This window comes from Varanus komodoensis, unplaced genomic scaffold, assembly GCF_004798865.1.
Source record: "Varanus komodoensis strain SLA01 unplaced genomic scaffold, ASM479886v1 scaffold7_3, whole genome shotgun sequence".
NCBI classification, from domain to species: domain Eukaryota; kingdom Metazoa; phylum Chordata; class Lepidosauria; order Squamata; family Varanidae; genus Varanus; species Varanus komodoensis.
In genome coordinates this window covers 15,787,865-15,906,019 of record NW_025336480.1, presented here as the reverse complement: position 1 = coordinate 15,906,019, position 118,155 = coordinate 15,787,865, and the positions used below count along the sequence as shown (strand labels likewise).

The 118,155-nt window shown below is 42.4% G+C and overlaps 4 protein-coding genes and 1 long non-coding RNA gene across 12 annotated transcripts; 2 read left to right on the top strand and 3 right to left on the bottom strand.

The window, feature by feature from the left end:
* Positions 1 to 17,822: 17,822 nt before the first annotated feature.
* Positions 17,823 to 19,143, top strand: CBY3 (chibby family member 3). Its single transcript, XM_044454608.1, has 2 exons — positions 17,823 to 17,919; positions 18,607 to 19,143. Exon 2 carries the CDS (start codon positions 18,661 to 18,663, stop codon positions 19,141 to 19,143), a length of 483 nt encoding a protein of 160 aa, XP_044310543.1. The 5' UTR covers positions 17,823 to 17,919; positions 18,607 to 18,660.
* A 9,155-nt stretch (positions 19,144 to 28,298) lies between these two features.
* LOC123035950 lies at positions 28,299 to 30,684 on the bottom strand. Its single transcript, XR_006417059.1, has 2 exons — positions 29,739 to 30,684; positions 28,299 to 28,778 (listed from the first exon to the last, which is right to left on the bottom strand). It is a non-coding gene; the product is annotated as an uncharacterized LOC123035950 (long non-coding RNA).
* HNRNPH1 (heterogeneous nuclear ribonucleoprotein H1) lies at positions 30,048 to 46,589 on the top strand. 6 transcript variants are annotated; one of them, XM_044454651.1, is made up of 14 exons: positions 30,049 to 30,116; positions 30,280 to 30,408; positions 38,978 to 39,106; positions 39,733 to 39,888; positions 40,062 to 40,205; positions 41,870 to 42,008; positions 42,896 to 43,074; positions 43,170 to 43,241; positions 43,299 to 43,432; positions 43,554 to 43,689; positions 43,919 to 44,002; positions 44,131 to 44,181; positions 45,240 to 45,332; positions 45,847 to 46,589. In XM_044454651.1, the coding sequence occupies exons 2-14, from the start codon at positions 30,360 to 30,362 to the stop codon at positions 45,963 to 45,965; spliced, it is 1,485 nt and encodes a 494-aa protein (XP_044310586.1). In that variant the 5' UTR covers positions 30,049 to 30,116; positions 30,280 to 30,359; the 3' UTR covers positions 45,966 to 46,589. The 6 variants fall into 6 exon arrangements, with proteins under 6 accessions (XP_044310589.1, XP_044310586.1, XP_044310584.1 ...); XM_044454649.1 differs by having other exon boundaries at positions 38,972 to 39,106; XM_044454652.1 differs by having other exon boundaries at positions 30,050 to 30,116; positions 38,972 to 39,106; positions 43,320 to 43,432.
* Positions 31,592 to 37,308, bottom strand: LOC123035949 (deoxycytidine kinase 2-like). Its single transcript, XM_044454655.1, has 7 exons — positions 37,130 to 37,308; positions 36,241 to 36,356; positions 35,768 to 35,961; positions 35,179 to 35,326; positions 33,825 to 33,940; positions 32,977 to 33,076; positions 31,592 to 32,150 (listed from the first exon to the last, which is right to left on the bottom strand). The coding sequence occupies exons 1-7, from the start codon at positions 37,221 to 37,223 to the stop codon at positions 32,127 to 32,129; spliced, it is 792 nt and encodes a 263-aa protein (XP_044310590.1). The 5' UTR covers positions 37,224 to 37,308; the 3' UTR covers positions 31,592 to 32,126.
* A 1,860-nt stretch (positions 46,590 to 48,449) lies between the features above and the next one.
* On the bottom strand, positions 48,450 to 72,905 carry RUFY1 (RUN and FYVE domain containing 1). 3 transcript variants are annotated; one of them, XM_044454646.1, is made up of 18 exons: positions 72,553 to 72,905; positions 65,890 to 66,060; positions 65,247 to 65,364; positions 64,235 to 64,336; positions 63,654 to 63,777; positions 62,328 to 62,389; positions 61,446 to 61,511; positions 60,780 to 60,849; positions 59,762 to 59,863; positions 58,583 to 58,699; positions 57,389 to 57,556; positions 56,567 to 56,664; positions 55,398 to 55,517; positions 54,478 to 54,607; positions 51,474 to 51,568; positions 50,848 to 50,896; positions 49,698 to 49,775; positions 48,450 to 49,179 (listed from the first exon to the last, which is right to left on the bottom strand). In XM_044454646.1, the coding sequence occupies exons 1-18, from the start codon at positions 72,824 to 72,826 to the stop codon at positions 49,039 to 49,041; spliced, it is 2,085 nt and encodes a 694-aa protein (XP_044310581.1). In that variant the 5' UTR covers positions 72,827 to 72,905; the 3' UTR covers positions 48,450 to 49,038. The 3 variants fall into 3 exon arrangements, with proteins under 3 accessions (XP_044310581.1, XP_044310582.1, XP_044310583.1); XM_044454647.1 differs by having other exon boundaries at positions 72,602 to 72,727; XM_044454648.1 differs by lacking the exon at positions 72,553 to 72,905 and adding an exon at positions 66,906 to 67,078.
* Positions 72,906 to 118,155: the final 45,250 nt, after the last annotated feature.

Genomic DNA, 118,155 nt, shown 5'->3' with positions numbered 1-118,155 from the left:
CTTGAACAAACCTGTTTTTCTGCAAGCCTCTCATCTGCTATAGGAGGAGAATATTGAGCAATTTGCTATTATAAGGATTATTGTGATAAATAGGTGAACTGCATGGAATGCTCAAAGGCTATGCATGACACTAAATACTGAAATGTTAATATACTTGAATCTCACAGTCAACTCTAGATTAGCCATCAGGTGTGTTTTCAGCCCTATTTCCCATTGCCAGCAATTGAACCTGTAATCTTTTACATGCTAAAACTGTGTTTTCCACAGAACCACGGCATACCTAGGGACTTTTCAATATTGGGCTATTTGCCCTGGGTTCTAGTTCTGTACAGGTGTGAGACCCCACCCCCTAGCCTTCTGTTTGAACTAGTTTGAGCCAACACCTTAACTCTGAGTGTAACTGTTTTGTGAGAAGTAATGAAAAAGGAAGAGGGAAAGGTGTCTGAAGCAGGAAATAAGTGGGAAAAACACTGATATAAAAGTTTCAGCCTCACTGTGCTTCAGGCTTCTTGCTTCATGTGCTTTTTACAGTAAAGTCCTGTTAAAAACCTTGCTGATCTTACCTGTGCCTCAGTTAGACAATGGACAGATTCTGGACTTGGTGACCTAAGTACAGCTGTAGGGTATACGGCTGATACAGCATGTTTGCAGGGACTTACTAAATTGGACTTGCCACTCAGTTTGGGGGCATGTTTCTGCTTTTACTTTTCTGTACTACTCTTAATTTCAAGCATAGTAAGAAAAGTAGAAAAGTAAAACAATTCTTTTTTAGCTACATGAATACTTCACCTTCTCACCAGATGGCACTGTTCACAAATGTGCAATATGATCACTAAACTCAGAACACCACTTGAAAAAATTTCCATTACAAACATTTTTTCTACTGTCAGTGTGTTCAAAATGTTATATGATATGCTGACAATCAGGTAAGAGGCTCATCTGAGAAACACTATGCCCTATTATCTCATTCTTGTTTTGTACTCCACAATGAGACATTTCTTTTTTCACATGCTTCTGCTTCAGTTAAAGAAACATGGTGACTTAGCTGTGAACAGAACACTATTACTGTTCCTCCCAATTTTTGTTAAGTGTCATCAAGCTGTCTCTAACTTATTGGTTAGTTATGAATGATTAACCAACAAAATGTCCTGCCCTTGACAGCCCTGCTCAGCTCTTGTTCCTCCCAGCAGACTTATAAAATTCAAATTGCACAGTGCCAGGTTTCCAGTGGCAGCTTTCATCTGATACGTCGAGGTTTGTTTCAATATGGTTTTATTATATCCTGTAAACTGCTTTGAAAAAAGAAGTATCTTAAAAGATCGCATATAAATGGTTGTTGTTGTTAGTCGTGAAGTCGTGTCCAACCCATTGCAACCCCATGGACAACATTCTTCCAGGCCTTCCTGTCCTCCACCATCCCCCAGAGTCCACCTAAGCTCATGCCAACTGCTTCAGTGACTCCATCCAGCCACCTCATTCTCTGCCGTCCCCTTCTTCTTTTGCCATCTATTGTTCCCAGCATTAGGCTCTTCTCCAGGGAGTCCTTCCTTCACATTAGGTGGCCAAAGTATTTGAGTTTCATTTTCAGGATCTGGCCTTCTAAAGAGCAGTCAGGGTTGATCTCCTCTTGGATTGACTGGTTTGATCGCCTTGAGGTCCAAGGGACTCGCAGGAGTCTCCTCCAGCACCACAATTCAAAGGCCTCAATCCTTCAGTGCTCAGCCTTTCTAATGGTCCAGCTTTCACAGCCATACATTGCAACTGGGAAGACCATAGCCTTGACTATATGCACTTTTGTCGGCAGGGTGATGTCTCTGCTTTTTAGTATGCTGTCTAGATTTGCCATAACTTTCCTCCCCAGGAGCAAGCGTCTTTTCATTTCTTGGCTGCAGTCCCCATCTGTGGTGATCTTGAAGCCCAGGAAAATAAAATCTGTCACTACCTCCATTTCTTCCCCATCTATTTGCCAGGAAGTGAGAGGACCGGATGCCATGATCTTAGTTTTCTTAATGTTGAGTTTCAAGCCAACTTTTGCACTCTCCTCCTTCACCCGCATCAAGAGGCTCTTTAGTTCCTCTTCACTTTCTGCCATTAGAGTGGTATCATCTGCATATCTGAGGTTGTTGATATTTCTCCCAGCAATCTTAATTCCAACTGGTGATTCATCTAGCCCCGCCTTTCTCATGATGTGCTCTGCATATAAGTTAAATAGGCAGAGCAACAGCATACAGCCTTGCTGAACTCCTTTCTCAGTTTTGAACCAATCAGTGGTTGGTTGCTTCTTGACTTGCATATAGGTTTCTCAAGAGACAAATAAGATGGTCAGGTACTCCCATCTCTTTAAGAACTTGCCACAATTTGTTGTGATCCACACAATCAAAGGCTTTAGCATAGTCAATGAAGCAGAAGTAGATGTTTTTCTGGAACTCCCTAGCTTCCTCCATGATCCAACGTATGTTGGCAATTTGATCTCTAGTTCCTCTCCCTCTTCGAAATTCTGCCTGTACTTCTGGTAGTTCTTGGTCCACATACTGCTGGAGCCTAGCTTGTAGGGTTTTGAGCATAACTTTGCTAGCATGTGAAATGAGTGCAATGGTGCGGTAGTTTGAACATTCTTTGGCATTGCCCTTCTTTGGGATCAGAATGTAAACTGACCTTTTCCAATCCTGTGGCCACTGTTGAGTTTTCTGTTTGCTGGCATATTGAGTGTAGCACTTTCAGATTTTGAATAGCTCAGCTGGAATACTGTCACCTCCACTAGCTTTGTTGTTGCTCAGACTTCTCAAGGCCCATTTGACTTCACTTTCCAGGATGTCTGGCTTGAGGTCAGCAACCAACCCATCGTGGTTATCAGGGATGTTAAGCTCTTTCTTGTATATAGTTCCTATGTGTAATCTTGCCACCTCTTCTTAATCTCTTCTGCCTCTGTTAGGTCCCTGCCATTTTGGTCCTTTATCATGCCCATCTTTGCATGAAACGTTTCCTTCATATCTCCTATTTTCTTGAAGAGATCTCCCTATTTTATTGTTTTCTTCTATTTCTTTATAAATTAGAAACTGCTTAAACAAATAGTGTAGTCCGTCCCCATCTCACAGTTTTTCATTGCTGTTCTCCATCATTTCTCCCTGTCAGTGTGGTCAGAATAATGCATCTATTTAAGAGACTTCTGAAATTATTTTCAAAGTAAATATGTTTCCAAAGCTGATGGGTGTGGTAGTCCAAGCCATCAGGAGAGCAGCAGGTTGGGGAAGCTGGCCTAGATATTGACCAGTCTCCAAAATGTCCTGCTTTTGACATCCCTGCTCAGCTCTTGTTCCTCCCAGTAGACCTATACAATTCAAGCAACATACTGCCAGGTTTCCAGTGGCAACATTCATTTGACACTTTGTTAGGGGCAAGCTAATGGAGAATGAGGTTCCCAAGTCAATTAAACAAAAGATGTGGTCTGAGAAGGCCATTTACCCATGCCACTTTTCAAACCCAACCACCCCCTCTTCTACTGGGAGGTCTTTCATTTCCCCCTATAGGGTCACTGTAACTCAGATACAGCTTGATGACACTTATTTATTTTTTATTTAAACCATTTCTATGCCACCCCATTTGCAAAAAGCCTCGGGGCAGCTTACAACATCAACTTAACAGCAATTGCAAGGAACAGCAATAGACTTCTGTTCACAGACAAGTCACAGTCCTTTTTAACTGAAGCAGAAGCATGTGAACATTGAAAATAATATAGCATAAGCAACAATAGAAACTATTTCATTTCATTTGTGTCTGTTTGATCTTTATCTCCTCAGAATCCACTCCTCTTATTTACAGCTGCATTGATTTCAGTGCAGCCCAATCATTTCTGTCACCATTATTCCTTGTAGGTTTGAAGATCATATTGTTTCCAGCGGACTTTCTTGTCGTTTGTTAGTATATTGTGCAATATGGATTTTTTACCATCAAAATCGCCTTCAGATGTTTTCATTGTTGTGGGGGAAAATAAAAGAGGTTAAATTTGATTTTAAAAAATTATCCTATCCCTTAGAACCACTGCCTTTTTCATTTCCCTCTCCTTACCCTGCCCCAGAAGTGCAGCTCCCCATACCCAGAAATTAGATAATAAACTTGCACCACATGAAAAGGTTGCTGTGCACTGTTTCAGTGATGTCTCACATATCAAAACATGGATGTAACGATGCTGGGATACTTCACAAAGACTTAATCACAAGGCGCTCGTTCGCTCACACACACAATCACTGCCCTCTAACCAGCAATAAGGGATAAACAGAGGTGACTATATTTGCATAACCAGGCAGCTGAAAAGCCATTTTTACACGAAGATCCCCACAACTGGAAGTACCCGGAAGTGCCACCGCTGGTGCAGGATGGGGCGCGCTGCTGCCTGATCGCCGCGCTGAGAAAAGCCTTGAGGAAGCCCGTCACTTCCGTCCTAAGCGCCCCGCCAAAGGTCGAGGCGTCCCGCCTTCAGACAATGGAGTTCGGGCGGCAGTCTTTTTTCCGACTTTGCCGCTTCTCTTTCCCCCCCCATTGTCATAGGGGTCACCCATTGGATCGTATTAATTGCAAGTGATCCATTAAGCTCTTTGCATATGAATTAAAACTTAAGTTCTGAAGGGAAAAGGTTGCCTTTTTGTTGCAGAACGATTTGTTGTTACAGCAGACACACAGTTTAAATCGATTCCACCTCAAATTTTTGACGACCATGTCCCTTTTCATTTGTACTCTAGAGGGCGCAGGAACGCGATCCGGAATTTATCCACCACGCCAGGTCTTAATCTGAAACAGGCCCTATGTGCTTCCTCTACAATAAAAATGAAATAAAACCAAATTGCTATTTAAAGTAATGTCTGACTTGGCCCATGGTGATCCAACAATAATGAGAAAAGCAAAAGAGAAGGCGAATTGGCAAGAGTGGATCATCAAATGGGCCCATTTCAGAAAATACATCTGTATTTGAACAGGAGGCACATAAGGTCTCTAGTATGTTTACTTCTAGCAAAGATGTTGCTTCCTGATAGAGCTTGATTGCTTTTATTTTAAACTTCTAGCATTCGTTGATATGCACTGGCATATATTAGTTTGTAAATAGCTATTAAATTATTTTCAGCCTGAACAATAGACTTCAGCTGGGAGATAGCAGGACTGATCTAAAATTACAGTAGTCATTGGAATCAGTATTTTTCTTACTGTTTCTAGGTTATTAGGTTCACAGTAAATGAATATTGGAAGTCTATTGTCTTAAAATAACAAAAAACAAAATTTAGTGTGAGTTTCAGCCATCCTTGGTCATTTTTCTTGGCTTGGCTGTCCCTAAATTCCTCAATAGTTCACTTTCTGGAACAAAACAGAACTTCGGGAACAAGATACTAAATACAGGCATAGACAACACATGGCCATAGCCATCAAAGGATCTGCCAGATATAAAGAACAAAAAGACAGCTTTCTGTTCCAGTAAAGTGAGCTTTTGCTTGAGAAACAATCTGGTGTTAAGATCTGATGTGTTCCTTGATTCTTCAGTGGTTTTTTAATTGTGACTCCTAGCTTATGCTTTAACTTTTCTCTTTGTTGATCCCTTGGTTCTGATACTGTTTTTTTCTTGTGGTTCCTGGTTCTTGAGACTGACAGCCCACCTCTGCTTGCATGTATTCTGGAAAGACACAATCGTCAATAAGAAAACATTCAAAATTTCAAAAATGGTGAAGAGATCGAGGGCCATTTTGTTGCACATCATCTGTGATATTACTGATCCAACCTTCACTGCAGGAAAAGGTTAATAAGATAATGTATCAAAAACAACAGTCTTGTGGCACCTTCAAGAATATGCCACAATATTTGTTATTTTTGCTACTAATCTGACACTGGGACAGTGCATGTAAAACACTTTGAACCCTCTCATGTGCTATACTATTAAGACTGCCCACAACAAAAATGCTGTGCTAAATCATGTGTTGATTTCATGCAACCACTCAATAAAACAGTACATTTATGTATTTATGCATTTTTTATCCCACCCCATTAGCCATAAGGCTCCCTGTTTGAAATAACTGAACGATTTTAAATAATTACTGTTTGAAATAAGCACCTAGAAAGGTCCTAACCCACTCCTGCAAGAATTGCAATAATTCTGACACTTGATATGCTCCCCATTTTAGCTAGTAAAAGCAAAATTAGAGATGGGCAAGAACTTCTATGATCAAACCAACATTTAGACCACTGCTGACAAATTATTACCCTTCTCATGTGCCTTAAGTTTATGTTGGTACAGAGTCTTAAAGCTGCAAACTTATTACTGATACTTATACATGCAGGACAAGTAATAATTTAGGATTGTTTCCAAATAAATGCGATCAGGATTTATTTTTGCTAGTTCTTCCTTGCCTCAAGTGTTCATTGAACAGAGGAGTGTGTCTATCAATTTCTAAATAATAAATAAACTGATAGTTTCCATGGCAAAATTGCTGATTCAGAATGCTTACCACCTGCAAGCCACATGTGTCGGTTCCCAGCATGGTACCTATTAAGTGAGAGCTTGCGAACCAAGAAATTAGAGGGGCAGCAATGTGTGTCACAGTCCAAGACAAGGAGTTGCTCAAAATAAGAAGTAGGCAGTAAACATAAACACATATTGCAGCTTTGCTGCACCTTACAATTAATATGAATATTTGCCTATTATTTATTAAAACTTAAATAAATTAATGAAAGTAAAGACCTAAAAGTCCCAGCATGCCCAGAAAATGGGGCATGCTGGGAGTCATAGTCATTTTCCCATTCTAAGCATGCATAGAATTGCACCCTAAGACTTTAATTATAGTTTTGAATCCATCAACCTGATAATTAGGTGGGGCTTAAAATAAGCAAACCTACATACGTGAAGAACTAGCCTACCATCTTATACAGACCATAAAGAGGCTCTAACCTGAAGTTTCTTTAATCTTAACTAATACAATTTGAAATCTGGATAGCAAAATGCCAGGTGAATCTTAGATTTTTTTGAAAGTTCTTTTTATGTTTATCATGCAGATAGGTATGTTTTCCATTATACGGTGTGATCCAAAAGGAAGTATACAGTATTGATTGGGTCATGGAGGACCTCACACAGTCAATGGATTGAAGGAGTTCATCTTGCAAGCATTTATCATCAGCTGTCATATTAAATGTAAATGTAAATGGTTTAGAGAGTGTAGTAAATAGAGCAACAGTTATAGACTATCTCAGAAAAATTAATCCTCAGATCTTCTTTTTGCAAAAATTGGTAAGATAATAAAGGGAGAGAAAGTTTTGAAGTACCCATGTTTAGTCAATAATTCTATAGTATGTCTGGTACTTCTAAATTAAACTCATTATATTACAAGCAAATTATTATCTTGAAGTGGAAAAAAATTAACAGACAGGGAAAGTAGGTTTATCTTAAGTTGTGTTTGAATGTAAAAAAAAAAAAAACCACTCACATTGGGATCAATATATGCACCAGACTATGGACAGATGAAGTTCCTTGATAAAGTACAGGTAGTCCCCAAGTCATGGACACCCAGGTTACAAACAAACCATATTTATGAGTGTGTGAACTGCTAGAAAGCCTATATGAATATCTCTAACAAAAAGCTGTGGATATTTCTAGAGAACTGTGTGATGCATTTGGCGATACATCTCTCAGTGATTGCATAGTTCCCTAGAGATAGACACAGAAACCCATTTCCTTAGACCAAATGTTTTTACCCTCTCCAATGAACTCTTCAACACATTAGACAACATGTTTGCCCCCTTTCCACATAAACCTTGTGTTTTATCAAGAACTGGAACTGGAACCTCAACAAATGCTCTGCCAGCTTTGTCACTGTACACAGACCCATTGAGACTAATTCACCATAGATTAAAGTGTTTACAATGTCATAAGCAGGCATTGGATTATATTGCCCTAGCAGCCTATTATCAGAGATCTTCAGAATATAATGAGGGACTGTAAGTCATTTTTAAAGATCCAAGTCATTTTCTTTTTTCGAAAAAGTTTTATTTATTTATTTATTTTTCGATTTATACCCTGTCTTTTCCCTACAAGGGCTCAAGGTAGCTTACATCATTCTCCTCCTCCATCTTATCCCCACAACAACAACCCTGTGAGGTAGGTTGGGCTGAGAGTCTGTGACTGGCCCAAAGTCACCCAGTTGGCTCCATGGCTGAGCAGGGACTAGAACCCAGATCCTCTGAGTCCAGTCCCATGCTCTTAACCACTACACCACACTGGCTCTCAGTGTTGTTATTTTCTACTAACTAACAAAACTAACAAAAAGAAACTAAAAAAAATCCTCAGTCATCAAAAATATCAGACCTACTCGGTCAGCCCCCCAAACTTTTTCTTTTATGATAATCCATAAACATATTTAAATTTATGCATAGTCCAATTTCTCTAGCCAATAATAAAAGGAATTCCATGTTTGATAGAAGTCTGTATCTTCTTTCTCCTTCAGAGACAATCTGTCCATTTCGGCACAGTCCAAGATCCTTTTTAAAATCACTTCATCAGTAGGTGGTTCTTCACTCTTCCAATGTTGGGCAAATGCAATCCTTGCCACAGTAGTCACATGTAAAATCAAATACATTGCTTGATTACCAACATCCTCAGGTACAATGCCTAATAAGAAAACTTCAGGTTTACATATTAGAGGTTTTTGTAACATTCCATCAAGCCATTTGTGTATTTTAATCCAATATTGTTTTGTCTTATCACAGGTCCACCACATATGTTAAAGGTACCCAGTTTGTGTTTACATTTCCAACATCCATTTGACATATTTGGAAACATCTTAGCTAATCTATTTGGCGATAGATACTATCTATAAAACATTTTATAGATTTTATTTTTATTGGGGTTACATTAAAATTAAAGACAAACAAACAATGAAGCTCAAACATACACGAAGGCAGGCATAAGAGGTAAGTTATGACAATTTTTTCAATACTGTATAGACACATGCATACAGATTCTTTCTCTTCAGTAAGTGTAGTTACTTTATTATTACTGTATTATTATTATTACATTGTTGCATTGTGTTTTAAATGTTTTGGTGAACATGAAAGTGTTTCTTCTTTTATATGCTTAGAAAGATAAAATATATACATATACTAAGACAAACATTTGGCTTACTTGTGTGATCTGACTTCCAAATAAATTTTACATAAGGACATTCTCAGGAATGGATCGTGTTCTTAAACTGGGGACTACCTGTATTTTAAAAGTTGAAAGGCTCTATAGAAGGGGACTTGATATTGCAGGGAAACTTAAATTGGAATATATGGGATCTGAGTTCTAGAGATTTTTATTCTAATGAATGGAAACAAGAACTCCATTTACAGGGTAATGTATGATACTTTAAGGATCAGTTAAAGCTCATAAAAGGATTTGAGGTGTGGGGGCTAAAACAAGTGTGGAGTGAATTGAACTTAAGAGATAAATACTTCACCCACCAATCTGAAAGGCATCAAATACAGTCAAGAATATAATATTTACTAGAGTTGATGAGCAAGAGTGACAAGGGCTTATTCAGGTCTCAGATTATGCCCCTGCTAGTATAGATCTAAATTTGTCTGATTCAGTTGCACATTCCCCATTATGGTCATTTACAGAGTAATCAGCCAGCCTGAAAAGCCACCCGTCAGGCTTTAGTTAACTATTTTACAGAGAACAATTTAGAAAATACCTCTTCTACACCCTATGGAGACTATGAAGGCAGTAATTAAGGGGGTATGTATTAAGTATATATTAAGGCTGCTTTTAAAAAGATCCTGTCCTTTGAAAGGAAAAGCTTACAGGCAGAGGCAGAAACATATTGTATGAAATATCAATCAGGATCTTAAAAAATGTTTAGATTATATGACCAAAAGAGGAAAGAATGAGAGGTTCTTAAGTAAGACTTCAAATAATCAAATTTATCTGCAACAAAAAATAGGAGTATGGAGCTCAAGATTTATTGTAAATGATGTAAGGAAAAAGAGAGAAAAAGCAAGGATACGCTGTTTACAAGACAAAAGGGGGAACTCCTGCTATTGAAGTCCCCAAATTTGTGAGAGGTTCAGGTGTTTTTATTCAAATTTGTGTACTTCTTCCTCTCCTTCACTTGCAGATATTGATGAAAATTTGGACTCAGCTTCTCTCCCAATGTTGTCTGCTTCAGACAAAGAAATACTAAATATTAGAACTGAGATGGGGAGATTCTTGAAGCATTAAAGAAGCTGAAACCTAGTAAGTCACTTGGGCCAGATGGTCTCTCTCCCCTTTTTATAAGCATTTCAGGGATTTAGTAACTCCACATATGGTCGATCTATTTAATGATATTCTTCATGGAGATCCTGTTTCTTAGACTTGAAAGTATTCTAAAATATTAATTATTCCAAAACCCTTTAAAGATCCCACATTGGTTGAATCTTGCAAACCAATTGCACTACTGAATGTGGATTATAAGATCTTTACAGCTGTGATGGCCAATAGTTTGAGTGCTTATATACATGAAGATCAGACTGGTTTTATTCCTCACCAGCTGATTACAGATCTCATCTACTAATTGTTCAGTGTTATACACAGCAGTAAAATTAACAAGACTCTTTGGCAGTTTTTTCCTTAGATATATTTGAAGCTTTTGTCTGTGCAGAATGGGGTTTTCTGATTGGTTTAATCCAAAAAAAGAAAGAAAGAAAGAAAGAAAGAAAGAAAGAAAGAAAGAAAGAGGCACTAAATTTATTCATATAATAAAGCAGATATATTCTGACAGTTGGGCCAAGTTGAGAATAAATAATATGGATTCCAAGTATATTACTCTTCAGCATGGAACAAAGCAGGGCTGTCCTCTTTCCCCTCTCTTTTTTGCCCTGGTGATAGAACCATTGGCAAGGAAGCTTCAACAGAATGCCACAATCCCATGGCTTCAGGTGATGGGAAAAAAGTATAAAATGGGGTTATATGCAGATGACATGGCAATTACTACTACTCAACCAGGTAGGACATCACAGAGTTAGTAATCAGAATTACTTAAATTTCAGAAGGTGTTTGGGCTATAAATCAATATCAGAAAATCAGAAGTATTTTTAATGCACCTCCAAAGGAACAATCTGAAATGGTGAAATGCTTAGAGGAACAGTCAGTTGTTCTAAATGTTACTATTTAGATGAATTGATCACCAAGAATTTGAATGAGTTATTATCATACAATGCAAATAATAGGGTCTCAAAATTGATTTCAGCAGATGTACATAGATGGATAAAGGTGACTCTGTCTATCTATTATGGATAGGTTAGCAGTGGTAAAAATTATAGTTTCCCCTCATTTATTATTTTTATTTAGAACTTTACCACTTAAAGTACCAAGGTCACAGTTATTGTTGTGGCAGAGACAACATGTTCATATTTGATGGTAAACCACGCGTTAAAAAATTATATAAGTTGACGATATTGGGAGGATGGGGTATTCCTAATCTCTTATTTTATTATGAGGCCTGCCAATTGATTTCTTTTGTCTCAGAAGATCCCAACAGACATTGTTGTCTCTAGAGAATGTTACAATGGATTGGGTTCTTCTGACAGTTACTCCATTTATGAGGCACACATTAAAATTATTATATTGGACTGTGAACAGGTTCACATGCTCTGTGTTTGAAATTTGGGTCAGGAAGTCTGCAGTTGTTGTCCCGGGGCCTCACCATTGCTGCTCCTTCAATTCTATCCAATTATTTTGAAAAAAAAAATCAAATACATATGATTTCAAAGGATGGAGAGAAAGGGGATTTTACAGACTTAAATATTTTTTATCGCAATAAGATTCCACTCTCATTTTCAGATATCAAACAAGGAATAAATGCTGATATCGTATGGCTCATGGGATATTGAATACATTCTTTCCTTTCTAGCAAGGGTGTAAAGGACCAGGCAGTTTGGAGCTTAACTAGTTTTGATAAATTAATTGATAATGATAGTGCTACATTAAAGGGCTGGTGTCAACTATATATAAGATACTTTTGGACTCAGATGAGAGCAAAAGTAGTAGTCTAAAGCAGTGGGAGTTAACTTAGCTACTTGGAAGAGTATCTGAGGGAAACTCCCATGTAAATCTATATCTGCTAATACCAGAGAAACATCTTTGAAGAAAATACATGGTTGGTATGTGACCCCTAGGAAAATGGCATTCATTAAGCCTAGTTCCTCCCCTATGTGCTGGAGGAGATGCCAAGTAGCTGGCACCTACCAGCACATGCAGTAGAAATGTGGTAAGATTAATAAATTCTGGGCAGCAGTTTTCTACTTTTACTCAGATTGTAAAAGTAGAAGTACCTATTGACTCTGAATTAGCCCTATTAAATGTATTTATTGAGAATAATACAAAAATGAATCCTAAGAAGTTAATTTCACAAACATCTTTTATTTGCTGCTAGAAAAGTATTTGTGTCACAATGGAAGGATTTTAAATTTACAGATTTGACTGAATGCTACGATTTGGTGTGGAGCACTCCAATAATGGAAAGTTGTCATATAAATTACAGGCTTTGAGAGGCCAACAAATGTTTGTTTCTTTTGAGACTGTTTGGTCTCAACAGTCTGAAGAATACGGATCATGTTAAATGTGTGTTTCCAGATATTTCTTGTTTATTTAACAAGGTTCAATTTGGATGCCAGGAAGTTCTTCCTGACAGTTAGGACCCAGAAGGTATGGAATGGGCTTTCACAGGAGGTGGTTGAGGCCCCATCGGTGCGGGTGTTCAAGGATAGGCTAGACATGCACATGGTGGGCATGTCATGAGTGGAGCTGGCTGGAGCCGGGGGTCAGACTGGATGGCCCGGGAGGCCCCGTCTGACTCACTCTGCTTCTATGTTTCTAAATTGGCATAGATGTTCTTTTTACATTTCTGACTTCACCCTTTACAATATCTATTCCTCTATCTGCTGCTGCTTGTGTATATAAGCATGATAAGTTGAGACACCATTGCCAGCATTTGATAAAAGGCATTGAAGTCCCTAAAAACGTATATGCTATAATAATTTGTACTTTAGGTACAACAAGACTTGTTTTGGCTTCAGTAGGTTAATATGGCTACCCCTCTGAATTCTGCACTTATAATTTCTGAAGAATGAATTTTTACACTTTGGGATCATACTGAGCATCAATATATTTCCTAGTCTGTGAACAAACAGTCTGGTACAAGTGTGTGTAAAAAGATCTGCACTGAAACCACACAGTAGCAGAGGAACTGAGTCTACATGAAAATTCCTCTTTGTGATGCAGATGTGTTACCCAGGTTGCCATAGTAGCTGCATCCATTACAAAAGGGGGCCAGCTGCAGGGCAGAAGTAGGTCAGACTGATCTAAATAATACTCACTTTGATCAGAAAAACATCCAGATCAGTACGAAAGAAGAGGAGGAGAAATGGAAAGGACAGAGACAAGAGTTAAGGATGCAAAGCTATTATGTAAAATGGTTTGCAGTTTATTCAAGCCAAGGAACAGATTCAGGGGCAGCCTTTTAATGGTACATTTGTATTGTTTAAGTTTGTATTTAGACAAATGTGAAGCAGTGTGCAATTGGGCAATAATCAGCCCAAGTCCCTCTCACATATATCTGACCACCCGATTCTATGCATATTTATTACCCTTAAATTTCATGAGGCTTCCTCCTAGGTGAGTGTGTATAGGTTTTACGCTGACTTATCTAATTAATTAGTGGCCTCCAATCGCTTTTTCCAGGCACACTTAGCTATTGTTCAGAGGATTCAGCTTGCTTTGACTTTAATACAAAACCATTCTAAGGACCACCAAATAAGGTATAAAGTAGACCTTGTATGTGATTTAAAACAAAGAAGCACCAAACAGGAGATGGAGCCTGAATCATTCCCCCATCCTTTATTTTGTCCAAAAATTGATTTCTTCTAGCTACTTTTCTTTGAACAGGACTTTGTATCTCACAGCCCCGCAGAAAAGCAGTGTGGGTGCCATGAAAAGAAGGGCTTATCATCTCCAATTCTCTTCTCCTTCCCTGTGTGAAATTACCTCCCTGTTGCCAGTTTAGATCTGGTCATCCATGACCCACATTCTGAAACATGTGCCTGCTGTTCTCATTAACAACTTTTGCCTGTGCTTAATCCTCTCAGTCTTTCGGGCTAGTTAATATGGCACACTTTTAGCATGTGGGTGTATTCTATGCAATTCTTGAGTTCCCAAACCCATATTAAAACTTGTGCTATGTGGGTATATGGCAGACAGAGTTGGCTAATGGCTGGCTAGAGCTCTCAGCTGCCTCTACCCCATATATGAGAAAGCACATTTCCCCCCATGTAATATATAACGTTTTTTATGCTTTAATGATAGCAGTCAGATGACTAATCCATTTGGCAGGGGTCCCACAACACTGTGGGAAATGCTGACCAGTTGTTTGGGAACTATGGATCTTAATTTGGTGTGAGTATCCTGTGTTTTGTAGCACTTCACATTTTGTAACATAAATGTTACTAATTAAAAATAACGAACTTGAGAACTGACAGTGGTTCCATGTGGCTTCTAGATTCTTCTTGTCCTTCTGGTTTAGCACTTTATCTCTAAACTGGAAATGCAGGAAACACTGGCTCTGATTCAAGTATTCCAAACTTGAGTAAGGCAAACTTGTGAGAACAGGGATCGCCCCAGCCCTGACCCTCCATTTTGTCACATTTGTTGTCCTCAACTTTTGCGGGACCACGTCCGAAGAGGAGAGCTTCTTTTATCTATGTAGGGTTTCTCCATGTGAACAGAAATGCTGGAAAATCAGGATTCTGGAGTGTATGGAGACCTCCACAAAGAGGAAGTTCTCTTCTTCAGAAACTTGCCTTCCTCACAGTGGCATATCCAAGGTTGGACCATGGGGTGCAGGTCTGCTGCCCCAGAGTCTAGAGGGCTATCCAGTGAACCCCTGAACCCCCTTTCCTTCTAGCTCAGTGCCTGGTGCTAGTGAAAAGAAGCACCCTGGAAGTCAGACTGGTGCGAGTGAAAACCCCATGGCATACCATTTTAAAAGCAAAGGTTTTGTACATAGGTTTTGAGTAGTAGCATCCTGAACCAATCAGATGCCACAGTTGAGGGACACAACCAGTGAGAACACAGGACTGTTACTTCATGTGGCTGTGGTGTCCCAAAAGGCAACATTTGATTGTTTCAGACAGCTGCTATTTACAAGTCCTAATAAAACTTGACTTATAAAGTGGCATTATAAGCCAGGAAGAGTAGCTGCTATGGTGGCTGCCAGATTAAACAACAACAACAACAAAAGAGGAGAAGAAAGGAAGGACGGACGGACGGACGGGGACCTGTCAAAGCTACCTGCATCCTTGTCTCAATGAGTCAAGAGTGATATATAAGATGGAGAAAGGCAAGCCTGGGCACTCCTTCTAATTTATTTACTCTGTTCATGTTCAGGATACCTGAATAAGGTTAACACATAACTGGAAAGATATGATAGTATCTACATGTCCTGTGCATCAGCTGTAGTTTTTCCATGTGGATTGCACTATCTAAGCACAGTTCTCCTGCTTTTGGCAGATATCCCATCAGCCACCATGCCTGAAATTCAATCCTATGTTGGATGGCTGGAGCATCTCTTGCAGCTGCTTTCCAGGGGACTCTATGGTGGTATGGCTATGGAAATATCAGGGCCAGTATTAGACAAAGAAACTATGGTGAAGTGTGGAAATTTGTTTCTCACTGTGGTTTCTAAAAACCAAATATGCTGAAATATCATGACAGGATCCAGGCCACACAACAGGCCATCCTACATAAGAAACCATAGCATGTCATGTCATGCGAACCCACCTTGGTTGTGCTATTGGTCTGTTGTCTTGTCTGAACTCAGCTGTGGCATTTCGTCATGGTACATTTGGTCTTTAGACACCACAATTCTATAGTTTCACCATACTACCATGACTTGTGTTGTCTGGATGCAAGATTGTGGTTTCCATGGTCCTGGAACTAGCACAGAGACCCTGGAAAATGCAGCAACTCCAGGAGTTGCTCCAGCCATTCATTCAGCTTTTATATGTGGACATGAAGAGACAAGTGACATAGACAGGGAGCAATGTATCTTGGGATTGAATTTCAGGCATGGTGGCTGATGGGACATGTGTCACAAGTGGGAGGATGTTAACCATGATAACAAAGAAACCACTTGATCGTATGTCATGGTTTTAAAAAAGGATGGACTATGGTAACTTTCCAGTGTTACTTGTCATGTCATGTGAAAGTGGTTGTTGTGTCTTGCTAGTTTGTTTTCTGACCTACTCCATACATTTCTTAGTAACGAACTTAATAATGAGAAAGCAACTTCAGGGTGATTGCATGCAAGTTACTATATCATATTATTTATATTAGTGTAATCACTTTATTAGCTCGGTCACAAGGACACAAGACATCTGGGCAAGCTTTCAAAATCTCCACATCTCTCTCTCTCAGGCAAGATTGTGTGTGCCTTCAACATCAAGTCAGCTTTTTGCTCTCCCTCCCCTGCTTTTTGTAACCTCTTGTCTGAAGAAGCAATTTGGACTTTTGAAATCTTGCACACAATTTTTGCATCCTTGTGGTTGACCTAATAAAGGCATTACATTACAATTAATTTTGGAATTTTATGGGCAATATGACTACCTTGCATTTTATATCATATAACATTAATTTCAAAATTGTATGACACCTTCTAAGTGTTCCAAGTACCCATGAAGAATATAGAAATGAAAGGTAAAATATATATTATATATTGTTATAAAAGCCATCTATGTGGAATTGCATTATAATATCTGTAGGAGGTGCAGTTTTACAGGCAAACAGCACATGATTTCTTACATGCATTTCACTGGTATAACAGGCATCCTACATAAATTTTGATATAGCACAATTAAGACATAAGTTTAAATTCTAGCTCAGGTATAGATTTGCTGCCTTGCCTTGATATTGTGGTATCTCAATTCCATTTTCCTACCTGGCATATCAATCAATGCACTGGCTATTGTGTACGTATCAGAGGTATGTATTATAACTACTTTGCACAATACAAATGCCATGTGGATGGTAACATTCTCTTACTAATTAACTCAATGTAAATATTAAGTCAAAGGTGTTCAACCTTTGAAGTATAAGTTATAACCACCCCACCTGAAGTCCCAGTCCAGCCCACTGAGATTCTCCAGATAGACACCTCCCCACTTTCCCTAAGCTACGAAACATTTAGGACAGGGTCTCAAACTCGGGGCCCGCGGGCCGATTGCCAGGAGGGGCAGGGCACGGGGGAGGGGCCCTGCGGCCTTCAAAGCGCCGGTGGCGCCCGGGCCGGCCTCCGGGAGCCACGCGGGATGAGCGGCCCACCACCACCGCTTGATGCGGCCCAGCCTCACCCAGACTCTACTTCCAGCGGCCCCCAGGTAAGTTGCGCTTGAGACCCCTGATTTAGGGGTTTCCCAGCTTTTGCATTTCCCCCCATTCTAAGAGACTGAAATGCCTCTCCAGTTATTTGTAGCAATAGCTGTAAGTTACAATATGCAGGTATTTCTGGTATACATTTCATTACATGTTCAGACCCAGCCACCATTGGAATTTGGTGCCCAAAACACTCCCAAAATTGAATTGAACCCTTGGGCTGTGAGTGGTTCAACAGCTTTTCACTAAGCTGCCTGGTGACAACCATAAAACACTAATGTGGGTATCTATTACACAGAAAGATATGATTGGCCAAAATAGGAAAAGCAATTGTGAGGCATCGCAAGCCACATGATGACATGAGGCAATCAGCAGGTTGTCAGGCACAATTTCTGTGTGTTTGTGTGCCCAAAAGCAGCAGTTTGTTTGCTGTACCATATTGGTTGATATCTGAGTTTTCAACTGAAGCAAGTACTTGAATAGCTGCAACCAAGTGCTCCCTGGTAAGCAGAGTATTTTTTGTACCGAAAATGTTATTTTAAAAAATGTTGACGAGTAATTAGCATGCTAGCAAGCCACCTTAATAGGTGAAGCAAGGTAGCCAGAGCCCACAGATTAGTGGGGGTGCCCCAAATTAAACAATACATCTTTATTATACTGAGGCCTGGGGTACTTCTAGATGGAGGGTTCCTAGGAGCAGCAATCACAAGACAACATGCAATTGTTCAAACATTTTTTCCTTAAATGCTTTTCTGTGGTAAAGAAAATGCACTCCCCAAAGTGGTCTGCACTCTTGTTTTTTGGCGCCAGGCCAAGACCTTTTTATTTAAACACTATTTTAACTGTTAATGGTTTACTTGTTGGTTTTAAATTGACCAGGCTGTTTCCACTATTTTATTTTATGTATTTTATTTATTTGATGATTTTTTTGCATTTTACACAGGATTTTAATGATTGTAAGCTGCCCCGAGGCTCATGCGATGGGGCGGCATATAAGTTGTATAAATAAATAAATAAAATAAAATGAAAAAGTGGTAGAAAACATGGAAGTGTCAGGAGTAGAAGACAATGTGATTCAGACCCCTTGTACATTACCATGAAAGGGGCAGGGCACTGGCATAAGAAAAGCCTAATTTGAAAGTATCCTAAGTAATATATGTAATATTGTACTTGTTGAATTTCTGTTCCAGATTTTTCTTTTGTAGGTCTCCTATTGATATCCTCCATCTCTAGCTTTCCCGGTCATGGAAGCCATTTCTCATATTCTGCAGGACATGCGTGATTACTGGGCGGACCATTTCTCTCACAGGTTTTTACCCAGAAGGCCAATACTTCGTCAAGCAACCTCTTTGTCTACTTTCTATCTGCTGGACTACAAAACCCGTCAAGTTGAACTTGGGATGGATTATGGCCCTCCATGTACTCAACTGAGCAAAGCAAAATTTGTCTTTCACAATGGTGAGTGGCAGAGTGACAGTGTCCCTCAACAGATGCCCTTACTGCAGTTATTCTCCTCTCCTGACAAGGAATCACCAAACAAGGCCCTGAAGAAAGCCAACAAAGCACTACTGGAAGAGAACAACTATCTGAAGCTGCAACTTGAGTTGCTGATGGACATGCTAACAGAGACCACAGCAAGACTACACTCAGTGGAGAAAAGGCTTGACACTACTTCATGGCATCCAAAGATTAAAAAGACAAGCAAGGTGCTGATGCTTCAATCTTAAAACACCAAGAACATAGGACCAGAGAGAATTGTATTTCTGAAGTAGTTGGGCTCCTTGTGTCCAGACACTCAATAAAATGTCAAAGATGATTTGATCATGGCTTTATTCTTACTTAATCTGTTTCCATGTTATTCCATTTCCTTTCCTCTAGTTTTTAGGTTTGATCTAATGATTGTAATGAAAATACACCATGATGTACTTGATTTTTTTCTTCTGTCTGCAAAATCTTGGATGTAGCCAACCTCTCAAAACCAATTTACAATTGTAATTCTAAAAATTCTACCACATTATATATTATCCTAACAAAAGGATGCACTTTACAGCTATCACTAAAACAGTTCTAGTGCTACATTATGATGCTTTTTCTTTTTTAATGCCATCTATATCATACTTGTTTTCTGTGTGTAGAAGTGCGTAACAGTCACTCTGCTTGAGCATAGTACCAGGGAATGAACTTGGTTACTTTTGTATACTAATTTAAATTTTCCCACAGAGCTACAGCTCTGTCCTGACCCTCTTCACTACTGGGTTATAGGAATGGGATCATCCCATGCAAGTCCCCTGAGACTTTAACAAATAGGACAGGATACTAAAGTTTTAAATAATAAATAAACAAATGGTACCCATAGGGAGGGAATTACATTCTGATCCCAAAGAAGGGCAATGCCAAAGAATGTTCAAACTACTGCACCATTGCACTCATTTCACATGCTAGCAAAGTTATGCTCAAAACCCTACAAGCTAGGCTCCAGCAGTATGTGAACCAAGAACTACCAGAAGTACAGGCAGGATTTCGAAGAGGGAGAGGAACTAGAGATTAAATTGCCAACATACGCTGGATCATGGAGAAAGCTAGGGAGTTCCAGCAAAACATCTACTTCTGCTTCATTGACTATGCTAAAGCCTTTGATTGTGTGGATCACAACAAATGGTGGCAAGTTCTTAAAGAGATGGGAGTACCTGACCATCTTATTTGTCTCTTGAGAAACCTATATGCGAGTCAAGAAGCAACAGTGAGAACTGGACACGGAACGACTGATTGGTTCAAAATTGAGAAAGGAGTTCGGCAAGGCTGTATACTGCCTCCCTGCCTATTTAATTTATATGCAGAGCACATCATGAGAAAAGTGAGGCTAGATGAATCACCAGTTGAAATTAAGATTGCTGGTAGAAATATCAACAACCTCAGATATGCAGATGATACCACTCTAATGGCAGAAAGTGAAGAGGAACTAAAGAGCCTTTTGATGCGGGTGAAGGAGGAGAGTGCAAAAGTTGGCTTGAAACTCAACATTAAGAAAACTAAGATCATGGCAGCCGGTCCTCTCACTTCCTGGCAAATAGATGGGGAAGAAATGGAGGTAGTGACAGATTTTATTTTCCTGGGCTCCAAGGTCACTGCAGATGGGGACTGCAGCCAAGAAAATAAAAGACGCTTGCTCCTGGACAGGAAAGCTATGGCAAATCTAGACAGCATACTAAAAAGCAGAGACATTACCCTGCCAACAAAGGTGCGTATAGTCAAGGCTATGGTTCTCCCAGTTGCAATGTATGGCTGTGAAAGCTGGACCATAAGGAAGGCTGAGCGCCGAAGGATTGAGGCCTTTGAATTGTGGTGCTGTAGGAGACTTCTGCGAGTCCCTTGGACCGCAAGGCAATCAAACCAGTCAGTCCTAGAGAAGATCAACCCTGACTGCTCTTTAGAAGGCCAGATGCTGAAGATGAAACTCAAATACTTTGGCCACCTAACGAGAAGGAAGGACTCCCTGGAGAAGAGCCTAATGGTAGGAACAATAGATGGCAAAAGAAGAAGGGGACAGCAGAGGATGAGGTGGCTAGATGCAGTCACTGCAGCAGTTGGTGTGAGCTTAAATGAACTCTGGGGGATGGTGGAGGACAGGAAGGCCTAGAGGAATGTTGTCCATGGGGTTGCGATGGGTCGGACACAACTTCGTGACTAACAACAACAACAACAACATAGGGAGGAAAAGCATGTCCCACTGGCCTTGTCAACCACAAGAGCCAGAGCATGAACCTTCCATTGCAGCTGTGTGCCATGACGGTCCTTGGGTCTATTCTGTGGCTTCTTTCCTTTCCATCCTGAAATACGGTTTCCCACAGGATACCCGTATGGTAATTATTGCCTTGTGGAGGTCACATTAACATCTTCCAAGCATGCATGGGAACTGAACCTGCATCTCCTATTTCTTAGCTCTTTCCTATTGAGCTACTGGCTAGTTCATAGTGCCCTACTATTAAACTTTTTTTTCCTGGCCCATTAGGCCTCCCTCCTTCTCCCTCACAAAATACTTGACCCTCTCACAGGTATACAGCACTTTTGTGCATGGAATCCTTGATTTGTTCCCTGTGCTACCTTGTACATTTTACAGGCAAGCCTCCAAGATGCTGGATGATGGCACTCACTGACTACTTTAATGGGAATGGCAGTCCTTCCTTCCCCATGAAGCCCCAACCCTTTACCTGCCAAGAGGCAGTGGCTTGCAGGCTGCTGCTGACAGGATTGAGCTGTTGAGGTATTCCAGCCTGTGTATGAAGATAGCTCCGTGACCACGCCTGGGTGGCCTCTCAGGCAGGGGAAGTGCTGCAGCTTGTTTCTAGCGCCAGACTGGTGTATTGAACCATATGAAGTGTCAACAAGCTGAGCTGATGATTCCTTCTGACCATTGCTATATGTTAAGGCTTCACTAATGCAGGACTGTCAATACACAATGTCATGAATTTGTGAGGGACATAATCAAGCCTTTGACTAAGACCCTCACCAAATTCTCCTCTGTAAGCTTTTGAGTACAAGAAGATTAATGGACCAGTTACTAGTTAAAGATTGTAAGGCAGAGAGTAGGTATCAACAGACAGTTAGCACAGTAGTAAGAAGTATCCTCCATAAGAATTTGTGCTGGGATGGGGCATTTAAACATGTTAAAAGTGATATGAGGATGGAGATGAGCAATGAGTGCCCATGTTTGCTGATGTCATTAGATTATTTAGAATGATGAAGAAAATCAAAGCAGACAGGCTGTGAAGAGCTCCCAGATGTTGCCCGTTCACTGCAAACTGGATAAATGAGCAATGAAATTGCAAATCTGATCAGTGGGAATGGATGTACATTGGAGGAAAAAAATCCCAACATCACACCTACATTTGATGTTTGTCTAACTAGGAAAGAGACCTTGGGAGTTGAAGTAGATCATGTAGTGAAAATTCTGACTGTTTGACAATTTGCATAAGCCATACTCACCAGGTTCGCATGACTGCCAAGCAGGACTGCATATTTAAAATGGTATTTGCAAGCACCCTGCACACGCCACAGCCAAACTACAGTTTAAATAACCAACAGTGAACAGTTGTGTCATGAGAACAGCTTACACTGATCCATCAATTAAATAGGGATCATATTATCAATACTGTGCACAGGAAGACACCGGGGGGAGTTTCGGTGGGCCAGTGTGGAAGGTGAAAACACTGATAGAAACAAGCTTGATGATAGGGAAAGGTAATTTTGAGGGGAGATGTAACAAGTGGGATCTTGTATGATTGCGACCTGTGTGAATCTCATGGCTGCTCTCATGGCTGCTTGACAGGTAATCCTTGCAAAGACAGACAGAAGCCTGGTGAGTTGGTTCTAGAGAAAAAGGAGAAAAGAAAGTGCTAAAAATCCATGCCACTCTTTGTAGAGGAGAAGGCAACATTGTTGTAGAAGGAGCTTTCACAAACAGATCAAACAAAATGAATTCTACTTAGAAACAATAAACATATTAACCTTTTACCAGAATGTATATAAATGCCTTTACTTCCGCTTAGCTCTTTGGAACCATTGCCTCTATTCCTCCTAGTTGTTTTCACTTTGGGAGTTATGCAACATTTTTCTGGAACTGTTCCTACTTAGAAGTGTATGTTTGAACTTATCTTTTGCTGACTGTGCTCTAAGCAGTGGCTTCTGCTTCTTCCCCATTTCAGATAAGTAGCAGCTATCAAACTATGTGCAGCTGTTTTCAGAAGCATTCCAATTCCTGTATGCAATGAGCAGAATGGCCATATGGCAAGGTTGCTGAAAGCTAGGAGAAACTGGAATGACGGGTACCAGGTCCCTCTGCAGCCCAGACTATAATCTGAGAAGCACCGTCATACCGTCAGCATCACAGTCTGATCTGCTGTTCTGCTGTTGTAACGTTTTTCCTTGAACTAGTATACAAAATGCAGAAAGCCAGCATGTCCATTTTATGTTTTCTTCATCATTCTTCATGTTGCCTGCATCATTGACCTAAGTGGATAAGGAGCCTGCTAGAATTTTTCTTTGGCAAAAAAATAGGAAGAAAACTCTAAATAATCCAGCTATGCAGGTTCAGACATCATGCTCCACAACCAGGCAATTGTGGATTGTAAATTAAAAGTGAAAGAGGAGGGCATGCTGCAGGCAAGATACCTACTCTCTCTTGCATTTCCCCATCAGCCCATGGTTTATTGAACCCATAGCCTGTAGTTACCTACAAACCCAATGATATGGCTTCCTCTTTTTATTTTTTTATCCAACTGCTCTCAATCAACCTTCCATCCTCAGCCTTTCTTTAACATACAGTGTTAATAATCTTTCCTTCTTGTTTGCTATATTCTGTTTGAAAAAGTTTTATCCTTAAACACCCTCATTCCAATTATGAGTCTCACCCCACCAGGTTTCAGTGTCCCTATTGTCTCATATTCAAGTACTTTAAAAACCCTGAGAGTTTAAGACAAGAGTTTTAAGACATGGAAATGTTTTTTCACACTAGCTCAAGTTCCAAAAAAAAAAAAAATAGGAAAATATTCATTTACTACTACATTTAGATTTTTACTGGAAAGTTTCCCACCTTAAAATGTAAAATACTTGACATGTACAATATTTGGAAGGGATAAAGCAGGCTGGGTGCTGTGGTGTTGCAGATAAAAAGAAGTGATAAGAATTAAGCATACTCTTTCAGCACATTCCTTCTCTGCTTCAAATAGCCTACTCTGACATCAATTCAGAGGGAGGGAGGAGCTAAGGTTGTTCTGGGCTCAGTTTTCTTGCATGATATTATATGCAAGTTCCTAATGAAAACATTTTGGTGGGAAGGCTCTGGCCTACAAGTCCAGTGAATTATAAATAATTAAGCAATCCAATTAAGCAAATAAGGAATTCTGAGTGGTGCTCAAAATCAGTACATTTGTTAATCCTGCAAGGCTGAGATACTTTATTTCCTAGTATTTCTTAAAAATTTATGAAACAGATTGTATTTAAAGCTTGTTTGGTTGATCTAGACAGTATACAATCTACGTATGTTTACAGTCCACAGACTGCAGATTCATATGCATGCAGTTTATTTCCATGTAATGGTGCATACATATGTTCATACGGGAATTTCTAGATGATAGCTCAGAATGGTTTTGCTAGTTGAAGAGTATTCCTTTCACCAAAAAAGGAATGTGACAAAATATTATAGCCCTTGCATTACTGTTGTATTGCAGCTTACTGAGTAACATACAGTAGAAAGGAGGGATTTCTATCTTAATTCAAGGAATTGCTCATAAAAATACTGCTGCTAATCTACAGAGAAAGATTTACTAGTATGTTTAGTGGGACTTACATAAGATTGAGCTCTCTAGAAAAAATAGTATTTCTACCTTAACCATTATAAAAATAAGTAGCCCAGTTGTACATAGATATCTTTAAAAATCTAGCCACCAAAACACCATTATGAAACTGAAAACTGAATAAAGCCACTAGTGAACATTGAAAATATTTGCAGGAACAAATTAATAAGGAGCTAAAAGGAAGCAATGAATTAATAGGAGCAATGCAGGCAAGTATACAATTTAAGGTAAGTCTCAAAGGACACAATCCTGTTCGTTGCACCCTTAAGTACTCATTAGTCCATGAAGAAAGGGGCTTATGAGCATCCTGTATAGAGCTGGAGAAATGCCTTGTCCTTTGTGCCTTGCTTTTTTTCTTAATGAACTTCACTGTCTATCTAAAGCATTTTGGAAGTGGAGTAGCTGAAGTCTCAAAATAGCTTGTATCCTGGACTTTCCAGTCTTTTCCCCACACTTTTGCTCAAAAAGCCTCTTTTTAATGCTTCTCTGAGCTTGCACTTCCAGCCTTGGAGAAGCAGCTGGCACATTTCTTTCTATATCACCTGGGAGAGGGACAGAGCTTCAATTCCCATCTTCAGTGCCTGAGTCTGTGGAGCAGTGACCTTGGAGCTCAGATTCTGAAATATCCTATGGACCCTTGGATACTGTCCAGGACTTCACAGGACTTCTCCCAAATCAAAACTTGCTGTTGTACAAATGGGCTGCAAGACTGGATGTTGTATGGAGTAATTGGCTGTCTATTTTTGCAGGCACATTTTAATTTCCACTCTCTTCTCACATCACCCACTTTCTTTCAAAATTAACTAAAAAAAAGCCTTCTTCTCAGATTCCGTCATGGGAGAGAGAGCTGAACACTAGGAATTTTGTAGGGGCAAGGAGGGAGTGAGGTTAATGCCTCGGTATCCCTCCACGCCAGGATCCAATCCATGGAGTAACATGTGACTTTTAAGTTCACATTCCACACCTAAAAGAGGAGGCACCACATATGGTGCTTGCGGTAACTGTAATTGGTCTGAAATTTGACATAGTTCTATACATTATCACATAAATCAAGGATGCCAAGTTTCAGCTTATTAGTGCAATAGGTGTCATTTTGCTAAGCAACAGAATTTGATGCTTATCGCAATGGAACCATTTTACTCTAACAAAGAGGTACCACTCTGCCTGTCTGTCTTTTCAATTCTATGCCATCCCATAATCCAAGGATTAATTTCAATTTGCTTTCCTTTATTAACATGTCCAGTTTGTCCTGTTTATTCCCATATAGAGACATTGGAAATCATGGGTTGTACACTCCAACCCACATATTTGCTTCTCGCCTTGCATATTAGTGTTTACCTGCACTACCATGCTGGTTTTAGTCATACTTCCATTCCCCCCAGTAGGAGGTGTTAGCCACTCTTCTGTTATTCCATTGTCCTTCCCTGCAAGATTTAATTTGTCCTCCTGACTAGACTGTGAGATTCCTGACAAAATGCATACTCCCCAGTCCTGGTGAGATGCAGCCCATCTTCTGCCACAAGTCCTTCATCATAGAATAATACACCATGCTCCATGAATCCAAACAACACCATTTGTGCAGCCAGTCATCCACTATTCCCTCTATATGCCATAGCCATCAACAAGAAGGACAAACTGGATCTAGGCATTATTTTGGGGGGGTTGAATACAAACTTGTAACATAGCCTCCTTCTGACATAAAACCACAGTGACATCCCATACAATAGTCTCATGAGTCATAGAAGTTTCTACATTTTGCTTACAGTTTCTACATTTCTGAAATTACAGCATGGGTCACACTAGAGCTTTTCTACCATGGTCTCAGACATGCCCCCACTTTTGTTATATTTATTTAACATCATATATAACCCTGTCATGAGTACACTTCTATTACTTGTTTTGATATGAAGTGTCTTTAGCTTTTCTGATACCTTCCTCTCTTTCTCTTAGTATGCAATGCTGCTACCAGGAATTTAACCTTTCCCTTCTGCACTCACCTAGGTTTCTGTTAGCTTCTATCTCTCAGACCCTTGTAATACTTGACAATATTAGGTTTTGACTCTTCCTAGTTGCTAATATAGCCTCTAAGTAGTATATCCTTTACTTCCTTCCCTTTCCATTTGAGTCTTAAATGCTTTTTATACCACTCTGAGATTCTAATGAGAAGGCTGCCTCTGTAGATTCTGCAAACTGCTGACAGATCACAACTGTTGACTGTCTGAAAGTATCTGTTACAGTCTGATGAATTAACCTGGTCCAAAAATGGGTCACATAGTTAATAGCAGGTGCCAGCTCATGAACCCATATAATACCAATTCTATGTAAATTACATTGGTTACCAGTTGAAGCCTAGACCCAACTTAAAGTGCTTGTTTTAACATACAACGTCCTAAATGGCTAGGACCTTGCTACCTAAAGGACCACCTTTTCCTATATATACCTACCTGCCCATTAAGATTGGGGCAGGAGGTCCTTCTGAAAGAGCCATCCCTCAAGGAGATGAGAGGGGTGGCAAATAGAAGAACTTCTCAATTGCTGCCCCTCATTTATGGACTAGGCTCCCTGGAGAATTTTGCCTGGTGCCAACATTCTTCTCATTCTGGCTCCAGGTGAAAACAATTCTCTTCTCCAGGTATTTTAATAAATTATTTTAAATTGACTTGTTAATTTGTTGTTGTATATTGTTGTTCTGCTCACTTGATACAATTTTAATGCCCAATTGTTATATTGCTCTGGTTTTTATATAAAATTGATTTCATTGTTTTTAGTATTTTAGCTTTTGCAATATTGTTTGCTGTAAGCTGCCTAGAGACTCCTGTTGAACTTGTGGGTGGCATATAAATCTAATAAATAAATAAATATTTCTCCTTGCACACTTCCAAGCTCCTCCATACAATCTCAGTCACCAACCAATCATCTCACACTCTCATTCCCCTCTTTTACTGCTCACTTTTTTCTGAAACTTATGAACATTTAAAGGAATATACTCATAACACTTTAAATCATCATAAACCGAAAAAATTAGTTTTCTGAAATTTGTTGACTATGCTGTCAATTTTTGTTTGGGTCTAATAAAAGTATTATCATGTCTCAGCTTTTTAATATTCTGAAAAAACTGATGTGGTGCAAATATTTTATAATTAGAATAATTTATGTAATATTATATTTTTTGGTCTTTTGAGTTGAAAATCATGAACTAGCTCCCCATATAGCCAGGCTTGGCTGCATGGGGTGTGTTTACCATGGGCATTTGCTCACGTATTTTGGGCCTTCAAATCCTATTAGCAACACATCCCTGGGTCCAATGTCACTGATTATGGCGCTTTCCTCCACTCACCAACTACCTCTCTGTCAATGCTCAAGGAACTCGGGGACTTTGGACTGAAAGTGCTAATCTGTTTATCAAACTAGAAGTCAAGCTTTGTTCCACAAGTACACTTTCTCTTCTAAAGAATGAATTGGATTCACACATTTTGAATAATACATGCATAGAGTCAGAGAAAAAAATTCATATATATCCGCAAGCATGGTCTACATACAGTTTAGACTGAATTTTATTATTAAAGGTAATCAGTTGTAGTCTAGACAAGACTCCCAGATCTTTTCCCCAGGTAAAATGTATCCAACTCCTATACTTGGTCCCCAGTGACAAAAGATCAGCTCTGCCCTTCATCTTCCTACCAAGGCCCTCATGGTCACTTGCAATAGGTTTAAAGCTGTGTTTGGCAATGCTGTTTGTATCAGTTAATGTCTTCCAGCCAGGATGAAGCAATAACATGTTCTGTGTACAACATTCAAAATGAAGCAATAAAGTTTTCAAAGTGAAATGGAAGATTTAGACTGGGTGTTAGGAAATATTTTCCAACTGTAAGATGCAGTTCCGTGTACATTTATCTGACAAAAAGCCCCACTTTAGATTTCATTTCCAACTAAACATGGATCAAAGGAAGAAATTAACCAGAGGCAGCCTTTAAAAGTTGGTTAGCCAAGCGTTCCATTGGATTAACCACCTGTTGAGTAAAAAAAATTAATGGCAGAAACTTTAGACTTTCCTACAAGTGGAAACACTTGAACTTCAATTTTTAGGGCTACAGTGTAACAGCTCTGATGCAGAGCCAGTACCAAAGTATCCTGCCCATGAACCAGTTCAGATGTCCCAGAGACAATTCCATGGATGAGCATTGTGTGTGAATCATTTCAATTTCAATTCAATAGGGCATTCCTGGGTTGCTTCATGTTGTCTGAACCCAGAACTTCTGGGTGGTTTGAGGATTGGTTCTGTATTGTTTAGCCATTATCAACACCAAGTTTCTAGCTTTGGATGCCACAAAACCAGGAATGGGGTGTTCCTGGGTTGCTGATTAAACTGGAAGCAGCTCAAATGCAGTGCTTGCCTCCAGCAATTCTTGAATTAGGAATTGCCCAGGAATTGCCCCCATAACATGTGAACTAGGTCCCTGTGCAACATAGGTGAGGAAAAGGGGAACAGTTCTGCAGCTAAGAAGTAGCTCACTTGAATTTGCAGCCTTCTCTCTCCTTTGCCTTAAATCAGGGAGAATATGACTTGAGAATAAGACAGAGGCAGCACACAGATTTTTATGAGCTAAATAAAAAGAACCAAAACTGAAAGATGATGATCCATTGCTGGTATGTATATAGGGGACAGAAAGAGTTTTGCTGCAAGCACCCCTAAATTGGTCATCACAATGGAGCAGCAGTCAGCCAGCGAGAACGGATTCTTTTTACAAGTTTACCAAATAGCATGGCTAAAGACTTCTTTCACTTGTCAACAGCCATGAGATGAAGTCTGTGCAAGGAACTTGTGCAGTGCTGGGACAAAGTCAAAGAAACGCTACCTCGAGTGGAAAACATCTGTACCCACGAAGTGAAAAATGTACCAAGTGCACATATTTTGACTTATAAACTCTAGCCAAGAGGGTGTCCACTAGCAGAAAGGGAGGTTCACAGACCTTTGACAAAGATAACTTGATCCAGTGTCTGCAAGAGGTAAGCCCCGCAACTCCGTCCCACCCTATTCCCTTACTCTATTAGTCCTATGGAGCTCGGTGGAATTTGCTTCTTTCTCTTAAGCGGGGACAGAAAGTAGCGAGCCCCTTGCTTTTCCCAGCCCGTGTCCAGTATTCTGCGCTGAAAAATACAACGACCGGGGGCCTTTAAACGAAGGAAAGAGGGGGCTGAAGAGGCCGCCTCTTCGGTTCCTTTGTAACCAAACGATTGGCTGGTGACGGGGACGGGAATGGGGAGGGGTTACTTAATCTGATGTCATAAGCCTACAAGTGGGGGAAGGAGTTATTTATAGAGGCGAAGAGGAGCCGCGAGGAAGCTTGGTGAGTCCAGGGGAAAAAGCGGAAGGCGCGCGGGTGGCCTGATTTCGAGGACCGGCGGGAAGGGGGTAAAATCATACATGCCAGCTCTGGCAGGAAAAGCGAGTGTTTCTTCGCCAACCCGCGCAGCTCTCTTTTAACCACCTCGTCTGCTCTTATTGTTTAGCGCCCCGCTTGGCTGATTATTCGTCGTTCTCCGTATCCTCCTCAATCGTCACCGAACAAAAAAGAAAAAGACTAGGCGTGATGGATCCGTGTCACACCGAGGAGACCGGCCCAGAGATCCCCGGCCTTGGTGAGTGGGCTCCGTTGATTGGCAGGGCGAGGATGGAAGGGATCTGCGGCCCAGCGACCGTTAAGGCCGTTGCTGCGGGTTTTCGAGCGCTGGCGCAGATCGGGGGGAGGGGCCTCGATTCCGGCGCCGCGATCCGTCGCATTTTGCTCTGTAAGTCCCCCCTTTCCCCAATATCGGTGCGGTTAGCACAGACGAGAGCCTAGAATTGCTGCCCCAGTCCTTTTCGAGCTCGCTCCTTCCCAGCGGAAAAAGCGAGTGACGCTCCTTTTCGCTCCCCTGTTTATTGTGAGCCTCCACTCCTTCCCCCCTCCTTTTGACCACGTCCTGCCTCCGCCATTGTGGTGGGTGTTGCCTAGACGGCGCGCTGCGCTCTCGGCGGCCATTCCGAGGCCTAGGCAGCAGCGAGCGTAACGTACAGGCCGCAGCGGAAGGGAACGGTTGGCATCAACTTGGTTTTGTTTCTCCTGCCTCCTCGCTTTTCTCCCCCCCCCGCCCGTTCACTTGAGGGAGTAATAAAGTTGGCTAAGAGCAGCGATCAAGGATCGCGTGAGGGAGGGGGCAGGAAGCATTCTTCTTATAGGCATTCTGGAAATCCCCGAAATGGAGGGGAACGGAGCACGTGACCGACGGCGGTACTGAGACGAGGCGATCGGGTGGAGCAACGTGGGTTGAAGTTCATGCCCCCTCCCCCCGCCGCTTCTCTCCACAGCGACCTGACCTATACTGGGTGTTTTTTAAAGATGTTTTTTCCTTCTCTTGTCAAAACGCTCAATCGAAAGGAAACGAAGCCTCATCACCATGGCTTCATTTTTATCTAGCCTTAAAACTCGATTGTAATGTTACCTGTGCTAATTGTAGTGACCAAGGCACCATGGCATGTAGCTTTCCGAAAAGTGTGATGTTTTGAAAACTTATGATTCCTTATGTAGGTGGTTTGAATAGCTTCATCTAGCTAAGGAATACAAACTTAAGAACTCACTTGGGAGTCAAACTTCTACTGAAAAGACTTGGTACAATTCTGTGTGCATTCAGTCAGAACAAGGTCCTACAACTCTCAGCATGGCAGCCTGAAGGTGCAGGCAATTCCATGTTTTTGAACTTTATTTTTTCCATTATCCCAAGGACCAGAAAAGATTCCGCTACAAAGGTTTAAGAAAAACTTAACTGCACTCAAGTTGCCTGTGTAAATGGCTTTTAATCCAGTTTTCATCAATACCATCACTTCAGTTCTTGTTACATTACTCTTTCCCCATGAGATCCTGATCGTACAACTTTGTGCTTGCATTCAGTTTGAAATCACTATTACGAGTAACAGCAATATTTGTAAATATAGTGGTGCTGTATTGAAGGAAACATTTCTTGTATGAATTGATTCTAGCTAAAGACAGATACCAACCTCACAATGTTTATTGCAACATGAGCATCTTTAAAGCACCAAAGCAGCTTATCCAGCTGGACAAAAACATTCTAGCAACCTGTTATTCATGCACACCCAGTAGCAAGGTTACACAAACTTTGTTGAACAAGATGGTGTGAGTCACCGCTTCTTAGTTCTTTATGTGGCAACCTTCTGCCTTTATTTACGTGTCCAAATAGAAAACAGCATCTTGTTTGATATCAAATAGTCTCTTGATATCTATTAGTTTATTTGATAGCTAAGCAATTTGTACACAGGAAAGAAATGCCAGTTTTCCAGATGTTGTTGAGCAGTAGCTTAGTTACGTAGTCAAGAATGCCTTTACCTGTGAAAACAAGATAAATGAACTAAGTGTTCAAGGCCATTCAGATCAGAATACCAGGACAAACAAGATGTGCACATCCATTAACAGTTGCATGCTAGTCTGCCTGTAAAGCAGAAGGGGGGCTATTTACTTCAAAGCTGAGTACAGGGGTGGAATTACAAATCATCCTCTCACTGCAGTTGAAGCAGGTTTCTTCTAAGATAAGGTCTAATACTGGACTCAATCTGTTCAAAGCTGAGGGGAAACACCCTGGCATGGGGATGTGGATTGGGTCTCTGTCCTCCTGTGCCCTCTTGCATCTTTAAAGTTACCTAACACTTATTTGCTAGGCAAGTCAGGCATGTGTTTAATAAACATTAGTAAACGTAGTTTGACTAACAAGGTTGGTATGGGGCCCACTAATGCTTAACAGTCATAATAATTGCTTTGGGTTAACCTGCAGTAAGCAATTTTCATGGTAGTATTTTTTGATCGAAAATGTCCCATATGTATTCAGGAATTTAAGCATTACTACCTTTTTAGGTGTATGAGTATTATGTGTATCTAAAATACCAGCAAAACATTGTGTTATAAAAGCCAGTCAAGAGTATTCAGACAGGCAAACTTTGTAAATTGCAGGTATAAATCACTAGAACTGACATTCAGGTACTGGAATTAACTAGATTATGAAGCAGGCTATAAACAAAGTATAAGGACAACAGCATCCAAGAAGACCAATTGAAGAAAGAATCTTGTGAAGTATATCTTAACTACAAAATGTAGATTGAACTAAACTCAATGGCATATTGATTTTAAAATCACATGGGGTGACAGGGAAGATACTTACTTTTTCCAGTAAGTACTCCTGTTTTATTTCATTGTTGTTGAAGTCTTCATTAACTTCTAAAACCAAAATGGGTATGTCTCTAAGGTTGTCAAAATCTACCCTGCAAAACAAAATTAGAGTGTACTGTAAGTATACTTTAGCCATTCTATAGGAAAGTCACTTTGCCTTTCTTCCAGCAGTAATTAAACATCCCACTGTCTCAAATCAGCTATTTCTAGAAAACATTTGACCTAGACAGATGGTTTCATCAGATCTTAAGGGCAATGGGACATAGTTCACTTTCCTAATGTTGAGTGCTTACCTGAAAATAATCCCCAGTGACTTGATTGGAATGTTTGACTCTGACGAGATGCACTTAAAATTAATAATTTTATAAACTAACTGTGGTAGTTATGGCTCAGAAAAGCTGCTTCTGCTTGTCAGGATAAAGTTCTTTTGAGCTAACAGAAAGCTTGTATTGCCTTGATTTAGACATCAGTTGTCACATAACCTGGATTTTTTGCCATATGATAGAATAATTTTGACCACTAATTTGAATTATTTTTAGTTAAACCTGAGCTTTCAGTTGAAGACCTGTGTAACAGACTGGTAATAACACAACAATCCTAAAAACAAGCATTTAACAACAGCTGAACACTTGTTAGTATGCAGCTATTACTGTACTGTGAAGTAAAACTTTGACTCTTTCGGGACGGCATTCTGCAAGGAAACGTGATAGTAAGGCGATGTGGGCTAAATGTAATCTAGTGTACCAGATGAATTAGATTTTATGTAATCAGATGATTAAAGGCTTTGATTAGATGTTCTTGTGCCCCAGCATAAGTGTCAAAGGTGTAAAAGTTGCTTACTTCATTGTTCTCTCATGAAGCCAGGTTTCATGCTTATAGTGAAGGTTTTCTAGATATTCCAATGGAATTCCTTGTTCTTCTTCTCTTCCTCTATGTTTCAGCCTCTCCATGCATTTCTATGAATTTTAAATGCCAAAATAGAAAACCAAGCTGACTGGTTAATATGGAAAGTGCATCTAACAAGTTTTTTTTTACAGTGGGTACTCCATACCTTTACATGTAGCATAATCCCTACATAAATCCTTTAACATTTTGACTTAAACATTTGCTAGAAGCAGAAAGTGCTCTTTACTCCTTTGTATGCACTGTTTTCACTGATATGAGTTTTCTGCTGGCTTAAGCATGATGTAACACCCTAAACCAAAGCCTGCTAATTTGGAAGCATGTCATATTGATATCAGCTCAGTTTGAATTTACATTCAGATAAATAATCTTAGGATTGTATCCTTAATGAATAGTAAACTTGCTTGATGGAAAAAATGGATTTCAGATTCTTGATAATGCAGCTTGTTACTTAGAATTGGATACTGAAGATACAGCATGATTACCAAAATTGAGATGATGCACTGAAATGCATCTGCTCAATACTACTATTGTTTAAAAATCAAGTTTGGGATTTTTACCTTACCTGTTTTACATTTAATGAATAACATACTAACACAAGAATGTTTTAAAACAAATAGTTGAGTACCCATTGTTGTCTCTTGGCAACAGCAAATACTGATATAGAATCTCTTGACATCAGAATGACAGTCAATACATTTGGATTCTTGTTTTAGACTTGCCTCAGAACTACAGTTGCTCTAAGTAAGTAGCATTTGATTAAGATCAGTTTATTTGTGACACTTTATACTGTCCATTAATCCAAGTCTTCTGGGCAGTGAAGGAGAAAAGTTAAAGCTTTGTCTAGAAGATACCTCTTGTCACTTCTTGAGGACAATAGGTATAATTTAATATGTGTTGACCTAAAATAACAGTATAGTGATTTGGTCTTGTTTAGTCAATAACCTGTTTTATAGCTTCAGTAGTTGTATCAGTTGAAATAATGTGGCTCAGTAAATGGCTACTGAGTCTAGAGTCCTGTATAATAATCACCTAATTCTGTGCATACATGGATGCTCTTGCATTGCTTTCATCAGCCTTTGCTCTGGAAAGTTTCCTGAACTTCAAGAGCATCCTTGTGGGACACAAGTTGGAAAATCTCAACGTACACACTTTAGATACTATGAAAATATGTAGTTTTTATAAGGTTTTTCTTACAGGTGTATATGCATACTGTGAATCTCCTAATTTGGTGTTGATATTGCACCTAAAAAGTATAGCTACCTTTGAGGAAATTGGGAGTGACACTTACCTCAGGGGTTGTCCGAAGGTAGATAATCCCATCTAGCTCCAAGCTGGAGTCAAATTGGTTCAGAAGCCATGCATGCAAGTCCTGGTAAATAGCCCATTCAGTTTCATTTATGTCTCCTGATTCAAATGAGTTGGAAGCAAATACATACCTGGAATAAAAAGATTCTTGTATGTAACTAGATAAAATGTACTTTGAAACATCTGCAGAATTTTACTTTACATGGCTGAACAGAACTACAAGCCTTACAAGGGAGACTTAGAACCAAGAAAACATTGGCTGAAAAGCATTGATAGCCTATACTTCCTAAAATCTTCCTCTATCAAGTTTGGCAAATAAACTTGGCTCATTGAAACTAGCGATTTTGTGGAATGGTGTTGAAAAATGCAAGAGAGAATTTGGAAATCTTAAATAGGAATCTTGAGTTAACATTCCCATCAAATATAAATATGTCTAATTCCATAGGTACCACTTCAAAATGGGAAACTCATTGAGGATTCTTGCATTTGTAGTAATTAAATTGTAGCATACTTGTAGCTGCTCAGAACACATGTTTCTGAAAGCACTGTAATATTTTCATGCATATTCTTACCTATCACTGTAGATTGATCTCTCAAAAAACTGCACAGGATGTTCTGCTTCATGCAGTTTAGCAGAAACTGGTTTTAATTGTGCTTTAACTCTACTCAAACAGGCGTAAGTCTGGAATGTATAAGCCCATCGTGTAGGTTTGCTGTACAACATTTGAAGCAGGTTTCCACCACTCTTTTGAGATGTTGAAAGCTCCTGATGATAAAAAGATGCCTGTCAAGTACTACTCAGTCACTTAAGTTTCCCATGTATTAAAATCTACATTGGCCAGTTTTCTTGTAGGTAAAACATAGGATGGCAGAGAAGCACTCCTAGCTGTTGTGACTACTTCAGCACTTGTATTAACAGTCTTTAAAACTGGCTGGCTCTTGTCCTGAAATCATTATTCTTGATGGCTTTCATTAGCCAAAGTTTTAGGAGCACTTCATGATTTCTTTCTCCCTCCCGCACTGAGATACAACAGTTAGCACTTACTTGGCACTCATTTTCAGATGTTTGAATATTGCACCACTTGGCAATTGGTTCAGGAATTATTTCCCACTCATCACTGTATTTTTCTAATAGTTGGACAAATGTAGACTTTCCTGCAGCTGTGAAGAAAAACATACTTGGGGTAGGGATTTGTTCTATTAGAAAATCAGTATCTTCTGGTCCCTGACCATCTTTCAAAATCTTAAAATAACTTAAGTAACTCACTACCATGTGCATACTTACTGCTCCCCCCCCCAAAGCCCTTATTTTGGAGTGTTTTGGACTGTCCACATCTACTCTGTTTGCAGTCCTGAAAAGAATAGTGTAGCATGTTCTCTGAAAATACCAAGTGTGTGAATGTTCTGTCTCCAACAGAATCTGCCTTTACACACTATCAATGAAAAATACAAGCATGATTTTGGGGCAGCTTTATCTTGTGACTTGCTTGAAATTTTCCTCCATGAGGTTTTGTTAAGCTGGACCTACTTCTAAAATCACAGAACAGAAGTGAACCAAGAACTGAAGGCTGATTTGTTGGCTTATTTTCGGCATTGTTGAAGAGTACTTGCCTGCTTATGAGAGGTTTTGACTTTTTATGAGAGTTTTCATAGTTGTAGCTTAAAGGCGCCGTGGTGCCACACTGTTTCTGTTCACTGAGTTTAAGCGCCGGCTCGTTCGTTCCCTCCAAAAGAGTGAAAAACAACTTCCGGGCATTTGGCGCCATAAAACTTAGATCAGCCAACCGCGGAGTTTTTAGAAGAAAGGGAGAAAAGAGTAGCAGTTCTCCGCCAGCAAAGGGAGACTTTTTGAGGAATAAGCCTGAGTTGAACAAGACACGTTGCTTCACGAATGCATGCAAGTGTTAACAAAAAGTATACAAAAGGGCACTTACCGATATTCCCTTCAATCGAAACTTTCTTGAGGCGTTTTTGGAAGCTGCGATCCAGGGAGCCGGTCGGGCAGAGGCGCTTAGCTGGGGGATTCATGCCAAAAGTATTTGTTTGCTGCGGTACTGGAGGAAATGGAGCGAGTTATCCCCGCGCCTTTACTAAAGTTCAGAAGTCCCGCCTCTTGTCAGCCAATCTAAGGCGACGACCAGCCTCTGCCCTTGCTCCTCCTCCTAGTTTTCAAAAACGGTTTATTACTCTGTTCCCGCTTTTTAGACAATTCTAGAACACCCTGATAGTGGGCGGATGTTCAGACAAGCTTACAGTAGCCGCCCGTATTCACTAGCAGACTCTTTGCAAACACTAAGAACCAGACGCGGCTTGTCTTGTGGATCCAGCTGGGATTTACGATATAGATCATGGCTATTTTATGGAATGAAATGGTACCTTACCCAAATTGATTCTTAACGGTGTTCCTAGGTTGAGGAGGCTTAAGTATGCATGAAATCAGTGGTATAAAGCCGCCATTATATATAGAAGGGGCTGAGAATCAGGTGTTTGTAAAGGCTTTCGTTTCCGGTTTCCCTTATGGGGCTCACAGCATTCTTTAGACTGTTCCCTGGTACGTTTCGCCTGGGAAAGATGAAAACTTAAAAAATCGATAATTTTCTATTGCAAGAATGCTTAGGCTCACATTCTCGATGGTAGAACGCCTGAACGGTGGTCTTCTGCATATTTGATTAAGGCACGTTGCGAATTTTACAGTGCAATCAGATAAACATGTCTACTCAGAAACACGTCCTATTACAGTTGGGCTTACTCTCGGGGAAGTGGGTATAAGGATTGAAGCTTTAAGATGCACAATTTGTGTCGAAATGCGAAGGAGTGACATTGTACAGCTTTACTCTGATACACTTTGTTGACCGTGTCTCCGAGAAAAGCGTGGTGTCTCGTCCAAAGTGATTTAAATACTAGAGCTGCCACGATGTCCTGAGCTGCACGTACAGCATGGGAATTGTTGCTGATTAGTTGTTTTGTGGCTAAAGTCAAAACGAACGCGCGGACTCCTCGAGCGAGAGCTTTGTTCTTAAACGCGTGCATATGCCACCGCTAGACCTCTAGTTAAGCGGATGTACGTTCTCGGAGCGACATTGGTTGCGGTAGGAAAGTGTATTGTGATAGGCCCTATGCGATTTTACCCCGAAATTCAGTGGGAACTTCCCAAAGAAATGGGTGTAGGAATTTCCGGCCGCCTCCTAGGCTTTTTCGAGAGAAGCGAGTCTACTACTAGAAGGCATGCGCAGATGATAGTTAAAGGCGTTGGGGGAAGGGACCTGGCCGACCGTACGGTGCATGCGCGATGAGGGAGCTTAGGTACACGCATGCGCGCCTGCCTCCATTTTCGGCCACGCCGCGCCAGAGTTGAGGAGCAGGTGAGCTCGCTTGTAGTTTACTAGCGGTTAATCGCAGTCTTTTTGCTCTGAGGTCTTCGACTAGGCCAGCAGTCCCGCTACGCGGCTCTTTCTTTTCCGGGTTGCTCTCGGCGACTGAAAGCATTTCTTTTTGAGGCGGAGTCGGCGCCAGGCCTGGCCCGAGCGGAAACGCAGTAACCGCTCGGCGCCATTTGCTAAGAACGTACTCCCGCTCGGCCCTTCTGTGTTTGGAGAAGCGAAGTGACTCTTAAAACCGCCCGCGCTTCCACGGACGAAGATTTCTGTTCCTATGTGTACGTGCTGTCGATACTTAAAGTGGGGGACGGGAAACAGCAAATCCTTGCGGGGGAGGGTGCGTTGGCTTACGGATCTTCTGCCCCACTCAGTGTGGCGATGTCTTTGTTTGCCCCGTAGCAACAGAAGGGGAAACTGAGACTACACTCACTTCCAGCATGATGTTAAACACCGAAGGTGGCGAAGGTTATGTCGTTAAAGTGCGGGGGCTGCCCTGGTCCTGCTCTGCGGATGAAGTGCAGAGGTTTTTCTCGGGTAAGGCGCCTGCGTGTTCCCTTACTGTCGCACCCCTTTTAACTACGTCCTGCGATGGCATGAGTCTGCAGGGTGTACCCCAATATTCTCACAAAATGCAAAGCTGCTGCAGAGTTGTTCTTTCTTCTCCATTATCCTGTTTTATGTTACAGGTTGGATTAAATCTATTGCTCAGCTTTGGGGAAGTAGTAAGGTGCACATTTTAAAGTACTTCTGAGTACACTTCCCTATGGTAAGAGGGGCAGTCACTTTATTATAGTTGTCCTTTCAGAGACTATACCAAATGTAGTTTAAGTCTGTATTTAAGACTGTAAAGAATTAAGAATTATAACTGCTGATACTGAGGACTTGTAAAATTCACACCTGTTGCTTATTCTTGTTTTCTAGTACCTTCCTATGCACAATTTTGATTGTTAATCGGTGGCAAGTTCTGTGAAGTGCCATGTTCAGTGATCATGTATTTCTCCATACCTCAAGATACTTGAAAGATAGTTTCAGCGATGTCTGCTAAAAACTAACATACCATTATGAATCAAGCCTTTCCACACTTAAGTGCGTTCAACTCAATGGTGCTTATGCCAGAGGTCTGTCAGTGTGTTTTAACTTGTTCTTCCACTTTCTCTTAGAATGCAAAATATTAAATGGATCTTCTGGGGTCCGTTTTATCTACACAAGGGAAGGTCGACCAAGTGGAGAAGCATTTGTTGAATTGGAAACAGAAGAAGATGTGAAGTTAGCATTGAAGAAAGACAGAGAAACAATGGGACACAGATATGTTGAAGGTTTGGATTGAATTGCCATAGTAACTGACTAAATAGTGTTTGATTTGGGTGGAGTTTAGATGCATGACTATTTTCTGTGTATGTTACTGTGAAACTGTTCTCCAAATGATTGTCGTGCATTAACCTTTTTGTGCTAAATTCCAAAGTTCATTAATTCTAAGTGCCTCTTGCAGTCTTCAAGTCAAACAACGTTGAAATGGATTGGGTTCTGAAGCATACTGGTCCTAACAGCCCTGATACTGCTAATGATGGTTTTGTACGTCTTAGAGGACTTCCATTTGGTTGTAGCAAGGAAGAAATTGTTCAGTTTTTCTCAGGTATGTGGGGTACAAGTCTTAGTTATAGCTATGGGCAAAACTAGAATTTTAGTGGCACTGAATGCCCAGCAGCAATAGTATTGAAACAAATTATATTTAAACTGCCAATCTTGAATGGTTTGTGCCTCAAGTATTTTTAAATATAGAATAATAATTTAAATAGTCTGTGTCTTTGGGAACTGCCTCCAGAATTTAAAGTATTGTCTGAAACTTGGCAGCATCCCAACCACATAAACAATGTTTGGATGGCACTTTAATAAAGTAAATATTGGTAGACTGGAGGGAAAGTTACCTTCCACTTTACTTAGTCAAGCATTTAGAGTGTTTAATTATCTGACTTTGAATATCTGGATCAGCCTTCCCCATCCTGGTGCCTTCTAGATGTCTTGGACTCTACTCCCATCAGCTCCAGCTAGCATGGTCAGGAGTGTTGGAAGTTGTAGTTGAAAACATCTAGGCATGAGGTTGGAGAGAGACTGGTAATTGAATAAAACAGAGTAATTGAATATTGTACTCATAGCTTGGTTGAAAGAGTGATGAAATCTTGGAATTATGCTAAAATCCACAGTGGGGCAATATATGTATTAGGACTAATCAAATTTTTCTAAACAGTGACATTTCAGAAAGTGTCATCAGGTTAGATGCTATGCAGTGGGGGGAGGAAGATGGGGAATGATGCACAAATGCCCTTCAGTGTTGTAGTTATAAATTCTGCAGTTTTAGACTCACGAATTAGTCTGGACTAGGTGCTGCAGATACCTGGTTGCATTGCCCAGTGTGGATTTTGGAGTGTCTTGACCAATATTGTTTTTTGTCTTTTTACTTCAAAATAAGGAGTAGAAACTTTAGTTTTATTGTAATTTGTAGTAAGAGTACAGATTATATGTATGTTTACAAATATAAGTTACTTTCAAGATTTGGCATGTATTACAACTGTTTGCTTTATAAAAACTAATTTGAGGCTGAAATACTGCACATGCATATGAGAAACAAGGCTTAGATTAAAACAAAGATAAATCATCAGAATGTTTAGAATGTATTGCAATAGTTCGAATAAGTTTGAATGTATTTTTTGTTGAACTAATGGTGATGAGATCAACTTGCATAATTCTAGATTTATTGAACTTGTTATTAAGTTGTTTTTTACCAGTTTTAATTGTGTTCATATATATATTTGTTTGAAATTAGTATGACAATGCAGATTCTTCATTTCATTACTAGACTTGTTAAATATTTTGCATGAAGTTCTCTTTGAGTCTAATTAGGACTTGTTTGTAGAATTGATTTTGCTGTATTTTATTATCTATAGAATTGATTTTACTGTATATTTAAATATAAAGTAATAGATGAAATGTTTTTAGTAAAAATTATTTTAATGTTTCTCTTAATATTTCCTGCACTTAAATGGAGAGGATGTTAATTAAGTGCTGCAGAAATTTATGCAAGCAATCTGAGTTAAGAATCTGTCAGATTATATATATATATATATATATGATAAGTGTTTTGTGTTTGACATGTTCTTGTTCTAGTGTTAATAGTATACTATGCTGATTCTAAATTTAAAGTATAACTTCTGGTGTATTGTAAAGCTATAAGAAAATCATGATTGGGCTTGTGATGTTAATATTACCCCCCTACTGGGGTTATTTGTCCTTGGGTTGAAGGGTTGGAAATCGTGCCAAATGGGATAACATTGCCGGTGGACTTCCAGGGGAGGAGTACGGGGGAGGCCTTCGTGCAGTTTGCTTCACAGGAAATAGCTGAAAAGGCTCTAAAGAAACACAAGGAAAGAATAGGGCACAGGTGGGGATGGATGGTTGGTTGGATATGTCACTCTTCTTATGGTAAACTGTTGTTAAATCCATATTCTCTCTTCTTAAGTGCTTACCTTACTTATATGTAATGTCATACCCTACTAACACCTTCAATTGTGTCATGAATGTTAATTTTATGCTTATGTATGTGCAGATTGGCTGATGTGCTAGTTCTGCTATTCCCCAGACCACTCAAGCTGTTAATTCTGAACAACTTTAAAGATTTTTTTTAAGAAAGTTGAGAGACTATGGCTTTAAATTTCTCTAATAGCACCAATTATGCCTCTAGCTTTAAAGACACTTAGTATCTTATTACCATAAGAAAATGTGATTGCTAAACTTGTTCTATACATTGATGTAACATTTTCTTGTATAATTTTTCACATATGAATTCCCAAATGTCACAAAGGGTTTTATTCTAAGTTTTGTGACTTAAATAATGGAAGCATGCATCTTTTGCCTATGCTGATTTGCTGTGCAAACGCATAGGATGGGCTCATGAGCCCACAAACCTTTTTGGAGTGTACTGATGGGTTAAAATGTTGGCGGAGGCTAGCTTTTTAATCCTCTTGCATATTGCCATATGAGCAAAATGTTGGGTGCTGTTGAGTGGACTTGTCCCTCCAGAATGTGTTGTAATTATTCAAAAGTTAAACTAGTTTGCTCTCCCTAACCCTTAAGGTTGGGATACCTTAATGAGCACACACACAATCTCAAAATGATTTATTGAATAAGCCTTGGATGTTTATTACTGTAAACTATAAAATCTGGCTTAAATTTGCCAGTTCCAAGGCTATGGTTTTAGACTGTATTAATCTGTATAATTCGGTGTGCAAAGTTTAAAAAACTCAATTAGCTTTGTGTATAAACCTCTAGGTACATTGAAATCTTCAAGAGCAGCAGAGCAGAAGTGCGCACTCATTATGATCCACCTCGCAAACTAATGGCCATGCAAAGGCCTGGTCCTTATGACCGGCCAGGTGTAGGAAGAGGCTATAATAGCCTCGGTAGAGGAAGTGGTTTTGAAAGAATGAGACGTGGTGCGTATGGTGGAGGTAAATATGCAAAACTTACTTTATGTTTCAGAAATTGCCTGAAATCGGTGTACTGGCAAAAGTAATTTCAACATATTTTACATTGTGATTTACAGGCTATGGTGGCTATGATGACTACAACGGATATAATGATGGCTATGGCTTTGGATCTGATAGATTTGGAAGAGGTAAGTATTCCTGATTAGGGCAAATGAAGCAACTCATTCTACATACAAAAGATTTAGAATGGACTGTCCTTTCTACAGGCATGTCAGATCATAGATACGGTGATGGATCATCTACTTTCCAAAGCACAACTGGTCACTGTGTGCATATGAGAGGATTACCTTACAGAGCTACAGAGAATGACATTTACAATGTAAGTTACTGTCTTGGCTGGCTTGTATTTGGTTGATGCAGTATTCTCAAGATGACTTGCATTTAGACTGTACAGAATTTTTCATTGAATTAATGTTGACCTATTTCTAATGTTCTCTTAGTTCTTCTCGCCCCTTAATCCTGTAAGAGTACACATAGAAATTGGACCTGATGGCCGAGTAACAGGAGAGGCAGATGTTGAATTTGCGACTCATGAGGATGCTGTTGCTGCAATGTCCAAAGACAAAGCAAATATGCGTAAGTTAAGCGTGCTTTCTACAGAATAGTGCACTCTTTTATATTCTTGCTATTGGTCTTACCTTTAATGTTTTGGAAATCTGGTGGGGGAAAGTGCAAGCCATGTAATTTTCAGCATTGAAAAGGAGTCTATCCTTTGTATCAAGATAATTATATCCTTACATTGTATGTGAAGTGACCTGACCTATCTGTCTATGTTAAGTCCATTACTATTCTTTTGTTTCCTTAGAACACCGATATGTAGAACTCTTCTTGAATTCTACAGCTGGAGGAAGTGGTGGTGCATATGGCAGTCAGATGATGGGAGCAATGGGTATGTGTAAGCAGTTCAGTTTTGCGTTAAATGTTCCTGCTATTTTTATACAGATAGCTAATTTTGTACAGTTTGTGCTTATTCTAAGTGGTCTAAAACTGAAATTCAACATTCTGTCTTAATCACAGTCAAGGAAACGGAAGGGGTAGTTCAAGATTGGAACACTAACACATTGGCAGGTATATAAACCTTTTAGGTATACATTCCAACAATTAGGCTGTTAAATAAATTAATGTGTGTGTTGTATGAGTGGCGGGATGACTGCTTTCCAGGGAGGGGAATGATAACATATTGGGGGTGGGGAATAGATGCTCTTTCTAAATGTTGCTATAGTTTGTTTCTGGGAAGAATTTATGGGCCACTGGGTGGAATTACATGAGTGATAGCTGTCACAGTGGTAATTTTGCATACTAATGTCTTGTTAAACACTGACCCCAAATTGGGTGCTCTATCTGTGGGCTTCACTGTTACTTGGAACTAATAATTTCAGAAGCTGGGTTTGCTTTATTGTGTTTTAGTCTCAAAATGATAGTTGGTATCAGTTGAATGGGTGTGTTGTGTGTGTGTGTTGCTTTTATAGCACTTTGCAGAATGGCTTAGATTTTGTGCTTTACAAGATAAGATTAAGTTAAAAAAGCAAACTTCATATTCTCAACTGCAAAAAAGTTTTGCAGAGATGTGAAATAAGTGAGCTAATTACATAGAATTATAATCCATTGAATTCTGCATTGTTTTGTCTGTTTTTTAAATGTAGAAGAGTTTTGTAGAATAGAATTTCTAGTCATTGATGTGGAAGACTGCAGTTTGGCATCTCCCTTGTGTTTCGAGCAATATGTACAAAATGGCTTGTCTTGTGTGTTAGCTTCCAAAAGCTGTGTAAGCCGCAAAATACCTAGCTCCATATTTCCAAATACATTTTCAGATTTGGTTCAGTATAATTGAGATGAATGTGCAGAAATGTAAGTAAGGAATAAGTATACCATATTCAGATAATACAAGAGTTACTTCCCTACTTTATTGAATGGTTCAAATAATACCACAAGCATGAATAAATCGGTTATTAGCAAAGTGTCTGCAACTCCCTCCTTTATCAACAAAGGAAAAACTAGCAATAGAGATCCAGGCACACTATAAAATAGGGGCAGATTTGCCCTTTTTCAGAAGCGTGTAGTGCATAGGTTCTTTATAAAAGACGGTGGTAGTCAAGGTCTTAACATGCATATCCTTAACTTGAAAGGAAGCCAATCCAGTTATGGTGGTCCAACTAACCAACAGTTGAGTGGGGGTTATGGAGGAGGCTATGGTGGTCAAAGCAGCATGAGCGGATATGGTAAGATGTTTTTATTAGTCTTAGTTGGGTGTTTGTTGGAGTTAAGTCTTCGTATGCAAGGATCAACGGCAAATAATTTATCTTTGGCAAATAATTCAGATATTTTAAGATTGTTCAGGCATTTGGTTTTAGCTGTCTTTTAGGAAACTTGGAGAACAAGTCTTAGAGCAGCAAGAAAGTTTCCTGATAGCCATTGATAAAGCATAGTTTAAAAAAAAAATCTCATGGCATGAAAAGTGATGTGCACTGGATATCAGTAGAGGGAGGGCATGAACATGTACTAGGACTTGCTGTGCACACACTTTACCAAAAAAAATCTGGGAAACTGGTTTGCAGTTGGCTTTATAGAATTTTTAACTTGTGATACATAGAAGGAAGTTTGTCTTTTTAATAGTACAGGATTATGCAAGGTGATATAAGAGGGGATAATTTTGGAGGTGGGGGCATGTATTGCCTTATGTGTAAAGAGTATTATGCTTTTGCAGTAAATTCTCAAACTTGTTATTTGACTTAGGTAACCAGAGTGCAATGAACAGCAGCTACTACAGCAGTGGCAATCGTGCATCCATGGGAGTGAACGGCATGGCTGGAATGTCTAACATGTCCAACATGAGTGGTGGCTGGGGAATGTAACTGGTCTCCTAATTTTTGGTCAACTTTTTTAAGAAAACAAAAAACTAAGTTTAACAGTTTTGCAATACAAGCTTGTGATTTATGCTTTACTTGTAAGTGAAATCAGGATCATTTTAAAACATTCAGGTTCAGTATTTTTGAATATGCTGAAACATTCATCTAGGGTGTGAGTCAAGTAAAGAAGTTCCTGTTAAACAATTTTCAGCTTTTTTCCAGTTTTTGTTGTAGGAGTGTATTTGAGCAGTAAGCGTATTTAGGTTAAAGCTGTTTCAATTATGTTAAATGTTGCTCTTATACCATATAACACCAAACACTGTTCTCAGTGCATGTTCAGGAACATGCTTTTTTGTACAAACAAGATAATAGGAGCTGTGTTGGAAACCCAAGTGAACATTTGGCATGTTAGTTCTAGTTTTTCTTTTTAATATCTTGTAAGACACATTTAAGCTTTTTAAGTTAATGGGGAAATGCGAGATGCAATACAGCTACCTTTAGGATTTTGGTCTTGGTGTTCGTATGAAATCTGAGGCCTTGATTTAATCTTTCATTGTATTGTGATTTACTTTTAGGTGTATTGCGCTAAGTGAAACTTGTTAAAATAAAATTTCCTTTTAAAAACTGGAATTTATTTTGATTTAAATGAGCACTATTCTGCCAGCAACTATTCTGAAATATCTAGTCTAATAAAAATCTTCAATGTTTTGACAGAGCTTGGTGGTAACCCATGAAATGGAATTTGTCCAAGAATAAGTATTCTGTAAAAAGTACAGCATCTGATGTTTACCCATCCATTGCTCTCTACAATGTTTCCATAACCCTTAGGGAACATGAGACAGCTTTAGAATGTTTTCCATGCACCATTATCTTTCTGTTCTGGAAAAAAAGGATAGATTCAGAACTGTCACTGCCTCATCTGGATTAGATGAAAAAGAGGTACTGCTGGGTGTCACCTGGTGCCACCTCAGCCCATACCTTTGGGTGTCCTCTCCTGGTGGTTTCATGTACATTTTGAATAGCATGGGGGACAAAATGGAGCCCTGTGGAACTCCATGGAATAATTGCCATGACACTGCCCCATTTCCCATGCACTACCTCCTGGAATTGGCTGGCCAAGTAAACTACTCCAAAGCTGTGCTTCTAACCCTCAACTGTCCAGAAGGATACCATGGTCAATGGTACTGAAAGTGTGGAAAGGTCCAGGAACCAACAGATGCATTACCCCCTGTTCTTTGCCTGGCAAAGGTCATCCCATAGGGCAACCAAGGCAGTTTATGCCCCAAAGCCAGGCCTGAAACCAGGCTGGAATGGCTCAAGATGTTCTGTTTCCTCCAGTGCTACGATGCAATTCCTTCTATGCAATTGTCTGCACGAAATCATTTATGGCCACTAGGCATTCTTTTTGAGCTTCCTGCTGTCTTCATGTAATTGTATATGGTCGTCTTCCATGAATTTTACCCAAGGAATGCACAGTCCTTTTGGTTCTAAAAGCAGCATGCACAACCTTAATAGAATACTTTGTTAGCAGTATTGGGGGAAGCAAATCATTGGGATTACTGGGGATGGAATAGTGAGCGTCCTCTCCATATTAGGCCAACTGGGGGAGTGAATTTGGCAGTGAAGTAGGCCAGAGCCTCTCGTCTGTATCGTGAGATCTCACTTAGCTGGGGTTTGGTTTTCATCTCAGGACTGCTCAGTCATACTATAGAGTGCTCCATTCTTGCTTTTGCTTGTCCACTGGTTGTGTTTTACATCCTTTTCTGTTCCCGCAACTTCAAATCCCATGGCTTTGGTGCTACTTGCATATTTCTTCCCCAGTACCTTTCTTGTTCAGTCACTACCTAAACCAATCAGGATTCAGTTATTTTCCTAGTCAGCACTGCTTACACTGACCTGGTATGCACACTCCAAATAAACCACTGGTTTATTTAAATTGCATGTGATTGGAGTATACCAAGCACTGTGTTGTCTGAATGCAGGTGGCATGACTCGATGGAGGAGAAAAGAACCCTCCAGTATTTCTGGTATGGGCTGCACTTTAAATAAACCACTGTGGATTAATGTCTTAATATGAGCCACAGTATCTTACTTTCATTGTGTCAACCAGCCCAGTAATACCCCAGTCTGTTACACGTATCTGTTATAAAGCCTCTTTCCAAATTTTTTGATCACGCTTTAGTTTGCTTATGTAACTGCAAAGCAACCCCATGCTGAAGGCATATTAAGGATTCCACAACACTAGTGAACAATGGCTTGAACTGCATTAGGTTTTCATGTAATACTTCAGCTTCAGAAATGCGGACTTTTAAAAAGGTGGTGGGCTACTTATAGTTCACCTAGACAGCATCTTTTAAAAGTCTGCTGTCTGCTTTGGTAATACCTTGCAGCAAGGAAGTTTTGTGGTGTGAAATGCTGGGTTGCAGATAATCATGGACAGTAAACCTTACAGGTATTCCCCAAGGAATTACGAAGGTGCAGATCAATGTGTTTAATTCTACTCAGCAGTCTTTATTGCATAACCACTATTTTTATAGGCGCTTTAGAAACAAGAATCTATACTCTCATTTACTTTTGAGGTATCATAAAGGCACATTCATTTATACACTGCTTAAAAAATTCTTCCCTGGGGACAATTTTTAGGAAGCTAACATTTTCAAATTTGACTACATACAAAGCAAGAGGAATTTAAGAGAAACTGTCATAGGTAAGTCCCATGAAAATAAAGTGTTCAGAAAAGTAATTTGTGTTAGAGATCAACTGTACAAATCTCAAGTACAAAGTTAAATACCAAACAATACATTTCAGTAATTTAAGACCAAAATTATGATGCTGCATCTCAAAGTTGCAGTACACTGAGCACATTTTAGGATACATTTTTCTGGCACTTAAATTTATGCAAAATATTTAACTTCCATAGATTTTGTAAACCCTAGTTCATAAATTAAACTTGCTGTTCCCATGTGGCAAACAGTACCTTAAGAGTGTTGTGTGATTGGTAAAATTAATATTGCCAAAAAGCCTAAGCATTTGGCTAATTCTCTGGTCTTCTGCTATTCTCCCGAAACAAGTCAGAGTCTTAAGAATTTGATGAACACCTCTGAAGCAGCAACGTATGGCAGGAGTCACAAACTCGTACAGGCTTTGGATAGGATGGGAGTGCAAGTTCATTGCTGGAACAAGTGCTGCAAAAGATGTGACCGCAGTTTCGACAGTGGTGCTGCAAAGATAGTATGATTTAAACGTATTATTTAAAGCAGTACTGTTCAAGTATTGCATTCAAGTCAAAGCAAGTGATGCAGAGGGCATACTCGAATCAATAGATCAAAGTACCAACTTTTCTCTAAACTGTGAAGACCAAAGAAACAGAAGGGGCTTGATGGAAATCAAAGGAGTTCTTAACAACGGCCTTGATAAAGTTTCACATAATTGAGTCTAAGATTTCTAAAACTAAATACATTATGGCTTCCATACTGTTGTAGGTTTTCTGAATTAGCTAAAAGCAATTGAAAATAAACTACTTAGGACCTCCATGTGCAAAGAAGCACCAAGACTTGCTGATGCAGGAATCCAAGATTCCATGAAAATCAACCATAAATACATAAGCTGAACACAAAATTTATTTTTATGTACTTTCATCCCTAGCATCCTTGTTGGCAGTTAAATGCAACTTTTGACTTTACTGACTGTCCTACCATAATGCTTTCACATTGGAGGCATCTAATCTATTGACATTACCTTTCTTCTTGAAATGGAGAACTCTTTTTCACACTGCTTACAGTGGGTTGCTTCATCATCTTTTAGCCAGGTGTGGCCCTAACAAAATGCAACATTATTTTAGTATTCAGCTTCTAATGATCACTATACTGATCATGATCACTATACTGTCAGTTTAGAAGGGGCTAAGAAGCCATCTAGACCAGTGGTTTTCAACCTTTCCACAGCTGGGGACCTATGAAAACAGGAAAACCACCTTGGGGACCACTGAGGCAGAAACAAAAAAGCACCGTACATATAATACAGTATTCTGTATATTAGTTTCCAAACACAATACAAAAAAAAACACAAAAAAATCTCCAAAACAACCAGAAACTGAGCAACCAAAAATACCAACAGAAGAACAAAATACCAAAATTGGCATAGCGTGGCTCCCACCAAGCCGTCTCCCTTCCCTGCCCCGCCCTGGCACCCCCCATGAAGACAATGCCAATCGAGGAAGAGGTGGTGAGGCACAGCTAGCCCCTGCTCTGGTCCATGGTGAGCAGGATGTGCCCCCCCCCCCACCACAGACTGGCAGGAAATCTGTGGACTGGCGGTTGAAAACTACTGATCTAGGCAATCCACTTCAAGCCAGCTGTAGGAAGGATTATTTTTCAATTCATACCCTGCCTTTTCCTACAAAGGGCTCAAGGCAGCTTACATCTCCTCCTCCATCTTGTCCCCCACAACAACCCTGTGAGGTAGGTTGGGCTGAGAGTCTGTGACTGGCCCAAAGTCACCCAATTGGCTCCATGGCTGAGTGGGGACTAGAACCCAGGTCGTCTGAGTCCCAGTCCCATGCTCCTAACCACTACACCACACTGGCTCTTATCGCTATCCAGCTCCTCAAAGAAATTTAGGTTTCAGGCCTGTCTGCTGTTCACTTGAGCCCCAGTGAGCAGAAGTGAGGTTTGTTTCTGAGTAAACACACACAATCATCATCTGGATTGTAGCATGTCTATGTTTAGAACAGGAAAAATCAAGGTGCTCCCAGTGGGTGGTAAGACAGGTTTGATAATGGTCTCCATCCCAGATGACTCAAGGACACTGCCACATAATGCAATGGGGAGACAGACAAACAGTAGAAGCCAGTTTCTAAAATCTTAATATATTGTTAAAGCTGATGTACCTTTAACACTTTATTAACTTCTTTAATATCTTCCATCTTAAGCTTAGATCTGGAAAAAATAGGGTTGTTATATGAACACAAATCACATTTCTTCTGAAGTGTACATGGTTAATGTAATCCTCACGCTGCAGATGATGTGCCTATAGCCAGATTCAGATCTGAGAGTTCCTGATTCATGGCTCCTTCTCTTACACACCAACTCTTGTTTCCTGAATTATTAAAAGCATTACATTCCAAATTTAAGGGACAAAAAGATCCTTTACTAAACACCTTTACTTTCATTCCAGTTGTATTTCTCCAAATGACTTATTCATGTTCCATGAGCCATCTCTCACTTTATGAGATGTGTGCATTTATTGCATGGTTGAGGGGTTCACAGCTGGTCTTCACACTTTTATCCATTTATTTCTGGAAATACTAACACTCAATTGCCCCATCAAGCATGATGCAGTTTTCTAAAAGTAACAGACTGAGAATCTCATATTAAAGCATCTCCTAAAATGTATAGACCCATTTCTTAGTAACCACATGCCCTTCCTTTTACAGAGCTCAACAATGCAACATTTAGAAATTCAAGATGAACAAAATGGGAGATGCACTGATAGGAAGTATCAGAACATGCTTACTGGCTAAGGTGAAGCCCCATTTCCTGAAGGGCCTGTTCCTGCTCTTTACAGAGCTTTTCTAACTCCTGCTTCTCCTCTTGCAGTTTTCGCAGCTCCTGTTGAACACACACAAATATGAAATGTCAGGTATTTTTGTGAGGTAGAACTCCCTTCTTTCCTATTTTGAGTTGACTGGGCAAGGAGGAAATAAAGTACCTGCATGTGCAGAGGCACACTGCTTTATTGCAAGGTCAATAAATGCTGGAAAGCCATTCCATGAAGCACTCCTGTAATATTAACCAAAGGCACTGGCTGATGGCCTCTACCATGATTAGAATTTATTTATTTATTTAGGAAGCTTCTATGCCGCCCCATTCACCGAAGCCTCAGGGTGGCTCACAACAATAAATTAATAATAACAATATAAAGACAATATAAAACAATATAATTTGAGATGAACTGGCCAAAGATGTAAAATAAATAAATATTAGCAATTAAAATGATGTTTAAATAAAAAGGTCTTCACCTGGTGCCGAAAAACAAATAACGATGGCACCAGGCGGACCTCTCTGGGGAGCGTATTCCATAGATTGGGTGCCACCACAGAGAAAGTCCTCCTCCGAGTACTTACCCTCCTAATATCCTTCAAGGAGGGTTCCCAGAGAAGGGCCTCTCCCGCTGATCTCAAGGGGCGGGTGGGCATATATGGACGTAAACGCTCCTTCAAGTAATTTACCACAGAGTTTGTGTTCAGCATGGCTCTCTAGATTTAGTTTATGGAGTTCCTGCCCAAAAGCAGCCTGACTCAGACAGAAGAGGCAGCCCAGGCCCGTGCCCTTTCTGACACAAGCTGCTCTATACGCAAGACTGACCAGTGGCCCATTTAGCTCAGCACTATCAACCAACAGGGTGGCTCTGAGGGGTTGAGGCAAGAGTTTTCCTCAGTCCTCCCTGGATATGTTGGCATTTGAAACTGGATCTTTCTACATGTTCAGCTTTCCCCATGTGGCCTACTGCTGTTATGACTGCACTGCAACTAAATTTCACGAGTGAGAAGGTGAAGGGAAGATGAAGACAGATGAAGGGAAGGCTCTAGCCCATTGCCCAGCTTTTCAATCTAGTATTCCTCTGCACCCTTCCTGTTGGTCCTCATGCTCTCCCAGTACTTCCCCGTTCTCTTGTACTACCCTGCTTCTTCCCTGCATTCCTTGTGCCAGTTCTTCTCCTTCTGGTGCTCTCTGCTCCTGCCCCCATGAAATGTTTCCCTTCATAGAAATGAATGGCAGTCATTTACTTATATAGATGTAAACAAGGAGACACAGTTAGGATGATTGTTAACCCTGTTCCCTGCCTTCAGTGAACCCAGTGATTGAGAATCAAGCCTGCTTCTGATTGTAGAGCCCATCTGTTTCAGTCCCCTGCCCTGCCTCTGACTCACCTGAATTGTCCTCCTCTGAACCCCTTCTCTTGTCTGCATCATTCTTAAACTGTGGTGTCCAGAAGAGGACACAGTACTTCAGTGGTGAGTGAAGGGGAACTAGTGCTTCATGTGATTTGGAAGTAGCACTTCTATTAATGCAGCCTAAAATAACATTTGCCCTTTTTGCAGCCACATCACATTGTTGACTCATATTCAGCTTGTGATCTGCAACAATTCCAAGATCCTTCTCACTTGCAGCATCGTTGAGCCAAGTATTCCCATCTTGTCACAATGCATTTCACATTTGTCCTGACTGAATTTCAGCCCAGCACTCTGACCTATCAAGATCACCTTAAATCTTCTTTCTGTCTTCCAGGGTGTTAGCTATCCAGTTTTGTGTTATCTGCAAATCTGATAATTGTTTGCTGCACTTCCTCATCAAAATCATTAACACGCTGAAGAGCATTGGGCCCAGGACTGAAAACTGCCGTACCCCACTTGTGATCTCTCCTCATTTTGGGAAGGTGCCATGGATGAGCACGCTTTGATTCTGTGGCCAACTGTGCATCCGCCTTATAGTTGTTCCACTGTTAGATAGTTTGCTAATCAGGATTATCATGGGGCACTTTGTCAAAAGCTTTGCATTCCCACAGTCCACCAGGGAGGTTACCCAATCAAAAATTGAGATCAGATTAGTCTAGCAGGATCTGTTCTTCAGGAATTCATGTTGGCTTCTAGTAATCACTGCATTGCTTTCAAGGTGTTTGGAGACTAACTGCTTTCTAATCTGCTCCAGAATTTTCCCAGGAGTTGGCTGACTGGTCTATAGCTCCCAGGGTTCCTCTTTCTTTCCTTTCCTGAAGATGGGAACAACGTTAGCCCTTCTCCAGTCACCTGACACTTCCCCCGTCCTCCATGACTTCAAGATAATAAACAGTGGTTCTGAGAATTCATATGCCAGCTCCTTTATGACTCTTGAGCTGTCATCCTGCTCCTTCAAGTCATAGATCTCCTTTTGGGAGAAGACTGAGCCAAAGCAGGAATTAAGTACTTCTGCCTTTTCTTTCTCATTATCATTTGCCATGCATACTAAGCTGAACCCCATAGGATATAATTTATTTATATTCAGTTAAGATGGTTTTTTAAAAGGCAAAACCCCCACTAAGCATCTAGGAAGTACCTGAATGTCATTTGTTGTCTCAAATCATGGAATCAGTTTGTGTCCCTCTACTTTTAGTAAGGCTTCCACAGTGCTCTGATCTTTCTGAAATGAGCCCCAGAGCACCCATTACTCTCAAGGGCAGAGTTGGGGTATACAGGGCAGACAGGAAATTGCCTCTTCCCCATTCCAGTAATGAAGATGGGCTGATGGCAGAAGTCTGCCATAGGCTGGACCAGGTCAGGTTAGCACTCAAAGTGTGTTTAGTATTATTAGTAACAGTACTTCTCCGGTAGTTAAGGTTTTCCTAACCAGTAACATAATATAACGATTGTATTTGTTTTAAAGGAGAGAATTCACCAAAAGTTACCTACCAGCTGAAAGGCACCCAAGGTATCTCCCCACCTTTGCCCTCTAGGAGGAGAATAAATTCTCAGCTCACTTACTTTTTTCAACCCTTCTACCTGCTGCAGTTCTGTTTTCAGCAAAGTTGTAGTATCCTTCTCTTGATGCAGCTGCTGTTGCAGAGTCTGTCTCTGTTCTTTCTCAGATTTTAATTCTCTCTCAAGAGTGGAACTATTTAAATTTTAAACAAATGTTAAACCAATTTCTAACAGTATTTAACTATCTAGAAATTAGAATATATACTGAAGGAGGGATAAGTAATACAATCTTTTCATTAGTTCATCAAAGGAGGGTTTTCTATGCAGATAGCAGCTGGAATTCAGAAAGCTACTTTAGGAATGTTCAAGATTCTAGGTTACATTTCCTTGGAATATACACCCTCATGTCCTATTGCAAGTGACTTTTGGAACTCCCTTCAATTTGCCAAGTGTCCTGGGGAAAGGAAGGCTGCTGTTCCAAAAATACCAATTCAAAGTCCTGCTTATTTGCACAAAACCAGCAGTGCCATTTGCAAATTCTGAACAGTACAGTTGAGCTCTAAGTGCTTCCAGACAAGTCTCTTATGATGAGACCTGCTATCTCACAATGGCTCAAGCAGCAGGTGACTGTGGTGGGGGGATTTTTCAGTGGGAAGGAATGTAGCAATGCTAGATCAAGATCTCCCCTCAGAATGCCCAGTCCCTCCTGCCAAAGGTTCATCTGTACCAGTGGAGCTTCCTGAGACCATGCATACCATGGGCCAGCAGGACACATGCCCCTGTCCCAGCAAGCCCACACCCTCACAGCATCCCCTACTAACTCCCTTTAGCCAACAGGAAGAGATGCAAGGGTTGCTCTCCTAATGTCGCACTGGTTGTGTGTGATATAGGTTTACATTGTAACATAGTCTATTAAAACAATAACACAAGGAAAGATAGGACAGAGCCATCACTGCCTCAAATGTCACTTAGTGCAAGCATACCATTTATTGTCCAGCTGGATTAGCTGTTGCTGCATTGACTCAATCTTGCCACCTAGTTCTCGCTTCAGCTTGACACTTTTCTCTTCTGCTGTCTTCCTGGTCTTCTCCGCATGTTGCAGTCTGGACAAACACACACATGAAGAAATGATGATCGCTTTCTTGAATCCTACTGGTTTTTGTCTCTTACCGGGTCTACTACCTCTGAACACTCTTCTTGCACAAGTAATGCGCTCCACCATGCTGCAAGGCAGTGCCAGGCAGGCAACCTTCTCAACTGTCTGGCCTACAGCAGCAAATGTTACCCAGGCTAGTGGTAGTCCAGGCTCCTTAGTCCTGGTCCAAAGAGCTTGTGCCTTCAACAGATAAAGCAAATGGTAACAACTTGATGGAAACTGGTGTGCAGCGTGTTCCACAGCTCTTTAAGATCTATCTGCCCCGCAGAAAGGCAGAAGAGAAGAAACCCAAGCTGAAGAACTTGGGCCATCAGCTCCCAAAGAGTTGATGAATCACCTTAAAAACTCTGCAGTTCTCTATTTTATACACAACTTTTCTAATATTTTAAAATTTTAAGCCATCTTGGGCACCTTGGCAATGGAATAAAAACATATTCTTAACTCATGCATATAAGCCACTCCCTCTTCTAAATTCAGAGTTTCTCATCCCAGCTCATGACATCCCAACACCCTTCTCCCAGTTCTCCCTCCTTTCCTAGAAATTCTACTTTCTCTGCTCCTTGTCTATCCCAAACGCAAAATGATAGGCAGTACCCTCAGCAAATGGGCTGAAATCTGTTGGGAAGACTTTTCCGTCAGGCCAGTTTCACCTGGATGGGAAGAAGCCGGACGAAACAGGCCTGATGGAGTTATCATTAGTGCACAACCCACAGAGGCAGCTGGTCACATCAGAGAAAGTATTCAGTACTTCTCCAGTCTGAACACGTCCTTTGGTGTTTTGGATCATGGAGGAGGCAGTGTCATTTGAACAAGGCAGGGATGGGTGAAATCGTGGAAGGCTATATAAACAATCATAGATGGCTAAGGGGATTTGCGTGAATACATGCATGCCTTTCCCTAGAAACAGCTTGTGTAAAACCAGTCTGGATTTTTAAAAGGTGGAGCATTGAGGAACTAGGAACAACAAAGGCTGATCTTGCCTGTGGAAAGAGTTACCTGTCCTCCATTTGCTTCATAGAAGCCATCATTTGATCTGTTTTGCCCTCAAAGGATGATATTGTTTCTTTTTTCTGTTGCAATATGCTATCTGCACTCTAGAAGAAAAAAATTCAAGCTGCTCACTTCAAATTAATCATTCTTTAAGACTTCAAAATCAAAGCCAACAATAAGCAGAGGGGTAGAGCTGCTTGCATGCCTCACCTCCTTGCCCAGTCAAACTAGCCCCCACCCCCCAGATGCTAATACTTCCCCTAGAAATCACTTTTGTTCCTGTGAGAAGGCTGCTGCAACTAAAGAAATGCTAATTGAGTAATCACCTGCCTTTCAAGGATATCCTTTCAGTCTCACTGGTATATATGTATTAATAGCCAGAAGTTCTCTCTCCTCGTCACTACAAATGTGACTGAAATGATCCAGGCTTCCACATTACTGAATGGGTATGAAAAGCATATACAGTGCATTATGGCTAAGTTCATACAAAGAGTGACTGGACAGAACCCTGATACTGAACTTAACCGGATAACAAAATCCAGAGAATTAAAAGTAAGGTAGAGAACCATTGTATTGTTGAACCAGAAGGTATTGTGCAGAGACAGTGGCTGACTTAAACATAATGTTCCTGGCGTCGTAAGTCATGCTTTTCAAAGCTGGGGCTGAGTACTGGTCTGCATACTCTTCCTTTCCTCCCCTCAACTCCACTAGCATCAGGATATCCTGTGTTTTAAATCGTGGTTCCCCGCTACGCCCATGGATCACAAATGATGGTAACGCACCACACACATTCCACATGCTATGTAGACAGTTACTTAACACACAAACCTGAGATTTATTAAACATCTGCAAATTAATTGCTTTAACTTCCTCCAGCTGTTGGCGAAGGGCAACCAAAGTATCTTGCTTTTCATGAGTATCTTTCTCCAGGAGTTTCATGGCAATTTCCATTTCTGCCTTCATGCCGATCTGTAGTTCCAGCTCTTTTTCCAGTTCCTTAAAATAATAAAATGCAAGAATTACATCAATAAAACTTTTCTGCAGTGCTGCCTAAACACATGGGCCATGTCTGGTGGGTGGTAGTGGTTAAACGTTCATAGTCATGATCAGGAAGCCAAGATCAACCTATGCAAATCAGTTTCTTCTTTCTGAACACTAATCAAGAATTGCAAACCCAAAAGTAATTCTATAAAGATAAGAAAGATGCCCTGACCGGTTATAGCCATAGCCAGCTTTTCCAAATCTTTTGTGCTGGGAAGTCACCACGGGGAGAACTGCAGGAGAGTGCGCATGCACGAATGCCGCGCCGTGCTCCGTCCTGACCATCCCCACATTTTCTTCCACAAGCTGCACGACCCTTACATTGAGGCAGGGACAGGCGATGCCACTTTGAGTGCCCACTCCAGCTGGAAGGGCAGCACTCAGAGGACTCTTTCCAGAACCTGGCGTGCTCGGAGGAGTGAGGGATGAACCGGCAACACTGATTCATATGAAAACTCCTGCTTCTGATTGCAGGTTTGCAGCCTCCTCCCACCTGTGCAACTGCCAACGTTTGTGTTGTGGTATCTGCAAGCCAGCGTTCCACCCTCCGAGCCCCTGGAAGAATGCTGTATAAATGTGGGGGGTATGCAAGTGGGGCTCTGCGTACGGTACAGTGCTCCTGTTGTGTTTCAAATGGTGGGGTATCTAATACGCAATTTAAAGGCATTCACTATGAAGGCAGATCAAAAAGTGGCGAGTGGCCCAAGGCTACCCAGTCACATCAGTGGCCATGCACGAATTTGAACACAAGGCGTCCCTCACTGGTATGCACATGCCATCCTACCGGCTCTCGTTGATGTACAGACCTGCCCTGAATTTTATACCTCAGCTTCCCTTGTGGAAGACCAACATTTGCCTCCTTCCTCTTGCCTCTGTTGAGCAGCAAATGGTATCTGCTGCCTGGCAGGCTTGGAACACTACTGGCTGAGACTAGATCCATCAACAGTTATTCATTTCAGATCAAAAAAAGTGGTAGCTCACAGAACGGATTCTTTTCTCTTCTTTCAGTTGCTTCCAGACATCACTGTACATTTCATCCAGGCCTTGCCGTGACTGCTTGTAAGTTTCCAGTTCAACTCTGGTGTCCTGTTTAGTTACCTAAAATGGGAAGAGGATTGAAAAATCTGCCTGTCAGTAGGAATATTTCTACAAGAGAAGTTACACCTGATTTCAACTTATTTTACACTACAGCCAGTACTAGAAACAAGATATTCATGCAATCAAAACAAATCCATCATGGATTAAACTAAGGTGAGCCAGTTTGCTTATCCATTTCCCAACTGTGGGTTGCTGTTAAATCCAAACAATCCTTACATAACCCTACAACATGGGGTTGTTTAATCCTCATATCACTCACACCTCTTGGGTTCCCATGACATGATTACCCCTAGATGGGAGTTGAATATGTAAAATGCTGGCCAGCATGCACTGCCAGCGTATGCTTTGGTCAAGCAAACTGGCCCATAACCTCAAAGTGCATGTTAAGTTTGAACTTCCGAAAATGTTGCAGTTGGCTTAGCAACAGCGTCTATTCATTTACTTTGCTGGACAGCAAAGTAAAAATCTGTCTGTGCCCTTTTCTCCACTGTAACCGGCTCATACAGGAGATCTGTCTTTGCATCCCAGTGCATACAGAAGGGCAATACTGACAGGCTGAAATATGGGAAGCATTTAAAAATACTGGATTTTAGGATTCAATTTTTTTAGAAGCAGAACAATGGAACTGTAAAAGGAACTGAGATTCAGTGGCAGCATTCTGCTGGAGAAAAAAGGCAAGCTGGCAATTTTCTGCTTCTTGTTCTTGCAGCAACCACAGTCCTCCAAAAGGGTACTGGAATGGTGCTGGAGGACAGCAAAATCAGAGAAAATTGTTGCTTCCCTCCCTCCCCACTGTCCTCCAGCATCAGTAGCAACTCTGCTAAGCTCATGTCTGAATCCAATCTACTATCACAATACATCATTTTCATGTTCTCCCATACTACAGAAAGAGGATTAAGTCATACTCCCACCTATTAGTGGATTATATATGTGGTTTGTAACTGTTAGGATATTTTGTGAGCTGCCTCTCTTCTGAAAGATAAATAGATAATGTTAAAACAAATAAATTACTCAGGTCTTTTAAGTAGTCCCCAAGCACATCATCTTCACAGTATATCTGACCTCCACATGTTTTTCACTTCGTTCACGGATTAGCTCATTTTCCTGCTTCAACTCCTGCTGTTCTTTCTGAAGTGCCCCAATCCGATCTGTTGCTGCTGCCAGCTGCCTCAGGTGGGGTGGTGGTGTGGAAGAGAAAGGAAGGAAACAGTCATGTATCATCTGGATGAACGTAAGAACTTGCCACTTAATTGCAGCACAAAATTAAAAAGCTTGCAAGGCTCTAGCTCATCATTCAGTTGCTAAAACCAACACATAGGATGCTTCATTATTATTCCAATACAGAGCAGGTTACCATATTATGAGCTGGATCTAAAACTGGCCTTCCACCAGAGGAATGGGAACCCCCTCTCCTCTGTAGGCCCTTGCCCAAGTCTGCTCTAGAAGGTTTGAAGCCTTCTGAAACAGATCTGGAGCAAGAGTGAAGGGATGCAGGGAAGATGCAAAGGGGAAGTTCTGTTGCCCAACCAGAACTCCACTCATGAGATGTTTAACCCGACTTGTATGTGTTTACATTAAAGCACTACTCCTACAGCATGAAACAGAATCTCTCACAGTCTCAAACATGTGAATCCTCAGCCCAGCTATCAGGGAAGGGCTGTAGTTCTGGTAGACACATGCTCCACATGCAAAAATGTCCCCTGATCATTCTCTGCTGTCTCCAGATAGAGATTTCCCTGTCTGAGATCATGGAGAAGCACTGACCACATGTAGATAATACCAAGCTGGATGGGCCAAGCATGGATAGTCCAGAAATGCCAGCCAGTCAGTATATATGATACGAAACTTGACAGACCAAGAGCTTGATTTGGTATAAAGGCAGCTAAATCCCATGTATCTTTACGCTGCGCTATAGCTAGAGAAAAAGAACTACATGGCTTCATCACCAGGATTTTTCTAGTTTGCCCATTCAAAGTTTTTTTTGCTTGTGAGAAGCATTTAAAAGCTATCAGTTTCAACTACAAATTTAGAAGAAGTGAAAGCAGAAGTAGAACTATAAATACATGTTATCATCACCAACCTCTTCCTGAAGCTTTGAGTTGGTTTTCTCCAAGCATTCTATCTTGGTCTGAAGATCTCCAACAGTGCAACTGTAACAAAAGATCAGGCGTAATTGTTTTAATTTGGACTACTCACACGACAGTCGAACTAGGAAGCTGAAGGCAACAATTCTTCCCAGATTCCTGTGCAGACTGCCTCTTTGGAGAGTCCCTGCTTCTGCTTTCTCGTTGGGTGCATTTCCCCCCACACCAGCTAAGGCCCCAAGGGGGCATCCCACAGGGAGGGAGGAGCAAGGCACTGCTGGGTTCTCCTGCTTCTAAATGTTTTTGCGCATGGGGAGGCATGGAGGCAATCCCTGAATCCATGTGCCTTCCTCTCACAACTGGATGCTCTTGATTTTCTGAATTTGGAAGGTTGTGGGCAGTCACATGGGAACACATCCCAAGTAACTAACCTTGATTACGGTATGGTGACCGTTTAGGTAAGTTTATGAAACAAATGGAGATTGCAAAGCAATACTACTAGTTTATATCTAGAATTGGGAGAGGCAGGAGAGATGGAAATAAGGTCAACAGAATGAGGAGAAAAAATGGCAGGTCCCTTTGAAGGCAGAGCATTCCTTTATATTAAACTGCTAGGGTTTGTACAGTAGGGGGGAAATCAAAACATTAACCATCAACAATACCTTAGATGACGGTTAAGTTCTTCCACATAATGTTTCTGATCAAGCACAGCAGTAATTCCTCCATCTCTAATAAAGAAATAAAGGTGTCTTTTTCAGAATGGTCAGTTTTTTCAATGCTACATTTGCATTTGTTAACAGTTGTCATACAAGGAGCAACATATTCATTGCAAGGCTGCAAATGCTGTTCCCTTATATTTGTGACCAGAATAGTCTCAAAAAAAGGGGGCATGGGTTTAAAAAAGGAAGATTATTCACTCCAAGAAATCAAGATCAATCGAGCACAATCCTCTGAACATCAAAGTTAATTAAATACGACCATCATAACAGCAAAGGTAACTACATTCAAAAGAGAAACTATTTTATTTATTTATTTGATGTATATCCCACCTTTTTCCTACAAAGGGCTCAAGGCAGCTTACATCTCCTCCTCCATCTTGTCCCCACAACAACCACCCTGTGAGGTAGGTTGGGCTGAGAGTCTGTGACTGGCCCAAAGTCACTCAGCTGGCTCCATGGCTGAGCGGGGACTAGAACCCAGATCGTCTGAGTCCCAGTCCCATGCTCTTAACCACTACACCACACTGGCTCTCTCTCATGATCAAAATTAGCTATTGATATGAAAGGCAGATGACACACCATTGCATCAAGACATAAGCAGATTGGTGTCCTAAAGTCAGAAGTTCATGTATGATATTCTATGTGCATGATTTGTGCTTCATCCCTTATTTACCAATATCCATTTGAAATTTCATTTCCTTCTTGCCCCCTTAAAGTCTGAAGGAGCCAAAGAAGACCCCAAGATCAATTCCACTCATCTTCTACATGATTTCCCCTAATTGTCTATCTAATAATAATTAAGAATAGAAGCTTAGTTATACATACTCTTTGCCATTGTCATTGTTCTGAGTATCCTTAAGGTACAAAGAAAAATCAATCACTGCAACCTGAAATGACAAATTAGATTTACACAATAAGTTAATCAAATTATGACCAGTGTCTTGATAAGCTTAGCTAGGCTTTATGTTTTTCATACTCATCTTTCACATCAAAATAAATGAAGTTTCACAGAAAGTGTTGGCGTGAAAATAAACTTGTCTTTCTGGATCAGTATCATTATCCCACTCCTTTCTGTGGGCAATTGATTTTCAGAGTCTCAGGTTAAAACAAATCATCAGGTTCTGTGCTTTCTCTGATGCAATCCGATTGGATTCAGACAACACTGTAATGTACACTCAAGGGTTGAATATGAAATGTGGGTTAATGGGCTGTCTGAACTCTGACAAGAAAACAAACTCTGGTAAGCTACCCAAAGCTCACAAGCCAACAACAAACCACAGGTCCTTTCAATAGGGTGGGTTTTGGTTAACAAGCCATGGTTAGCATAGCTGGGTTCAGACAACACAATGACTCAGTTTTCAACAACAACCCACGGTTCAGCAGCAAACCACATGCAACACCAACTCCACCCTTGAGTGAGAGCTACTGTGTTGCCTGAAGCAGGATGCTTAGCAAACTTCACCTCCTTGGTTCTCCCTGTGCAACTAATGAGTCCCAGAGCTATTTTCAACCACAGAAACTAGAGAGTGCAGAGACCAGTGGATTCCTTTGGAGGTACAGCCTACATTACTTATAATAAGGGCCCAATTCACACAAAAGAAACCCACAATCACCTTTATAGCCTGGAAGTCTTTTCACGTAGTTTGTGCACAATCTTTTGCCATGCATATTTGTCGATTTTCACCATACTAATGAAAAACACTTTTTTAGGGTACATAGTGAATTGGATCTTGTCATAACCTTTCACAGACAGAAGTACTTCTTTCATTATTGAAGGGAACACCACTCTGATCCAGTGGAGACGCCACTGGAGGAAGGGTGGAGGAAGAGAAGGGGTGATTTTGCTGATCCCTCTTCTCCTAACAGATCTCTCTGCTTTCCCCTAGACCATTATGCTCCACAAACCCTCCAGAGTAGTTTTTCAGGAGAAGCAGAGAGCTGGAAATGCTTTTATTTATTTATGATTACTTTTATACCCTTTTTTTCTTTTGCAAGGATCCTAAGGCAGTTTACATAATCCTTCCACTCTCCATTTTATTATTATTAACTCACACCTGTACAATTTTAAGACAGATTCAACCTAATTGACTACTATAGGCTTATAAGGTTGCAAATCAGGCACATGGATCAGTTTAAAGGGGTAGTTTTTACCTGGGTATCCAAATCTTCTCCTTTTAAGCAGAGATTTGCATCAATGACATTCAATCCCACCAGAAGACCTACGATCACAGCTCCTTCCTCTTCCATCATCAAGGCATCAGGCTCGTAAAATTCGCTAGGAATGAAAAAGACAACTTAAGAAACATTTAGGGGGGTACTGTATTGCCCTATGTGGCAGAAGGCTTACTAAAGGATTATGTTAAAAATATGATACCAAGGCTAGGGCCTCTTATCCACTTCATATTCCAAATACCAACCTGGGATTAGATTCAGCATAAGCCTTTTGCAAATGACAAATGGCAGGGTTCTCCTGCTGGTTGAGCAGAGAGAGATGGCAATTCTACCAATTTCCCCTTTCCCTCTATCTCTGGAAAATCTGATACAGAAAGGAAGGGGAAGTGGCATGACAGCTACAGAAAGAGGGACAAATCAGCAAAAATTGACCAGTACTTTTTCTGTCAGTGGATAAAATACAATAAAATTCTAAATACAACCCAGTTGCTTTAAATGCTTTTCCATCTGTTTAACACAGAAACAAAAACAGTTAGTTTGAAATAAAAATATGAAGATACCTCAGCAAATTCTTGTGGTCCAAAAGTACTTTCAGGTAATCTGCCAATTTCTTTTGCATCACTGCAAGATAAAGCCATGCTCTGCCCCTTCCTACTGGGGTTCTGGAAATCCAGAAATACACCAGAAATCAAACCTTTTGTATGAAAGAAACTGGATACACATTTTTTATTCTCTTTACATGAATTGCACTTGCTAATACCTACTTCCAAGAGGAGATCGTTGATTACCAGAAAAGCCAGGAAAACAAGTTAAACATTTAAGTGTGTACATTTTTATTACATTTCCCTTAATTGTTATCAATTAATATAAGTAGTGGAATTACTTATTACAGAAAATTTTTAAAGAATATTTAAGAAAGTGAAGTGAACCGGCCAATAACATGGCCAGTTGAGTTATTGCTATCACGTTCAAGGTCCTGCTGAGTTCAGCATGGTATTTTTCTTTTGCTCTGAATTAGAAAGGCAATGTTGACAAGCCTTAGTATGCAAAATACTAGGAAATGCCTTAAATGACAGTGAGTCATGCACACTGGCTGTCACATTATACAATGATGGTATAACTGCAGAATGCCCTTCAATAAAGGATAATTCCAGTGGAAAGTTCCCTTCTTTTTCCTGAAGTTAGCTAGATCATCTAGTTAGGCTACAGAGAAATCAGCCAGTAAAATATTATTGATATAAAGGATTATAATCTTGTTCCTTTTAAGAAAGGAAGTGGGGCTATTCTTTTCCTTTTCCCGAGAAACCAATGCTTTTGGCCTTCCCACAGTGGTCATCTAATGACAGTTGTCCCAACAAGCTAGCCGAACTGTTTCCATCCCAGCGTATCAAAAATGTAACTTGAACTTGCATCTTCTCTTCCCTCCCAATCCCTTCTTCCTTGTGTGTTATGTCTTAGACTGTAAGCCTGAGGGCACAGACAATCATTATTCCGTTTCTTTCTAAGTCACTCTGGCTAAAGGATAAAATATTTCCCCCTTGTTAGCATCAACTTAAATCTGTTTCTACTCACTTTAACTCAGGCAGATTCCGGACACTTGTTGCTAAATCTGATGCTTCTGGACAAAGTTTCTCCACCAGTTCTAAAGGTCCAAAGAATGATTTGTTCTGCCCAATAAAACTCTTCTTGGCTTGATAAAAAGGAAATAACAGGCAAAGAAATAATGTTATTTCAGTTCAATGCAAATAAAGCAAATGTCCCCAAAACAGAGTTAGGCCACAACCCTAAACAAACTTACAAGGAAAAATGCCACACTGGAACTTATTTCTGAATAGGAATGCACTGTTAAAGTATTTTTGCACATCACATGCAGGCTGAAATCCTATGCTTGCTTTACTGGGACATGGGCAACAGGTGCTGTTGCACTCATGGCTCACTTGTGGGTTTTCTTTGGGGAGCTGTTTGGCCCCTGAATGAACAGAATGCTTGACCAGAGCCTTGGTTTCATCCAGCATGGCTCGTATGTTCTAAAAAGCCACAGTGCAGTTTAAATACTAAGGGGCAATCATATATATATACACACACCCATTCAAGTCAACAGGATTTATTCAGAAGTGAGCATAGGAAAGCAGCCTTAACAGATCAAAGCCACATACATAAAGGGGTGTGAACAACTTTGTATGTCAGGCAAAACAAATCCTAAGAGTAAACTCACCTTTAAGTCCATGCTTGAGACAGTGTTCCATCACCACAAAGAACTGTTGCAGGGGAGGGAAATCAGAATCAAGAGTTCTACCCAAGCTCAGAGCTGACTGTATCAGGACTTTAATGCTGAGCTTCATCATATTCATGAGATTTGAACGTTCTTCCATCATGTATTTGACTGCTGAACATATGAAGATATGCATATGGATAAGAAAACTGATCTGCAGATTTCTTAAAATATCAAACCTTACAAACATATTTCTGACATGCATAATTATGAAAAATGTTTGGAGGGGCAGGAAAGCAGTTACCAAAAGATCAAACTGTTGCAAAAGTTGTCCAACTGCTCCATCAATGATTATATACTCAGCTATACAATTTACAAGTATGCACAAAACTGATGCACTCTCCAGAGATATGGCACACAGTGATTAAGGGTGTGTGTGTGTGTGTGTAAGAGTGAGAGAGAGAGGGAGAGATCCAAGCAGCTATAATTGCACTGCAACATCTGAAGTACTCCATAGCCATTAAAAACATACACATAATTTCCAGTCCACTATGCAAAGCAGCAGCAGAGAAACATTTTTTGTGCAATCATTTTAATCCCATTTCAGGCCCCTACTCCTCTGCCATGTGTGAATAACTGTCACAGCTCTCCGTAAATGCATACAGAAGGCCACGTGAGGATAGTGACAGAGATGGAGGCCAGCCAAGATTAAAAAGAGGCCTTTTCCCTTCTTGGTCTGATCTGCATTCTCAAGTGAGAAGCATGTCCCTTTGCCTCCTCGGCAGGCAGCGCCTCAGAAGCCCTACGCAGGAAGGGGACAGCGTGACTGGCCTCCTTACAGCATGTTTTGCCTCCTGTGGCAGCCTCCTATGCCCTGTGACCCCACTCTAGGCGCACACATCCTGGCTGCTCAGGACCGCTGGGCTTCCCCAAAAGGGCTCCACGGGGCGGCTCATCTCGAGAACCCCACACCCAGCACTGGCGCGGCCCCCTCCCTTCATTCCCCATTGGTTTCTCACCTTCACCTGCGTTACCAGAGCAACACTTCCCTCCCCTTCGAGATCCAAAGAGCAGCCCCTCATTGGATAAAAGCGTCCAAGGATCTGCCTCTCCTCCTCTGAAAGCCAATGAAAACTCCGGGTGCACAATCTCGAAGACCCGGATTGGCCACACTTACAGGGCTTCCGTCTCAGGTTACGACTGGCTAGGAAAAGCCCGAAATTCCACCCCAACCTCTATTCTCATTGGCAACGTGACTTGGAAGAAAGCGACGCGGTTTAGTAAACAAGGGACGTGGGAGGAGCAGCGCGGGCGAGGGGCGCCATCTTAGGCACTCGCGCTTTTTGCCGTGGAAACCCAATTCTTCCCCCGCCCCCGCGTCACATTTCGTTAGGATTTGTTCCGGTTTCTCTCGGCGGAGGACGAGCTACGGTCTTTCTCTTCGTACCTGTGGGAAATCCCATGTCATGCCCCCTCGATCGTCGCCTTTTCAGGGTTCCCGCTTCGTGCTCTGCCAGCCCAGATTCTCCACCTGTGCTCATAAGAAACCTGCTGGATCTGGCTAGGGGCCCACCTAGTCTCGCACTCCGTTCACACAGTGGCCAACCCAGCTGCCCTAGACATCGGTAGCCTTGTCCTCCAGGAATTCGTCCAATCCTCTTTCAAAGCCATCCACATTGGGGGCCATCGCTACATCTCGTGAAAGTTAATTCCATAACCATGTGCCATGGAAAGAAGGGTTTCATTTTCCTGTCCTTGATCTCCCACCTATCAGCTTCATCAAGCCCATTAAGTTCTAGTATTATGGGGGAGAGAGAAAAATGGCCTGTTCCCATTCTTGCGCTAGCCTTTCAGTAATGCTTTTCTTCAGGGGCACATTTGATTCAAGTTTTTTATCCCACTAGTAACAATTCCCAAGCTGGCCAATCTCAGGATCCCATTAGAACTTTGCAAAGCATTTTGGTCTCAACTAAGTGCTGCACGAATGTGCTTCATATTGGTTTATCTGCTCCAACAAATGCAGACCAACTATTTCCATAAGAGGCATTCTAGCTATCTCCTTCTCTGTCTCTCGGCTGTGTGCAGAAATGCAACAGATAATCCTTCACTGCAACTAAATGTGCTTCCCCACCTGAATGTCTTATCTCATGCAGCAATTAAAGGCACATAAAATGTCAGATAAAAAAGGGTACACACAAAATGAGTTGCCCATGCCCTTCAAGGCTGTTCTCACCACAATTCACTGCCTACCTGGTTCTGCCATAACTAGAAAGAAAACATAAAGCCTAAAGCATCTCTCAATCTTATTCCCTTGTTCTGATGGGTCATTAAATGAGCATTTTAATCACTGTCAGTAAATAATAAAACTATTACACAAAACTAACTTTCGCATTCAAACCCTTGGACCTAGTCTATTTGTTTTCATCTTTATATGTCATCCTTCCTGCTATATATTTTTGTAAAAAAATGCTGATTTCTTTCCTCTTCCTCCTTTTAACATCAACTCCTGATGTAGTCACTGTAACACACAAGGCTGCCAACAAAATAGAGCCTGCATTTACAAGCTGCTGCTAGACAACTCTGTGTGTTTTAATTACCTAATGAAAATTGCTTACCTGATTTTAAAAACAGTCTGAACAGTTGTCTATTAACCAGGCAATATATTAGTAACTACAGAGTTCAAATCCTCAGCATCACGATCTTAAATTACATAAGCCTGTGTTCTTTAAAGAGCCACTTTGTTTTGGTCTGCCACTTATTCTATGTTTATTTAGAAGCTATGCAAAATGTGAAACGAGACCTTTCACAGTTATGTTGCCATCTTTGGCTTTATATGGTAGTTGGGCTATAGGCTGGCCGCTTCTTCCTAGTGGCACACTAAGATATGGCCAAATTTATACTGGATAAAGTTAAAAAAGTGACTTTGAGCAACTGGGTGAATGCTCATCAAATTTGCTACATGTAGGTTTATGTGCACTGCTCTTGAGTTATATCAAGGTGCTCAGGCAAGTTGCCGTTAGTGGGATTGTACAATAGAAGGGAAGCAGTCTGCAGACCCTACTTTCAAGTCAGATTATATGTTCTTAAGCAAGAGATTCTGACTGTAAACATACATTCAGTTTTAAACGTTAATCTGCATTGGAATCATTGCACATTAATTCTTTAATTTTAAAACAAAATTGCCTAAAGTGCCATTCCACGCATTTTCCCTGCATAACTTTTGGATAGCTCTCCATTTCTGATAAATTTTAGAATTTTATCTGATAAATTTATCAGAAATGGAAATCGTTTAGTTATTTGGTACTAAACTTTTGTATTACTTTGAAAATGTGGGCCACCATACTGCATCGTACAGTACAATACAGCATTCCCAGCCAGACAGCTCAGATTTGGAATGCACAATAAAAGAGGATAGAAGGGGAGGAGGAGCTCGCAGGTGACTTTACAAGTTTAACAAGCAAGAATAATCAGGCAATGGCTGAGAACCAAATTATCTTGGGCATGGGAGGGGCCAGGGGACAAAGTGGAACAAGGTGGGAAGGACAGAGAATTGGCACCACACCAAATAGGTGGACCAGTTATGCAACTTCAGGCGTTCCCACTGTTTAGCTCACAAACAGCATGAATCACCCTGAAGTGGAATCCAGGCAGGGAGTGGGGAGCCATTCTAATTTGGAATCAACTCTTTACATCCGCAAAAATAATTCCTATTGTTCAGAGGGATTGTTACTTGGATTTATGCAACTTGTTAACAACTCATGTAGAAAACACCCTGTAACACAACAAAACCTATTAAGCTTCAATAAAGGACTATATTTCATCAACTTTTCATTTTGATCTGCTAGAAATAAAAGGGGAGATACTGCTCATGATAATTACTATTTTAGAACCATTGTTGTGTACTCTAGAGAACACTGAAATTGCATAATCACTGCTCAGAATTAATGAGCAAAAAGATGACTTGAGATATTTTGAGCTGATGGAAGGGCAGAAAAATGCCAGGTGACCCAAAATCCATAAACCAACTAATCTGAGGTATTCTACTATCTTGGGCACTGGTGCACTTATGAATTGGGATGGCTGGCTTTGTAGTATCGGGAGACACCATTCATTTGGCATATATGCCCCAGTCAAAAAGCACCCAGTGTCCTGTCAAAATCCCCCTTTAAAGGAGACGCAGATAGCTCTCAAAACTCAGAAAAGGGGGTGGGATGCAGCTAGAGTCTCAGAAAAAAGTGCAGCATGTGTGACTCCCTAAGCCCTATTAGGTCAAAAATAAAAAGGAGAGGATCTTGCTGCAAAGCCAGTGTAAACCCTGCCACCACCTTCTTGCAAGCAAAGATCATTTCAGCCTTTGTTTCCCTTTGGCAGGTCACTTTTTGATAGCTGTTAAGAGAAAGCAAAAGAAGAGAAAAAGCATATTTGATCACTCTTTTGGACAATGTCCAGGATTAGTACCTGCTGCACTCTGACAGCATGTATCCCCTGCCATTGCCTGACCAAGAGTCCCAGTTCCTACAGTCCTGCAAATGCAGCTAATATGCACAATGTGTGTGCAAAAATAGTAACAGAAACTTGTTTCCTAATAACTGACAGATTCTCCAAGGTGGTGTTTGGACATTTGGAAGGGGTTGTCAGTGGCTGCTAGAAGACAGATTGTGAAAGTTGGCAGTCAGCCAAATGTTGTGATCTTTATAAAACGGATACATTTGCAGAACCCCAAAATCAGGTTGCAGTCACAGTAAGAAGGGGGAGTTGATCTTGATGTGGGGCCCCTGGGAGACCATGCAGAAAGAAATGAGCTGATCATTTGTTGGGTGCACTGTAAGGTGTTTGCAAAACAACCAACCCACTGTGGCTTATTGCTGAGGTGCAGGATAGTGAATATGCATGCCCCTTGTCTATTCCATTTCAAATCCGGACTTCTGCCAACCCAGATCCTTTAGTACCTGGCAAAACAGAAGAATTACTGTGTCTATGGGCATCCCCCCTCTGAATTCAGGATTATGGCCATCTGAAGGAGGAGGGGGGGAACACAGGGGTAAGTATTCTCTATGCACTTTGATAGACAATTTTGGCTAAATGTGGTGCTTCAGAGCAGTAGGGAAGGAGGAGGAGATGGCTGCATCGTGGCAGCACTGGTCTTCTCTCCTCCCTGTGTCCTGGAACACCCCTAAAACCCTTTTTCTGAGGTAGTGTTTACAAACTCAGAGAAGCAGCTGGCACGGTTCTTCCTGTGCTGGCTGCAAGGGGTGGGCAGGGGATCTGAGTGTGGATTTCCAGCTATGACACCAGAGTGGTTTTCTGAACTGAATCTGAAAAATCCTATGGCCATCTAGATGCTGTCTGGTGGCCATCCAATTGTGTTCCCCATGCCTAAAAATGTAACAACTTCATACTTATGTTATTGTCATTTAATCTAAGCTGTTTTTAACTCACAAAGGAATGCAGTCATTGAACTGAATTTTTTAGTTTTAAGTAAAATAAGTCCAGTTGCAACTGTCACCATCTTGAGAGGGGGGTGGGGAGAGATGACAGACCATAACTAATCATTTGTATCTAAGTTGGTCCAATAAACAACATAACAAGAGAACAAAATGCAAGTACAGTAATACCTCAGTTCATGAACACCTCCGTTTGCAAACAATTTGGTTTGTGAACAGAAAGTTTGGCAAAATTTTGCTTCCATTCACAAACTCCACATTGGGTGAGGAACACGACTGCGGCCAGCTTCCACTCGCTCGGGCTGTAGCAGAAACCCAAGATGATGCCGCCCCTCCCACCAAAAGGGAGAGCACGACATGAGGGGGAGCCATGAGGGCACGCTTGCTCGCCTCGGTCGAGGCCTTCCTGGCTCCTTGCCGCTGCCCTGATGCCGAGCCGGCAGAAGGTTCCCTCACTGGCACTCCCCTGGCCGGGAGAGGGCAGGAGGGAGGTAAGGGCTGCTTTCCATGGGCTGAGGCGAGGGGAGGCGAGGGACGGGCCGTGACCAACCAAGTGGGGTGCCTCCCGCCTCTCCCTGCCCTGGGGGGAAGAAGCATGGTGGCCACTGGGTGGCAGTGGCAGCTTGCCCCAAGAAGGCCGCAGGGGAGGGACAGGAGCCGCAGCCCCGCTCTGTGGCTCATTTTTTTGTGGTTAAAAAATATACATATTTAAAACTTTTATATGTCGTCCTTTATGTATAACAAAGTTATGGTTCAGTACGGATTAACCTTATTTACATTGAACCTTATGGGGAAATTTGACTTGGTTCGCAACCAATTTGGTTCGTGACCAGAAGTGTGGAATGAATTAAGTTCATGAACCGCGATACCACTGTATATGCATTCCACAATCAATACCATCAAACACTTCAAACCACCAGGTTTAGTCTGAGTTAAAATTTTCCATGGCTTAGCCTTTTAATCTATTTACAGTTTCACGATTCTTCCCTAGAGCATGTGGAGATAGCCTTCAAGCATGTGCAGAGTGCTTTTTCTATAGAACTGGTACTTGCAGGAAAGCACAAGGAGGGAAGTACTTCCAGGTCAAATAAAAGGTTTCTTATGCAGACAGACTTTTTAGTTTGGGCACTCCTTTCTAAAAACTACTGCAGATAGTTTCCCCCTTCCTTTTTAAACATCCCAGATCATTATTGTATAGAACGAGCAATAAACATAGCCGTACTTTGTCTCGCTGTGCTGTCATTGCTGACTGGTTTGGGAATGAGTCCTACCAAAGCTGCAGACTTCAGGGCATTTCCATAGCTCGCTGCTAAGTTTTCCGATGCTTTCTTGGCCAGCGAGAAGATGGGAGCCGACCAGCCCGACTCTTCCGCCTCTCTCTCTTTGCCATCGCTTCTCAGCTCAGACGCGGTGGGGACCTGAGCGCTATCGATGACTTCAAAATCCTCCTTCTGCTCCTCGGCAGGTACTTTGCAACTCTCCCCTTCTTCAGCCATCTTTGCTGGGTCATATGATGCTCGTCACAGGCAACCGCGGCCAACTGCAACTTCTTCCTGTCCCGCGGCGCAACTTGCAGTTCGGGGGAGTTGCCTTTCGAGGGAAATCGGACCGTCCCAAACTCCGCGAATGCGATCCGCTCGCAGGGCGTCTCCCCCCCCCTCCCCGCTGCCACCCGTGTAAAAGCGCTGCTTGATTTGCGGCGCGCTGGCGGAGCAAAACTCCGCCTGTTTGCCTAGAGCTCGCAGCAGCCTGCGAGAAGAAACGAGGAGTAGCGGAGTCGCCGGCTGCTAAAAGGTCCGCGTTCGAGCGGATACTTTTGCTGCGTTGGGAGGGAAGGACAAGTGATTTCGCAGAATCTTTCTTAGTGCCGTCCCCGTTGAAGGGCATCCACGGTTTGCCTAGCTGAAGCCCATTAACTGGTCTCAACCCATTAACATGTCAGTAGCTCTGCTCCAGCTAGAACTGAAATGGAATATAGTCCAAATAGTGAGAATTGCCCAAACCCGGCCCTATCTTATCTTCAAGTGTGGCCACCCAGGCGCTTCGCAGAAGCTGGGCAGGATGAAAGAGCTACCTGTTACTCGGCTCCGTCATTTAGTAATACCAATTAAAAGGAATACTAGTAGAACGATGCAATTTGGGATGGCTCTCGCCGTCTAATTCCTTTTAAAACGCCCGAATCGAAGGCCACCACAGCCTCGCGGAATGATTCATCCCTAAGGACGACGAGTATATCTGGCAACATGGTGCTTTCCCTTTCCCTCCATTACAGGCTGGAGAGCACCTCTAGCTCTTTGATAGAAGGGCAAGTTTTAAACCTTAAGTGTTGGTTATACCGTCAACTCCGACCTTTCACTGCCATCTAGTGGAAGGATTTGATAAAAGACATTGTTCAATCAATTTGAAAAGAGCTGTGAAAAGCGCAGTAAGATATATTCTCTGTAATGACACCCACGCACCAGTCTGTGGCCGCGCTATAAAGCTGTAACTCGCGAGGTTTCAATAATTTCTTTCATGTGTCCCCCACGGAAACCCAAACAAAAGGCAGAGGGCATTTCAGTATAATTGATTCGCAGCGGGTATAGCAGATTGATGCATACCATTGCTATGATCTCATTTGAGTGGAACCCTCTCATACAATACTGAAATGTAGCCATGAAATGCCTTAGCTATTTGAATGTATATAAACAGATTTAAATCTAGTGGTCGTTGTTTTAAATGAAGTGATGTCACAAGAAAACATGGGGTGTTGTTTGAGCTAAATGATGTGATTTAGTCTGCCCCTCAGCATTTTAACGTGTAATTCAATATTTGTTTTTAACTGGTCACTTTTTCCTCTTATTCAATCTCATCGGGTTTTTATATTGCTTTCCGGAGTTATTGCTTATTATGTTTGGTAGATTATGTTTGTTGCGGTTTCTAGCTGCTTTGAGCATTTATAGTTTACAGTAAAGCAAGGACTACATTGAACAGCAGCAGCTGCAACAACAAAACCAAGGTGAGGTAGAACACTTCAGTTCTTCAGTTCATGTGATGGCAAAAGCCCAAAACAGAGCACAAATAAGACTGCATTGCAAGATGATGAAGAAGACTGTGCCATTGCCTTTGGCCTCTTCATCAGCACTTCCTTGTTCTCCTTTAAAGTGGATCTGTAAAACAAGGATGGGGAACCTTAGGCCCATCCAGCCAACCTGAGGTTCCAATTCAGCCTTCTGGGTTTCCTCAAATAGCCAAGCATGGCCGAGAACAAGCACCTAGTTTCAGTTCACAAAGCAGCTAAGAAGAGTCATTAATCTGTTGGGCACATCGGATGGTGGGGTTACCATGGCAGCAGGGGATTTAGCACCTCTTCACTTTTACCATGTGCGTATCAATGTCATTCATTCCTAGGCACTACGCTTGGGGGGAAATTGCAGTATAGAAAAAACATGCCCATCACCTTGTCACGGGTTGGCTTGGTCTCCAGCCAGGGATCCCATGGAGGGCCACCAATGTGCCCATATTAGATGCTATTGTTTAATGAGTTCCTTTGTGATACTGAAGCCACTTTGCCCTCTCTCCAGATGTTTGGCTCCAGTATAGGATAGCTGCCTATTTTTGCTAGATCTTGTGACATGAGGCTTCTCATAGCTAGGCATGTCACAAGGTCTTTCATCTTCAAAGCATGGTTCTGGTTTCCTAAAGATCTTCTCATTATTTATTATACCATTACTTTCTGAGATATTAAAATGCATACATTGATAGACATATGATCATCTAAATGCAGGGAGACAGCATGACAGCCATGCTTCCTGTGACCTTAACCATTCATTGTGGAAATAAGCCATATGAGATTCTGGCTAGCTGAAAGGAAAGATTCCAAGTTTCAGATTAGTTTCAGATTAGAAGCAGCAGAGTTCTTTTCCAGGCTTCAAAAGGATGGAGAATTTGTTCCTGCCTAAATGTACTTATAATTCATACAGACCATCTTCTTTGAAGTTCATTTTAATTCCTCTGCCAGGATAGTTAGGTTTTATTCTGTGACTGGTTTTAATTCATTGTAGATTTTACATTGTTTTATTATTTTATCAGTTTTGTGCTTTTAACCATTGTGGAATGAACCATCAAGAAAATGTTATTTTTGTGTGATATAGAACTATACTAAGTACATCTGGAAACATAGTTATTAATATTCTAATAACTGGCAAGGCACTCTGTGAATGTGATAAGGCAGTTTCTAGGGTCACACCAATTTTTTTTCAGGGTTTAAAAGAAATTGCACACCGCAACCATGCAAGAAAGTAAGAATTGTGGCAAATTGACCTCCTCTGCACAGCCAAATTCACAAAAGGCCATTAAAGGTGAAAGTTCCACTTTAAAGCTGAAACCCAGCCACAGCTCTCTTGTCATGAGCAGATGCTGGTTGGGCAATCCATGGGATCTGAATGCTGGGGAAGGCAAGGAGGAGTTACATGGGATTGCCAATCAGATCACGTGATGCTTTTAGTTTAATTTATGGGCAGCTACTGTGGTTGGAGTTGGTGCTCCACATTTGATTAGATCAGCTGCACTGGGGGTGAGTGGCAGAAGAAAACATTTTTTTCCTGAAACTTTTTCTTTTCCTCAAGTCATTTTACTGATCAAAGACTGCATCTGCTCTTGGCTGCAGTTCATGACAGGAGAAAGCATCTTCACAGGCTTGTTGTGAGAGGACTATATAAGCCACCTTGGGTTCCTGGCAAGAGGAAAAAAGGTGAGATAGAAACATAACAGCTCTAGGGGTTTGGTTTAGGCCAGGGGTGAGCAACCTGTAGCCCTCCAGATGCTTTGGCTTATAACTCCCATGATCCTTCCCCATTGGCTATGCTGGCATTGCTGCCTAAGGCAGTGTCTGCCTACCTTTACTTAATGGTAGGGCTGGCCCTGCTTATGTCAATCTCCTTTAAAGATGATATGCCACAGACCTGGTAAAAATGCCAGATAAAATGCGTAGCAACAATGTCCCACTGAAGTGGGTTTCTGGCCAGCCTTCAGGCCCTTGGAGGCAAAGTGTTCTGTGTGATCCATCACAATCAGTTGCAGCAGAAGGCATCATCCTGGAGTGGTGTGGAGGTCACAGGACTGGGCTAGGGACCCAGAACTTCCAGCAATGGCCATGAAGCTCACTGAGTGACTTTGGGCCAGTCCCTCACTCTCAGCCCAACCTACTTCCCAGGTTTGTTGTAATGATAAACTGAAGCTGTGTAAGCTACTTGGGTTTCTCACAGGAGCAAAAAAGGTGGGATATAAATGTAATGTAATAACCACATGGTTGAACCATACAGGTAGATCCACACATTACCAAAGTAGCAGAGGAACCAGCCTGATTGGCACTGCAGTTAACATGTGAAAAATTCCTTCTTTGATATGTTTGAAAGATTCAAATAGAGGAAAGAGTTTAAACCAGGTGCCAAAATGACCATATGTCAAGTTTTGCATCAGGCATCATTTCAGAAGAATTTTTTATTTATCCCAGTGTCCAGCACCTAACATTAATTCCACCGAACTTCCAATGAAGAGAATATTGAAATAGAAAGTGATCTCTTGATTACACACAAACACTGGTTTTTATATCATATCAGGAAGTAAACAGATAAGAGATGACTTACTGTTATGCAATCCCTTGCCTATTTAAAAAACATGGGGTGGCATCCATTTAACTCATTGCAATGTCCATCAGTGGACAGAACAGGCAAATTCCTCACCCTGCAACCCTTCCCACTGATTCTACCTGCAGATCCCAATCCACCACCTGCCCGCCCTGCTTTATATGATTGTGGTCCTCTAATATGAGCCTAACATCTTTGATATGACATCTTACAGGTGGGGATGAGGAAATGTAATTGCAGTGGCACAGAATATGCAACAAGGGAAGTCAGTGGCCTATGCTTGAAAAATCTGGGTAGCAAGGGAAGAAATTATGCTTATTCCATTTTAACTGAGAAAATATTTGGAGATAATTATATGCTTAAATAGTGACATAATGTATCAAATATGTGGGCTTCCTGATGCTTTCAATTTGGCATGAATATCTAGAAATGTGAAATACTATATGAAATTATAATATTAGGCCTCTTTTAGTTTCATTTTCTTTTAAAACAAATTCCCCCCTTCTCTTTTTACTTTTCCATTTGAGTATTATGGGCTGAGAACAGAAGTGATGTTAGGGGGCAGCCCGTTCAGACTGAGGCCATGGATCTTTCATTTGGAGCCCTGAATCTTTGGGTATGCACCCTGCTATTATGGGCATTTGCTGAAAGAAAGATCCAGGGGCTTTGGTGGTCCCTGTTGCAGCTAGTACCCCTTGGACAAGCTGAGTTTGGCCCACATATGCTTCATCTCTTGCTGCCTCAGGTTTCCCCCACCTCCATCATATGCAGCCCTCTCCCCTGTTCATACAAACAGGAGCATCCTTAGGAGACAGGGTCCCTTGCAGACATGGAGAAACATTTTTTTTTAGCAAGATTCTGTTCAATGATTTTAGAAGAAACACTGGTCTGCTTACCCAAGGAGCCTTTAAACACATCCTCTCCAGAGATCTCAGCCTCACCAGAGAAAGCCATTTTAGGAAAAGAAACTAACACGACCTCTGGTGTTTATATTGGATCTTGGAACCTGTAGCCCTCCAGAGGGGGACTAACTTCTACTCCCATTATCCCTCACCATTGGCCAGCTGGCTGGGGCTGATAACCTGGGAGAGCTGCAGGTCCTCAGCCCTGACTCATAGGATAATCAGGGTTGTGCTGATTATCTGTAGGTGGGCTCTTAAGCAAGTTTAGAGAAAGGCCTATGACTCCCAGCGTGCTCCAGCCAAATATACTAACTAGTATAAAAATAACTAATATAAAAAGTGGTACACCTTTTTCTGTCTGAACTTAGGATTGTCCCTTCAAGCTGCTCCCTCTGATTGTGTTTCCCACTTGTGAATGGAAAGTTACCCGGAGTCAGGACTTGGCAGTTGCAGCTGCTCAGCTTATTTCTGAAGGGTGTTTCAAGTATTCCTCAAATCAGGCTACTAGCATCAGGTGACACATGCCTTTGTTTTTAACAATCCAATAATACATACCTATTCAGAAATAAGTCTCATTATGGTCAATAGATTTTATTCCCAGGTAATTGTGCACAAGAGATTGGAACCAGTTATGTTACAATAATATTTGGATTTTATTGCTAATACTCCCAAGTAATGGTTAATTCACCCAGTATTTTTAATATTGAGTATCATTAATGTTGAATTAATATAATATTGTTAATGAGTATGCTAATACTCCCAGGTATTGCTAATACAGCAGTATTGTTATTACCACCAGCTAATTGGGCATTAGAGATTAGAATCTATGTTATGCTGTCACATGCTATGCTGTGACATTATTTGCATAGCTTTGGGCTATGGGGCAGGATACCAATGCAATGAATTTGGTACTGTAATTGAGTGAATGTATTTTATAAAGTGATGAAAAAATATAACAAATAGTTAAATGTGGGATAGCTGGAGTTGTGGAGCTGCATGCCTCAAATCATTACCCCCAAGTTTCACTGAAAACTGTAAGGAAGATGCAAAAGAAAACATAAAGATGAGTGCCCCCTATTCATAAACAAAGTCGAGACTGTTGGCAAGAAGTAGGAATTGAGGAGTTTAAAGTAATTACATGCATAATCCTATCCATGTTTAGATGGAGAAACTCTTGCAGCTCCCAGCATCCCCAGCCAGCCATGCTGTGAGCTGAAGGAGAAAACTTGTATATTTGCTGACTGAACTTATGAGAATTGCAGTCTAAAACTTCTAGAAGGTACCAGGTTACTATGCCTGGCCTATTGCATTCATCCAAAGGGCAATCCTATAAAAGCCTACTCAAAACTAGGCTGCACTGAGTTCAATAGAGCCTATTCTCAGGTAAGGGAGTTTAGGAGCGCAGCTTTAAGGCCCAGTTGGGGCTTATCTCCAAGTAAAAATACACTGAATTGCACTGACCTGCATTTAACGCAGCTACTGTTGCACAAAGAAGTATTTGGGGCCAAATACTGTTTGTTTTGGCTTTCCAGCGATAAGCAAATGTCACTAGCTAAAGCATTTCTTATGCAGGAAGAGAATATAAATCCAGATAGCAAAGTAGAAATGCATTGCTTTTCAAATATGCTTTTGGGTTTCAGCCACAAAAATCACTTAAATAGCCTCCAAAAGGACATTTTGGAGGCATTGTTCCATTGATGTAAAAAAAAAAAAAAGTTGTGCATTAGAAAGGAAAAATTAAATACTTGTGTTAACTCAAAACCAAATCATATTGCTCAAATTATTGCAAACAGTATAGTGATTGGGGGGTGGGGAACAGAAAAGGCATGATCGAGCCAGAATCAAGCACTTTGATCTACTGCTGATTTAAATGGAGATTTACAGCACTGTGCTATGTTACAACAAGCACAGGGAAATCTAGGTTTCGGATGCTAGTGGATCTTGGGGGTAAACCTATAAGAACTCTGCTGAGTTCAGATTCTGGGAACCCCTTTTCATCTATTCTTCCTCCAGAATTTCTTCTATCCCTCATGAATGCACGGGTTCCAGCTTCTCTTTGTTGGTGTGGATGCTACAGTCTGGTTCTCGCTTTTGTAAGCTGGCCTCAGGACAGGACTCTGACAGCGTGGTGTAATAGTTTGCAAACTGTGCTTCAACTGGGACACCTGGGATTTAAATCTCTTAAGCTACACTGGCTGAACCTGAAGCAAGTTACACATTCTGTTAAACTATCTCTTAGAGTTGTTGCGAAGATCAAGTAGGTGGCAGAGCATGGAGCCCACTGAGCTCCTTGGAGGAAGAGTGAGAAATAAATAATAGGGAAATAACAGCCCTCCACTTCTTTTGGTCTCAGAATTTGTAAAGTCAGCTGCCCCTTGGCTGCTTTAGATTCACTCCAGTGACTGTAAGGTAGGGCAGGTAGTTTGAGGCCCTTCATATATCTTGGCAAACACCTCCCAGGAAATACTGACTAGGGCTGTTTGGGGGTGTAAACCATCTGGAGAACCAAACGTTTTTGGAGGCATGTTACTTCCACTGGTGCAGTAAGGTATTCGCTATGGTTTGTTACCTCAGCTGACTTTGGACAACAGAATAACCCATGGTATGGGATATCATGTCTGGACCCAGTCTCAAATGCATGTTTTCCTTCCTCCCCTCCATTCTCAGGACAATGTCATTCTGCCATACCTGTGTAAATGCAAGCCACCTGTACTTTCAGGAGCTGGGACTCTGATGGGCAACAGGGTCCCAAAGAGCCGAGCTTCATGGAGCTCTGACTGCTTCCTAAGCAAAGTACGAGTGCTTTGCACATGGGCTTGTCTGGAGAAGTTTAAGTGGTGGGATGCCACCTATGCTTCGCTTAAAAACCAACCCTGCAAGGGGCCTTGTTGCAAATGTAACTCAGTTGCACCCCAGGGTTCTCACTGCCCAGAGAAGTGGAGTGCATGTAGCACATGACAGGACAAGAGAATTGGCTCATTTTGGAAGCTTGAGCTTTTCTCTTGGCATCAGCTCTGTCTTCTCCTCCCCAGGTTGGTTACTTCTTACCTTAGCCTGTCTCTTCCCTGCACAGTAAAATTTTGCTCCCCAGGCACAGAAGTAGCATAGCACCCATTTTGGTGTCTCGGGGTATAGCACCTTGCAGTTCCTAGTGTCAACTAAGCTGTGCTCTAGGATTGCAATCATTTCCCCTTCCCCAGTGCTGAAACCTGGACATATCTGAAGTGGACAGAGGAAGCGAACTGTAGTTCAAGAAAGCTTCCGTCATAATCACAGATGAATTTCAACAGCTGCGTCCTGGATGATCCCTTACTTTCTCCTGCTTGATAGATGTGACTGCCTATAGCAGATCAGGTCACTGTTCCCACCTTTTGTTGCTCCTGGCATAATGAATTTTTCAATTATAAGTGCACATGATCCACATAAGATCTGCTTATTTTGTTATATTTGACCAGAGTATAACCTGGAACAATATCAACAGAACAGTATTAAATTTTTATATTTCTGATTAGCAAAAAGTTATTTTAAAGCGACAAATAAAACCTAAGGTATTAATGTTTTCTGGAAACATAAAATCAAATAATTTTGCCATCCTGCATTAGTTTTATGGCCTTGCATTCCTTCTTACACACTTCAGCAATCCAGAGCATATTTAAGTGAGGTTTTAAAGGGGAAAATGCACATTAGTCATATGCACTGCCAGAAAATGTTACAGAAATATTTCCAGAAACTAACAAAGGAAATGTGTGAAATGTTCTGGAATTAATCGGATGAAGAGAAAATACAAAGGTGACAAGATATTGAATCTTAACAGCAGGATACCAATTACTCTTCTGGCTCTCAAGCAAACAGCAATTCAGTGGAGCTTTTCTTCTTGTTCCACTTCAGGCAGGAAATTTAATTAGTGATCTATCACTTTCAAATAGTAGAATAATTCAAATAAGTTTCACCTGGAATGGGGTGGGGGAGATCTGGCTTGGTTTCAGAAATGATATTACCATTCTTCAGCATTTCCCCACCTTGCTTTTTATAAAATTACACCTGTTTCACCCTTTGAAACATTCAGAAGCTTTTATCTTTTTTATGTACCCCTAAGAGGAACCTCACATGGAAGTATCAAACATAAAAGAAATTCTTTTGCGAACAGAAGCAGCCTTAAAGGGCCTAGATTAAAAGGACTGAGATGAAAATAGCATCTTCCAACAGTGTGCTCTTTGTTTCTGGCCACGTGGCTGCGTGTGGTCACAACCTGAATGTAGACTCTTTCTTCAACAGATTCGTCTGAGAGTATGAAAGAGGGTGCAGCCACAGCCACTCCCAACCAAGTCCTCTTCCAGTCTTGGCACAGTCTTCCTCTTCACCCACTGGATCAACAGGGTTCTTGTTTTGCTCCATAGCACAGCAGGCAGCAGGGAAAGTTGGATGACAGGCCAGGGGAAGGGACAGGGCAAGGTGAAATCCGGCTACCATTTTTCCAGGCGGGGACAGGCTGCGGTTGCTGGTGGCTCCAGCATCGGGGAGATGGTGTTTACACTCTGGCAGTGGTTTTCAGCCACCAGTCCATGGACTGATGGCAGTCCATGGGAGATTTTCTTGCTGGCCCGTGGGGTGGGGAGCTAGCATCCCGCTTGCCACAGATGGGCGCAGAGGCTGGCTGTGCTCTACCTCCTCTTCCTCACTTGGCATCGCATTCTCTGGAGACATCTCTCTGGGAGCTGGCTGGCAGCCACACAGTGCCAATTTTGGTATTGTTTTTTTTTTGCTTTGGTTTTTGGTTTTTTTTTTTTTTTTGGAAATGCTTGCTTGCTTGCCTCCTGATATAGTGTTTGGAAACTAATACCCAGAATATTATGTGTATTACTCAGAATGTATTATGTGTATGGTGCTTTTTGTTTCTGCCTCAGCGGTCTGCAAGGTGTGTATCCTGTTTTTGCCCATCCCCAGCTGTGGAAAGGTCAAAAACCACTGCACTCTGGCCTGTAGGCAGGGCCTTTAAGGAGCTCACCTTGATGCTGAGCCACAGCCCACCCAAGTGCAGCTCCTTGGAAGTTCAGGCTGAAACTGTCCCAGAGCAGAAACACTGCCCCACTAGCACTGGAGACACTAACCAGTGCTGCATACGAGAATTTGGGACTCCATTCTGGCTTTCTGGGGTTTCCCAGAAGGCCCTGGCCCCATTTCCTTTTCCTGAATCACCAGTCAGGAGATTTCTTGGCATTTGTGCATTTTCCCCTCAAATGTTGAAATGTCTCCTGTAAGGTTTATTTACTGGTGGCAAGAGCTTTATGCTAAGAGATGCCTGGTATTTGGCCCTGCCCTGTTTGCATTTGGCCTGGGCTGCAACTGGAATGTGGTCTCAGAGGGCTCCTGAAAAGGAATTTGGCCCTCAGGCTAAGGGAGGATCAGTAGAGCAGTGATCAGACAGACTGACACAACCTCCTGGAGGGCAACTCTGTAAGAACAATCCCCTTCATTCTGACTTAGGTCTTTTCGTATTTGTTTTTCCCCTTTTTCTGCACATCTCTCTTAATTTCTGTCTCCATCTAGTCTCTTGCACAGGGTCTCATACTGGATTCTTCGTTATATTTATATCTAAATTTTTTTCATCAGGGGAATCACAATAGCTTTCCTCCAGCTTCAGCTTATTCATCAGCTGCATCCCTACCTGGAGAACGATTGCCTGGCAACAGTGATACACGCATTGGTTACTTCCCGATTAGACTTCTGTAATGCGCTTTACGTAGGGCTGCCCTTGAAGACGGTCCAGATACTTCAGTTGGTGCAAAATAGAGCTGCCAGGCTGCTGACGGGGACTCGGCGTTGCGCTCATATGACTCCAGTCCTCTGTCAGTTTCACTGGCTTCCCATTGAAGCCTGGGCCCAATTCAAGGTGCTGGTTATCACCTATAAAGCCCTTAACGACTTGGGACCTGGTTACCTGAAGGAGCGCTTACGTCCATACGTGCCCTCCCACCCCTTGAGATCGGCAGCAGAGGCCCTTCTCCGGGAGTCCTCCGTGAAAGATATTAGGAGGGTGAGTACCTGGAGGAGGGCGTTCTCTGCGGTGGCGCCCAACTTATGGAACGCGCTCTCCAGAGAGGTCCGCCTGGCGCTGTCGTTATTTGTTTTTCAGCGCCAGGCCAAGACCTTTTTATTTAAACGTTATTTTAACTCTTGATTTTATTTATTGATTTTAAATCTGCTGCCAGGATGTCTCCAGTATTTTATGTATTTTGTATAGAAATATATTTATTTATGTATCGGAAGCCACCCTGAGGGTTATGCGAATGGGCAGCATACAAGTTGTCCAAATAAATAAATAAACAAATATTCATGGCTCCAGGTGGTCTCCCCTTGAAACACTGACCGGGTCTGGACCTGCTTAGTTTCAGCATGGTGTCTGCCTCACATGCCTTCACATCACATCCTGCGACCCTTTTATGTGGCAAGTATCTCAGCTGCTGTAATGGCTGAAGCCTCTGAAGCGGCCTTCCCACAACCAGGCATAGCATCATCTGTCAGACTGGTGGCCTCTTTATATAGACTTTGGCACACTAATAACTCATAAAGTGCTCCTGACTAGTTTCTGGACAGCAACCAGGTTGGTCATTACTGCTAAGTGGAAATCAGCAAATAAACTTTGGCTTATCATATGGAAACAGAAAATTTGGAATTTTGTACTAATGGGGAACTCCCAAGAAACACCTTTGGCTACAAAGAGGCCAAGTTGAAATTGACACTTGGGGGGTTTATGGTATCCATGTATTTAATTTGCTGACTCTGAGAAGCATACAGGTCACCTTCACAAGCCACACAGAACTGTGTGATGTGGTCTGTTAGCATGATAAATGAAAACTTTATCAGGTAATCTTGCTCGTACAAGTAGAGATACTGAGTCATCAGAAGAACTGTAAATAAAGTGTCTCACGTACATTCTTCTTAAGTTTGTTACTGTTCATTGCTACTTTGAAAAATGTAATAAAAATTTAAAAAGTTAAGAGGCAAGTGATGCAACTGGGGCTTACAGGATTTACATTCTGTGTTGTTATGCTCACCATCCTCCTCCACAATTCTTGGTTTAGCTTCTTATGTAAAAGGCTTAGCTTCAAACAACTCCACCAGCTGGGAAGCTCTGCACAAAAGAATGCAGAGGACAGGGCTGGCAAATGATCAGGAAAAGACATGGGAAACAGGAACTATTTGGGGATGTGGGGAAGGGGCTGCAGCCACCTGGGAATGCTTGTGGGCCCGACTGGAACCCCAGGCAGGACAGATTTTCCCATCCCTCAGGCTTACTTCCCCCTTTGAAAAAGGAAACTCACAAGAAACACTGACAAGGTTTCTTTCTGCTCTTTCCAGCTTCCCACCAGAGCCAGGGATATGGTGAAAGGAATGGCTATGCCATGAATGCCCATGGTTATGGAAAATGCGGGATTAGGGCTGTCTCTGGACAGTGGGTTCAGAGCTCTGTGGCAAGTGGACAAAAAGGTACATCTGGAAGAGGCTGCTTGATGAAGAAGGATTCTTCACAAGGCTAAAGCTGATTATGAGCTGACAATTGCGGAGACTGTCAAGAGCAACAAAAAGGGCTTCTATTCTTATGTAAATAGTAAGAGGACACAGCTGGTGGGGCTGCTTAAAAGGGAAGGAGGGAATCTGGTAACTGATGTAAGGGAACAGGCATAGATGTTACATGATTATTTTGCTACCATATGCTCCCCAAAGCAGGTTGGGGGAGATCTACCCAGGGTGCCAGATGAGGTTGGGGTTATGGGGGCACAGATGGGAGTCACTCCCCTAGAAGTTGAGGAGCTTCTCAGGGCCCTGGACATTAAAAAAGCTCCTGGTCCTGACAGGTTACACCCAAAGGTACTTCAGGAATTGACAGGGATACCCTCACATCCATTGACCTTCATTTTTGAGGCCTTTTGGAAATCAGAAGATATATGAGAGGACTGGAGGGTAGTGTCAGTGGTCCTAAAAGGGGTAGCAGAGGAGTCAAGGGGAATGACAGGCCAGTTAGCCTAATGTCCGTTTTGGGAAAGATAATGGAAAAGTTCATAATAAAGAAAGCTCTAGAAACCCTAGATAGGGAAGGGGGGTTGGCAGCCATGCAGCATGGCTTCCACAAAAACAGGTCCTGCCAGACGAACCTTGTGGAATTCTACGACAAGGCTTCAAGGTGGCTAGTTGGAAGGGACACAGTGGATGTGGTTTCCCTGGATTTTGGCAGGACATTTAACAAGATGCCTCATGATATCCTTGATGAGAAATTGATGAGCTTTGGGGTAGATCAATGCGCTGTCCGATGGATTAGGGCATGGCTGACAGATAGCAAGCAGAGGTGACTATCAGTGGGGAATCATCAGGATGGCAGCCAGTGACAAGCGGGGTCCCCCAGGGCTCAGTTCTGGGACCATTTCTGTTCAACCTCGTTATGAATGACCTGGAGGATGGGGTAACCAAACTGCTGACCAGATTCACAGATGATACCAAAGTGGGGGTGGTGGCCACAATTAGGGAGTAGGTACGCTGGATCCAAAAGACTCTGGACAGACTGTGGAAGTGGGCAGGGGACAACAGAATGGCATTTAATGTGGATAAGTGCAAGGTCTTGCACTTGGGACTCAGGAATAGGTGCCATAGGTACAGGATAGGGACAAGTGGCTGGAGAGCAGCAGTTGTGAAAGGGATCTTGGGGTACTTGTCAACAGCAGCTAAACATGAGCCAGCAGTGTGCTGCCGTGGTTAAGAGGGTGAACACCAGCCTTGGATGTATAGCCAGAATCATGGTTTCCAGATTGAGAGAGGTGTTAGTGCCATTCTGTAAGACTCTGGTGTGACCACAACTGGAGTACTGTGTCCAGTTGTGGACTCCACAGTATAGGAGAGACATAGCTAGGTTAGAATCAGTTCCACACAGGGTCACAGCAATGGTGGCCAGAGTGTGGGGGTCGACATATGACAAGAGATTGAGGGAGCTGGGTCTTTTCAGCTTGGAGAAGAGGAGACTCCGAGAGGACCTTATAGTGACATATGGGCATGTGAGGGGTTGTCACGTGGAGGGGAGCAGTGGCCTGCTCTTCCCTGCAGGGGAGGGCAGGACGTGTTCCAGTGGGGCAAAGCTCAAGGAACCAGGTTTCAGGTTGGAAGTCAGAAGGTTCTTCCTGACAATCAGGACCTCTGGGATATGGAATGGGCTTGGACGGGAGGTGGTTAAGCCCCATCAGTGAGAGTGTTCAAGGAAAGACTGGACAACCATATGTTGGGGATTACAGAGGTAGGGCTGGCTGGACCCAGGGACCAGACTAGATGGCCCAGGAGGCCCTGTATGACTCACTTTGTTTTTATGTTTCTAAGGAAAGAGATATTAGAATGTGAAAAAGCTGTTCCCAAATCTGTACAATTCTTTGGAATTACTGGTGGGTGGGGAACTAAAAATGTGATCTGTATGAAAGGCAACTGTTCCTGTGTAACACAAAAAATGCAGAGTGCTGAAATGCCATTGTAAAATCCTCCTTCACACATTGCTAGTCACCAAATACTGCCAACAAACAAACAAATGTGAATTTCATTTAAAACTGGGAAGGAGACTTTAAGTGTGGCAGGTATGAAAATTGGTAAAGATATTCTCACCTGGAATGTCAGAAAATACCACTTAGATGCTGAAGGAACCACAGATCATGGCTGGTTAAAATTCTGGAATGTAACTGTCATACAGACCAAGTCTCTCTCCCTGGAAGACACGCACAGCTAAATTAAAATTAGTAGTATTACATTGCATTTGCACCCCACCTTTTATCCTCTTGTAATGAGCCCAAGGTGGCTTTCAGGATCTTCCACTTCTTCATTTTATCCTCACAACAACAGCCCTGTGAGGCAGGTTAGGCTGAGCTTCAGTGACTTTCCCAACATCGCCCAGGGAGCTTCATAGTTGAGCAGGGACCAGGATCTGGATCTCAATCCAGCATTCTCACCACTTACACCACACCGTTTCCCCACTCCATGCAGCTCAGTTTTTTGTTGTGGAAGTCAAGCTATGCAACCAGGTCTTTAACCAGAGCACAGCCCAGAAATGTTTCATTACTTTGTTGTTTAAAAACTTGAACTTGATCTACTGTGTCCAACCTACAGCAATTTACAGCACCTGTATTACCAGGTTCCCCCCAGCTTTTTGGCAGTACTCTCTATTTATAAGTAACTTCTTTAAATTCTGAAGCTCATCCAAGAGGAAATTTCACCCAGCAGAGAGACTTCTGCACTGGAGTTTTCATGACCCTTACTTGCAAGTCAGCATGTGTGACGAATGCACACACCTCCCTATTTGTTAAATAAATGAATATACCCCATTTTCAACTGCTAGCGTTCCCAGAGCAGCATGCACCTCACTGGAGTCTGCATGTGGTTGCCACACCTTACAAATGCTGCATAGGAATTATAAAATTTCCTAACAGAGAAATTGACAATAATCTTGTGTGAGGCACCCTCAGAAGGGACACGAATACAACAAATAATTATTTGCATTCATGCATAATGTCCAGTTATTATTTTAATATAAATAAGTATAAGAGCTGGCTTTCCTTTTTTTCACTGCAGACTGCCAGCTTCCCATGCTATACCCTTTCTCATGACTCTGCCTTATCTATCTTCTTTCTGTTGATTCTCCTGCCCAGCAACCAGGTCTGCCCCCTGCACCCCCCACAAAGCAGCTCCGGCATCCTTGTTGGGGAAAGGAGGGGTTGCCAAGTAACCTACCTGACCCACAGGCTGTTGTTGCTTAGCAATTGCAGCCATGGTTGCAAATGGATGTGGCAGCAGCACCACCAAAGAGAACAGGTGGGATGAAGCCAAATCTTACCTGGGAATCAAAGAGGAGGCTGGGATGAGAGGCGGAGAAGTATTCATGCCATTCCTGGCAATGGAAAGGGACATCAGGAGTGGTACGGATGCAGTGGCATTTCACTTTTTTAAAAATACACCAGGGTTGTTCTGTTCTGGTCTGGTTCGGCTCAGGGCAATGAAATTTGGTTAGGGATGTGATCAGAATAAGCCATGCACTTGAAAAGCACTTTGCAGCATCTGACCAACACCAACCTGTTTCTCCATCTGCATGGTGTTTAGATTGCTTATCCATATGCTGAAGCTGTCAGATCTTTTTTACTTTCAAGATTTACTGTGAAAGGGGATATGAATTCCGGACCAGTCATCTGGGTTGGGGGCATTAATTCACAGTGGTTTAGCTTCTTCCTGAAGGCAAGCTCCCTGGATATTTTGCTGGGGGGCTATTTTTCATTCTGGTGGGAATTGTCCCATAACCAGGGTTCCTCAGGATTCCATTGTGTCCCCAAGCTTTTTGCAGCTGGATAAAATCAGTAAAAGAAGCTTCTTCAGTGATTCTGCTTTGGAGGACCCTATCAAAAGAAGTGAAGAGGCCTTTTCTATTTTATAGAAATTCTATGTTTATTGTATGTTTATATTGCTTTTCACTGTATTGCATTTTATGGTTTGGATAATTCTGAACTGAGCTTAGAGGTGACCTGCAACAGTGCCCCTAAAGTTCGCCATTCCCCGCCCCTTCAAAAAAAATTGTTTTAATAAAATCTTTGAAAAATGTGTCAGGTTGCACTTTGTGTTCCCTGAACATGCTGCTGATCAGCTGTTGTGGGTGGGCTGTGCAGAAAGAGCTGCTTCCCAGCTCCGCCTAGACTTTTTCTGCTGGCACAGACTGTTCCCCCTTTTGTTTGCTCTCTCTCTGAGCCTCTAGTCCCCAGCCTTTCTCCTCTCCTCTCCTCTCCTTGCTCTTTTCGCACTCCTAGATTGTAGCCTTACTGTTTCTCTCACTACTTTTCCCTCCCTCCCTAGCCTCTAAGCCTTGATCTTTCCCCCTTCACACTCTGTTCTCTCCTCCCTTTTCCTTATAGCCTGTAATCTTGCTGTACTGGATCCTTGCCCCTCCTGGCTTATAAAATGTGCATGGAGAGATTGGCTACGACAGCCTTTTTGAAACTTTTCACCTTGAGGAAAGCCTTGAAATAAATTTCATGTCCTAGGGAACCCCGGCATTAAAATTAATATATTTATTTATATATTATATTTATATCTCACCTTTATCCCATTATGGAACTTAAGGTGGCTGCATGCAGTTCCCAGGTGGTCCCCTCCGAGCTTAGGCCATCCCCAGGCCTGCTTAGATTTGACCGTCAGATTCAGCTCTGGGCCTTTTTGTGAGTCCCAGCACTGGGACTCACATAAGTCTATAATATAAATGCGCGCACACGCACACACACACACGGATGTGAATACACAATATTTATTCCATCCGTCCATCCATGTTCTCTTGTGGAACCCCCCAGTGACCTTTCATGGGACCTTTCCAGGGAATCCTGGTTGAGAAAGGCTGGGCTGCAAACAACTCATAGCTGCTCCCAATCTAGAGAGCTCAAGTTGTTTTGGACCAGCTCCTGATGGGGGTCAGCCAACATCCCAATGGTCAGAATGCCTGGGAATTGTAGTCTAAAACATTTGGAGGACATAAGGTTGAAGATGACTGGTCTAGTAAGTGTTTACAGGGGGCAAAAAAAAAAAGTAATAACTCTTAGCATTGGCTCTGTGGTCACCAGCCACTGGGCTCCATCTTTGAAGCAGGCATCACATCCTGGCTGGCAGATGGGTTCAGCTATCAATCCCCCAAAAGCAAAGTGGCTTCTGGTCCAAGCCAGGCCAGATTAACAACCTCGTTCTTCCAGAAGGCAATTTTTTTTAAAAAAAGGAACAGATCTTACAGAAGGTGGAGAACTACTTGACTCTATTGCAGCCAGCAGTGCCCTCCTCATGCAGCTCTTCTTCATTTCAATGTACTTGAGCAAGAAACAGCAGCAGCAGCTCCCCACTTTCTGAACAATCTACCTGTAGGCCCTTGGCTTGAATACTCACCTGGGTCAGGCTACAATTCCTGGCCCAAATCCCCTCCTCTCCCCTCCAAATCATGTTACCACACCACACAACCCTACTTTGCAACATGCAATTCCCTTTTGTAGACCAGAACACCAAAGATCCCAAAAGGGCAAACTAATGATCATCAAACATTCTAGGCATTTTTTCCTGCTTCAGATGCTCCATGACACAGCAAACTTCTGATGCCTGGTCTGTTACGTGGGATAGAGTTTACGGGCAAGCACAACCTTGTGCAAAAGGCCAAAGAATCCCAGTTCAGTTAAACCTGAATCTTTAGGTCTTCATGTTTGAATTGAAGAATTCATTTTGAAAATAATGTCTGGTGGGGGGGACTGTTTTGTGATGCAGTCCTTATGCCCCCTACCTTGTCGGGCATAAACTCGAAGGATTATGTGCATCCTATGCATGGAGCACGGCACAACAGCAGCAATCTCAGCCGTGCTTTGTGCAATGTATTTCATGCTGAAGGCCATTTTTGGCCATCTAGATTGAACACTAAGGAAGGGACAGGCAGAATTGGGATGCTGCTAGAAATCAGCAAGGGGAGATGGTCCCAACCACGTCTCTTCCCTTTGCACTTTTGGAGAGGCAGCCAAAAGTGTTCTCTGTTGGTTGGGGGGTGGGGGTGGGGAGAGGCCTGGCCTGGCCTGGCCTGGCCTGGCCTGGCCTGCAGAGTCCTGGGACTGGAGTTACAGGACCTCAGTGCTGGTACTAACAAAAACTAAAACAAAAACACTTCTGGGCCAGTGTCCATATTGTGCCTTAGATTGTGCCCTTAGACTCTTAGTAAAAAAAACACAACAAAAAACATGTTTTGCATTTCATAAACTCATACTTCGAATTTTATAACTGAATGCAAGACATGTCCTGTATCCTAGGACATGCAGTTCCAAATGGCTTTTAAAAAAGCCTTTCAGAACTGAATTTCTCCCTCTTCTGCAAATTTATGGGCTTTCTCTGGATAACTCTTTCATCTGCTCTTCAAGCCAGATGTTGGAAACAAAATGTGCCAGACTGCTGACCTTTATTCTCTTCTCCACTGCAAGTATTGAAGCGACAGTTTCAACAGGGGAGAAGTGATTATAAGCCAGAGGTAATCAAAGGACCAAAAATACTGTAAAGAGGCTGCCCGGTCCTAATACCATACATGTACCCCTTCAGCATTTTAAAAAAATGCACCGTAGTGTATAAGCATAGCAAGTGCATCTTTGCTGATCACACATTGTCATTCAGTCATTGGAAAGACTCATCAGTCCACTTCCTGGTCAATAAAGCTCAGTAAGAGAGGCTTAGGTATGAAGGGTGCAGGCACGAGTTCCCATGAGCAGGGACCTCTCCACACATGTAGCTGGGAAAGGCTTGTGAAAAGTCCTACAAGCAGAAAAGTGTTTAGCATGGGCTTGTGAAAACGTTTTTTTCAGCCCAAGAGCCAAATATTTTAGGAAACTTTGCGGGGTGCTTTCTGTGGTGTTAGTGCTGAATGCAAAACAGGATGGGACCAAAATCAAAGGAGGTGGGCCCAAAATCCTCCCCACACAAAGACAGCTTATTTTAGCTAAAAAATAATACTGCAAATAACTAACCCTTGGGGGAAGCATCACAGCCAGTGCTGTGCTGAAAAATTCTCCTGCATTTTCTCCAAACTTTCCGTGTGCTAGAAATGAAATTGCTCTCAACAAGAAAATCAAGGGAGAAGAAAAATTCAGGAAAATCTCATGGATTGGACTCAGGTTGCCTTTAATCAGGAGGCAGCCAAGGAACATGCGTGTGGGTCCTTTCGCTCGTTGTTCGATGGCTGCTCCAGCAGCCTATCACTTCAGCTAGAGCCCGGCAGAAGGGATCAGGGGCTGACTCCTTGCACTGGGGTTTTTCGTTGCGAAGCTGCAGAGCCGTGGGGAGATGTGTAAGTGAAAAAAACCATACACACACAGCATCCTTGGCTGCCTTTTGGTGATTCGCTCAGTGCAAAAACACAACAAAAATAAAATATGGGGCACCGTGAGAATGAGGCAGACCAGTGGAAGCCTCTTTAATGTGGGGAAAAGCTTCCAGGAAATGGGAGGACATTGTGTTCGTGCCAGCTCCTCCCTGGAGCCAGGCACAGCACAACCTGGCACACTTGTATTGCGGTCTGTGCAAGATGGGGACCAGCCTGGCAACACAACGGATGCTGTTGGCACTTCTGGGGGTAGCATGGACACACAAGCACCCTGACAAAACCTCCCAGGAAAGAAGCTGCATTAAAAGCCCTGTCAGTGGGAAGCCTGAATTGTGGGAAATGGCTGCAGATTTCTCCTCCCACTGGAGAAAGCTGACGAAATGCCACCCGGAATTTCTCTGCCCACAGATTGGGTGGGTGGAGGGTTTCAAGAGGCCATTTGTACAGTGTTCATTTCAACCTTTTTGAAGGATGATTTAATTCCTGTTCTCCAGCAGAGGGCTCACTCTGTAAGCCAAATGGCTAGCCCTGGTCGCTCACTCCCCCCACTCAAAGCTTTTCTTGATGCGAATGTTGTGACTGTTCCCTTCATAATTGTGTGGGTATTTGTGTGCTTCAAAATTGCATCCAACTAGTTTAATTAAAGTACAAATGCTTAAAATACTGAGGAAATTTTACGGACGTCTGTGGTAACCGCAAAAGAAAGACAGCCTGAACTATGTCCAGTAGTTACATATTTTGTAGAGGGAGGAAGAGCAGATAACCTTATTGAGAGGGCCAGGATCAGTACAAAAATTCATTATATATGAACTTGTACATTCACAGGAGCTATCATATATAACACTGATGAATAAAACCCACTAATTTCAATTTTGGAATATGAGTAAATATAAACCATGTGTTTGGAGAGAGGCATTCATCTGATGTTTTCTCCTCCTTTCTGAGATAGCCAAATAAAACTGACAGAACATCACAAAACAAAAAGGGCTGATGTTTCCTTTGTAAAAGTCCAACCAATAGAGGAAGCCAAAGTGCTTCTTGTTCCATGTTATTCTGATAAATAACAAAGAGTCTTTGTGGCTCAATAATCCCTGATAATCCCTCTATTGATTTTTATTAATTTTTGCAGATACAGAGTACCTGGTATCAGCTCCAAAAGGCACAGACACAGTAGAAATCTGTCGAACCCCCTTCCCCAAGTTGTGATAAATTGGCGGGCGAGAGGCAGCAAAGACTAATCGGAAAGGGCAGGGCTGCCAAGTGGCAGCCTCTCAGAAGCGACTTTGCTGTTGCTTTTGTTGACTGCTTTCACTGTTTTTCAAGCAGGAGCCGCTTTGGCTCCAGGACTTGCTTCTGCGCAAACAACTCTGAGGGGCTCCCCTGAGCTGGGGAGGGGAGGGGAGGGGGGGCTCTCCTCTCACTTCGCACCCATTATGTGGACGTGGCTATTTGGCTGATTGCTCCTGCGTTTTCCTCTCCTTGAGCTGCCGTCTTACAGCTGATGCTTTGTAGGACTCCTGATTCTGCGCCTCTGAGATCTTCTCCAGTATCCCACATCACAGCTACTGTTTCAGCACTAAAGCACACAACAAGGCCCCTGCTGAGATTAGGCCCCAACCCTGACCCTGACCCTACTGCAAAGACAGTGGGGGTGGGGATGGGGAGGGGAGGGAGATAGAGGCCGGCCGGCATGGCACTTGGGGTACTTGGAAGCCTCCTGTGACTCTTGGACATTAGGCACTGAGCTAAAAGCAATCTGCATGAAACACTATTGATGGACACCCACCCACATAGCAGGGTATGCTCAAGGCCCATGCTCATTCAATTAAATGAACAGACTGCGCTCCATCCTTGTCCCACTGGAAAACAAATTGTTCTGGTTAGAATTTGGGCTTTGGGGTTAGTTTTTAATTCACAAACTTATTTCAACATGTGCTCTATTTCTAAAAATTACCCTTCCTTGCTCACATTTTAGGTGTAGTTTAATACTTTGTTTTTGAACAGTTTGAAATTGGTCAATGAATGGTCAATTTTTAGGAGAAAATTATATGGTTTAATGGGTGACCCTTACAAATGAAAAAAGTAGCAGTTAAGCACTAAAATCTACTAACTATCACAGAAACCATAGGGAATCTAAAGCCATATAATAAGATTTCTATTCTCTGGCAGAGTGCAAGACTGAAGTGAATCAGCAAATAGTTGAAAAGAAAATAGTGAAAGATTGTAGCCTGTAATAGATCACCCTTTAAAACCTCTCCTTAGCGATGGAGAAGAGCTTTGCATTAATTTTATTCTGAAGAAGAAATAAACTGATGGAGACTGTTGTACATCAGCAGCCGGGGTTGATATCAACCTCCAAGTAGTAAGATTCAAGAAGGACATTGCGCTGGGAACAGGTTTTGCTCTGTCTGCTGAAACAACTCTTTGAACTTTGGTCTGTAGCAGACAGTGACAATACTGATTGGAACTGCATAAATATAGTCCATATGGCAATTCTCAAATTCTCTTCCAGAACAAAAGGGTCTCTCTCTACAGTCTTTCCTGATATTCAGATCATGATATGCTCTTTCAATTACTCTGATTTTGGGATTGCCTTGTGTCCTTACTCTCACGGCTAATTTCTCAAAAGGAAAAGTGACCAAGCACAAGTGTTTTTGGAAAGAACAATGTCTGGCCTCTAATTCCTTCTCTGAAATAACAATACCAGTTATGAGTCAACAAAGCATAGCCTTAATTAGATCCTAGTTAGCTGAACTTTCTTCCCATTGAAATCAATGAGGCTTTTTGCCATTTTAAGATGTGGAATCCTGAGATTTGCTTCATTGTTTCCTAATATCACTAGGATGATCAATAACGTTTTTGTTAAGTGTATGGCAAAAAAATTAAGGTGGAAATTTGTTGGGATATGTGTGTGCATCCCATAAATGTTCCTGCAAACACTTGGTACACACAAAGAGCCCTGTGATGTATGGATCTTTTTCTTATCAATCACAGGGAATCAAAGAGCCAATAAAGCAAAGGGTAGCTGATCAATATATTGCTTAAAGTCATATGGAGACGGGAATGGCTTGGTTTTTGTGTGCTGGTTTGTTTCTGCTTAACATTTGCTGAGTAAAAGTCATTGCCCAAGAGACAGCAGATTTATTGACACACGCCGAGATGAAAATTAGCTGAAAGGTGAAGAATAAAAACATTTGGAACAGGCTGTGTTGTAGTGACTTAAAGGATTTTGAAGAAATATATGTTGTTCAGAGAGACTGCATCTAAGTGTAGAACATGTAAGGGAATATCCATATACAAAGATGTATCCATTAAATGCTCAGCCAAAATCATATGCCGCCAGAACTTTTGTGTGGGTACCACAGTTTTCTGGAATTGGGTGATGTTCCCCTGATGAAACGTGCACTGAATTCTGAGACGAACCCTGAGTAGCAGATTCCTGTTGATCAATTTATTTGGGCAGGAGCCAGGAGGAGTTCTGGTTCCAGTAAAATTTGATTTTTTCCTTAGAGCAGTATTATCCAGCCTTTCCTCCAATAAGCTCAAGTAGGCTTACATATCATTCCCTACACCCATTTTGTTCTCACAGTAAACATGTGAGTATGTCAGGCTGAGAGTGATTCATGGTAGGATTGGAATCCATGTCACCTCAGTCTTATGTGGAAGACTTTTTGTGCCTTGATTTAGTCATCAGTTCAAAAGGAGACTGCAGTCAAGAAATTCGAAGAAGACTAAGACTTGGAAGGGCAGCAATGAAGGAACTGGAAAAGATCATCATTTGTAAGCTTGGTTTGCTGGAGACCAAGGTCAAGATCATCCACACTATTGCATGCCTGCTCACTATGTATGGGTGTGAAGGCTGGGCAGTGAGAAAAGGGATGCATTGAAACTTGGCGCTGGAGGAGAGCTTTGCAAATATCCTGGACTGACTTAGAATGATTAAGAAGTGGGTCCTGGATCAAACCAAGGGCCAGGTTTCATTAGAAGCAAAAATAACAAAAGTGAGGCTGAGTCTGTCATACTTTGAACACATCCTGAGAAGACCAGACTCATTGGAGAAGCCAATCATGCTAGGGAAGGTCGAAGGCAGAAGAAGTATAAGAAAACATCCTGAGGCTTTCGTGACAGGACGGCATATAAATATTTTAAATAAATAAATAAATAAATAATAAAGACCAAATATGGGCTGGAGTGACTTCATAAAGGAAGCCACAGCCTTGAATTTAGAATAACTAAGCAGGGATGTCATGGATAGGACATTTTCGAGGGCTTTCACTCGAAAGGTTACCGTAAGTTGGAGATGACTTAACAGCACATAGCAACCACTTCTCAGTCTTGGTCTAACCATTACAAGATAACAGCCAGATTTGCATAATCACTGCTGATAAGGAGTGGTTTCTTTCTTCCACCCTCAAGTAATTTGGTCATATGCTGAACAATTTGCCTAATGACTCTCATGAGATTGGGTTGCCATGTTGTCTCAATTCAGCAAGGTTTGGACAACAAGCCATGGGTTGTGGGGTTGTTTGGAAGCCATTCCTGCTGTGCACCTCACTGGGGTCAGATAACATGGCAACCTGCACATCAGGAGGGTAATTAGGCGAATCGCACGTTGCGTGGGGATCTCCATGTGTGAGGATGAGGAAAAGAAGCTGCCATGGCTTCTTTCTCTGGGTGATTGTGTGAACCTGGCCACTGGCTTTCAGTCTTACCCAGGATATTTCAGAAATTATTATGCTTTGCCGTTTAAGAAAGATGATTGACCTTACACATGTTTTGCACTTTCTTCAAATCTAGTTGTGTTTACAAATGAAATGAGTTTTGCTGTTTGCACATTCAGGCTTTTTAAAATATTCCGGATAGTTCTTGCATTGCTGACTCACCTGGATGCTACATTACAATTCTCACTTGCATGTGGCTCATACTTCTAGCATAGTTAATTTTTTAGGTGGAATATTAGTTGCACAATACATTGCAGTGTGGGTGCCTCCTCCCCTAGCCCCCTGGACGCATGGAAATTGTCCCCCAAACGAAGTGTGCATTGCAAACAGAAATAATAGGCAGCAATATCTCACATTGAAAGGGGGGCAAAATCAAAATGCAACAAATAAATCCACATTCTAGATTCAAAAGGCTCATTATTTCTCTCCTTTCCCCTTCTTGTAACCTTTTGTCCTATAGAAGTGTACATTATGCATGATCCCTTACTGTCCCTTGGGATTCTGTATACTTCCCTTGAATCAGTGATGAGGTTTTGTGATCGTTCTTTTTAATTTTTCATCCCCTGTTTAGTCTCCTGCAAGGCTCCTCTGGCATATCCTCCTGGGGAACCTCTGCAGGGATACACAGTGAAGAGCAAAGAAGGCTTGCAAAAGGTGTTCTTTACTACAAGATGGGAATTGCACAAGAATGGCAGCCACCAGTTAAGTGGCCACATGCTCAGGGGACTGTGCCCATTTTGAAAGTCAGTGGTGGGGCTCAAGCCTGCCTTAAAGGGATGCCCTCTGGCTCATACGTCCTCTTCCTTAAATCCAGATATGCAGCAGACTGGCTATGGTGAGGCAAAAAAATTCTGCACGTGCTCAGGACCACTCTTCGTATTAGAACAGAAAATATTGCCTGAGTGGATCAGACCAAAGCTGATCTAGATTAGCGCTGTCTTTTTGGTGGTAGCCAACCGTTGGTTATGTACAACAAAGCAGTACAAGTTCTGAAATGCAGGCACTCTTCATAGTCTCCAGAGCCACGGTCCAAAGATGCAAACAGCGGTGCGGATCCATATCAGCAAACCGTTTCCTGCAATTTTCCTCTCCAGCAGGACCAGATCTTTTGTAAAGCAAAAGGGTCCTCATTGCCCGTTCGTGGCCAAACTATGCTGTGCATTGCAAAGGGAAGAAAATATTGGAAAATTCATTCCCCCAGGTACTGTGAGGATTGCAGTTAAGCCCAGAGAGTAATCTGAGGTGAGGAGCAGGGTGGGCAGGCATCATCAGTATCCCTAAAGAGAAAAGGGGAGCTAGTACTGCGTCCCTGTGAGTTCTGGTGCCTCTGCACCACTGGTAGCTGGCGGAGGTGCCAGCACTCGCTCTGGGCTTCCCAGGGTCTGGAAACTGGCCATATTCTTTCCCTGGCAGGGAGCCTCTCACTGCTTATTGCAGCTGTTGGTAAAATGCCGCTTGAGCCAGGGCTGTTTTGGTGCTAACAGTCCAGCAGGGACAGCAGAAGTGGCATGCAGACTTCAGTGTTCCTGCAAAGAGATGTTTTTGAGAGAACAACTGGACTAGCATGACAAACAGCATACTAACAGCTGCAATGTCCAGCTTGATGCAAAACAGGTTTTTCTGCAATTCCAGTTGTTATTGGAAAGGGCAGAAAAGTAAGCTGCTTGGCATCGTGATATCTTCACTTCTGTGGGTTCAAGGGAGGTCATCCCTTTCCTTGGAAATTAGCTTGTCAAACATTTAAACATTAGAGTCGTTTGGAACAGTAATGAAAAGCCCAGTTGGTTGGATCCAGATTTATGCTGGATTAGCTGTGTTGATGGAAGGGAAATTCCCTACTCACTTCTTCCCATGGGAATCTCTCCAAGCCCCTGAGTGTCAGGAGACCCTACTGAATGGGATGGTGTGTGGGAGTGGGGAGGGGGACCCCCCCCCCAATGTTAGACAAAGGGATATTTTGTGAGCGGAGCCCACCCTCTTGCCAAAGGCAGCTCCAACCCAACAAAAACCAGTGTGGTGTAGTGGTTAGGAGCATGGGACTGGGACTCAGGTGATCTGGGTTCTAGTCCCCGCTCGGCCATGGAGCCAACTGGGTGACTTTGGGCCAGACACAGACTCTCAGCCCAACCTACCTCACAGGGTTGTTGTTGTGGGGATAAGATGGAGGAGGAGAATGATGTAAGCTGCCTTGAGCCCTTTGTAGGAAAAAGGCAGGATAGAAATCAAAAAACAAACAAATAAATATAATAAAAACCTTGAATAATTTTTGTCTTGCACATTTTCTCTGCTACTTCAGTGGTTACACAAGTTGCTAAGGGTCATCCTCATAATATTCTGCCATACAGGTGTATCAAAGTGATGCTACTGCTGTTGGGCAAGATAGAAATAAAATAATAAATGGATGGACGGACAGACAGACAGACAGACAGCTTGCTTTCTTGTTCTGCCCAGTATCCAAAGTGCTTGGCCCAAAAACTACATGACCAGGCATGCCCCCCCTGCCCATAATAGCCAATGTGGGTGGAGATGAGGTCGGGCACTCCACAGTATGCCTTAGCCCATCCCAATTGCATGACAGAATCTTGCACTGAAAATATAAATTGGGCTGGATGCATTTCTAGGCTTTCTTATAGAGTTCTGAAGGCTTTGTTTTATGATCTCAGTTGGCCCAAATAATACTGGTTCCTTTTTAATCTATACACATTTTGGCCAATATTAGCATAGAGTAATATGCCTGGGAGTGTTTTGCATCAAAATGAAGCACTGGGCCTGATGTGATGGAGCGTTGTATTGCAGAAGTCACTCTCCTGGAGGTGAGGGCGTAGGACTTGGGCACAGCTCAAAGCTTGTTGCTTCCTTCCTTCCTTCTATATATGGGCATAGGGAGGCCATGCTTGAAAGCATTTTGTTCCCAAACACAGCATTGGACTGAAGGTGATCCAGTGCCATCTTGCAGAGAACATTATCCTGGAGGTAAAGATGTAGGATTTGAGGATGTCCCCAAAATCACTGTTGGGTGCACATTCTAATTTCACACTATTGCTGGCATGGGGATTGCCATGCTTGACCAGTGTCTAGTATTGTTAGTTGGTCTCTTCATGTGTGGTTGGAGCATGACCCCGACTTTTTCAGAGCCTGGGAAGAGACCTCAGCAGCCACAGGTGGATTTTGGGAACAGGGGCAACCTGTGGCGCAGCTTTGCCAAGAGTTCATCTGCCTCTCTCCTCCTCCTCTGCCAGGACAGCCAGCTTGTTTGCCTGTCTCTCACTCTGGCCCATGCAAAAGAGAAGGTGAGAAGGACAAGCCACTGATGCCACTGCCTTCTTGCTTCTCGACTCTCTGCAGGTGGTCACAAATAAGGGAGGGGGTGAAGAGCAGCAGGAGCTGGAGATAATGGTGGGGAGAAGGTAAACTTACTTCAGCAGAGGGTACATGTGGAATAATAGTTTGATTGATTGTTAACTATCATTATATATTGTTTTGTTTATTGTTGATGTGTACATGCCTGTTGAATTTTATTGTTGTATAGATGTTCTATGACAGGTGTGTTTCTTTTAAATCTGCTTTTAAATGGAATGTTACACTGTACATTATTTTAACAGGATTCTGTATACTAGTCCAAGAGTGTTGTGCTCCTTGAAAGGTCTAAGAAATGCCCAAACAAACAAACAAACAAACAAACGGAGCGCATCTCGCCTCAGGGCCCTCGACAACCTGAAGCTGGCCCTGCAACTGATGTGGTTGTCCTTGACAGACCTGCAGTAAGGCCAGCCTGAGAACCAGAGCTGAACGAAAACCTGCTTGTCATGGAGCTGGGCACTGTGACTTCCTAGCATCTTGTTCTGCCTACTGGTCTGATGGCTCAATTTCTCTTTCTCACTGCACTCCCTTTTGCAAATTCGGCTTTGTTTTTACTGGACTGCAAGCCTCTGTGCTCTCTGGTTCCAGTTAATCCATGAATGAGCCTGGCACGAGCCTCAGAGAAGCTGTTCTTACGCACTCCCCGAGATCCCTCCCGTTTTCAGGGGTGTGCTGTACATGGATCGGAATGGCAATGCTTTCACTGCTGTCTTGCAGAACAAGGGATATGAGAGAATGACAGCTTACTGCTTTTTCCTTCCTCTTTCTGAGAGCCTTCTCAGTGTGTGAAGAATCAGCTAACTATTTCTATAACAAGTTATTGATCGAATCATTTACTTTCCAGAAGGATAGACCAACTTGTCAGCTAAACAAGGAGAGGAAATCCAGACGGTTGACCCAAAGAGCTACTTCCTTTTCACAATCCATGCACTTAGCCATGTGGTCTGTTTGGCAACCTCCTTATTTTGAATTATGAAGTCCGGCACTTTGGACCAATTTTATATATTTTGCACGCTGCTGATGAACCTGCTGTCAGTTTCTGCATCCACTGTTTGCACATTAGACCAGAAATGCCCGTAGCTTGTTGCAGAAGGCACACGGAACCCTTGCATTTAAAGGGCCGTGCCCTGCATTCACTGCGCCTCCCACAAGGGGGAGCCACAGCAACCTTTCTTGAACGTACTGACATCTATCAGCGCCCTCATGCCAGCAGACTGCTGGTATATAACCAGAATTCTGCCAAGTTGCATTCCAGCCTTCTCAACTTAGTTGCTTTGCACTATCCTGTGGGCCTTGTTTAAGGCTAGCTGGAAACCTCTCTCTATGCCATGAGACACTCGACTGTATCATGGTGCTCCCCAGGATGCTTTTTCTACCATGTGTGCCCCTGGTCCTTGTCCCTGAGGCTGAGACAACTTGCCAGTCAGCTGATCAACCCGGCATATAGGTGGAAAGGTGAACGAGGAGGCAACATCAGTAGGTGAGGCTGTGCCCGAGTGGGGCTCAGTGCATGGGCAAAAGATGGGACAGCGTCATGCAGTTCAAAGCGTTTCTTCTCCTTCATTCCCCCACAACGAGTAGCTGACCCCTACGCATTTTGTTCCGCTGGGGCAAACCACCCGCTGCTTGCCCAGGAGGGCTGGGCCACCTCATTGGCCACACTTGCCCTTAGCTCAGCCACTGAGGTCCTTCAGTGGCCTCACGTTGCACTAACGGGATCGCAAGCATCCCACGCGCTTGCCTGTGCGTGCGCCACGCGTGGCCTGGGCCTGCACATGTTTAAAGCTGCAGCACCATGGAACATCACACCTGTGCAGCACCACGGTGGCGTCCTGTCGGTTGTGGCTGGGCTTATGCAAGTGGGCACGTTGGCGATGGTGCCAGGGTTTTTCCTGCCTGAGCTACTGAATCAGAACAGCAGTCGAAAGGACCCTGGCTGTAAGCCCTGTCCTGTATTTCTCTGGTCTGGACACACGACTCTTAAGGTTTGTTTAGCTTACTTTTGGGTCAGTAACACATACATATGGCATAGATACATGTACTCCATTAAGTTCCCTTTCCCTCCGCCATTTCTCCCTGCCAAAAAAAAAGGAAGGAAGGAAGAAAGAAAGGAAGCCTCAAATGTGAAAAATAAAATATGCTAAGCTAAATAGATTAAATACAAATCAAAGTTTTGAGGGACAAAACAAGAGAGGCAAACAAAATCCCAGGGAAAGCAGAAAAGATAGAGAGTAATTATGTATATTGTTACAAGAAGCATCTGAAATTTAGTTCTTTTGTTTCATGCAAGTTTGACAGTACCAATTGGGGCTTATTTTCAAATGGAAATTATTAAATATAATTTTTCCAGTACTTTTGCATGATTAATGTAATGGGCTGATCTTTTCCGCAAGTGCATAATAAATGCCAACCACACTGGTACATGTTATACGGAGAGGTTTATTGCTGCAGCGCTTTATGAAATTATTCTTCAGGAAATTACAGCTACTCAATGAATAATTCAAAGGAAAGAATAAAACAAAATCTAATAAACTCTCTGTGTGATTGAACTTTGACATTAATTCAGTAATGTGTATATATAACTTCCCATGTTTTCCTAAGATATGATATTTTAAAGTATGTGTGTATGTGTATACATATATAGTAATTTGTTTATGGAGAAGGGTAATGCTGATGTACTAACTAATTAGCAAACCTGTAAATGCATGGCTCTGTTCTAAAGGAAACAGAACACACTAAAATTCAAGATGAAATCTATGCCCACAATCCAGAATAACCTTGGGCTGCCAGATGTTGTAGTCAGCACAGCTGGAAGATGCCAGATTGGAGAAGATCCAGAGGGCTCTTTTGGATGTGTCCAGAGATTTGGACATTGTGGGAGTTTTGGTTCCTTCTACCCCAAACGGCAATTCCTGTCCTGGCTGGTCCTGTCCTGGCCATGGTAACTTTTTTTCAGAAGCAGGACTGGACTGGCCAGCCCCTGGGTTCCCTGGGAGGTAGATAGAGATCCTCAGCTCTAGAAATGAGCAAGAAGTCGCCCCTATCCCAGGAGAGATCTGACCAGATCAGTTTCCAGAGGATGCCCGGGTGGGACTGTTGGGCTCACCTGTGCCAAGCAAGCTTTCTGAGTCAGAAGAGGACTGTGAACTACCCTTCAGCTCCAGAAAGCAAAGACACCCCAATGTTCAAGTTTTAAGTGGTCCCCTGGAGAAGAGGCATGCTCCAGAAAGCTCAAAGGAACAGAGCTTCTTTTGAGTAAGGGGCTCCTTGGGAGTCAATGGCCCTTTGAGATGAGAATGACAGGTTTGCATCTGGACCCAGGCACAGTCCAGAAAACCAGTTGTGGTCTGATAGCTGCTGAAACAACATCTTTCAGGTCCCCAACTCTTGTACAGTGGCTTTCTGTCTCTGTTCTAGGCATGTTGCTAGATGCTAAAACAATCTGCAACCCAGTATTTTGACAGGCATCAATGGATTGTTCCCCAGCCCTCAAGTTTGATTGCCACATGGAGGAGGGAAATGTTGTAGGTGAGACAATGTGCACGGGAGGGGAGGGTCAATTCTTCACTCACCTTCTGTGATTCCCCTGGAAATCTCCCACCTCACCTGACTGCATGGTGGCTGAGCCTAGAAAAAGCAACAGCAACGCTGGTTGGTACCAATGGAAGGGTCTTTCCGCACGAAGCTCAGCTGCCATGCAAAGTGAAGGGGGCGGGTGGTGGGGGACATTCAGCATGTGGGGGGCAGGGCTTGCTCCCCACCTGCCATTCCCTTGAAGATTGCCTTCTGGATGGTAATTGTGGTGCTGGGGCAGGGAAAAGAAATGTTACTTATGAGCTTCCCAACTGAAGTCATACACATGGCTGTTTAAAGGATGCCCCCAAAAAGCTAGGCTATGGTCACAAAGGATCTACTGGGTGGCAGCCAAGATGGCGAAAACTTGTCCTTGAAGCCATGCTGTCTATCCAATTTTGGTGAAAATTTAAGGGCAAGCCTACCATTTATCTCAAGGATTTTTAGAAGCTTTATTCTTTTCAGCATCAGATGAAAACCTTTTTATTTTCCTACTATTTTAATGTTCAGTTGGTTTTAACTGGGATATTTATCTTGACTTGCTGGATGCTGTGTTTGTTTGGTTTTGTTTATTTTATTTGTTCCCTATTGTAAGCCATCCTGAGAGTGGTGGATGGGGTAGAAAACTTTTAAATAAATAAACATGTAAGTAAAAAAAGTATGGAGGACACAATCTGAAGCACGTTTAGCAGCAAAAGCCCCATAGCTGGCTGGGAAATGCTGGGAGCAGTAGGACTTTTTCTGTCTAAACATGAATTGGATTGTGCCCTGAATGGAAGCCAGCTGGAATTTATTTTGGGCCACAATACAAAATCTGTACAAAATATGCCATAAAATGAAATGTGTTAGTCAGAGAGCAATAAAGGGCACATAGTTTGCTGTAGAAATCTGTCTTCTATGACAGTGTGGTGCTGAAAAAATTAGCACTTAAATATCCAAATTGGCTGCCAAAATCACACTATTTCATTTCAAATGAAAAGTAGGCATCATTTTATAATCTGAACAACAGGGACGGGTGACTAATTACAGAAATACTACCAGATATTACTTAGAAAGACACTTTACATTGTCTAGTTATTTTTTATTTCTGCTCCTATATCAACATACAAAATGATTTTAAAGACATCTTTGAGGCAAAATAAAATTATTCCATGACCATTCTCTAAGAAGACAAACAGCTGTTCATTGCTCTGAAGTCTGGAGAGAATCCAGCCTAGAAGAAGGAAAAGCTGCAAGTATAGTAGGAGTTTGCAGCAATGGATAAACAAGTTAAATCTACCCTGGATGGAAAAACTTTTACGCTGCTGCACTGCTTCCATTTCTTAGCCCACCTTTTCAAAATCTGATCACTGTGTAGGACTCTTCTCTTCCCACTGCGAATAAGCTGGGCAGCATGAGTTGCTCATGGATGACCCCAAGTGCACCCCACAGATGCTCAGGCTTGCAATGGGTGTTCTCCTCCCCACCTCTGGCCCTCTGGCAGGTATCCCGGAATCCTATGCAACAGAACCCATCTTGTCTCCCCCTTTCATGGTTACATATTTCCTGTCTGAAAATAAATTCCTGAATTTGCTAGAATTTTTTTTAAAGAACACTTTCCTTTAACAGATGTCAAAAGAAAAGTGTTTGGAAAAAATGGAGCTGGGATGTAGCTCTTCCCTTTCTGGGGGACCGAGAGGATTTGGAAAGTGTGGACACTTAGTAAGTCAGGTTCTGCATGTCGGGCAGCCTAGGTGTGCACCTGTGTACCTGTAAAAGTGGATTTTTTTTATCATTTTAATTTTTAAATTTGTAAACAAACCATGATTTCAATGTGGAACATTTCTGCTGTTTCCCTGAATAAAAATGGGCAAGGAGTCTGCAAGGGGGTCAGTCACTCCAAAGTGTTGCTTGGGCATCAAGGGAAGGCCTGCTAGAGGGAGAGAGTACCAAGAGCGGCAAGGGTCACTTTGCTGATTGATAAGAGCAGAATGCTTTTTAAATGTGTGGCTTTATTGTATAGTGAGGGTTTTAGCCAGATTTATATTTTATTTCTGTTTTTAGCACCTTGAAAGACCTGAACACGTTTGCACATGGCATGCGTGTAAAAATAGATATTTAAATAAATAAGCATGCAATCCTTTTCCAATCCTTTTTTTGGATTAGACCCACAAATAAAGCAATAATTTGCCAGCATGTCCCAGCCACCCCTTCCTGCGGGAGTGTTCTGAGTGAGGGAGGACTATTTCTGCCTCAACATGCAGCAGCTTCGGCCTTTAGTAAGTGGGAAAAGGGTGCTGGCCTATGCATATTTAGGCAGAGGAAAGCCTCAGGCTCCCACTATGCTCCAGCCAGCATGGGGCATGCTGGGAGTTGTAGGCCTGCTCTGTCTGAACATGCCTAGGATCAGGCCCACACTAAATGGACAGTGCAGGGCTATGGCATCAGTCGAGCCATGGGGCCCATGTTAGCGCGATCCAGTGAGGGGGGCCCTGAAGTCCTCCCGGCTGCCCTGTCGTGCATTGTCTGCAAGGGGGACAACACAGAGGGGAGCCCTGCAGTGGCCACGTGCAGATCGCTTGCTTCTGTGCATGGCTAACGTGGGGTGCCCAAACCCCAACCCAGCACATGGCTGGCAGGAGCCAGAGCAGTGTTGGTGCCGATGCTGTTGTGGTGAGTGCCTCATAAGGGTCACTGAAGGCGAGCTTCGGGCCCCAGAGACATTGCCGTTAGATCACCTTGCCCCATGTCCTTATTACAGAAATGGGGACTGCTGGGTGCTGTATAATTTAATGAGATTTTCAGAGTTAGAATGCTAGTCCTTCAGGTAAACCTAAAATTTAGAATGATGACCAACTCTTCCCATGACCCCCACCACTGCTACACAAATATGGAAATTTGAAAGTGCCTGCAAATATATCCAAATCTAATTTCATTCTGTTTTCCCTTCTTACTTTGGGGCTTTGCACATTTAATTTCTTTCACTCCGCTTGAGAATTAATGTTTATTTCACTGAGCTGAGGAAATAAGCATGATTATTAGAGAAGGACCTGACAGAAATGAGAATGCAGCAGAATAGGGAAGAATAGGTTGACTTTCTGAAATTGGAATGAGAGGTCTTACCCAAGCTGGCAAATAATTGTCATCTGTTCTAAACTTTTTTAAAGAAAAGATTGGGCAGATGATGTTCTAGCCCATGCTTAATACGCACAAAAGCAGTGGGAATGAATGTGGGAAGCAATGGCTAAATATAAATGAACAAACAATAATTTATTTATGGTATATATAAATACATATTTATTGTATAAAACATGATCAGAAATAACATTATCTTATGTTCATTTTGGTCCTTTATTGGGTTAAATCAACAGCAAATGTAAGACATTTCTTATTTTAAAAGAATGCAAGAAAGTTAAATGGTTTTTCCTTGTAATTTCATTTTCCCCCTGAAGCCTCTTTATGTCTTTTTATGCCTTCAAGTAATTGATTAGCAGGGTACAGTTCTATGCATATTCCATGCTAGAGGGAAATGCAGAGACAGAGGACTCTTTCTTCTATCAAAATATTTACAGTGTTCCAGCCTGAGTATTTCCCCATCTGCAAGAGTCTAATACTTTTGCTGTAGATTGTTTTTATAGGTGCCCCCAATCTGAGCAGGGGTTAGATATTAAGATACCTAATATTAAGATAGACATACCTGGCCAGTCTACCCACTTTTCTTTTTATATTGTGCAAATCATGCTCCCCTTGTGCAAATCGTACCACAAACATCACCTTGCTATGAGAGCTTCACTGTAAGTGTGCAATTGGTAAGATGTCATGAAAAAATACAAGAGTAGGTTGTTAGGAGGAATGGATTCAACATACTTCAGCACCAAACCCTTTACTTCACACTGAAAATTAGCTATCGTTGTGCACCATCAAGTGGTCTACAACCCATGGTGAGCCTAGGAATGAATACCCTCCAAAATGGGGAATTGTCAGGATGGCGGCCAGTGACGAATGGAATCCCTCAGAGCTTTGTCCTGGGACCGATCCTGTTCAGTCTTTTCATCAATGACCTGGAAGAGGGGGTGACTAGTTTGCTGATCACATTCGCAGATGATACCAAAATGGGGGCGATGGCCACAACCGAGGAGCAGGTACTGGACAGACTATGGAAGTGGGCGGGGGGATAACAGGATGGCAATCCAGATAAGTGTACGGTCTTGCGCTTGGGGCATAGGAATGGTTGTTATAAGTACAGGTTAGAGGGCAAGTGGCTAGAGAGCAGCACTTGTGAAAGGGACCTCGGGATACTGGTTGACTACAGGCTAAACATAAGTCAGCAGTGTGATGTGGTGGTCAAGAGGGCAAATGCCACCCTTGGTTGCATACCTAGAAGTGCGGCTTCTGGATCAAGAGAGGTATCACTACCACTCTATATGACTCTGGTGCGCCCACAACTGGAGTACTGTGCTCAGTTCTGGGCTCCACACTACAGGAAGCGTATAGCCAGGTTAGAGTCAGTGCAGCATGGGGCCACAAGGATGGTAGCTGGATTCCAGGGAAAGCCGTATGAGGTGAGACTTAGGAAGCTGGGTCTTTCCAGCCTGGAGAAGAGAAGACTCTGAGGGGATCTGTTGGTGACATATACTGTAGGTACATGACGGGGTGCCACACGGAGGTGGATAGAGACCTGTTCTTCCCTGCAGAGGAGGGCAGGGCACATTCCAATGAAGCAAAGCTCAGGTAATCAAGAATGAAGGTGGATGCCAGGAAGTACTTCCTGATGGTTAGGACCCCTAGGGTATGGAATGAGCTTCCACGGGAGGTGGTTGAAGCCCAATCGGTGAGGGGGTTCAAGTATAGGCTGGACATGCACATGGTAGGCATGTCACGAGCAGAGCCGGCTGGAGCTGGGGGTCAGACTAGATGGTCTGGGAGGCCCCCTTTGACACACTCTGTTTCTATATTTCTATGTCCTGTCCTTCACAGCCCTGCTCGGCTCTTGTTCACTCAGGAGTTCTTGTGGCTCCTTTATGGATTCAGTGCAACTCGCTTTCATCTTATGCCTTTGACTTTCCCTAATGTTATTGTCTTCTCCAGTGCGTCTTGCCTTCTCCTAATGTTCTCAAAGCATGCTAGCCTAAGTTTTGTCATTTTTGCTTCTAGGGAATGCTCTGGTCTGATTTGATATAGGACTCACTTGTTCATCTTTCTGTTGGTCCAAGGTATTAACAAAGCTCACCTTTCGAATGCATCAGTTTTCTTCCTGCCAGCTTCCATCACTGGCCAACTTTCATAGCCCTGCATAACTATTAGGAATACAGTGGTTTCTTGGCCTTGGTCTCCAGTGAAACATCCTTACGTTTGATGCTCATTTCTAGTTCCTTCATTGCTGCCCTTCCAGGCCTCAAACTTCTTCAAATTTCTTGTCCACTGTCTCTGAATTGGTGATTGAGTTAAGGTGGGCAAAGGAGGGGGAGGATGGGCAATTCCAGGGGGCTCTTGTCTGTGGGCCCTGCTGAAGTCTGAGCCCCCCAGCCATGCCTACCCATGGAATTGGCCCAAGGTGGGACCAGCTTCTTCTGTACCCCACTTTCCTTGGCAATGCTTTCTTGAACCTCACAATAACTTACTATTTGAGCTCCAAAGAAGAACCTCCTTTCTGTTAGGTAATATAAAAAGTATCTGGCTGTCGGCATTTGATGAAAAGCTCCCTTTGCAAAGTTTCCTCAGGAATCCGTAGCAACTATATAGCACGCAGGGGATTGGTTAGCTATAAAGGAGGCTTCATAATGTAAGATAAAGGCTGAAAAGATGAGTCTGCATCTGTTAAATAGACACAGTCTTGGGTGACATTATAAACTGAAAAGGGCACCAGGCTTTTGTTGATTGCACACATCTCTCAGGAAAGATCACTATATAGAATCAGAGCTAAAATGTATGTAAATCATACTTGGATGGCCTAAAGAATGCAGTTTGTCCTCTTATAATGCCACTCGCTATCTGTGCCAGATGCCTCTGGGTGAAGTCTGTCATTAGACACCTTTGAGAAGGGTGCAGCATTTTTGCAGAGCATTTCAGCACCTTCCTGGGAAGGCCTGGTACTTAATGCTGCCATGAACCCTAATACTGCCCCCTGGTGATGCTATCAGGGATGGCAGAAAGACATGGGAAGCTAATTCTAAAATCCTGCATGCTTGGATCTTGGAAGATGTCTCCCCTTGAAAAATACCAGGAGTTCCCAGACTGTTTCAGACTTGTAACCTAGAAATGCACAATTGGCGCTGATTGGCGTGTGTATCCCGATTTTTCCCCCGAAGGCGGTTGCACACTGGGGGTTATCCAGAAGCTGGGTTCCATGTGTCAGCATGGCCACTGGCTATGTGAACACAGGATCAGGCCGTCTTCTCATTAGCACCTAAGCTATGGGACTTTTTTTTGCTATGCAGCCTGTTTATCATCTTCTCTGGCTTCTTTCTGGCAGATGGGGAAAACAATATTGTCTTTCGCTTTATTCTAATGAGAACCACACTGGTTTGACCCTTGCTGTTTGCCAGTCCCCCATTACGTTGAGATGCTTGTATTTCATCCCCCATCCCAGTCTTATAGATTGTGCTTTGTTTTTCTGTACACTTACATCTTTCAGTTTTCGTGTATTGCTTGGGTGCCTCCAGGCCGAAAGGCAGTATCAAAGTAAACTTTATTTTCTCACTGCAGTCACTGCTGTACATTGGCTCCCTTTCAAACTTCTGCTCCCCACTCTCTCAGGAGCTTTTCAGGGTTGAGTTTTGGTAACAAGCCCACACATTTTCTGCTTCCTTTTGTTCCTGAAGCCAGGAAGAAAGCATTTCTGCTTTTGTAGGTGATATTTCCAGCAAATTAAATTTGAGTATGAACGCAAGTTTTCCAGAGCGACTGGCTATGCTGAAGTTCTGATTGCCATGTAATTTGAGTATACTTGATTAAAATCTTTTGTTATGGGTGATCTTCCACACTCTTCAGTATCTTATCCTCCCAGAGTCTGATATTTATATAATCTCTTCATAGCACAAAACAGAAGGGTAAGGTAAGCCCAGCATGTTTATTTGTCTTGCGGTTTATGTAATCTGGATTCACTCACTCCTTTTTTTCCTTCAAGGAAGCTATTTTTCCCACTCTCTTCTCCTTGACAAAAGGCACTGTTTTTCATAGCAGCCGAGCTAGACTCCTCACAGCTAGAAATGAATATGATAGTGTGTATAGGACGAAATTCATACAGAACACAACAGCTTGAGCCTGACTGTGAACCTGGGGAAACACAGGCTGAAAAGCAGGCTGGGGGACATAAAAGAAGCTGTATTTCCCTTGAGCCCATTAGGTAAGAGATGCTGCAAGAAATTGCATAATGGCAAGCACAGCAAAGTTTAGGGATGGAGGACAGGAAAAATTAACGATAAAGGGAAAGTGTTCCTCAGGGTACTTTGCAATGTTATCCCCTAAGGGTCATTATTGTGGGGAGGGGGGATGGCTAACCAATCCACATTTTCCCACTGTGCCTCTTTGTAGACAGGTGGCCTGATACCTTAACTTTCAGCATTTGCCTGTCCCCTAAAAATGGCAGCCCATGAATTGGAGTAGAAGCAGGTAAAGGCTGAATATTGTGACCCAACTGTATGAGGTGTTTACTTACAACTGCAAATGATTTGGGCTCTGGTGACTTGAAGGACTCCCTTCTCCTGTACTAGCCAGCCCACATGCTGAGACCATCCACCAAGGCCTGCCTCACCTGCCTGCTCTCAGGAATGGTTAAGCTGGTGAGTCCCCAGGAGAGGGCCTTCCTAGGAGCAGCCTGGGACATCTGGAATCAGCTCCTTCTGAGGTTAACAGGTCCCTTCTTTGCAGATCTTCAGCTCTGGAGACCTGCGCCCCCCTTCTTGCAACTCTGAGTTATTTTATTAATAACCTTTACTCTGAGTTGTTTTTATAAATAACCTTTGTTTTTATTTCTTTCAATGGGCAATCTCTATTTTCATAGATTTTGTTGAATATGTTTTATTGTATCCACTTTTCTGTGATTTTTATCCTAGCTTATAGTCCAGCTTGAGAGTGGACTTTACCCTTAAGTGCAGCCTAGATATCAATTTAATATAGATTGGACAGCGCTTATTAGTTCTAACTGCAGGAAGTGTGTGGGAGATAGAAACTGCAGTTGGGAGTCCCTATCAGTGTCTATTTGGCCCTAATCTTAAGATAAAATGTACAACCTATGTTCTACACGTATGGATATAGAGATGAAATAGACTTGTGGGATTGTCCACAGTTAAATTAAATTAAATTAAATTAAATGTTACCATCTAATGCATGGATCCTCAAACTACGGCCCGGGAGCCAGATCTGGCCTGCCATGCCCATTTATCCGGCCCGCCATGCCTATTTGGACCTGCTGCACACGTGCCCACACGCACGCACGCCGCCACCCACCTCGCCCCGTGCAGGGAGGCAATGGTTTGCTCGCTTGGAGAAAACGATCTCCAAGCAAGCAAGCCGCTGCCTCATGCGCCCACCTTGCGGCACATGCCCGCTCCCCATGCCTCGCCTCGCCTCACTGCGCGCCCCCGCCTCAGCGCACGCACGCACCCACAGGCACCCCCCCCCCCCCGCCCCCCCCCCCCCCCGGCACAGCCCTGGCAGCTTTCAGCTGGCCCCCTGGTGGAAAGTCTGAGAACCCCTGATCTAATGTATGGGTTTCTGTGCTATTTTGAGCTGGCATGCATTTCTGTATGCCAAAACTGTAATACAAGTGAAAGGCCCTGTAAGTACCTTTGAATAAATGTTAGGAGGAAATAGTTAAAGGTGCTGAAAAACTTGCACATCTTTGTCACTAAGCCACAGGGCAAAGAATGAAAACCATATGGTTTGGCTTCTTGGGCATGAATCACAAAAGGATGGGAAACTGAACAGCATCATTTCAAGTTGTTCAGGGGACAGAGATTTCAAGATATATATGGGCCAAGATTCTCAGTAAGTTCAAACATCTTTTCTGGGGTAGTGCCAATATTAAATGGTAGAAGAAGTGTTGTAAGAGCATATATCTGTTTTTTTTTTTAACTCGTAACCACCTGCAAGAGGGAAACCTCAGGAATGATCACATGGGGTGTGAAACGCCATGGAGCAAGGGTGGGATCTGCCCTTGCTAAGTGGCAATCCCGGGCAAGATTTGGGTGAGGCTACCACTTCATTATACAACAGGTTTTGGATTGTACCACTTCAAATAGCAGATGGGGAAAGTATGACTGAATGGCTCCTATTAAAAAAAACCAAACACACACCCCTGCACATGGAAACCTAACATGTCAAGAAGACAACTGCCTAGCATCCCTTAGCATTCCATTTTCTGTGTACAGAGAAACATATTTTTTACTACAAGTACAGTCCTGTAAAGTAGTACTGTTCAAGAACAGTTTTTGCATACAATAAACAGTTTGGCCAGAGAGCCACTTAAAACACAAATGTGTTTTCATTTATGCATCTGATCAGCAGATGTAGAATCATTGACCTGTACAGAACTTTCAAGGGATACTGGAAGACAGCTAGACTATAACACAGATTGTCTTCAGTGTCTATATACTAATTCACAGAGTACAGGAAACAGACAACATGCACTTAAACAGTTAATACAGGAGGGTGAATTTCACTTGATAGGTGTAACCTAAAGCTTGGTGGGACGACTCCCATGACTGGAATTCAGCAACAGAAGAATCTAACTTGTGTAAGAAGAGGAATTGCATTATATGCTAAAGCTACATATCTTTATGCAGAAATACAGGGGGATGACCTTAGGTGCCCCATCAGGAGCATCTGGATTAAAATAAATAGCGCAAAGAAGGAAAAGAAGACAGTGATCAGAATATACTGATGGCCACCCAGTCATGGAGAAGATGAGGGTGATAGTTTCGAAAAGTGAATCGCCAAAGTTTCAAGGAGGCGAGATGTAGTAGCAATGGGGGACTTCAATTTCTCCATTATCTCCTGGAGATTCTGCCAGTGATGGCCCCTCCAAGAAAATCACGGCAAGTGTTGCCAATAACTCCCTCCTACAGAAAGTGGAAGAAACTAGATAACTGGCCATCTTTGACTTGATTCTAACCAACAAGGATGACTTTGCCACAGTATGACATGGCTTCAGCCTTCTCTCCTTGTGCTTTGAGGTGTGACATTTAGATGGCCAAAGTCAACTATGTTTTGCTGTGCTCCTTTCAACCTGCATCGGAGGCCCGTAATTCTCCAAGTGCAGAGGGTTATGAGCATCTGGATTGGATTTCATCCTCAATCCATCCATCTATCCATCCATCCATCCTTCTGTTGCAGTGTAAAAGCTTCCTGAAATGCCACATGCCTTGCTTTGGAAGGTGCTGCTATTATAAGAAAGTCTAATTTCCCTGGTGAACATGACTTGAGGCTCTCAGTGCATTGAGACAAATGCAACTTCTGTGAATCTTCCACTACTAGACTTTAAATGTCAGCTTGGTATACTGCACGCAGCTCTATTTATCTGACTGCAGCCAGGACATGCAAGAATGTTGTGATGGATGGAGTTCAGGGGAAGACATTTGAGGTCAGTGAAATCTGCCTGAACTGCTTGTTTCAAGGCCGCACAAGCAACCTTGTTTACTTGCTGCCAATCGTAAGGGGGTAAGAGCCCAGCGGGATCAGACCACAGGTCCATCTGGCCTGGGATCCTGCTGTCCACTGCGAAAAAACAGACGCTTCTGATAGCCAACAAGCAAACTGTGAAAAGCTGGCAGATGCCCTCAAACTCCTGGGACCAGCTTCTGAATGGGAGGCTCCCTATCATCACCACGGCTAATGGAGGCAGACAGAGCTGCCTCCTGTGCATTGTCCCAACCCCCTTGTAAAGCCATCCAGGCTGGTGGTCTTCAGCACATGGTCAGGGGCACATTCCATAATGCAACTGACTGTTGTGTGGACACAGCAGTACTTGCTCTTACCCGTCCCGACTCTTCTGCCAATCCACTCCATGGAATGAAGTACACATGTGATACTGCAGATATGGCTGCATTAGAGGCTGTATGGAACAGCTAGGATACAGCCCTTATACTCAATTCCATTTTAGTAGGTTCTGACATGGAATTTGCCCTTTCCACTGTTGCCGCTCTTTGAATTAAGTCTTTACGTGAGCTGCCTGCATGACCCAAGAACAGTTCCTTTGTCGGACACAGAGACTTCATCCATGAGCGTACACAGATTTATCCATCGACAGAAGGCAGATGCTACCTCTTTACACTTCCGGTGTAGCTCTTCGGCTGTTTTGCTGTCCGTGCCGCTTTGGGTAGGAGCGGGTGATCAGTGGGACACCGCTGCACAAAGGAGCAGCTGATTCTCCCACTGCTTCCCACATGCGCCTGCGGGGAGATGCTCATGCGCATGAGCAGGAGCATCAGCTGGGTGGTGGTGCCCAGCTGGGGGCTGCCCCACTCCGTGAATCCTCCTGCTGCCCCCCCTCTTGCTGCTGCTTGCCTCCCTGGCCTGGCACGCTCCTGAGCTCCTCTCTTGCAAGCACAGCAAGGGCAAGGGGGAGGCAGCGCTGCCTCCCCCTCTCTTGCTCCTGACTGGGAGGCTGTTCCGGGGCTGGGGATGCCTCCCTTGCCAGCAGAGCGAGGGAGGGGGATGGGCGGGGGAGACCAGCGGTCCCTAGCTGGGTGCCTCCACCCAGCTGACTCCTGCCCCTCAGGAGCATGGGAGGGCAAAGCAGGTATCCCTGGGGCCACACTGTGCCTTTCTGCAGCACTGCCTGGCTGATTTCCCCCCATTTTGCCTGAGCATGGATAAGGGACCCCCCTCCTTCTCCAGCAGCTCCCCCATCCCCGGGGCAGGAGGTGAGGACACCCGACACGCTCCCTCATCCTCTCTGCGCCTCTTCTTGGCCTGAGCCCCGCTTGTGCAGCAGAGCCTGCCTGTCTGCCTGCTGTGGTGAGCCGAACTGGCTTGTGATCGCATCTGTCAAAGAGAGGGGCCCCTTTCTCCCCATGGGGTCTCCTGGGAGGCCGCCTGGAGGACTGAGAGGGAAGGAGATGGTGGAAGAGAGGAGAGTCATCACCATAAGCCTGATCGTCCGTCAGGCGCATTCAGGTAAAAACCTGCAAACTGTGATAACCAGGCAGGCTTGCTTGCCAGGACGTGTGAATCCAGCCTGGGTAAAGATCAGAATGAGGCAAACTCAGAGAGACTATCACTGGCCTTTTGGGTAAATGTAAAATCGCTGAGCTCCTTCAGTCGGGGTAACAGACATTGAGCAGTGAGCGAAGAACCCCTGCCGCTGTCCCTCCTCTCACTCACTTCATGCCACTGAAACCTTAAGTGAGCCTGCCTCCCAAAACCTACTTATTTTATTTGACTGTATATATTTTAATTGTCATTGTTTTAATGTATTTTGTATTCGATGTTGTAAGCCGCCCCGAGGCCTTGGCAAGGGGTGGCATAGAAATGTTTTAATAAATAAATAAATAACAAATACTTCAGTTCGCTAGCACTAGTTTCCTAATTTACAGAAGATAGAATGCTATTTGAAGGTGACGTCTGTTTGAGGAGCTGTCCAGTACCAGTACCTTTAAATCTAACCCAACGAAGAGCCGGACGGTGGCCTCAAAGTCATCCATCAGCAAATATAATCTGGAAAGCAAATGAAGAAGGAATATCCACATATCATCTGTTTATGGACTTTGTCATTATGCTGAGCATTATTGTATTCCCCTATTGCATTATTACTTTTCTTCTCATTTGTGTGTATGAGGGGCAAAGTGCTTATAAGGGAGGCATGTAATGAAACAGGAGTAATGCCTTGCTTCACAAGTCCTGTCTTTCCTGAAGGTTTTGGCTGTCTCAAATTATTGTATTATTTCTAAATGTATGCATAGACTAATTTTATGCAAATGAATGTTTTGGTGATGCATTTCTCTTCCTTTTGGTAATTCTTAAGTGGCCACCCTACATAGCTCCCTCCTCACTTCCTGCCTCCATTTTTCTTGCTTTGTCAGAGATGTTCGGAGCCGTGTGCCAGTCTTGTGCCAGTAGGCTGATAAATGGCTCAATCAGTGAATCCATCACTCAGTCAATCTCCATTAAACATCAATGGTAAGACAAAAACTTGCATTGCTGACTCTTTTGTCAGTCATCCAATTTCGCCCACTTCAGCCTAGTTCCGTGCATACTCTACCTCAAACCTACCACACCTTTGCGAAAGATCTCGGCATATCCAGGTTCCTTGGGCACAGGGGGCACATGCAAGGTAGTGGACATTTACAAGCAAGGACATCCAGCAACAGCACCAGATTTTTAGAAAATGCAAATCAGTGGAAAATTGAATCGGTCTATACTACCTGAGAATCTGGATTTGTAAAGCCTGATTTCTCCTTTTGAGATGGCTCATAGACTTATTTGAAATATATGATATAGAAATATTTGCTATTGTGGCTATTTGAGGTTCAAATCAAAACCCAACACTCAGGATCATGAAGATCTTGGTCTGTGACTGCACTGCAAATTGAGGCCAGATTCTGGAGGAAGGGGGAACCTACTTCTGAATTAGGCCTATTAGGCCTTCACTTTTCTCAATTATATTTCCTTCTTTTCTGCTGCTGCATTTAATGAATATCATTGTTGGTCAGTTCACAATTAGGACTTAACAACCCCCCCAAACCTTAGTTCTGTTACTCAAAGATTAATACTGTGATGATTGCTCTATCCAATTTAAAAATAAAATAAAATCTCTGTTTAAATTGTTTA

Excerpts from the sequence above, each read along its gene's own strand:
- CBY3 (XM_044454608.1), top strand. The coding sequence starts at position 18,661 with ATGGAAGCCATTTCTCATATTCTGCAGGACATGCGTGATTACTGGGCG.
- HNRNPH1 (XM_044454649.1), top strand. The coding sequence starts at position 30,360 with ATGGATCCGTGTCACACCGAGGAGACCGGCCCAGAGATCCCCGGCCTT. Across the intron at positions 39,889-40,061 it reads GGGACACAGATATGTTGAAG|TCTTCAAGTCAAACAACGTT; the intron begins GTTTGGATTGAA and ends TGCCTCTTGCAG. Across the intron at positions 43,075-43,169 it reads ACGTGGTGCGTATGGTGGAG|GCTATGGTGGCTATGATGAC; the intron begins GTAAATATGCAA and ends TGTGATTTACAG.
- LOC123035949 (XM_044454655.1), bottom strand. The coding sequence starts at position 37,223 with ATGAATCCCCCAGCTAAGCGCCTCTGCCCGACCGGCTCCCTGGATCGC. Across the intron at positions 33,941-35,178 it reads ACCTTCGGACAACCCCTGAG|AAATGCATGGAGAGGCTGAA; the intron begins GTAAGTGTCACT and ends TAAAATTCATAG. Across the intron at positions 32,151-32,976 it reads AGGAGTACTTACTGGAAAAA|GTAAAGGCATTCTTGACTAC; the intron begins GTAAGTATCTTC and ends TTGTTTTCACAG.
- RUFY1 (XM_044454646.1), bottom strand. The coding sequence starts at position 72,826 with ATGGCTGAAGAAGGGGAGAGTTGCAAAGTACCTGCCGAGGAGCAGAAG. Across the intron at positions 65,365-65,889 it reads TCTCAAGCATGGACTTAAAG|CCAAGAAGAGTTTTATTGGG; the intron begins GTGAGTTTACTC and ends CTTTTTATCAAG. Across the intron at positions 57,557-58,582 it reads AAGAGAAAAGAATCCGTTCT|GAACTGGAAAAAGAGCTGGA; the intron begins GTGAGCTACCAC and ends TATTATTTTAAG.